Source organism: Gossypium hirsutum, chromosome A11 (assembly GCF_007990345.1).
Source record: "Gossypium hirsutum isolate 1008001.06 chromosome A11, Gossypium_hirsutum_v2.1, whole genome shotgun sequence".
In the NCBI taxonomy this organism is placed as follows: Eukaryota; Viridiplantae; Streptophyta; class Magnoliopsida; order Malvales; family Malvaceae; genus Gossypium; species Gossypium hirsutum.
Window position 1 is genome coordinate 113,046,450 of NC_053434.1, and position 137,168 is coordinate 113,183,617.

Below are 137,168 nucleotides of genomic sequence, written 5' to 3' on the forward strand. Positions count from 1 at the left end.
TTTTTGTTATAACTTATAATTAATGAGACATTGGCATTCTACATAATTTTCCGCTTAGAATTTGATGGTGTGAGCACAGTTGTCATTTGGTTAAATTATTTAGAATATAAAATTCCGTTCAACGTGATGTAGCTAATAGCTTTCGTAGCTCAGTTGGTTAGAGCACCCGTTTAGTAAGCGGGAGGTCTTGAGTTCGACTCTCAACGAAAGCAAGTTAAAACTCTTTTTTTTTTCCCTCATTTGTATTGAACAGAAGAAATAAAACCTTATAGTGTATGATGTAAAGGCTTCTGATTTGAACTTCGCCTCGCAACGTTTAACAATGTGTATATCCTTACCTAAAATTTGAATTATGACATCATGTAGTTGGTTGTTAGTTTATAGATTTATGGTCTAATTCTAAATTTCATACTTTTATTTTACAAAAAATTGAAAACCTAGTTTCTTTACCTTAATTTATTAAAATCTGCTCCTTGTACTTTATGAAAAATTGAGAAATTAGTCCAATTGAATATTATTGTTAAACCTTACCATTAAATCATTAACCTATTAATCGACAATTCAATAATTTATATACAAAAAGATTAGCAACAATCAGTAACTCAACAAATTATTTACAAAAAAAATTAGCAAAAAACAGTGGCTTAAAAGTTTGTGTTTATTGATAAATTGGACTAATTTCTCAGTTTTCATAAAGTATGAAGACCAAATTCCAATAAATTAAAGTAGAGGGACTGACTTCTTAATCTTTAAAAAGTTGAGGGATGGAAACTCGTAATTAAACCATAAATTTATACACTTTGTTTTATATTACTGGATAGTGTGCAAGTGGATGGCAGCTTGAATTAACCAAATTGTACGAGGAATGAAGTAAATTTAAATAATTTTTGTATGAAGGCAATTACAAATTAGGATAAGTTATTCTAGGATTGTTTTCAACAAAAAGTGTTGTTAATGCAATGTTTGAGCTGGCAAGGATTTGAACCTGATAAGAGCTGCTAAGGTTTTTGCAGAAGAGAAAGAAAAATAAGCTACGGAGTGTTGATGTTTAAGTGAAGAGGTTGAGTAAAAAAAAACCATACATAATAAAGGAAATATAGTATGGAGTACCATAGATAATGCATTGATAACGGAGCAGATGGTGGAGGAAATTTTCAGGAAATAATTATAAGTGAAACGATTAATGGAGAGCTTAGCACAACTAGTATTCCACCGTAATAATTCGTGGGTTTCTTTAATTAACATTAACCCAATTTCTTTAAGGGCCAACTTACAGAATGAAAATAAATATAATGACCTTAGAATTGATAGAGCAAATGGTTATGATATGACTTACAGAAGAATTAAAAATGATAATGGCTCATAAATAAGAACCAAAAAAAAAAAAAAAGGGTTAAAGAAGCTTGAAGAGATAAATGATACAGTTTAATTGAGAATGATTATTAGAAACTGGAGAAAGAAAAAAAGAAAAGAGAAAGGATAATGATTCATGGTTTAGGGAATATCCTTCTTGGATTCACCAAAATAAATTTGGTTCTTATTACGGAATGTTATTATAGAGGATAGATATTGGAACCAATGATATAATTGCTCTAAAGTCACTTGCCTTGTGGCCAACTAAGTTCATGCATGCAAGGTAGGATAATACATGATTTAAGAAAAAAATATTCAACAAATTTAATTTAATTATTCATAACAATTATTTAATTCAAATACAAAGCTACTAATTTTATGTTACTCTATAATGATTCGATAATATATAATCGACACTTATAAGTAAAACTTGGAAATGGAAAGAAATATCTGAATATGTTTTATTTTCAAATTTAAAGAATTCCAAATAACAAATATAGTCACATGGTCCTAATTAATCAGTCTTTCAAATTTAAGTAGCACAAAGATTAGAATAGTCTTGATAAATGGAACTCTATTTGACTAGCATCACCAATATGTCTTAAAAACTTCCACAGCCTTTTCATAAATCTCTATGTTGTCATGAGATTGTAAATTTTCAATTTTCTCTCGACCCTCTACATCATCGATCATTTGTGCATAGAGATTCACTTCTCCAATACTGCCCATATTTTTATCAGCTTCTCCTACCTTGAGAATGTTTTCAAGTCCTTGTAAGCAAATTGTAACAACCTCTGGATCGGGGCAGTTGAGAAGATCACACAATGGCTTGATGCAACCTTGACTTACAAGGAACCCGAAATATGTAACATGCCCAGATGAGATAGTTTATCATTCATACTTTGCCAAGTCATGATTCCCTTGAAAATGATATAAGAAACCATTTTCATACCCAATCTGATCATGAGTCCCACGAAATGTAGCATTTGAGATGGCGCATGTAGCATGTTTCTTAATATAAAATTCAGCATTTTGAAGCAACTGAACTAGAGAAGTAATAATATTAGCTTCAAATACAGCCTGTAAAATTCATACCATTACCCACTGTTTCATTGTACAAACCAATGTTGATAAAACCTTGGGTTCGAAATTGATACCTGTATTTGTTCCTCATTTCCAGCTGTGTTATTTGAGATTGTCCAACAAGCAAGCTCCTTGATTCTCTTTTCATAGTTATTTGTCAAAAGGTTTAAAAGGCACAGCAATGCCTGATGACTAATGACACACTGTGTAGCAACAAGGTTTGCCCATAAATGAGAAAAAAAATCATCTTTTAACAACTAGACCCAAACAATCTTTAGTCCATTTTACAAGTAAGGGGGTATAAATGTGGCTTTATTGAGAAAATTAATTATTAACAGAAAAATATATGATAAATGGAAAAAGATACATATTTTAATAAGATCATTTAAAAGGAAAAACAAATTAAACGGAGTGTCTAATACCTGAGTTTGCACATCATCTCCACTAACAATATGTCCAACTGTATAAAGAAGTTATCACTGAAGGATATGGGTGCCTATGAATGTTCAAAAATTTAAGATTTCGGTCAGGAAACCAAACCAAATAGCTTAGAAATAGAATGGATTTCAGAGTTAATCAACAGAAAAATAGTCTAACTCACACCAAAAGTTCCACCAGACGCCCACATACACCTGCTTCAATAACAATTTGGATTTTGTCATTTGTGCCATCAGAAAGATATGAAAGTGCCCAACATGCATTAGTCAACACTACTTCATCATCATTTGAATGAATAAGACGGGCTAATGTAGGGAGTACAAGCTTAACCTGAATCGTAAATAAAGGATAAATAGCAAGACAAAAATCAATTTAATTGATTGTGAGGGTGTTTATATTGTTTGGCTGATGATTTGTTTGAGTGTTTGTGGTTTGCTATGTTTTGGTTTAGACTTGTAAATTATTACTACCCTTGCTTTTTAGCTTTTAATGTATTTATGATTTATCAAGGAAAAAAACATTATACATTAAAAAAATTGTTAAACCAACAATCTCCCAAGGGACTTAGGGTCAAACCTGATCAAATGAAGGCTTACAAAACGTTGCCAGTATCCATGTAGCATTTCTCAACATATAAAGTTCAGCATGTTGATTTAACTGGGCCAATAAAGGAAGCAAAGCACCATGGCCAAGGACAATATCACGACATCTAGGAGAATCACCAACAATATTTCGCAATGCCAGGACAGCCTGAATTTCAAAAAAAAAAAAAAAGAAAAAGAAGAAGAATACATAAGATTATAAAATATTCCATCCCAACTTTTGTTAAGTAAAACTTAATTTATCTCGCTTCCTAGTTAGAATAATTTCATTTCATATGCATACTTGCTCACGAACACCATCACTTGGGGAACCAAGTAACTCAACAAAACGAGGAACCACTCCAGCTTGAATCACTTCCTCAATAGGTGCTTTATATTCTGTGATAAATGGCAAAAGATATCGAAGTTAATAATTTAAACTTTATATCACTATTTAAATAAATTTTGTTACAAAATAAATTTTTCACTTTTTGAGAGCAATTTTGTAAACCGAGTGATTGCTTGAGGCTGCAAACTATTATTATCAGACCAAACACTAGCAGCCAAAATTTTCAACTGTAGTTAAGGAGTGGAACACGATAAGAACAACCCAATGCTCAATCAAATCACAAGCAGAGCCAATCAATAAAAATTAAATAAATAACTATGACAAACAAAAATTAAAGAAACAAGCATGTTGATTACTTCAGGTTTATCATGCACATACCAACATCTAATTTGGAAATGTTTACAATAAAAATGGAAAACTGACCTTTTTTCGCAAACGCTCTTTGAAGTTGTTCTTCCTAATCTCTATGTTATCCTCTACCTAACAGCAAGAGTATATATCATGTTAGAGTAAAAAAATATTGGACCTTTACATTTAAAAAGTTAAGTATGTAATTAACTTACTTTAGCCAACACGCATTCTATGTGAGCTATTGTTTGGCCATTACATTCTTCACAATAATATATATTATCATTTGGAATTCTTTCTTCCTCACAAAAATCACAATAATACTTTTCAAAATTATCTTCAATAAAAGAATCCTTTAAGATTAAAGGATGAATATGATATTTGGATTCCACAATATTTGGTATGGGAACACATTTCAAATGAAAACTGATATCATACTTTAGATCATGATAACGGGGCTCTCCTTTACAACTTTCATCACATTCATAACAATCAAAATCTATACCCAATAATCAAAGAGTGATTTATGATTTCTTCCAAAATAATAAAGATCATTCGGGTGAAACTCACATTTCAAGGGTCGCTTTAAGGAATTAGCACATGTAACATGGATGTTAAAGTCACAATGTTCACAACTATATACAAATCCACCCGGTTCAAAGTACAAAGGGCAAGCATAACATCGTTGAGATGAGCCAAAAGTAGGGAGCAGGCGACTAACCAACATGTGATTTAGATGAAATGGGACTTGAATCTTTTGTGGCAACCTAAGGCAAGATTCATGAAGTATATAATTGCAGGTTGAGCAAAAATAGGCTGGACCTAAGATTTGCAATTTACTGTTGGATAAATGGCAGTAGCAAAGAAAGCAAAAACGAATGAAAGAAAAACAAAAGAAAAGAACTCAGCAAGAAAATTTGTAACTGAGAAGTCATCATAATTTCATTCAAACTTTGAATATATGATGGTTACAAAAGTATTTGACAGTTACCTACTAATTTAACTGCTCTTACTTACCAAAAAAATATAGCAACTTGTATACAAAAGAAAGCTGGCATACCAGCTATTACATCAGTCAATCTTTCTTACTAACTTAGCTAACTCATTACAAAGATTTAGGCTAAGTTCCATAGGAACAAATATTCAAAAAAGTAATTTTATAACTGAACAAACTCCATTTCTTTGCTACAAAACAGTATAGCAGCTAAAATTGTACAATTTGCTGCTGTTGGTCTTTTGACCAATTTGTTGCTGTTGGTTCTTTGTTGCGATGCAGGCCACGGCTTCAACACTCCTCCTTGGTCTGTATGCAACAAACACCAATCCTTTCCTTCAAAGCATTAAATCGGTTGGCTCCCAATGGTTTAGTTAAAATGTCAGCTAGCTGAATTTCTGAGCTGCAATGAATTAAGCTAACCTCCCTAGATTGCTCAGCTTCTCTAACAAAATGAAATTTGATTTTGAAGTCTTTAGTCTTACCATGGAAGACTGGATTCTTGGCTATGGCCACAGCTGATTGATTATCCACTCTAATCTCAGTAGGCTGAACTTGACTTTCATTCAAATCATCCAAAATCTTCCTAAGCCAAATGGCTTGGTTCACAGCTGCTGCAGTTGAGATATATTCAGCCTCTGCTGTAGATTGTGCAACAGTTTGTTGCTTCTTCGAACTCCAGCTGAAAACACTCGAGCCTAAGGTGAAAAAATAACCTGAAGTGCTCCTCATGTCATCAACTGACCCTGCCCAATCGCTATCAGAATAGCCTACGAGTTTCAGCTCCTTTGCCCTCCAAAACTTCACACCAGTATCGATGGTTCCTTTGACATACCTTAATACTCTTTTTGCTGCCTTCAGATGTGCCACATTACTGCAGTGCATAAACCTTGAAAGTAGGCTAACAGCATAGACAATGTCTGGTCTAGTTGCTGTTAAATAAAGCAAACAACCAATTAAGCTTCTATATGCCTTCTCATCTACTCGATCATGTTCACTGGCACTTGATAATTTTTCTCCCAATGCAACTGGTGTAGTGACTGGTTTGCATTTCAACATGCAAAATTTTTCGAGCACCTTGGAAGCAAATGTTTGCTGACTTATGAAAATGCCATCACTTCCTTGTTTTATCTCCATGCCAAGAAAGTAGGTCATCAGACCAAGGTCAGACATCTCAAAGACATGTTGCATCTGTTTCTTGAAGTCTTCAATAAGTTGATCTTTGCAGCCAATAACCAACAGATCATCAACATACAAGGAGACAATTAACAAGGTCTCCTCCTGATCCTTCTTAACATAGAGTGTAGGCTCACTGATACTCTTTATGAACCCGAGCCTTGCTAAGTAGCCATCAATCCTCTCATACCAGACCCTTGGAGCCTGTTTTAGACCATACAAAGCCTTTTTCAGCTTGTAGACCTTCTGTTCTTCACCAATGACCTTAAAACCCTCAGGTTGCTCAATGAATATTTCTTCATTAAGAAAGCCATTTAGAAAGGCTGACTTAACATCTAGATGATGCACTTTCAAATGCTTTTGAGCTGCCAAAGCTAGCAGCAATCTGATAGTATCCAACCTTGCAACAGGTGCAAAGGTTTCAGAAAAATCAACCCCTTGCTGCTGACTATAACCTTTAACAACCAGTCTGGCCTTATGTCTATTAAGGGAGCCATCTGCATTGTTCTTAATTCTATAAACCCACTTTACACCTATAATTTTTTTGTTTTCAGGTCTGTTTACAAGCTCCCATGTATCATTTTTCTGAATCATTTTAAATTCAGCTTCCATAGCATCCTGCCAGCATTTTTCTTTTTCAGCTTCTTCAAAACATGAAGGCTCTAATATAGTTACTGCACATCTCTCATAGATGTCAGTTAATGTCCTAGTGCCTCGAACAGGTTGATCATCATAGCCATTTTCAGTTACTTCTTCATTTTCAGCTTGCTGCAGATCAACATCAATCTCTTCTCCATCAGACAAATTTGCTTCAATTCCATCCCATTTCCAGCTACTTGCTTCATTGAATTTTACATCTCTGCTCACTACAACCTTCTTGGTCAGTGGATCAAAGACTCTGTATCCTTTCTTCACGTTGCTGTAGCCAACAAACACCCCTGGCATGGACCTCCTGTCCAACTTAGTTCTTCTCTCCTCAGGTACCAACACATAACATAGACAGCCAAATACCTTCAAATGAGAGACAGATGGTTTCTGTGCAAACCAGGCTTCAAAGGGAGTTTTTCCTTTGACTGCATTAGTTGGCAACCTATTCAACAGGTAAATAGCTGTATTCACAGCTTCAGCCCAAAAAACATTAGGCATTTTAGCCTCAAATAACAAACACCTAGCCATATCAAGGACTGTTCTGTTTTTCCTTTCACAAACACCATTTTGCTGTGGTGTGTACACAGTAGTCAATTGGTGTTGAATTCCAGCATCATCACACAATTTTTGAAACTTCTGAGATACATACTCAGAACCATTGTCAGACCTCAAACATTTTAGTTTGCAATTTGCTTGGTTTTCAACCAAGGCTTTAAATTTGCAGAAGGAGTCATAAACATCTGACTTATGCTTCAAAAAATTTACCCAACAGAACCTTGAATAATCATCAATGAAGAGTACAAAGTACCTGCTGCCATTTAAGGAGGTAGTCTTCATTGGTCCACAGATGTCTGTATGAATAAGCTGAAGCTTCCCTTGTGCTCTCCATGCCTTGTTGACTGGAAAGGGTAATCTGGTTTGTTTGCCTAGCTGACAGACCTCACATACAGCATCCTTTGGCTCAATTTTGGACATATCACTGACCAAATCCATTTTGTGCAGCATGTTCAGTGAATTGTAGTTCACATGCCCCATCCTCTTGTGCCACAAGTCTGTCTCATCAGACTGAGATGCATATGCCTTGGCTTGCAGTTGATTCACATCCACAATGAAGGTTCTGTCTTGCATAGCCACTGTAGTCAACACTTCACCAGCAGCATTTTTGATCAAACAGTTTTTGCCTTCAAAAATCAGAGAGTAACCCTTCTCCAATAGCTGGCCAACACTTAGCAAATTTTGGTCAATGTCAGGTACATAGAGAACCTCTGAAATGGTTTTAATACCTGACTTGGTGCTTATCAAGGCCTTGCCTTTCCCTTTTGCCTCCAGCAGCTCACCATTGCCAATTTTAACTTTGGACTTGAAGGTGGTGTCAAGCTCCTTAAATATACTCTTCTCAGAAGCCATATGGTGGGTACATCCACTGTCAATCAACCATATTTTACTAACTTTGCTCGAGCTTGCAAAGCATGATGCTGAAAAGACATGCTCTTCAGGTGATTCAACCTCTTCTGCAGCTTGAGCTTGGTTTTGAAATTGTGGTTGTGGTTTTGGCTTGCTCTTACAGACCTTTTCGATGTGGCCAAATTGCTTGCAGGCTCTACATTGAATGTCTGGTCTGTACCAGCAGTATTTCTCAAGATGAGTAGTCTTCTTGCAATGGACACAAGGTGGGAACTTCCTTTTGACAGGTTCTTTCTTCTTCTTCTCAGTCCAGGGCTTCTTGCCTTTGGCATTTAAGTTTGCACTTGAGCTTTCTCTGCTTCTAGCCTGAAAAGCTCCTTCATAGTGGTCCTCTTGCCTATTTGCCCTTCTCTGCTCTTGAGCATAAAGAGCATTTATAAGCTCTGTCAAAGGGATTGTTGACAAGTCCCTTGAATCTTCCAGAGAAGAAATTTTTGCTTCATACTTCTCTGGCAAGGTTGTTATGACCTTCTCAACCACTCTTTGGTCACTGAATTCCTCCCCAAGCAGCCTTATATTGTTGACAGTAGTCATGATTCTGTCAGCATACTGCTTGATGGTTTCTGAGTCCTTCATTTTGAGATTTTCAAAATCTCTTCTCATGTTGATCAGTTGCTGTTGTCTGGTCTTGTCAGACCCCTGAAACTCCTCATTGAGTTTGTCCCAGGCCTGCTTTGGAGTGTCACAAGCCATTATTCTTGTGAAAATAACATCAGAAACTCCACTTTGAAGGCACGACATAGCCTTATACTTCTTGGCACAGTCTTCATTGTGCTGCCTAATCTGGGCTATGGTCGGGTTGGCTCTTAATGGTGGTGGCTCAGTGTCATTGAGAACAACATTCCATAGGTCGTGTGCTTGCAGGTATGTTCTCATTTTCACTGCCCAGATGTTGTAATTTTCTCCAGCAAAGACAGGTGGAGGAGGTGGTGTAAAACTCATTTTTCAGCAAGCAAAACAACCTCTTCTTCTTTTGTTTCAAACACAATTTGCTTAGTGACAGTGTACAACCAAGGCCCTCAAAGACTGAAAGCTCTTGATACCATTTGTTGGATAAATGGCAGTAGCAAAGAAAGCAAAAACGAATGAAAGAAAAACAAAAGAAAAGAACTCAGCAAGAAAATTTGTAACTGAGAAGTCATCATAATTTCATTCAAACTTTGAATATATGATGGTTACAAAAGTATTTGACAATTACCTACTAATTTAACTGCTCTTACTTACCAAAAAAAATATAGCAACTTGTATACAAAAGAAAGCTGGCATACCAGCTATTACATCAGTCAATCTTTCCTACTAACTTAGCTAACTCATTACAAAGATTTAGGCTAAGTTCCATAGGAACAAATATTCAATAAAGTAATTTTATAACTGAACCAACTCCATTTCTTTGCTACAAAACAGTATAGCAGCTAAAATTGTACAATTTGCTGCTGTTGGTCTTTTGACCAATTTGTTGCTGTTGGTTCTTTGTTGCGATGCAGGCCACGGCTTCAACATTTACAAATGCTGCATTGTGTTTTATGTTCAGGGTAATTACAATTGGCAAGGACAAGCTTATGGGGTGGGTGAAATGGTGCAACTCAGTTACTCTATCCATCTTTTTCTCTTCTAAAACCCTAATTTTATGAGTTGTTAAAGCTGCACATTTCATATCAAGCTTGAAATTACACTGCTCACAAAAGTATATGAAGCCATGACAAATGTCTCTACATTCATCACATGCAATTAATTGACCACTCAAATAATATGAAGTATAGTGGTTAAGAGGATGGCTAGAATGAAAAGGGTGTCGTATCTCATATGGCGATTTAGCACATTTTTCGTGTAGGTAAAAACCAGGACATGTCTTGCAGAAGTAGGTTGAACCATTAAGTACCAGACGACAACCCGTGCAATAAATTTCTCCTTTTAACTCTTCAGTTACTTCATACATCTGATGACGGTGGATGATAGGTCGAAACAAACTCTGCACATTTACAAAGAAATAAAAAGAAAAAAAAAATCAAAGAATGAGCAAACTCGTTTCTTAAGACTTATATATATAAAATGTTGGGTTAAGTTTTTTGAGTAGTTAAGTGTTTAGTTATTGGTTGTATGGCATCTTGATGCCTTTTCCTTATTTATAAAAGTATCAATTTTTAATGAAAAAAAAATATTGAAACATATCAATCTCATTATAAATAACAGAAGTGTTGACTTCAAATCAAGTTGTAATAGTGAGTCTCTAAACTTTGTGCAGTTTGAATAAAAATTTGTTAATATATTCATAATATAGTTGCAAACCAGAGTGTGGATGTCATTAGTCCCTTCATTCTGCTCCATTTCATCCACAAACAAAACTTTGTTTTCCATGGGTGGGGGTGATGAGAATGAGACCTTTCCCGATGCATCTTTATCCTATAAACCAAATATGTATTAATATTTATTTCATCTACACTAATCAAAGCGGAGAGTTTTACAAATTTAGTTCATATTTTTACTATTAACTTTTATTTTACCTTTTTTAAAAAGAAATTTAAAAGAAAAATAGCAAAAAAAAAATCAAAGACATCAATAAATATTAAAAAGAAATTTTCTCTTTGATTTGCGAAAGTAAAATTGAAGGGTGAAAAAGGACTATTACCTGATCAAGTATACATTGAATATGAGTTATGAATGTGCAACTTTGACAATAATACACAGAATCTTTCGGATTTCTTTCATTCTCGCAAATATCACAATAATATTTTTTAAAATCATCTTCTTTAATTAATTCCATCATTGTAAGTGGATGTCTGTGATATTTATGTGTAGCTGAAGATGGTGCAACACATTTTAAATGGAGACTAAAATGGCATTGCACACAGCTATAAACGCTAGCACCACCACCAAAATGCTTGCCACATGCTTTGCAATGTGAATCTTGCCCTTCCTCACCTTCCTTAATAAAATCTTTGAAAAAAGTGAGAAGGTGATGGTGGCAATCAATTTTTAGGGAAGACAAGAGTTTAGCGCAGTTAAAATCAAGACAGAAGTTGCACATCTCGCACAAATACAAAGCGGTATTATGATTAAGCCACTTTGAACAAACATTGCATTTATCAAATTCAGCGACAAAGGGATAGGTTAAGCAAAGAGGGTGCTTAGGATGAAAAGAATGAGAAAGTGTCCTGGGTATCTTATCACTGCACACAAGATGGAGATAGAAATTACAATATCCTGGCCAACCATGGCACACTTCTGATGGCAGTAGATGTTTTTCACACCAAAAACAATCATAGTCTTCTTCGCGTACCTTCCTATATTTTAAGAAGCCCAGCTTGTGACAGTGGCTGTAGTGGAAGATTGTCTTCTTCTTTCCATCTTTAAATCTCAATGGCTCTTGATCTTTAGGCAGCTGACCACTGACCGAAGAAGCACATGTGAGATCAAGATAGAAATCACATGAATAACATATGTATCTATAACCCGTAGATATATACAAACATTTATCACAAATGAAATCCGTATCATAACCCCATAGTAGTTGAAGTCGGTGTTGCAAGTGGAGGGGGTGAATAATCGCAAGAGGCAGATCACGATTCAATTTATCCGCACATGAAATGTGCTTCCAAACCCTGCACGAATGAAAAGTAAAGGCAGTACCAGAGATTTTCCCTCCACATTCTCCGCAACTTTTCTTCGTAGTCTTCCTAAGATGTATGGTGGACAAGTGAGATGTATGATTGCAGAAAGGTATATATGATGATATCCATGTGAAAAGAAGAAAGAAAATGTAGAAATTTAAGATTAAACAAAGAGAAAAATAGAGAATGGGAAATAATGAAGGTAATTGTGTTATGTGAGGGGAAAGGATAATTTGTGCTGTGATGGGAAAACGTTAAGAGTATTTATACATAAACCATACAAAGGCAAAAACTTTTATAGAATTTTATTCAAAGCGAATAAATAAAATAAAACTAAAAATTGGAGAATTTTTGTCAAAAGAATCACGTAAGGAATAATCCATGATTTCACATTTAAAGGCCAAAATTTTAAATTAAAATATTAAGTTTAGATTTTAGCTTTGGTTTTTGCATAAAAACTAATTTTAAATTTGTACTGAAAATTTATTTTTTAGAGGGAGAATTTATTAATTCATCTCAGGAATAGAATAATAAACAATTTAAATTTAAATTTATTAAATTTATAATTTAAAGTCTTAATTAAGGGTGATCAAAACTCGTTTAGATTCTGAAAAATCAAAAGAAATATTCAAATTTTAAGTTAATCGAATCGAATTATTTGAAACAACTCGAATAAGTAATTCGAGTTTGAATCGAGTTAAATTTACAATTCGAATCAATCGAATAATTCAAATAACAAATTCAAGCCGATAGATTAAAAGTCGATGTAAAAGATAGAAGTTTCGATTGTCAAAAGAATCACCTTTAGAATTGAAAGGCCAAAATTTTAAATTAAAATATTAAGTTTAGATTTGAGCTTTGGCTTTTGCATAAAAATTAATTTTAAATTTGTACCGATAATTTATTTTTTAAAAGGGAGAATTTATTAATTTAGAATGATATAAAATTAAAATTAAAAAAAATTGAATTTTGAGTTAATCGAATTGAGTTATTCGATCAACTCGAATAAATAATTCAAGCTTGAGTGATTTTGAAAATTAACAAATTGGTTATCTCTCGATAAAAAATTTAAAAATCAAAGTAATTTTCAAAAAATCAAAAAATTTATAAAAAATTCAGAAATTATATTTTTTAAAAAATTAAAAAATTTTAAAGAATATATAAAAAAGTTTACATTTTAAAAAATTTCTAAAATAATAAATTTGAGACTTTAATAAATTAATTAATGATTCAAATTTATTATACTAAAATATCTTATTTTTTTTTCTCTTATTTTGCTTTGAAAAAGTTTTCAAAATAAATATTAATACTTATTTGATTTATAGGATAAAGTTGTTATCGTTGTACCGATATTCATTATTAAATAATTTTTCTTTTAAAAAAAATTCTTCCATCCACACATTTTGGATGCAACAAAATCTAGTATTAATTTTTCTTTTACAGTTTGAAAAGTATAAGCTTTCCCATTTAGAAAAATTCTTAATAAAATTAAATTACACATGCAAATATGTTTAGGTCTATAAATAGTTTATTGCATAATTTAATATTTAAATTTGACCATTTCTTTAATGTAGTACCCGTGTTATTTTTTAATCTTATGCGATATTTTACATTTGATAAAAATGATTTGATACTTAAAAATCATGACACTATTATAATTTGTCATTAAATTACAAATAAATAAAATAAAATATATGATACCCAACTAATTTATCTATAACCCAAATCTGTCCTTAAAAAACTTGGAATAATTTTTAATAAAGATAGAAGGTTTAATAGTCAAAAGAATCACGTAAGGATTAATCCATGGTTTCACCTTAGGAATTCAATTATAATATGGCTTTAGTTTTTGCGTATAAATTAATTTCTACTTTTCTTTACTTTTAGTTTAGGATTACCATTTGCTAATCCATGATTTCAACTTTGGAATTCAAACCACTTTTAATTATAATATTAATTAACTTCTGTTTTTATTTGCTTTTAGTTTAGTATTGAAGATTTATAATTATATAATTTAAATAAATTTAAATTTTGTAGATAATTATTACATGAATTATTTGAATTAATTTTTTTTAACTTTTCTTTTTCTTATGTTTCTCTCTCTATTAGTTCTTCTATATTTTCCATTTGTTAATATAAAAAAACTATGTTATAAGAAATGGAGAGGAGAGGAAAATAGGGGGAGAAGCAGAAGAGAAAGGAAAGTGAAAAAACATAAAAGAAAAAAATTAAATTGCTCAAAACGAGAAAAAATATGGGAACAGATTGTATAAATTAACCTAAAATTTTTATTTGAAATGATGATTTAACGTGCCATGTCATCTTACCATTACATCATTAACCGCAATTAACGACTCAGTGACTAAAACGTAACATTTCAAACATAAGTGACTAAAATGCAACTTGATGCAACCTTGACTTACAAGGAATCTGAAATATGTGACATGCCCAGATGAGGTAGTTTATCATTCATACTCTTCCAAGTCATGATTCCCTTGAAAAATAGTATAGGAAACCATTTTCGTACTTGATCTAATCTTGAATCTCACCAGATGTAGCATCTGAGATTGCCCATGCAACTTCTTTCTTAATATCAAATTCAATATTTTGAAGCAAATGAATTCGAGAAGCAATAATATTAGCTTCAATTACAGCCCGTAAAATTCATACCATTACCCACTGTTTCATTGTACAAATCAATGACGATAAAACTTTGGGTTTGAAATTGATACTTGTATTTGCTCCTCATTTCTAGCTATGATATTTGAGATTGTCTAACAAGCAACCTTCTCGATTCTCTTTTCATAATTATTTGTCAAAAAGTTTAAAAGGCACGACAATGCCTGATGACTAATGACACACTGTGTAGCAACAAGGTTTGCCTGTAAATGAGAAAAAATATAATTTTTAACAACTAAACCCAAACAATCTTTAGTCCATTTTACAAGTAAGGGGGTATAAATGTGGCTTTAGTGAGAAAATTAATTATTAACAGAAAAATATCTGATAAATGGAAAAATATACATATTTTAGTAAGATCATTTAAAAGAAAAAACAAATTAAACGGAGTGCCTAATACCTGAGTTTGCACATCATCTCCACTAACAATATGTCCAACTATATAGAGAGCAGGAGTTATCACTGAATGAGATGGGTGCTTGTGAAAGCCCAAAATTTTAAGATTTCAGTCAAGAAACCAAACAAAAATAGCTCAGAAATAGAATGGATTTCAGAGTCAATCAACAAAAAAATAGTCTAACTCACATCAAAAGTTCCACTAAATGCCCACATACACCTGTTTTAATGACAACTTGGATTTTGTCATTTGTGCCATCAGAAAGATATGAGAGTGCCCAAAATGCATTAGTCAACACTTGTTCATTATCATTTGAATGAATAAGACGAGCTAAGGAGTATAAGCTTAACCTGAACAGTAAATAAAGGATAATTAGTAAGACAAAAAATTCAATTTAATCCCGCTAGCGAATTGAATGAAATATTCATAGCTAGATAATAATACTAAATGTTCGTAAGCCTCCAAGCAATATATCTCAATTTCTAGTTTAATATTAGTAGTGCGTAGCAATGTATAGTTTACATATCAGACAAACAATCCACTAGATTAGATTTGAAAGATAAATGACAATGATTTTCCCCTGTAAAGTAATAAATTCATGATATCATTTGTGTTAAATGGGAAGAATTGGAGGTTTCCATTAGAGTATGTGAAATGGAAATATGCCTAGAAGTTTATAACTATTACCCGTTATTGGAGGTTTCCATTATGGATGTTCTTGAGTGGATTGATATTGTGCTTGACGAGTGTTTCTTTTCCTATTTTGTTCTTTGGATACTTTTGTATGTTGTTTGGCTCATGATTTGTTTGAGTATGTTGTAAAGGTTAAATTGTACCAATGGTCACTCACCTTTGATGCACCTAAAAAAAATCACTCTTATTTCAATTTAGTCACTCAACTTTTGAAAAATAACAAAATCAGTCACTAACATTATCGAAAAGTGACAAATTAGTCACCCATTAACATTTTTCGTTACAGGCCTAACGGGACAGGCGCCGTGATCAGTTAATTGGCTGACGTGGTCAATTAACTTGCCACCACGTTAGACAAGGCAAAGTTTCAATTCAGTCACTCAACTTTCAAAAAATAACAAAATAGTCACTAACGTTATTTAAAAGTTACAAATTAGTTACTCATTAACATTTTCCGTTACAGGCCCAACGGGACAGGTGAGTGACCAATAAACTAGCTAATGTGGCCAGTTAACTTGCCATGTTAAACAAGGCAAAGTTGCGTGATTGTTTTTTTTTTTCATCCTTTCATTTTCATTTTTTAATAAATGACCCAATATTTTTAACTTTTGCGTAAATGACCTAATATGTTTATAGTTAATCTTCTCCATCCCAACAATCTTGTTGTCGCTGCCTCCACCACAACCATCTTTAGTGTCACCACTCACCATCGTTGACTTTCAAGCCACCACCCTAGCCTTTTTTTTCTTCTTTTTCAATCCCCAATAGAGGAGCCACCGTGGTTGAAATCTGACTGCCTTTTCTACTACCCAAAGCCATTAACTCTGATTTGAGACAATTTGGGTCAAACTATTAGTACCCACAACCAAACTGGTGAGGAGAAAATCTTTCAAAAAAACATTCAAGCAATTCAAGAACCAAAATGACTTAGATTTGTCAAGATCTTCATGGGATATAATGGTATAAAAAAAAGGGTCGTCGATTAAGTAAACAACACTAACTCTATTGCCAGCATTATCAAGTTGCATAAAACAAAATTAGAAACAAAAACAAGGGGAACATCTAGACAAACCAAACAATCGATTGAACTTATGATTTTCGGGAACAAAGGAAGCAGTTCCTCCAAAGGGACAACCAAATGCCGACAAGTGAAATTTTGGGTCAGGTTAGTGGTTAGCAAGATCCCGAAGTTGAAATTAGATTGGGTATTGTAGCAAAAGAGGATGAGAGATGGATCAAAAGAAAATCGACAGAGATGGTCGGCAACGAAAGTTATAGTCGAGGTGAAGTAAGCCTAGTCCTTTGTAAGGGATTTGAATCGGGTCACGGACGTAAGGGATAATCTAGAAAGGATATCGAAAAGGGTATTTTAGGGTAATGACAATGAGGAAGCCATGGTTCTTAGCTTTCTTCCTGAACAAGAAGAATTCATTCAAGGGTTTTATTTGTTCTTCTTTTTGGGTGTCTGGTTTTCTGAAAGTTAGTAGGACTAATTTGTTATTTTTGAAAGTTGAGTGGCTGTTGGTGCAATTTGCCTTTATATATATTGGGTTCGAAATAACATGGTGGCCAGTTAAATGCCAAGCCACCTTTCTATTACATTTGTAATGAAAAATGGTTAGTATGACTGACTTGTTATTTTTTTGAAAATTGAGTGATTGAATTGAAATCAAAGTGATTGTTTTATCAGCTACATCAAAGTTGAGTGACTATTGGTGTAATTTATCCTATTGTAAATTGTTACTGCAGTTGCTTTTTAGGCAAGGAAAAGGGCATTGTACATAAAAAAAATTGTTAAACCAACAATAGCTCCCAAAAGATAAGGGACTTAGGGTCAAACTTGATCAAAGGGGGCTTACAAAATATTGATAGTGTTCATGTAGCAATTATCAGCATATAAATTTCAGCATGCTCATTCAACTAGGCCAATAAAGGAAGCAAAGCACCATGGACAAGGGCAAGATCACGACATCTAAAAGAATCAACAACAATATTTCTCAATGCGCAAACAGCTTGAATTTCATAAAAAAAAATACATAAGATTATAAAATATTACATACCAACTTCTGCTAAGTAAAACTTAATTTACCTCACTTCCTAATTAGAATAATTTCATTTCATATGGGTACTTGCTCACAAATATTATCACTTGGAGAACCAACCAACTCAACAAAGTGAGGAACCACTCCAACTTGAATCACTTCCTTAATTGGTGCTCTACATTTTGTGATAAATGGAAAAAAATATCACTATCTAAATAAAGTTTATTACAAAATAATTTTCTCACTATTTGAAAGCAATTATGTAAACTGAGTGATTGCTTGAAGCTACAAACTACTATCATCTGACCAGACACTGGCAACCAAAATTTTCAACTGTAATCAAGGAGTGGAACACGGTAAGAATAACCCAATGCTCAATCAAGTCACAAAAAAAAACCAATTAATAAAAATTAAATAAATAAGTATGACAAACAAAAATTAAAGAAACAAGCATGTTAACTATCATGTACATGCCAACAGCTAAACTGTAATCCAAACACAAATATAAAAGTGTTATTTTGATGAATTAAAGAACAACCACTTAACCGACTTCACACTCTGATCATTAAGCTTAATAAAATAAATAAACTAAGAACAAACTTATGAGAACTAATCAACTAATTTGCTAATGTGGAAATGTTACCGTCTTGACATTGTATGTTTATAATAAAAATGGAAAATTGACCTTTTTTTCTCAAATTCTCTTCATGATTAATCTTCCTAATCTCTATGTTATCCTTTACCTAAAAACAAGAGCATCTATCATGTTAGAGATTTGCTAGAGCAAAAAAAATTGGACCTTTATATTTAAAAAGTTAAGTATGTAATTAACTTACTTCAATCAGCATGCATTCTATGTGAGTGATTGTTTGACCATTACATTCTTCACAATAATATATATTATCATTTGGAATTATTTCTTTCTCACAAAAATCACAATAATACTTTCCAGAATCATCTTAAATAAAAGAATCCTTTAATATCAAAGGATGAATATGATATTTGGATTTCACAATGTCTAATATGGAAACACATTTTAAATGAAAATTGGTATCGCACTTTAGACAACAATAACAGGGTTCTCCTTTACAACTTCCATCACATACATAACAATCAAAATTTATAATCCACGAATCAAATAGTGATTTGATATTATACAATCCACTTACAAGTAAAATTTAGAAATGGAAAAAATTATCTGAATATCATTTATTTTCAAATTTAAAGAATTCTACGCAACAAATAAAATCACATGGTCCTAAATAGTCTTTCAAATTCAAGTAGCATAAAGATTACAACAGTCTTGATTAATAATATCTTGAAATCTTCATTGAATCCCTTGGAAGAAACAGAAAGCTCACCCTTTGTAAAATGAAACTCTGTTTAAGTAGCATCACCGTTATATCTTGATAACTTCCACAACCTTTTCATAAATCTCAGTGTTGTCATGAGACCGTAAATTTTCAATCTTCTCTCGACCCTCTGTAGCATCAATCATTTTTACATAAAGATTCACTTCCCCAGTAGTGCTCATATTTTTATTAGCTTCTCCTACCTTGAGAATGTTTTCAAGCCCTTGTAAGCAAACTGTAACAACCTCTGGATCGAGGCAGTTGAGAAGATCACATAATGGCTTGATGCAACCTTGCCTTACAAGGAACTTGAAATATGTAACATGCCCAAATATGGTAGTTTATCATTCATACTCTGCCAAGTCATGATTCCCTTGAAAAATAATATAAGAAACCATTTTCATGCTTAATCCGATCATGAGTCCCACCAAATGTAGCATTTGAGATGGCTCGTGCAGTATGTTTCTTAATATCAAATTTAGCATTTTGAAGCAAATGAATTAGAGAAGCAATAATATTAGCTTCAATCATAGCCTATAAAATTCATACCATTACCCGCTGTTTTTGTTAGAGTTGTGTGACCCAAATTTTAAGAGATTGCTTGCAATTCAAGTTAAACAAAATATATCTTCTTTCTAGAAGATTTAGTATTTATGAGTATAATATGTTTAACATTTATTAGCATAATATATTTGACTTTGATTAGAACTAGGTTTTTTCAACCTATAAAAAGATGTAGTCGAAACTTCTCTTATAATCATTCGAATTTGACATAGTGAATTTTCTTCTCTTCTACCCATGATTTTTTTTCCTGAAAGGGTTTCCACGTAAAAATCTGTGTGTTTTTTTATTTTATTTCTCTTTTTCTTTGTGATATATTATCATTACCGATATTTTATTTTTACAAATTGGTATCCAATCTTCTGGATTGTTCATCTCAATCACGGTAATGTCGCCTTTGAAGTATGAAATTCTACTGTTGGATCGCAACACCAAATTTGCATTGTCGCAAATAAAGATACAGGCAATTCTTGCACAAATGGACTTAGAGGAAGCCCTGTTAGGGGTAGATAAGATTCCTTCGACATTGACAGAGGAAGAGAAGAAACTCAAGGATTGAAAAACATTAAAATAGTTACATCTGTATTTGTCTAATGAAATTTTACAGGATATGATGAAGAAGAAGACCGTTGCTGCATTATGGAAGTGGCTAGAACAAATATGTATGTCGAAAACTCTAACCAGTAAGTTGCATATGAAGCAACGTCTTTATGCTCATTATTTCGAGGAAGGAGTATCTGTGCACAAACACTTAATAGTGTTTAAAGAAATTCTCTCAAACTTGGAGGCCATAGAGGTTCAATATGATAAGGAAGATCTAGGGTTGATTCTACTTTGTTCGAGTTGCCTCGTCTACCTTTACAGATACGATTTTATATAGCTGTGAGTCTCTCACAATTGATAAGGTTTATGATTCTTTGACCTCGTATGATAAGATGAAGCATCTTGTGGTTAAAACTGACTTTAAGGGAGAGAGTCTCATTGTTCGTGGGAGACAATAATGAAATGTCAATGATGATCGTGGAAGGACACAGGAACAAAATCCTCGCGGTAAATCTAAGGGTAAACACATTGATGTTTGGTATCATTTTGTTCGTGATATTATTGCTCGTGGTGATATTGTTGTGAGCAAATTAGTACTCATGAAAATCCTGCAAATATGATGACTAAGTCACTTCCTATAACCAAGTTTGAGCATTGCTTAGACTTGGTTGGTGATCATTGTTGAAGTTAAACCCTTACGGTGTTTTATGGAAAAGGTGAAAAACTTGTTCATTGAGAATTCATATCAAGGTGGAGATTGTTAGAGTTGTGTGACCCAAATTCTAAGAGATTGCTTGCAAGTCAAGTTAAATAAAATATATCTTCTTTCTAGAAGATTTAGTATTAATGAGTATAATATTTTTAACATTTATTAGTATAATATATTTGACTTTGATTATAATTAGGTTTTTTCAACCTATAAATAGATGTAATCGAAACTTCTCTTGTAATCATTCGAATTTGACATAGTGAATTTTCTTCTCCTCTGCCCATGGTTTTTTTCCCCGAAAGGGTTTCCACGTAAAAATCTGTGTGTTTTTTATTTTTATTTCTCTTTTTCTTTACGATATATTGTCATTACCGACGTTCTATTTTTATAGTTTCGTTGTATAAGTCAACGATAGCCTTTAAGGAATTAGTACATGTAACATGAAAGTTGAAGTCACAAAGTTAACAGCTATATGCAAGTTGACCCGAGTCTAATTGTGAAGCTTTTAAAGAATTTTATTGATAGGCAATAAATAAAATTAAATTAAGAATTCAAGCTGAAAGTTATAATTAGATGTAAAAGATAAAAGGTTTAACTGTAAAAAGAATCACGTAAGGAATAACTCATGATTTTACCTTAGGAATTCAAAGCTCAAATCTTTAAATTAAAATATTAAGGTTAGATCTTACCTTTGGTTTTTGTATATAAATTAATTTTAAATTTGTACCGAGAATTTATCTTTTTAAAGGTATAATTTATTAATTTATTTCAAAATGATACAATTCAAGTTAAAAATAAATAAATATCTGTTGGCAGTGAATGACAAGCTCCATTAACATGACAAAAGTTTTAGGCTCAACATTAATAGAATATTATAGTATGTTGATAACTGGCTTTGTTACAATTTAAGCACGACATATCTAACGTGATTGCAAGAAACTATCACGATAAGGAAATTGCTCCTAGAAGATCCAAAATGGCGGGTGGACAAAATCGATAAAAGAACTAAGCATCCACAAAACTGGAAAGGATGGCGACAAAAAAATCCCTGAAATCACTTGCAAAAGCAATACTAAATGCAAAAGCAAGACTAAAAAAATGCTATAAGAACAAAAAAAAAGCTTCTAAAAGTGAAGATTTATTAAGCAAAATGAAAAAAAAAAAAACTCAATACAACATAGGTCCAAACTGACTCGCGAAATAATTTATTATTCTAAAATATTCTAAAAAAAGAAACAGATTAAGAAGCCGAAAAAGAGTCACCCACTTTTCAAAAGAAATTGCTGGTGACTAGTAGAGTTTCAACAATGATAGGCACCACCATCTATCCATCACAACTTGTTGAGTTTCAACAATGATAACCATATGGAGTGAATGAGGAGAAAAAAAAAGAAAAAGAAAATTGGTGAGAGGAAAAAAAAGACGAGCAGTAGCCAACTCGAAAGTTGGCATCATCATCGTTGAATAAAACAAGAGAGAAAAAAATAACTGGTTTGAAGAAAAAAGAGAAGTTTTTAGTGTTGATTCGAAGAATTTATTTTTCAAATGATATAAGACATAAGTAAAATTTTTAAGATAATAATTTATAATGCATTTTATTTATAATTACATAAGATCTAATAGAGAGAAAAATATGAAACATTTTCTAAATGATTTAAGTTATGTGTAAATAAATTTAAATAAATATTATTAATTCAAAAGATCTCATTTAAAAGTAAATGAAAAAAAATCAATAAAATTAAATAGTAAAATTTATCATTAAATTAAAAATAATTTAAATAAAATATACCTTACCTAATTAATTTAGTCATATCTCAACTTGATACAAAAAAAACTTAAAAGAGTAATTTTCAATAAACTTTACGGAATCGTATAAGTAAGGAATTCGGGTATACTTTAGCTGAAAGTAAAGGATATTATAATTATACAGTGCTCTGAGTTTAAAAGAGAGCAAAAGGATGGAAAATGATTAAAACTCAGTGAAATTAATATTTAGGTGAGGCATTGATAAGCTAATTAACTGCTAAAATTTAACAAATTTACAATTAAAAATATATTTATTTTATTAATTAAAAAATCATCAAAAATTCAAACATAATAATATTAACAATTTAATTTTCATCAAATTAAATATTAAAAAGTTAATACTGTTACCTTTTAGCATCAAATATATAGCTTTTGTCAAATAAAAATATTAGATTAAATAAAAAAATAAATATAACTACAGCATTTAGGAAAAAAAATTCAAACCCATATATAAAATAATACATTAAGCTTATTTTAAAAAAAAATTTAACTAATTTTTACTTTACACCAATATATGTCTATAAAAATAATAGATAAATTTCTTTAAGAATAAATATATAAATTTAAGCTCAACATAAAATAGTTCCCTTAGTTTTTATTTCATTGATAGTTTTGTTCCCTTGTTCTTATCAATTCAAATCTTTATGTATTAAGTTAGTGTTACCTTAATTGAATTATTGATTTAGCAATAAAATTATAAAAATATCCTTTCTTTTAAATTATAATTAATTAATAAATATTATTATTTAAGTCTTTTACTAAGTTAACATCATTTTTAATTATAGAAATACCTATTCTTTTACATTATAATTAAGATTATTATGATGCTAATTTTACTTTTTTCATACTTTTAAATAATTTTTAAATAAAAAATTCAAAAATCAAGTCAATTGAGTCTTAGCTCGATTGGCATTTGTTGACAATGTAGGAGGATGTAGGTTCGAGTGCGCTGAAACGCATTATTTTTCTATTTATGGGTTGGAGAGGGGCTATGGGTAGTTTTAGCTAGGTATTGTTTCAAAAATATCAGATATGATTAGAACCCATAATAAGATTGTTAAAAAAATAAAAAATCAAACATGAGTTAATTAATATTAAAATACAAGTTCATTATCATTGTACCTATATTTATTATTAAATAAATTTTAAAAGAAAATTTATGTAACATTCTCTTTTATAGTTTGAAAAGTCTAAGCTTTTCATTTAGAGAAATTCTTAATAAAATTAAATTACTCATGCAAATATGTTTACAATTTGTTTAGGTTTATAAATGGTTGAACGCATAATTTAATACCTCGACATTTTTTTCTAATGTAGTACCTGTGTTGGTATTTATATTTGACAAAAAATATATATTTTGATATTTAAAATTCATGACACTATTATAATTTGTCATTAAATTACAAATAATTTAAATAAATATATCATGTACAACTGAATTATCTATAATTCAACCTAATCCATAAAAATCTTAGAGTAATTTTCAATAGAAGAAATTAGATAAATTTTACACAATACTACAAGTAAAGAATCCCGGTATACTTTGGGCGAAAGTAGAGGATGTTTATAACTATAGAGTGCTCTAAATGAGAATGGGTGTTTAAAAAAGAGCAGAAGGATGGAAAATGTTTAAAACTTAGTGATCCATTTATTATTGTTAATTAATATTTAGGTGAGTCATTGATTAACAGTGTTACTTTTTTCTAATGTATAAAATTAATTAATATTTAATCTCGTGTGTTGGTTTAATAGTTAAAGTGTTCATCGCCTCAAGTGTAGTCTGAATTCGAGTCATATTGCTATTAAGATTTTATCCTCTTCGAGTAATTAATGTATAATTATATATGTTGATATCTCGTAAATTTTTTTTGAAATAAATATAAAAATTAAAAATTAAAATTTTAAACTAAAACTTTAAAATGTGGCATCAAATAATTCAAGATTTATTTATAATTATATATTAATAATGATATTAAATATAAATTCATAAATAATCAGGTTAGATTTAGTAGAGATATTTAAGCGAAACTTTTACAGAATGTTATTGAAAATGAATAAAAAAAATAAAAAAAAAATCATAAATAACGTAAGGATTACTTGATGCAAACCCATCATTTCACGTTAGGAATAAATTTCTATCATAAGCTTACATCTTACCTTTAGTTTTTTTTTTTAAATTTGCATATAAATTAATTTTTATTTTTATTTACATTTATTTTTGGTATAGAAGATTCGTAATTATAAATTAAGAAAAATGAAGTTTTATAAAATTATTAAATGAGTTATATAAGTTGATTTGGTTAAGAATAATACGAAAACATAAAATAAAATTTTAAATTTTAAAAGGAGATTAAATTAATTAATTTTATTAATTTTAATATTATAATAATAAATTAGTTCATATTATTAAAGAAGAAAAAATATTCAACAATTTATTTAATTGATTTTTTCGTTTTGAAATTTAAATTTTCAATATTGAAAAAAAATTTAGAAATTTCGGCAATGGCATAAACAAGTACAATTTGAAAAAATTTTAATGCATGATTTTAGCTTTTATCACTTTTTTCATTTTAATCCTTAAAATATCTTTTACCCGGATCAAGACTTCAAAAAAAGTTTTTTTTTATGACTAAAATGAAAGCAAACTAGAAGTTGATGCCGTTAAGGATTTAACACTTGAGTGACTAAAATGAAAGCACCTTAAAAGTTGGAGAACAAAATTGCAAGGATTTTTTTAGGTGACCAAAATGAAAGCGTCACAATAATTGAGTGACCAACTAGGTAGTTTACCCAATAAGTTATATTATTACGAGGTTACTTGTCTTTTTCATGTTTTTAGTAAAAAAAAACTATTAAAAATCTTACATGTGATAATATTTGAACCCTTCGAACATGCATTAATAAAACATTACCTTCACCACTCTAACTAATACTTTATTTATTTATTTTTGTATATATTAATATGACACAAACTTTTTCACTCACATAATTTGTATCTATATTATTATTTAAGTTCTTGACTGAGTTGATATTACGAGTCAATTGAGCACCAACTCGATTAGGAGAATTATAAAAATTTTCATTTGTAATTAAAATAAGTTATATTAGTCGAGCGTATTTTAATCTTTTTATTTAAAAACAAAAAAAAAATGCATATGGAGAGATTTGAACCACTTTACCGATGACTCAAACTCTTGGCGTTGGTTCACTTTAACATATTGGGTACAAGAAGGATCCTCATTTCGCGGCATATGGGTAAAGGCTACTCAAGTCGAACCCCATGATGATAAAGATGACGATGTTGAAGGAGGTGATCCGGTTCCACCTCCCACGCCAACACCACCACAATACACTTAGTTTTCGGCCGAGACTTCAGCTATCCTAAGCGCAATTGGGTCATTGCGAGATGACATTGGTTCATTACGAGATGTAATGCTAAAATGACTACAATGGAAGAACACATAGTTTATCTTATGTCTCAATTTCTTCCACAGCAGCCACTTCAAGATGGTTAGGACTCATCTTGCATATTATGCATTTTCATGGTTTAATTGAAAATTTTACATTGTTTTTCTTTTCCTATTTCTATGTTTGTTGCTTGTTTGTTACACTTAAATATTAACTTCGTATTTTGAGATACTTTGGAGCTTAATGTTAGTTCTTTGTTCTTCATTGCTTTATATTTTTTTGGATTAACTATTTTCTCTCTTTAAGCTTTAGTTTGGTTTGTTTTGATGTAACAAGGGTAATTCACCTCTACAATGTTGTGACAATTTTCCGAAAACAAAATGGAACCATTAATTGAAATTGATTTTTAGTAAGGGGAGTATTTTATTCAAAAATAAATTTATCAAAATGTTTTGTTATATAAAAAGGGAGAGATTGTTAAGTTTTAATTTGATAAAAGTTTTTATCTAACAGATATAATGTTTATGAATTTGAAATAAAATTTGATAAATTTCAAAGTAAAAATTTGTTTTAAAATATTTGTTAAGAGATAAAATTTTAAATTTAATATTTCAAGCACTTATAAATTCTTTTTGGAACTTGTTCAAATTGATTAACAAAAGTTTCAAATATTTATCAAATGTTAAAATTAATGCTCCTAATGATCAAAGTATCGATACCCTATATAAGGTATCGATACCTCTGCTTGGTATCGGTACCGATTTGAGCTTCGAAGTTCAGGAATATTAAGGAAAAATCAAAAGTATCGGTACCTTTTTCATGGTATCAGTGCCAAATTGAGATTCAATGTTCAAGAAAATTTGAGCAAAAATACAAAGTATCTATACCTTATCTAGTATTGATACTGTTTTAAGGTTCGATGTTTTAAAAAATTAAATAAGAAATTGCCTAAGATATCTTCTCTAAGGTATAGATACCTCATAGCAAGTGACAATACATTTTATATTGTATCGCTACCATAGGCTTTAACAATCACTGAATTAAGACATTAAATGCCCAAAGTATTGAAGAATTCCACGCAGCAAACCATAATCACATGTATCAATCTTTCAAATTTAAGTAGCACAAGGCTCTTACTAAATATCAACCATTGTTATCCTCAAGATCAATGTTATCTTGATTAATAATACCTTCGTATCTTCCTTACACTTTATCCAATTAACTTGTTGATGCATAGGTGACTGATTTTGCTCCGGAGGATCAAAGTTAGGATAGCACCTCCTCTGCCTAACAACAAGGTCATATCATGTTAGATATTTGTCGGATGCAAATAATAGTCAGATGCGCATAACTGGAAAACTCTCTACCATGCATGGTTCCATTAAAATACAAGCATGGAAAAAAAGCAGCATCAATCATATACCTCTAGCTGCCCCTGAAGAAATAGAGAGCTCGCACCCCCTGCACCTTGTTTGAGTGGTATCATCAATATGTCTCGGGAACTTTCACAGCGTTTGCATGCATCTCAGTATTATCATAAGACGGTAAATTCTCAATCTTCTTTTGACCCTCTGCATCTTGACCATTTGTGTATAGAGATTCACTCCTCAATAATGTTTTCAAGCCCTTTGAAGCAAACAATAACTCTCCTTGGATCGGGGCAGTTGAGAAGATCACACAACGAGTTGATGCAACCTTGACTTACAAGGAACCTGAAATATTTGACATGTCCAGATGAGGTAGTTTATCATTCATACTCTGCCAATATATGATTTCCTTACTAACTAATATAGGAAATTGTTTTCATAGATGTAGCATTTTTTATGGCCAACGCAGCTTCTTTCTTAATATCAAATTCAGCATTTTGAAGCAAATGAACCAAAGGTGCAATAATATTAACTTCAATGACGGCCTGTAAAATTTATACCATTACACATCGTTTCATTGTACAAGTCAATGTAAACACTAGATTAGAAATTGATAAAATTACCAAGTGCAATGTCAAGGCCAAAAACAAACAACGATAAAAGATGCAGGTCCAACTGCTACCTGTATCTGCTCTTTATTTCCGGTGTCCAACAAATTTTCTTCTTGATGGTATTTTCAAATTTATTTCTCAAAAGGTTTAAAAATCATGGCAATGCTTGATGATCAATGATACACCGTGTAGAAAAAAGATAATCTTCAACAATCTTCACTCCATTTTACAAACTAAGTGGGGGGCAGTAAATGTGGTTTTGGTGAGAAAACTAATTATTCATAGAAGCAAAGAAGATAAATGGCCAAAGAAAGATCAATATTGTAGTAAGGTCATTAAAAAAGGGGATAAAAACTGTCTCTAAACCTGGGTTTGCGTATCATCTCCACTGACAATATTTCCAGCTATTCGAAGAGCAGGAGTTATCAACGAAGCTGATGGGTGCCTATGAAAGCCAAAGAATTTATTTTGGTCAAGAACGTTGGAAGTGCCTTGCAAATTGCAAGGCATAGTTTAATACATGATTCGACCACCATCTTAATCAGATTTTAAAGATAAATGAAAATGATTTTGCATTGTAAAGCAATAGTGTTGAACATGAAAAAACCTACCTAATTCATGTCAAACAAACAACACGGAAACAAGGAGGAATGGTGATGTGTGCTTTGTCATGGTAGTCCTCTTATCCTAATCTTTTGGTATGCGCGCGGGCGTGGCTTTTCATGACCCTTTTTGTTTTGACCGTGGTGTGAGCTGATTACTTGACATGTCCAGAGTCAACAATTACCATGGTCGGCATACTAATATCGGAATATTGAATTTCTCCATACACATCCCGCTGTAAAAAGTTAAAAGTTATTTATATATATATTTAAAGGTTTTGGAGAAAAAAGAGGGGGAGGTGAGGAAAAATAAGTTGTTTGACTAGGGTTTCTAGTCTAGGGAAAAGATACTCCAAAATATGTATAGAGAACTTATGATGAAATCTTTTCCTTAAAGCTAAGAGCTGAATTCTTTTGATTGGAGGAAGAAGATGCATTGTTTGAGGGTTGCCATATGAGGAGTTGATTCACTTGTATTTGACAAAGAAGATGATATAAAAATCCATTTTTTTGTTATAACTTGTAATAGATGAGACATTGGCATTCTACCTTATTTTCCGCTCAGAATTTGGTACGATAAGCCTGACATTAGATGGTATGAGCACAATTATCATTTGGTTAAATTAATTTATAATATTAAATTTTGTTAAGCCCAGGTAACCAACAGCTTTCGTAGCTCAGTTGGTTAGAGCACCCGTTTAGTAAGCGGGAGGTCTTGAGTTCGACTCTCAACGAAAGCAAGAAGATGAGAGCTTTTTCCCCCTCATTTCCAATCTGAACTTGATTGATGATTTATCACTTTTTGCTTCCTCCCTCAATTCCATTCTTAATATTGTTCCACGAAACAAGGACATATCGGAAACATCCTCGTAGTCGAGATACGGATAGGATATGTCGGGACACAGTAAACATGTATTATATATAATCGAAGATACAGAGAGAGATGAGCGTGTATATATATGTATCAATTTTGTCACCTCATTTTTTAGACTTTTTAATCCTTACCTAAAATTTGAATAGATGACATCATGTAGTTCATTGTTAGTTTATAGATTTATGGTCTAATTCTAAATTTCATACTTTTATTTTACAAAATTGAGAAGCTAGTTTCTTTTACCTTAATTTATTAAAATTTGGTCCTTGTACTTTACAAAAAATTCAGAAATTAGTCCAACTGAATAATATTGTTAAAGTACCTTACCATTAAATCGTTAACCTGTCAGTCAACAATTCAATAATTTATATACAAAAAATTAGCAACAATCAGAAACTCAACAAATTATTTACAAAAAATAGTGGTTTAAATTCATGTGTTTATTGATAATTGGATTAATTTATCAGTAAGAAGATCAAATTCTAATAAATTAAAGTAGAGGATTAACTTCTTAATCTTTAAAAAGTTGAGGGATGGAAACTCATAACTAAACTATAAACTTAGTTTTATATTACTGGATAATGTGCAAGTGGATGCTTCAAACATAGGTACCTTGAATTAACCAAATTGGTTCTAATTTTGGTATGAAAGCAATTACAAATTAGGATAAGTTATTCTAAGAATTGTTTTCAACAAAAAGTTATGTTTGAGCAGGCAAGGATTTGAAGCAGAGAAAAGCTGCTAAGGTTTGCAGAAGAGAAAGGTGTTGAAGTTGACACTCTCATCACTCTCCAATGCTTAAGTTAAGAGGTTGGGTAAAAAAAGAAAGTCTCAGTGAAAATGCTGAATAGTGAACTTACCTCATAAGAATTTTTGGGGTTCTTTATTTGGTCGGTAAGTCTATTTGTTCTCTTTGTTTCATGCCGTATGTGTTAGGCCTAATTTTTGTGTTGTCAGGTCTTTTGGTTGCTTGACGTTTATCCTTTGTCTCTTAACTATTTTATTCATATATTATTTTCTTTGGACTTTGTCATAATAAGTTTAAATTTAATTTTGTTATTTGTTATTTATTTCTTTAAAAAGAAAACAAAAGATAAAAACCTTATTTATAATAAGTAATAATAACATAGGATAAAAAAAACTTATCCAATAAAGATAAGAGATAAATCTCAAAATTATAAATGAACTTTGATTTAATGTGCAATCGTATACATGAACTTTAATTTGGTGCAATTATACACGCGAAACTCCAATTCGTAGCTAACATCGATCCATATTCGTCGAGAGGAAAGGAAAATCCAAAGTCGTCGACGGATAACTTAGAATTTCCGATTGTATTTCTATGATTCAGGACCAATTTAATTGCTGCATTTTCATGTCATTTTACATTATGTATTCTTGAGGTGAGTTTTTGAGAATTACTTGAAATGATTTGATATTTTTGAGATTCATTTTCGAGATAGGACTAAATTGAATAAAGTACAAATCTTAGAATTTACTTGATATTTGATAATTGGCGTAGAATTGTGTTGGAATATGTTATATAAGTTATGAAATTGTGATATGTTGATTTATTTGTGATTATTAAATTATAAATTGAACTATATATATTGAACTAGAAATGCAACACCCTATTTGTAACAACTCTAACATGAGTCTATTGCCAAAGTGGGGTTACGGAGTATTACTGTACAATCGAAACATTTAACAAACATTACATATATATTCATAAACATACTTTAATTGAATCTTTTTCATGCGTATCGTTCCAAAATCGAGCCTTTGATGCCTTAAAAATACCTTAGAAACATTTTAGGGCCAATTAGAAATCAATTGGAAAGTTAAAGAAAAAGTTGCAATTTTGTTTTACTATAGGGGTTACACGGCCGTGTGGCCAGGCCGTGTGACTCACACGGCTGAGGCACACGCCCTTGTCTCAGGCCATGTGGACATTCAAAGTAGGGACACACGGCAATATCTCAGTCCATGTCCATGCCCGTGAAACTCACTAACTTGGGTCACATGGCCAAGCCACACGCCCGTGTGCCAGACCGTGTGCTAGGCCATGAAACTACCTGACTTGCATGCAAAGGAACCTACAGGAGACACACGGTCATGTAGTTAGGCCGTGTGTCGCACACGACTGAGACACACGGTCGTGTCTCAGGCTGTGTGGTCTAAAAATGACCTAAAAACAAGCCTTTTTCCAAACCAATACAAGCATAACTAATCAACTACCTAAATGCACTTTAATAAGGGATCATGAAAAACAACTAAACTCAATAAACATGTTCAAATCTTATTTAATCAAACATCTTAATACATAACCAATATGCCCTCATTGACACCACATTTAAAACATCCATCCACAACCAATATACCCTTCATAGGTACCTCAAACAAAATTTAAGCAATCAAATAATTGAATGTAGTAAAAACATGACCTATACTAATCTTTCTCAAAATAACTACCTTCATTGAGCATTATCATATGAAATAAGCATATAGACAAAAACCACCATTACCAAAACATACAACATAGCATATATCTATGTATATTTACAAACTTATAAACACATACCCAAAATTATTCAACTTCAAGGACATAATTACACTCTAGGTACATGCCAAAATTTAGAAAAAGAAAAAAACATCATCGACGTTGAGTGTAGGATTCTTGTAGGATGTCAAGTCCAAGTCTACGATTTATCTAATTTGCAAACATGAAAACCAATTTACATTTAATAGATTTCATTTATATAATTAACCACAAGAACAATCAAATAATATGAGCTTATAAATCAACCAAATAAAGATATCAATTCTTGATGAATGATACCTATAACCATCTCTTTCAATAATTCAAGTAACCTTGTTGAATGGTCTATTAACTACATGGCACCTAGTGCCTAGCGGATAAATCGCAGAGGAGTTTGCGCCCAGCACTAGTCGGGTTAGCCGGCGATATTGAATGTTAGCCCAGCTCTAGTTGGATAAACCAACAATGTTTGCACCCAGCGCTAGTCGGGTTAGCTGACGATATTGAATGTGAGCCCAGCTCTAGTTGGATAAACCAAAATCTTTGCACCCAGCGCTAGTTGGGTTAGTCGATGATATTGAATGTGAGCCCAACTCTAGTTGGATAAACCAATGGTGTTTGCGCCCAGTGCTAGTCAGGGTATTTCGACGATTGTGTGCCCAGCACTAGTTAGACAAGCTGACAAAAATTTCTCCTAGCGCTAGTCGAATATATCGACAAAATCCATGGTGAGCCTAGCTCTAGTTGGTTAAACCAACGATGTTTGCACCTAGCACTAGTCAGATATACCGACGATATTGTGTAATGATTTACTTCCACAATTTTCTCATTCATTTTCCTTACATCAATTCGATAAAGTACATACATTTTTATATAAGTACTGGATTGGCATTGATTAGTTAAATAGTAAGTAGAAAAGTTAAGTTCGAATCTACGAACTTACCCTAACAAAACAGTCATATTAGTGAGGCCGATGACTATTCTGTTACTTTTGTTTTTCCACGATTCATGTCCGATCGATTCGTTCCTTACTAAATTACTAACAAAAATTACTCCAACATTTTATCACTTGTGGAATCTTGACACCAATATTATATATAAAAAAAATTGGCCATATTAAATCATTAATACCAAAATTTAGCTTAATCACATCTTCATTACTTTTCCATAACATTTTCATAGTTAACCCATATACATATGGTTCATAAAATAATTCACTGGACTCTTAAAAATAACAAATTAACACCACGTTAGTTAAATTTATAATATTTAACTTCTTACAAATTATTATTAACAAAAACCCTTAATAAAAATGTTTTTAATCACACATTACACTTTGTAACTTAACTAAATTTTCCAGCACAAAGAATTACCCACAAATTATTACTAAATTTGATGACTTTATTTTTCTAAGATAAAAATCAAGTTTTTGCGAATGTTAAACGTGAATGCTTTTACGTGAGGATGTAACCATCATAATCCGACTGTAACGTTTAGGCCAGGTTTGGGGTGTTACAAATAGACTTGTGAACTGATTTATTATTCTGAAATACTCTTAAAATAGAAACAAATTAATAAGTCGACGAAGAGCCACCTAATTTTCAAGAGAAATTATTGGTGACATGTGGAGTTTCAGCAATAACAAGCATTGTCATCTATCCATCACAACTTGTGAAAATAAAAAAGATACCTACAAAATAGATTTTTAAACTGAGAAGAGGGAAGACACATGGAGTGAATGAAGAGGAAAAAAGAAAGAGAATATTGGTGTGAGGAAGAAAAAAGCGAACAGTAGCTAACTCGAAGGTTAGCATCATCACTGAACAAAACTAAAGAAAAAAAGTAAGCGACTTAGAGAAAAAAGAAAAAACTTAAGGTTGATCCGAAAAATTTATTCCTCAAATGATATACGATAGAAGTATTTTTTTTAAGATAATAATTTACAAGCATTTTATTTATAACTGAAAAAAATATGAAAGATTTTCTAAATGATTTAAGTTATGTGTAAATGAATATAAATAAATTAATTCAAAAGATCTAATTTAAAAGTAAATGAAAAAAAAATCAATAAAAGTAAAGCCAAATGAAAAAATTATAAACTAAAATAATTCATTTCTAAATTATGGTAGTTAAAATTATGTGTTTAAAAAAACAAATTTAATTAATCCACTTAAGTAAAAATAAATGTACCATAAAACCTTAAATCCTTTTATAGGTAAGAGGTACACAATTACAATTTAAATCTATTAAAATTGTAATTTAAAGTTTTAATGTATAATTTAGTATTTGAGTTTGACACCCTTTTTAATATAGTATTTGAGTTTTTTTTTTCTAATGTAATACTTGAATTTAAAAAGGGTTATACATTTTGATACTTGAAGATAACAATATTAACATTTTAATGGTTAATTTGAGTTTAGAGTTGATTTGATAGAAATTAATTGTTAAAATTTAACAAATTCATAATTAACAATAAATTTATTCTATTAATTACAAAATCATGAAAAATTCAAACATAATAATATTAGCAATTTAACTTCCATCAAATCAACCCTAAATCTCAAGTTAAACACTAAAAGTTAACATTGTTACATTTGTTACCAAATATATAACTTTTATCAATTACAAATACTAAATTGGATAAAAAAATAAATACAAGTACTGCATTTGAAATAAAAAAATGGTTTTGACAAAAAAAAACAACAAATTTCTACTTTACACCAATATATTTATGTAAAAATAATAGATAAAATTTCTTTAAGAATAAATAATATTAATTTAAGTTCAACATAAAATAATTCCTTCGCTTTTTATTTCATTAATAGTTTTGCTTGTTGCTTATTCTTACCAAATTAAATATATTTTATTAAGTTGGTGCCACATTTAATAGAATTATTAATTCAATAATGAAATTATAAAAATATCTTTTCTTTTAAATTATAATTAGTATTATTATTTAAACTTTTTATTAATTTGGTGTCACCCTTAATCGGGTCACCAATTCAGAAATAAAATTACAAAAATTCCATTTTTTTTAAATTATAATTAACATTATTATGATAATGCATTTACTTTTTCATACTTTTAAATAATTTTTAAATAAAATAATTTAAAATTTATACATATATTCAATAGTATTAAAATACAAATTCGTTACCATTGCACCTATATTCATTATTAAATAATTTTAAAAAATATTTTAAACATAAAATATTCTTTTCACCTACGTTGTAAGTGTGACAAAATTCAATATTTTAAACATAAAGTATAAGCTTTCCCATTTAGAAAATTTCTTAATAAGATTAATTACTCATGCAAATATGTTTACAATTTATTTACGTTTATAAATGGTTTAATGTATAATTTGATATCTAAGCTTCACATTTTTTAATGCGATACTTGTGTTATTTTTTGGTTTGATGTGATTCTTATATTTGACAAAAGGTATACGTTTTGATACTTAAAAATCATGATACCATTACAATTTATCATAAAATTACTGATAATTTAAATAAAATATATCATACTCAATTGATTTAGGGCCTGTTTTGCAGTGCTTAAAAAAAACACTTCTGGCTCCAAAAGGATTTTTGGAAGAAAGCTGTGCTAAACAAGTTGTTTTTAGCTAAAATTTTTTACTTTTCAGAAGTGCACTTCTAAAAAGGAGGAATTAAATTTTTTAGCTTTCCTTTCCCAAAAGCACTTTTAATGCTTAATTGCTTTTTCACCCCTCCAATAACATAATACTTTTCTTTTTTTTTCTTGGTGCTTAATTACAAATATGTTAAAATCATTAATTAAAAATAAAAAATATTTTTTAAAATACTAATTACAAATATTTAATAGTTATATTTAAATATTGAAAATATAGTTTATATATTCTAATTAAATTTTATAAATAATTAATATTTATTGCTTAAAAATATTTAAAATTTATATTTCATATATTAAAATATTAACAACAAGTTATAATAATTTTTTTATATTCTTACTAAAATATAATAATCTTAACTAATTTAAATATTATTTAAATACATATTTGTTACTTGATAATAACATGTTTAAAATGGACATTTTATTTCTTAAAAACACTTCTTGACAGTAATGCTAAACAATCAAATTTTAAACTAAACTTTTCAAAAACACTTTTCAAAAGAATTACCAAACTAGCCCTTACTCATAACCCAACTCGATCCCTAATTTTGTATTCTATTTTTTTAGTATTCAACTATATTTATTTTAGTTAATTATAATAAGAATATAAGTGTAGAAAATCATATTTTCTTGTTTTTTTTTTCCTTCAATATGCAAAGAATGCATCTATAATTGACTTTTATCAAATGAATCTCTCAATTTTAACATACAAAAAGTATTATTGATATTAAAATTTCTAATTTAAAATTTATCAAATATCATCTATCTGATATCAGTTCTATTTGCCTATTAAAATTTTATATATTATAGAGTAGTTGTTATACATTTATAATAACATTTGAGATTTTTATATTTAAACTTATTAAAAATTTTAAACCAAAAAATTATTATATATTAATAATAAGTAAGATTTAAATAATATCTTTAATAAATTTACAAATGTAATTATACTTATTAAAGATTTTTTGCAATTAACAGAATATGATTAATATATATTTTTATATAAAATTTAAATATTTTATTGTAATAATATCTTAACTAGATAATCAAAAGTGGTTGGAAAAAATGACAGTTGACTTCTTCTCTGAACATTTGGATTTAGTTACAATCCTAAAGTTATTTGTGTTCGGAAGACTTTAATTACTTAAATACAGCTCTAACCCCAAACGAATGAAGTTTTACTATACTTTATGACTATTGTTCTTATATATATATATATATATATATATAAAGGATTCTTCAACATGTGGCACTGAAGGAAGGTAATTAGCACTATCATATTAAAAACATAAAGAAATAAAATACTTTTAACCCTTGTTATGCAATGAATGTGATTTTTCAAGTTTATGCCAATGAATTTTGAGAGTATATTCAGTAAATATGCTTGAATTGTGCCCAACAAATTATCATTCGACGAAGTGTGGCACATGATTGAGGCTAATTGAAACTCATATGGCTTCATTGGCTGATATTTTCAATCATCCCTTTCTTTGAATTCCAGTTTTTTGATCCAGTAGATGCTTTTGTTTCCTGATTTATATGTTTGAACTCTTTTCAGGCTAATGTCAAAGGTAGAATTGATGCTTTTGTATTTGCTAGCAATGGATGAAAATGCTTATCTATCAAAAGAAGCTGCCAGGAGATTTTTTGATGGGAGTTTGTTGGAGAGTATATTTCCAAATTGAATAGATCAGGAAGAATATGGTTCATCGAGTGCAGGCTGCTAGTTTACGGGCATTATGTGTATATCATGAAACACATTCATTGCTCTATTTCTTTATATTCTTTATCATCAAAATCAATTTCTCAATCATCGCTACTATTAAAGTTGTGATCCAAATTCTTATTAAAATAAAATACAAGTGGCAAAGTAAGGGATCTACGAGGTTTACTTTCTCTATTTGATATTAGTTTGACTAAGGCGTTTCAATCTTATTGCATTACTTGAGATTGATAAGAATAAGATTTTGTAAACCTATACTCCTCTTATATCATTCGAATTTGACAGAGTGAATTGTTCTTCTCCTATACATGTGGTTTGTTCCTAAAAAGATTTTCTGTGTGTTTTATTTCTTTTTTCTTGCTATTATTCACATTTTATTTTTTCATAGCTACTATTGTTGAAAGGTAATTGTATAAAACATAAAAATATATTTCGTAGTCCCCAACAAAATTTTAAACAGTGTTTCTTTACAACTATTCTTGATTTTCTAATTTTTCCTGCAATCTAACTCCCAAGTATGGCATTACCAATACTCTTATATTAGTTTTTTACGTAAACATGTGTTGTATTATTAATTTTAAATTTCAAATGCAATTTTAAAATTTCTTATTCATTAACACATTATATAAAATAATATACGATGAACCATAAATGTAATGAAAACCATTAAAAGTTTTTAGATTTGCTGATTCCGGCCCCTCAAAAAATTAATAAAATTTTAAAATTTTCTAGTTCCGCCCCTAGATTCATGAATGTGCTACTTGCTCATATCTTAGGAGTTGATTTCACTAGAGTTGTTGTTGGTTCATAGTTTAGGGAATATCCCTCCTATATTCACCAAAATAAATTTGGTTTTTATAACGAAATGTTATTATAGATGTAACATTTTGAAAAACTCTTTAGTTGTAACAATATAATTTTGAAAAATTACAAGTCTAATTTTTTAAAATAAATAAAATGTGATTTATAAGTATTAGTGGAGAAGGTGGTAGAAGCCTAGAGAAAATTCAAAAGACTGATGTATTGAGAGATAATCACCTTGGGTATAGATTAAATTATAAGATTTTACAAAGTGTTGGGGTGAAAGTGAGAAATTAAAAGTAAAAAAGGATTAAATTGAATTAATGATGAAATATGTGAGGACATGGAGAACAATTTTACCAATGTTTAGAGGATAATGATGATTATTACTATTATTATATTTTGTTTATTATTATTTGTGATATTTTAGAAGAAAGATAAAGAAAATTTAGTATATTTAAAGGTCACAAAATATGACCTAGTATGCGAATAATGGTGCGCCAAGCCTATTATTCTTAATGGACCTATCAAATTTAGTTTAAGAAGTTCTATGTGGAGAGAGAAATGCCTATACAAAGAATTGACAGTTTATTGTAATCGCTTAGCATATTTTAACGCATTGTAAAAGCGCTAAGAGGATGGTTAGAATGAAAAAAGTGCCGTGCCTCGTATCACAATTTAGCACATTTTTCATGTAGGTAAAAATGATAACATGGAGAATTTTTATTGAAAGTGAAAAAATTAAATTAAATTAAAATTGAAGTTGAAAAGTTATGATTAGGTATAAAAGAATCACGTAAGGATTACTTGAAGCAAACCCATCATCTCACGTTAGGAATTCAAACCCCAAAACTTTAAGCTTTCATCTTACCTTTAGTTTTTTTTTTATTTTTTATTTTTATTTGCATATAAATTAATTTCTACTTTTCGTTACTTTTATTTTGGTATAGAAGATTCGTGATTATAAATTTTAAAAACTTAAGTTTTATAAAGCATTGTTAAATAAGTTATTTAAGTAGATTTTGTTAAGAATAATATGAAAATATAAATTAAAAATTAAAAATTTATAAGGAGATTAATTTTATTAATTTTAATATTATAATAACAAATTAGTTGACATTGTTAAGGGAGAAAAAAATTTAACAATTTAATTAATTGATTTTTTCTTTTGAAATTTAATTTTTTAATATTGAAAAAAAATTAGAATTTTCAGCAATAAGATAAACAAGTACAATTTAACAAGTTTTTAATGCATTATTTTAGTTTTTATCACTTTTTCATTTTAATACTTAAAATTTCTTATACTCAGATCAAGACTTCAAAAAAAAAATTTATGACCAAAATAAAAGCAATCTAGAAGTGATAGAGTTGAGGATTTAACATTTGGGTGACTAAAATGAAAGCACCTTAAAAGTTGGGTGACAAAATTGCAAGGATTTTTTAGGTAATCAAAACAAAAGTGCCACAATAATTGAATGACCAACTAGGTAGTTTACCCAATAAATTATATTATTATGAGGTTACTTTTGTCTTTTTAATGCTTTTAATAAAAAAACCCATTAAAAATGTTACATGTGATAATATTTGAACCCTTTGCATGGACATTAATATAAAACATTACCTTCGCCACTCCAACTAATACATTATTATGAAAATTATGAAATTTTCCTTTTGTTATTAAAAAAAATATATTAGTCGAGAGTATTTTAGTTTTTTTATTTAAATACAAAAAAGAAATACATATAGAGATATTTGAACTCATGTCAATTGAATTGGTAAAATTTTAAATTTACAACTCAACCACTTTATCGATGATTCAAACACTTGATGCTGATTCGCTTCAACATATTAGGTACAAGAAGGATTCTCGTTCCAAGAAATGGGTAAAGGCTGCTCAAGCCAAACCCCGTGATGATAAAGATAACGATGTTGAAGTAGGTGATCCAGTTGCACCTTCCGTGCCAGCTCCACCACAAGACACTCAGTTTTCGGTCGAGACTTCAGCTATCCTAAGCGCAATTGAGTCATTGTGAGATAACATTGGCTCATTAAGTGATGTGGTTAGTGGCATAGATGCTAGGATGACTATGATGGAGGAACGCAGCTTATCTTATATCTCAATTTCCTCCACCGCGGCCTTCTCAAGATAGTTAGAACTCATCTTGCATATCATGCATTTTCATGGTTTAATTGTATATTTTACATTGTTTTCTTTTCCTATTTTTATGTTCGTTACTTGTTTGTTTCACTTAAATGTTAACTTCCTATTTTGGGATACTTTGGAATTTAATGTTAATTATTTGTTCTTCATTTCTTTCCCTTTAAGTTTTATTTTTATTTGTTTTGATATTAAAAAAAGAAAAAAAAAAGGTAAACTGATTGGTAATTCATCTCTGCAATTTTGTGACCATATTTCTAAAACAAAATTGCCTTTAATTGAAATTGATTTTTAAAAAGGGAGAGCATTTTATTCAAAAATAAATTTATCAAAACGTTTTGTTTATATCAAAAAGAGAGAGATTGTTAAGTTAAGGCTCTGTTTGGTTTGCTGAAAATGATTTCCTACTGTAAAATATTTTACAAAAGATGGGAAAAGGGGGTTTTTTTTAGGAAAATGCCCCTTTTGAATTCGGTAAGACATTTTCCGGAAAATTCTTCGCTGGGTCTTGGCTTCCATCTTTAAGAACTCAAAGCTAGCAATCCTCAAAGCATTCTTCTCCACCTAGGCTATAAAATAGAACCCTCCGTTTACATCTTTCAAAGCCACGAAATCCGCCATAATAACTGAGAAGAACCTTGAAAAGCTAGGGGAAATCTTTGAATAATGTTCCCATTTGCCCACTTTCCTTCGTCACCGCCTCATCTACCACCTCTCCATTCGCAAGCTTGCCCGTGCCAACCGCCTCGACCTCGTCGACAGACTCCTCGAGACCCAAAAGCTCCATTCTCAAGACACCCCTGCGCTCAAATCTAAAAGTTTTTGGATTCGTCTCATTATGCTTTACTCAAACGCTGGGATGGTTCCACAAGCGCTCCAAATGCTCAACGATTTGTCTAGAAACAGGTATTGTAATATATCTGAAAAATCCCTTTGTGTTATTCTCACAGTTTATCTAAACAATGGTATGTTTGAGAAAATTCACGATTGCTTCAAGACTCTTCCTAAAAGCTTGGTGTTAAGCCAAAAGTAGTATCGCATAACTTGGTATTCAAAGCATTTGTAAAAGAAAATAAGATCAAATCTGCCTGTGAATAGGTTGAGAAAATGGATGTCAATCCAAATATTGAACTTATAACATATTGCTAGGGGCTTACTTGAAGAATGGGGACCAAAATGGATTTGATAGGGCTATGAAAGAGGTTATAAATAAAGGGTTTGAAGGCAATTTGGCTACTTATAATCATAGGATTTCAAGGTTGTGCAAGAGTAAGGAATGTGCTAGGGCTAAGAAGTTGTTAGATGAGATAGTTTCAAAAGGGTTGAAACCAAATTCAGCTAGCTATAATACTATCATTGATGGGTTTTGTAGGATAGGGGATTTAGAATCGACTAAGAAGGTTTTGGATAAGATGCTGAGTGATGAGTATGTTTTGCCTTGTTCTTTTGCTTATTATAGCTTGATTAGGAGTATGGTGAATGAATAAGAGTTCGATATGGCTTTGGAAATGAGCAAGGAAATCATAAAGAGGAAATGGGTTCCATCGTTTGAGGCGATGGAAGGTCTGGTTAAAGGGTTGGTAGAAAGGTCGAAATCAGAGAAAGCTAAGCAAGTTGTTGAGAAGATGAAAAAGAGGCTTAAAGGTAATGTCTTAGAATCATGGGGCAAAATTGAAGCTGCTCTTCCTCTATAAATGATATTGAAGCAATGATGAGGTCTAGTTAAAGCTTTGGAGGGTTGTTCTTTCTTCATAGAAGCAAATGCAAGGCCGTGCAACTTGATCTTCCTCCATTGAGTTATCACAAGATATGCTCATTTCTATTTGGTGAAATGGCATATTATGCTTTTGAATTTTAACAATTTTGTTGCATCTGATAAATCTTGTGATTTTATGTTTTGAGGGGAAAAAATGATTATTTAGTAATAATTATTGGAATCTTATGCTGGTTATGAGTATTTCGTCATATTTGGTATTTGATTTTAGCCGGATCATATTTTAGGTCTGGCAATATGCATAACAATCATATTGCACATGCCTAAACCAAGTATCAGAAAGATAATATTAACCGAATCATTTCAGTGTTGTGTACGTAGGAGGGTCTTAACATTTATCGAATGTCTATTATTTACATTCCATAACCTCTCAAGGTGAAATTGATTCAGCAGCTTTGAATAAGCAGAAAAGTTCCTTTTAGAGTTAGAATTTCATTTTTATTTTCAAATTCAATTACGTATGTTTCGAAATGGATAAGGTTAATTTGCCCATTTCAGTAGAAGGATTGAAATGCATTCCACCCCTAGGGACAGGGGCTTCCCTGATACTTTTTCCAGAGAACCGATAAAAGAACAGCCGAACTAACTAAAAAACCGTTTCACCAGCTTCCATTTAGCAGCATAAACAGTACCCTGATATGTTTGTTTCACTAGCTTTCATTCATCAGAATAAACAGTTCCTCACCTTTAATTGCTCCCTTCTCCATCGCCCTTTCTACTGCATTTAATCACCCCTCATCTGTAATTGAAAACTTTGCTCCTCTGCATAGTATTGCCAAAATTAAAACCACTTTTACAAGAGATAAAAGTACTAAGTATACTTTCATGCTATTATTTATTTGTCTAAAGTTGCAGTTTTCCTATGCAGCTTTCCTTCTTAGTAGATGCTTTGCCAATGAGTTGTTCCCTAGTGCAACGCAATGGTGCAAATGAGTCCTGCCATGGAAGTCGCGCATATTTATATCAGCACCAAACTGCAGCAGCAGCTCAAGCATCACACAGTTCCCACCTTGGCATGCCTGATGCAACAATGAACAACCTTGTAGACAGTTCCCCGGGTCATTAGAATCCTTGATTCTCTGACAGTCCAATGGATCATGCTGTTCCTTTTCCTCTTTCTGGCTTTCAGGAGACGAGTCTTGTGCATCAACAACATTATGTGGTGTACTATTAGTTATGCTCTTAAACAATGTTGTTGTTATTACGTGGTGTACTATTAATTATGCATTTGGATAATATTATTAATTTCTAGTATTAATTGTGGTTTGGAAGCTAATTTATAATTATTCAATCCTTGTTTTTATTTTTTTATAACACAATTACAAATAATTTATTTGACTTTGGTTGTTTTCAATTTATGACGGTTAATATTCTAGCTTAATAATTGAGTATTATTATATATTTAATTTTATTTATTTATTTATAAATAAATCATTACAATATATGTAAAAATAATTTAAAATATAAATTTATTAATATATAAAAATTTATTAATATATGTAAAAACAACTTTTTCAGAAAATATTTTCAAGAAATGTGCCAAACAACAGAAAATATTTTATACAGAATCATCCAAACACTAGAAAAGTAAATCATTTTCAAAAAAGTAAATCATTTTTCGGAAAATATTTTACTGACAAACAAATGGAGCCTAAGTTTTAATTTGATAAAAGTTTTGATATAACAAATATAATGTTTTTGAATAAAACTTGTTTTTGAAATAAAATTTGATAAATTTCAAAGTAAAAATTTGTTTCAAAATATTTGTAAGATATAAAATTTTACATCTAATCTTTCAAACACTTGTTTGTTAAAATTGATTAACAAATTTTTCAAACATTAATCAAGTGTTAAAATGCTCACATGGATCAAAGTATCAATACCTTTGCCTGGTATCTATACCAATTTCAGCTTCAAAGTTCAGGAGTATTAAGCAAAAATTAAAAGTATCAATACCTTTAGTTAAGTATCGATACCTTAACCCAAGTATCGATACCTTTTTCATGGTATCAATACCAGATTGAGCTTCGATTTTCAAGAAAATTTGAGCAAAAACACAAAGTATTGGTACCTTCATGAAAGTATCGGTACTTTTCAAAAATTATTGATACCTTACTTGGCATTGATACCGTTTTATGGTTCAATGTTTTAAAAACTTAAACAAGAAATTGCCTGAGTATCGATTCCCTTTCCAAGGTATTGATAAGTATCGATACATCTTATATTGTATTGATACCATAGGCTTTAACAATAACTGAATTGAGATACTAAATGCCCAAAGGTATCGATACATGTTGTTGCAAGAGACATTAATGCACTGGTTTTTTGCCTCTCCAGTGGCTCTATTCATTTCCTCAACAACCATAACAATTGGAAATCAATTAGGGGTAGAGAGATTACAAAAGATCAAGAGCTATTAAGAAAAATCAAGAACTCTTTTACCAACCTTTTGTGTTTAAATTTTTCATCTTTTTCTTCTATACACTTGTGAGCATTCATTTTAATTTATCAGCTCAAGTGTTTTTATTGTGTGAGTGCTTAATTAGCAAACATCTTAATCTTGTAATGATTATTTCTTTGTTTGCTCATTTGTTTACTCTTTTGAGAGGGTTAAAAAGGTTTAGGTAGAAATATTAAGGGGGTTGTAAGGTTAAACATTATCCTCAAAGGTTAAATTAAATTAATGAATTTGAGAAAATCCTTAGTGATGAAATGCTAAGGTAGTAGAGTAGAAAATTGAGGTTAAATCACTTCAAATTCTTGTGTCCATTGTTTCAATTTTTCTTATCTTGCTTTCACAAATTTTAAAAAGATCGATTCACTCCTCTTGACTATTTCCGTTGATTGATTGAGCTAACATTTTTTTCTAAGGGAAGTGAGTGAGCTCATTTATTATTAAGCTGAATATTTTCTTATTTGTTTAGGTGGAAGAAGTTATGTTTTCTAGGCAGTTTTCCCATTTTCTATGTTTTTATTTATTGTTGATTGAATCGATTGTTTCTCACATTTTTCTTAGAAATATCCAGCTGGTTCCATAAAAAATTGTAAAGAATTCCACGCAGCAAACCATACTCACATGTATTAATCTTTCAAGTTTAAGTAGCACAAGGCTCTTACTAGTTATCAACCATTGTTATCCTCGAGATCAGTGCCGTCTTGATTAATAATATCTTCATATCTTCCTTACACTTCATCCAATTAACTTGTTGATGCATAGGTGACTGATTTTGCTCCGGAGGATCAAAGTTAGGATAGAACCTCCTCTGCCTAACAATAAGGTCATATCATGTTAGATACTTGTCAGATACAAATAATAGTCAGATGCGGCTTTTTTACTAAATTGACTCGAAAAATTTTGATATTTATAAAAATGACTTAAGTTCAAAAATAGTCACTAAAATTACTTGAAATGAATAGTTGAATGGGGTTTTGGCTTGTCAATGGCCGGCACCAACTTGTATTTTGGACCCATGATTGCTTAATAATTATGTCGGGCTTTAAAAAATTATTTTTTATTTTTTTGTTTTGGCCTTTGTCAATAGCCGGCACCAATGTATTTTTTTTAAAAATTGTATCATACTGGTATACAAAAATATCAGTATTTAAAAAAAGTTGGTTCTGGTCTGTCAATGGCCAGCACCAGAGTACGAGTTTTTTAAAAAAAAATTTGGTGCTGGCCTGTCAATGGTCGGCACCAGAGTACCAGTATTTAAAAAAAAATTAGAGCTGGCTTGTTAATGGCCAGCACCAGACTTAGTATTAATTTTTTTTTTTGGCCTTGTAAAGGCCGGCACCAAACCTTATATATAGTGGGTGGTTTGGATTCTGATAGTACAAATGGAATGAGAAAAAAAAATTGAGAGAGAATCAAAATGAGAGTGTTTTGTAGTATATCATCAAATGAGTTTTTCGTAATGGAGGGGAGTTTTTCATAGTGTACAACCGAATTTCAGGGTTGAATTATATACTGTCATGTTTTAATGGAGTTGAATCATATACTGTCATGTCCACCCTAAAGGTTATGCCATTAAGGGTTGGATGATTATTTGCGCCATAGATGGCTAATCGAGTTGTCTAACGCAGATGAACATTATCTATGGTGCAATAGTGTTTATTCTGCACTTAGGTTGTGGCTCCATGCAAAGGTTTCTTTTTAATTTTATTGATCGTTTCATATATCCAATTATCCTGTACTGATGCAACGTAGAACTGATTCAAGCAGAAGACGATTAATTGTGAAGAAACTACTATTTAAAATAATTGTATTAATTCTTAACAATGTTTGTATTTTTTTATATATGTAAATTTAATATAGTTGTTTAGGATTTAAGTTTAAGGTTTCATTTTTATATTTTCGTGTATTAATTTCTTAGAATGTTTTTATTTTCTTGTATCTGTAAATTTAATTTAATCTGTAATATATAAAGTTTGAATTTAAAATTTTCGTGTATTAATTTTACCCGTCTGTTTGTAGTCCGTTGGGTGTTTAAATTTAATATAGTGCATATTATTTTTGTTTGAATTTTATATTTTTTGTATTAATATTGTAGAATGATTATATTTTATTGTGTATGTAAATTAAAATTGTCGTGTATTATTACGTATTCGAATTTTTTTAAAATATTTCAAAGTCATTTATTCAAAAAAATAATTATTTTAAAGAAATTAAATTATTATTAAAAAACAAAATAATTTCATTATAAAAGAAATATTTACAGAATAATTTAAAAATAAAGTAAAAATTAACAGAAAAAATTTAAAATTGTCGCGATCCAGGTGATGCCCCCGGCGCCAGCGTGTAATGGTCCGGATGCCTCCGTCGGTAATGCCATGCACCTTGTTCAGGCGTTTGGTAATTGCTTGGTCCGACCTCCAATGTCCAGTCCAGTGTACTTAGAAAAGTAGAATAATCATATACACCATAATCGGAAATAAATTGGTATTGCGTGACCAGAGGTGCCGATGGCAAAATATCCTCAGTGGTGGTGTACATGCTTCGCGATGGAGCTCTGGGTGGTATGAGGACGATCCGGATCGTGTCAAATTTTGAGGCTCGATGTCGTCACCAAAAATATCCTCGAACGATAGAAGAATTTCTCGCAGTGGATTCGGATCCAGGTTGTGTGATGATGAGCCGGATGCTTCATATTGTGGCTCAAGATCAGGGTTCAAGGTAGTATCGGACTCGATGTTACCGAATGGCGGAACTCGATTACTGTACGGTCATGCGTTCCTTGGTTGCCATCGAGAAGATTCTGGTTGTGCGTCTTTTTGGATCAGCATGTATTGACATTGGAATATAAAGGGTTTCTCGTGTGCCATATACCATGCTGCGTACTCGGGCGTAGGAGAGAACCCTCCCTCTAAGACATACAAGGGAGGGCGCCTCAAATGTCGCATATTCCATAAAAAATATAAATGGTTCATTTTTTGCGCCCAATTCAAAGTGTCTCGACCCGAACCATTTTCTGTGGACTTCTTTAATGTCGACGAGAGGGTTCGGGATAGGTTGTGCACAACCGAACTACCTCAAAACCCGACCTCCATCGTGCCACTCCTCCATATGGAAATGAATCAACTGCACATTTGACATGAACAGCGTTGCTGCTCGGTAACCCATGCTAGTATGAGCGCCGCGATATCTTCCTCATTATATAGCATCCGTATAAACTGCATAATATAAAGAACACGTTATATTTAATTTTTTTTCTTGTGTAATTATTGTATTTAGAAAAGAGAAATTCAGAATTTTATTTTGCAGCATCCCCGAAATGAGTCTCTATCATCATACGATACATAGGTACCATGAACGATAGGCTGATTCCCGGTACAATTGCCCATCTAAAAAAAAGAAAAAATTATCATATTATTTTTTCTATGAAAAAACGAGTATACTATAGTATACAATTAAAAAATAGATTGCAAAATTGAACTACATATTTACCTATCTACGAGTGGCCAGACATACGGTTGGTGGCTTACTGATGCCAGAAATGGCATTCGATATAATGCCCAAGACTGTAGTAGAAGGCAGCAACTGCCCATTGTTTTTGTTGATGGCTTTGTTGCTCGACAAAGCTCGCGGTATAAGCATGCCAACACTGCAGAGCCCCAACTAAATCTTCCAGCAAGTCGAAATCTTCTAATAAAGGGAGATACATTATTGAGACTTTATTTTGATTTATGTCCGGTGATAGTATCCCACCTATAAGTTGAAGAATGAACGCTCTCGCAGCGTAGATAATGTCCATCTGCGTTGGACTAATCGGAAGATGTCGGAAGTTTTGTTTTAACCAATTAAATTTAATATGTGTTAATCGTCCTTCCTCATCGTTCGGGGGTACCCTTCCAAGTAACCGCTCGCAAATGCCCCATGGATCGGGCACTCTTCCAAGCCCATTCACTCCTTCGCCGTTTATAGACAGCCCTAGTTGGACTGTTACGTCTTGCAATGTAATAGTAACCTCCCCACACGGGAGGTGGAACGTATGTGTCTCCGGGCGCCATCTTTCAACTAAGGCTGATGTTAAATCGGCTCGTAGCTCAAATATCTGAATGTATGCGGCTACCCCAAAACCCACTACATTCAAATACGATAAAACTTTTTGATCGGGAAAATATTCAGGATCATGCACTCAGGGTCTCACAATTCAGTACAGATCCTGCGTTTATAGTAAATATATAATGTTATATTTCTCGTTTAAAAAAGAATTTAAAATTAAATAAGACATTTTATTTCACGTTTATCTTATGCACATTGGCTGCAATGTGATCATTGTCATTTAAAAGAACATTAGGATTAGGATCCATGGAGTGCTCGACGGTCGTCGGTGGTGAACAACGATTGTTAGGGGTGTTTGGAGGTGTTCGGTGATCGTCAGTGGTCGTCGATGGTCGGTGATGGTCGCCGGAGTAACCTATTTATAGTGGGGGACCATTTGGCTTCAAGAGCAAAATTAGAAAAAAAAAATATGAAATGAAAAAAAAATGTTAAGGCCGGTCATTGGCAAGCCAATTTGGCCTATGACACAGGCCTGACACAGATGAATCTTTTCAACCATTTTTTTTTCATTTTAATTTAATTTCATTTCAATTATTTCATTTCAATTTTTTTTCAATTCATTTCATATTATTTTTTTCATTTTTTTATATTATTTTTTTCAATTCATTTCATATTATTTTTCTCATATTATTTTTTCATATTATTATTTTTAATTCATTTCATATTTTATCAAATTAATTAAAAGTAGTCTCAATAGCAGGGTTATTTAAATTTTTTCATCTATTTTTTAAAATTTTTTATATTTTATTTTTTTCAATTTATATTTAAATTTTGTTAAAAAAATCTCATTTCGATTTTAAAAAAATCTCATTTAAAATTTGTTAAAAAAAATCTGATTTAAAAAATTTTATTTTCATTTTAGTATTTCTTTTCATTTAAATTTATAAAATTTTATATTTATTTAATTTTTTTCATTTATTCCTTTTTCTCAAATTAAATTTTAAATTTGTTTAAAAAAAATCTCATTTTATTTTTTTGGGGTTTTTTAGGCCTGACATCACATTTATCAAGCTTGATAAAAGTCATTTCGACTTTTATAAGTGCTGCAGCCGACTATTCTCAAGCCATTCTCAGGCCTATGCTTAGGTGATGCAGGTCAACCCTGCAGATTAGTCTTGTTAAGGTTTCTTTTCTTTTTTTTCATTTCTTTTTATTTGCATTTCATTTTAATTTTATTTCATTCCAATTTCATTTCATTCCAATTTCATTTCCATTCCCATTTCCATTTCATTTCATTTAAATTATATTTTTTTTCAATTTAAATTTATTTTTTTCTCAATTCATTTATATTATTTTTAAATTTAAATTTAATTTTTTCCTCATTTCATTTAAATTTCCTATTTTTCAATGCAAATTTAATTGTCATTTCTTTTAAATTATATATCTTTCCATTTAATTTTTTTTCTTATTCTATTTAAATTAAAAGTTTTCCTCATTTCATTTAAATTTATCTTTCTTTCAAATTTAATTTAATTTTTTTCTCATTTCATTTCAATGAATTTTTTTCCTCTTTTCATTTAAATTTATCTTTCTTTCAATTTTCATTTAAATTTTGTACCATTTCATTTCAAACAAAATTTTTTTTCTCATTTCATTTAAATTATCAACCTTTCCATGTAATTTTCAATTTTTTCTCATACAATTTATCTAATTTTATTTCATTTACAATGTTTTTACAAGAACATGTGATTAATAATGTATCACTCGTCATCTTGGAGTCCAGCATTACGAGACAATTGACCGGAAACATAGACACGATGTGGGCATGCCGATCGGTTGTGTCCAGATGTTCGACACACAGTGCATGGTTTGGGTTCACTCGTCTTCCTGACATCCATGTCATTTCGAATTCTCGTTGATTGTGGTCGACCTTTAAGATGTCTGCAGAGACTACGGTCAGGCACCATCTCGAAAGCAGGCGGTGGAACTTCCCAGTTTGAGACATCGGACATTATAAGAAATTCGTTCCCCCATATACATAAAGTGCGTTGCAACGTGTAGATCTTGTCTATGAATTGTTCAACATTTAAGTTTGCTCTCGCACACGCTGCATGAACATGCGCACACGGATATCGAAGAGTCTGAAATATCCCACACTCGCATCGTCTGTTTCGCAGATCAACTGCATACGACCTAGGTGGAAGACCCGAACGACGGTCGATGTACTCTTAAACTCAGAAAGTTTCCAAGTCATGCGAATACAATTCAGCGTTCATTGTTTGTGCCCTTCGACTATTTACCGCCATTGCTTTTCGGATGGCCTCTACGTACACGTGCCTGGCCTCGATCTGCTTAACTTGTCTCAACCCCATCTTAGGTATCAATGTTGCCAACCTGTAGAATGTTGCCGAGAACACAGCAGAAATCGGGAGATGGCTTGTGCGCCTCAATATAGAGTTGACCGCCTCTACCAGGTTGGTCGTCATCTGCCCATACCGAAAACCCTCATTGTAACTTTAAGTCCATTGCTAGTTCTCCATGCTACCCAACCATGTCCGGATATCTGTTGGTAAAGATGACATCTGAGATTCAAACCTTGCGAACCTCTGCCTAAATCTTCACGGTTCTAACTCATGAGCTGCATATTTAATTTGAAATCATCATTTTAAAAACAACAAAAATTTAAAAATTTATTTTTGAAATAAATACAAACAAATTTTTTTTACCCATGTTCACGAGTTCTTTTTCCAATCTTTATTCTTATAATTTCTATGAAAGTTTGTCGCGATGTGCCGGGTGCAATAAACAGACCTCCACGGAACCCCCGATCGCCTTATCACAGCAAGTAATCCTTTTGATCTATCTGATATAAGGCAAATATTGTCTTCTCTGGCAGTATGCCTCTGCAGGTTTGTGAAGAAAAATTCCCAAGACTTGAAGCACTTACGCCCCACGATAGGGAAAGCGATTGGAAGTACATTTCGGTTGTCGTCTTGTGCAACAGCAATCAGGAGTATTTGTGTGTATTTGCCATACAACCATGTCCCGTCCACCTGCACCATCGGCTTGCAGTGAGGGAAGGCCCTAACACACGGCTCGAACGTCAAAAACAATTGGTGAAAAACTCGTTTCCTCGATTGTATCTCCCCGTCTGGGCCCTTATACGGTAGTGTTTGCAAATCAGTCACTGCTGGGCACATACTCCTGAATCCTGGCTATTTACCTTTGAAGCTTGTTGTATGACGCATCCCAGTCACCATACAACTCTCGCATCGCCATTTGCTTTGCCCACCATGCCTTTCGGTACAACACTTTATACTTGAATCGAGCTTCCATGTCTGCAATAAGGACCGACACCTGAATGGTGGGTCACCAAAGGAATGATGCAGTTGCATATAGTTTTTACATCTAACTTTTCACGGTCTTGTGACATACGAGCGGACGTGCATGTGTGTGGACCTTTTAGTTTCCTTATCATCCACATCTGCGTCCGCTGCATTAACGCGGCTCGGACACACCATTTACAACCACTTGACATTTTCCAACATTCTCTTACGTACAAAGACTGCATCGACTTCGTTACTTTATAATCCACACCTAACTTCAAGCTAGGTTGTTTTATAGCATATAAACAGTCTTTTTTTTAATCGAATTGTTGTCCCACAAACAACTCTTCATCGCCGAATTCTTCGTCAAGTAGGTGAACCGGCATAATATTTGTATATTCTGGGAGCTCGCGTGCTAGAGCCGCATCAGGATCCACGTCAGTCATGAAAGACCCTAGATTATTTCTTATAACTATACTACGGCTCGTGTTCCAGCCAAATAGGGGTTTGTATTTTCACCCTCCATTGGCCCTTCCTCGTCTATATCTTCAAGGATGTCATCCAAATCGGAGTCATTGAAATCATCGTTTAGATCACGGTGGGACTGATCATCATTATCAGACCCTTCATTACCATCTTCTATGGTGGCCAACACCTCTGGATGGATCACTAGACGAGGACACGAGTTTGGGATACTACATAAACATCCACCGGTGTTTAGATTTTCGAGAGTTGGCATTGGCCGTCCAAAACCCGACTGATCTTTCCAGGAGACGTTAAGATCAAAATCAATTCCAGAGCACTGGCTTGCTAGAATTACAACTTGAATCAGATCTGGTTCAGCTATCTTCGCGAACAACTCAATCGGGTTAGGATTTTCTATCTCAGAGGGGCAATAAATTGCTATCATTGTCCCTAGATTATCATCATCTTCAAACTCTATTTCTGAAAACTTTAGCGAATCAGTTGAAGCCAGAAATTTGTAAAACAGTCTCAACATTTGCTTTCCACAACGGCTTGCTATCTTTGTATTGATTTTTCATTTTAAATCTGACAACGAAACACGTTTGTTGAATCTTATTCATATTTCTTTTCGACTTCAAAATACACAGCCTTTCTTAGTTGTATTTATCATTTCTCCATCGAAATGAACATAAACAAACAAAATTTGGGAATTCATCTTAAAAAAATTTTGCTTTCTTCTCGACAAAGAAAAAACTAAAATTTTTAAAGCAAACAAAAAACAAACAAAAACTCAAATGGAAGATAAAATACATATATATATCTGATAAATTATTTTTGGTGCAGGCCTGTCAATGGCCAGCACCAAAATTTTTTTTTTTTTAAATACTGAGTTTGGTGTCTGCCATTTACAAGCCAACTCTAAAAAATTAATTACTGGTACTCTGGTGCCGGCCATTGACAAGCCTTCACCAAATTTTTTTTAAAAACTCGTACTCTGGTGCCGACCATTGACAAGCCAGCACCAAAAAAAAAACTCGTACTCTGGTGTCAGCCATTGACAGGCCAGAACTAATTTTTTTTTAAAATACTAGTATTTTTGTATACCAGTATGATACGATTTAAAAAAAAAACTCTGGTGCTGGCCATTGACAGGCCAGAACAAAAAAAAATCAACTTTTTAAAGCCTGACACAATTATCAGGCAATCATGGGTCCAAAATACAAGTTGGTGCAGCATTGATAAGCCAAAACCCCATTCTACTATTCATTTTAGGTTATTCTGGATATTGTTTTTTAACCTGGGTTATTTTTATAAATATCAAAATTTTTTGGGTCAATTTAATAAAATAGCCATTAGATGCTCATAACTGGAAAACTCTCAACCCTACATGGTTCCATTAGAAGACAAGCATGGAAAAAAAACAGCATCGATCATATACCTCTAGTTGCCCCTGAAGAAACAGAGATCTCACACCCCCTGCACCTTGTTTGAGTGGTGTCACCAATATGTCTCGAGAACTTTCATAGCCTTTGTATGCATCTCAGTGTTATCATGAGATGATAAATTCTCAATCTTATCTTGACCCTCTGCATTTCAACCATTTTTGCATAGAGATTCACTTCTCCAATAGTGTCTATATTTTAATCTGTTTCTCCTGCCACAAGAATGTTTTCAAGCCCTTTGAAGATAACTGTAACTATCTTTGGATCGGGGTAGCTGAGAAGATCACACAACGGCTTGATGCAACCTTGACTTTCGAAGAACCTGAAATATGTGACATGCCCTGATGAGGTAGTTTTTCATTCATAATTTGCCAAGATGTGATTCCCTTACAAACTAATATAGGAATTTGTTTTCATACTTGATCTGATCATGAGTCCCACCAGATGTAGCATTTTTCATGGCCCATGCAGCTTCTTTCTTAATATCATATTCAGCATTTTAAAGCAAATGAATCAAAGGAGCAATAATATTAGCTTCAATGACTGTAAAATTCATACCATTACACATCGTTTCATTGTACAAGTCAATGTAAACATTAACATTAGATTAGAAATTGATAAAATTACCAGGTGAAATATCAAGACCAAAAACAAACAACAAAAAAAAGATGCAAGTCCAACTGCTACCTATATCTGCTCCTTATTTTCTGCTATGATATTTGAGATTGTCTAATAAATTTTCTTCTTGATGCTATTTTCAAAAAAAAAATTGTTTAAGGTTTAAAAGCCATGGCAATGCTTGATGATTTATGATACATTGTGTAGATAAAAGATCATTTTTAACAATCTTCACTCCACTTTAGAAACTAAGAGCGGCCGTAAATGTGGTTTTGGTGAGAAAACTAGTTATTCATAGAAGCAAAGAAAGATCCCTACTATAGTAAGGTTATTAAAAAAGGGGGAAAAACTAAGTGTCTAATACTTGGGTTTGCATATCATCTCCTCTAACAATATTTTCAACTATTCGAAGAGCAGGAATTATCAACGAAGTTGATGGGTGTCTATGAAAGCCAGTGAATTTATTTTGGTCAGAAACGTTGGAAGTGCCTTACAATGCATAGTTTAATACATGATTCGACAAACAACTCACTATCTTAATCAGATTTCAAAGATAAATGAAAATGATTGTGCATTGTAAAGCAATAGTGTTGAACATGAAAAAACCTTGCTACTTTATGTCAAACAAACAACAGTTCCCCAAAAAAAGATGAAGAGAAAGTGGGGCCAAACCTAATCAAAAAGAGGCTGAGGCTTGTCCCCCAGCAAAAACTTTTTAGTGTCCATGTAGCAATCCTGAGCATAGAAAGTTTAGCATGCTCATTCAACTGGGCCAGCAAAGGAAGCAAACCACTATGGCCAAGGACAAGATCACGACATTTAGGGGAATCACCAGCAACATTTCCCAATGCACAAACAACCTGAACTTCAAAAAAAAAATACATAAGATTATAAAATATTCCATGTCAGCTTTTGCTAAGTAAAACTTAAATTTATGTGACATTCTAGCTCATGAACATTATGACTTGGGGAACCAAGTAACTTGACGAATATTGGAACAGCCTCGTTCTCAATTATCATCTTCGTGTTTTCAGATGTCCTACAAGCAATATCTGTGACGGCACAAGCTGCCTCGTACTAAATAAGTATTAAATTATTAAGAAATATATAAAAATAATTTTAAAAAATAATTAATAAAAGGGTAAGTTACACCAATAGTCCCTAAATTTATTTAAAATTATATTTCGGTCACTCAACTTTTAAAAGTTACATAATAGTCACTAACGTTATCAAATTGTTACATTTTTGTCATTCAACTATTAACTTCCATTAAAAAATTAATTCAAAGATTTAATAGCTAATTTGGTCCTTGAGCTATTGATAAAAATCATTTTAATATTTTTTAAATTTTCTTAACAATAATTGTAAAAAAAATCTTAGGCTCAAAATTATTACAAAATTTATAAAATAATTGAAAATTGTAATTTTTTAAAAATATATTAAAAAATTTAAATATGTATAAATATAAAAAAATCTTAAAATTAAAATTAAAAAATAAACTAACATTAATTGAAAATTTTTATTATGTAAAAGAATTTTGAAATTTTCAAACTAAATTCCATTTGTTTTCCAAAGTTGCTAAACACTTCCAAGCACATAAGCAACTTCATGTTGTTTTACCTAGAAATTGCTTTGCAAAATTTATTTTGTTTTATTTTTTATCTCAAAGCCCTGGTAAAATACATCCCAATGCAAGATTTGGATTTCAAAGATTGTTGTTGCTCGAGTTTTCAAGAAACAAAATCTAGGCTTATGACACCACATTCATTCTTAAAAATCGTAAAAACTTCTACCATCAATTGCCTATTTACAAGATTTTCCTGATAATTATGAAAAAAAGAAAGGAGAAAAAATTAAGAAAGAAGAGGGCAAGAAAAAAGAGCAAAATGTTCTATTATATTCTTAAGTTCTTTGGTAAATTTCAATTTTTTGAAATTTGAGATCTTTTCTTTTAGTTTATAATACAAAGTATTCTACTCTCTTTTTTCTAAATCCATCATTTCTTTTCTGTAATTCCAGTTACTAGATTGATTGGATTTTTGAACAACTTTCAATTTTGGAATTTTAAATTTTTTAAATTTATAATACAAAGTGCTCTTTTTCTTCTCCAAACCCATCATTTCTTCCCTCAAATTTCAAGTCAAGATTTTACTTTCAGCTATAAATAAAACATTTATATTATTTTTAATGATTTGGGAAGAGCGAAACCAACGTTGATCTGCGTAAAAAAAAGAAAAAAAAAGATGATAATAAAGAGAGCGTAAAACAACAAAGCAAATGAAAAAACGAGTATGATCAAAATGAATGGTTATTTAATTTTTTTCTGAAAGTTTAAAGTTAGATGTGGAAAAATTAGTTGCAAAATTCTTGATTTTTTTCTTGTTGCAATTGGTTTTTTATATGAATGTTTTATTTAATGTTACATTTCTTTTAATTTTTTTTACAATTATTATTTTTAAGAAAATTTTAAAAATACCAAAATGATTTTTAACTATAGCTTAGGGACTAAATTAACTATTAACCTTTTTGGCTTTTGGTGCAATTTTAAATTATCAATCAAATGACAAAAATATAACAACTTAATTATGTTAGTGACTATTATGTAATTTTTAAAAGTTGAATGACCGAAATATAATTTTAAACAAAGTTTAAGGATAATTAGTGCAGTTTACCCTTAATAAAACTTACATTATGAACAATCATTTGTCCCTATTCGTTTCAAATGAGTTCAAAACTAATCTTTTAAAAAAATTAAAATTAAAATATTAATAATTATTTAACAATTCTAAAAATTAAAAATTTTAAAACAAATCAATATTTTATATATATTTAATTTTTTAATAATTTATATATATATTTGAATATGTATTCAAATAACTTTTAAAAAATAATGTTTTAAAAATAGTAAATTAAAAATTATTAACCTATTATTATAAAAAATAATTAACCTACCTATTATTCTAAAAAAGAATAATTAATCTATTAAAATTTATTTAATCATAATTATTAAAAATGACACTGGTACATAAATTACCGAATCTACATTCGATGCATGAATAACGTGGTCATGTGTATGTATGTATGTATATACACACTCATAGGATCCAATTCTTTGCAGCAGCGTTAATTAGCCGCAACAATTATGTTTAAATAATTTTTAATAGGTTAATCATTTTTAATTTACTATTTTTAAAACAATTCCTTTTAAAAGCAATTTGAATACATATTCAAATATACATATAAATTATTAATAAAAATTAAATATAAACATGTATTTTCAATTTTTAATTTTTAATTTTTTATAATTTCTTAAATAAATTTAGTTTTGAAATTATTTAAAAAAATTTAGACAAACGGTTGTCGATTCAAATGAACCTAGACAACCATGTGTCATGGTTTATTCTAGATGTAATTTTTATTAATTATTTTTATATTTTATGAAAACAATTATTCATTAAAAATTTTAAAACTTGAAATTTTTTTCTTAAACAATTATTCATTAAAAAAATTTAAATTTAAATTTTTTTTATTATCATGGCATGTCATGTCAGCATCCTTCCACATAACATGTCACGTGACATCTCTTGGTAGTTATCATCTGTCATGTTAGCACCTTTAACGATTTTCGCTAATAAAAAAATCTAGTTGATTATTTTTGTCATTAAAGATTTTAAGTTGCACGTTTTTTAAAAGATTTAATTCATTTTTATTTTGTTTTTTTCTAAAGACTTTTTTTTTACCTTAAGTCTATTTTTTAAGATAATATATTTATAATTCGTTTTATTTAAGTGAAAGGTTTTCTAAAAGATTTAAGCATTATTAATTCAAAAGATACAATTTAAAAGTAAAAGAAAAAATTCAATAAAAATAAAAAAATTACAGACTAAAATAAGTCAATTCAAAATTATGGTAATTAAATTATGTGATAAGATTTTTAGTATTTAATAATATTTTTGTAGTACAATATTTTGAAATTTATGAAATTTAATAAATTTAATAATTAAGTTAAAATTTCAAAATCCAAAATTCAAAATTGAAAAAATATAATTACTAAAAAATAAAAACTAAAGTAACAATTAATAACAAAACTTAATTATTTAATTGTTGGTGAATAATATAGTGGAAGTTGTGGGTTGTGTCTAGGTCCACTCAAAACGCAGATTCATTCACCCCAACCCAATAAAAACGCAGATTCATTCTCTCTATCACAATATCAAATTTAACACGCTATGTTGACCTTTGATATGCACCTTGCTTTCATGCACCGCAACGAATACAAAAAATCTAGGCCATTCCTTTTCTTTTTTTTCTTTTTAACTTTGGAGAAAAATATTAATTCAAAAAATTAAATTTAAAAATATTTAAAATATCTGTAACAATTAATACATCTATTATATTATAGAGTAATTAAGTTGTGGATTGAATCATAACTCGACTGGCATGAATTTTGTTGTCAATATAGGATAATGTAGGTTTGAGTGCGTTTTTATTTATGAGTTAGAGAGGAGTTATGAGTAGTTTTAAGTATTGTCTAAAAAAAAACGAACATGATTAAAATAGAATAATTAAATTTGATTTCACTTGATTCAATATCATAAAAAAACAAATTAAGATTCTTTTTCTTTTATCTCTAATAATAATAATTAATTTTAAAAATAACTTTTCTAATTTTAATTTACTTTTATTTTACAATATAATTAATTTTCATAAGCACTGTTATTTTGAAAAAGACTATTTTAGCACTTACAAATAGAAGTATTCATGGGTCAGGTCGGGTCGGGTTCGGACGGGGCCTAAGCATGATATTAACATATTTTATGCTTGCGCAAGCCCGGCTCAACCCGAAATATTGGCTTAAAATTTTGCTCTAACCCACTCATATTTGTTAAAAAACTAACTCAATCCCATTTTAGGCCCGCCCGTATTATTTTCAATTTTTTTAAAAATATTTATATTATATTATATTATTTTAATATTTAATAATTTTATAAGTTCTTTATTTATTGGAATTTTTTATATAATCGTCTTAACATTATTTTAATCTTTGCATTAGAGTAATATTATATATTTAGTATAGGTTTATTTTTTTAATGTGTTTTAAATTACATAATATACATTCAAGGTCTGAGCCCGACCCATATTTTTTGAACTTAATTTTTTTGTACAATCCCATTTTTCAAACCTAATATTTTTACCCGAAACCTTCCCAATTTTCAAGCAAACCTTCGAATCTAGGCAAATAACCAACTCATGAACAGGTCTACTTACAAAGTCGTTATATGAATTTTAGTATATATATAATTACTAAAAAATTTTCAACAGTATATAATTATTAAATATTAAATAAAAATAATTATATTATAAAAATAAAAATTATATGGGTAGACTTAAATGAAATTGAGTTAATCATTTATTTGAGTTCTAATATGCAATGCCAAGTAGTTTCGCTTTCTCATTTCGAGAAGTGCATTGTTGGAACTGGGTTGGAACGTCAAGTGGCTCTAGATTTAGGAGTTTCGGCTATAGCTAATCACGAAGGAAAGATCATTTCTACTGATACTGACAAGATTATTTTATCGGACAATGGAGATGCTCTAGGCATTCCATTAGTTATGCATTAACGTTCCAACAAAAATACTTATATGCATCAAACTGACCTGGTTTGATGGGGTAAATGCATTAAAAAGGGAGTCGAATTTAAATAATTATGTACTGGTTTAAATATGCCAAATGTCTCTATATTCTTTTGAAATTTAAAATTTATTCCTTATATTTTAATTTTAAGACATTGAGCACCTATACTTTTTTATTTAAAAATCTTGATACATTCATCCAAATTCACAATTATAGAAAAGATAATATTTTTTTTCTAGTTCTTATGTTTACAGTTTATCCAATTAGGTCCTTTCTTTTTAAATGTACATAAAAAATTATAAATTTTTTAAATTTTCAATAAAAATCCTAAAATATTTAAAAATTATACTTTCAAAAATTATGAAAAATATATATATATTTTTAAAAGTTCAGTAAATTACAAAATAAAAAAATAAAAAATGTGTTATTTACTTTTTGAATGGTAATAAGATTTCTCCAAAGTTTGACTTGTTACTTTAGTAGTTTTTTTAACTTTAATTCAAAAATTATATTAAATCCCATTAAAATTGATTGAATAAAGGTCAAATTCTTCTATTAGACCCTGTACTTTATGTAAGTTGTGGATTTAGTGCATGTACTTCAATTTGGTCATTTCAATCCCTGTACTTTTAGAATTTACAAATTTTAGTCCTAATCAAATGATAACTACTAAATTCATTAAGTCAAGTTATGTTTTTTTCCTAAATCTTGATATGTAAAATATATTACCACATGTGTAATGCTATGTTTGTTGTTTTTTTTCACATATTACTCACAAAAAGCCAGTTAAAATTTTAAAAATAGCCACTAAGAATGATCCAATTGGTGAACATGAATTAAATCTATAACTTTATGCATGATATAGGGTTAATGACATAATTTAACCAAACAACTTTAACTATTACCATTGGGTTAGGTCTAAAATTTTAAAATTCTAAAAGTACAAGTATTAAAAATGACCAAATTAAAGTACATGTACTAAATCCACAACTTATGCAAAGTTTAGAGTCCAATAGCAAAAATTAGCCTTAAATAAATAACTCAAAACTTTGAAGTGACCTCATTACCATTCAAGAAGTAAATAACATATATTTTTTTGAATTTTACTGAAAACATAAAAACTTCTAATTATTACGTACTTTAAAAGATTAAAAGACTAAATTGACAAAAATTATAAATGTTGAGAGCTAAAAAAATTTTCTTAATTCAACTTGATGCCTAAATCAAATGGCATCATATAACCTAATAAATACTTGATGCATGTACTCTAAAAAACGTACTTAATTTAGGAAAAAAAAACTCAAAGTACGAAATTGACGTTAAAGCTAAATCAAACCAAATTGGAATACAAAAAACTTCAAGTGTCCAATTAAAAATTTTTAAATATTAAATTGATTATTAAAATCAAACTCAAATACTAAAGAAATATATTAATCTTTTCTATAATTACAAAAAATAAAAGGACCAAAATTTTAAAATTAAAGAAAACAGAAATTTAATATTATAAAAATTAAATTAGAATTTCAAAATAAATAAAGTTGAAAACATATTTAAACCTAGACCCAAATTCAACCCTCACCTAACATCTCAAAATTTTCAATTGCAAATTGCAGTACACCCTAAATTCCTTTTCATAATGAAAAAAAAAAAAAGATATGGCTAGACGAGAGTCGAGACCAACTATCTCTTTTTATCTGACAACTCCACAGACTTCTCTACTGTATCCGATTTGATTAAATAAGTTATTTAAAAATTTTAATTTAATTATAAATAAAAAAATTTAATAATTAATCGATTTAATTGATATCATCTATCAAATCTAATCCAATTCGTCAAGAACAATGATAACGAATTTTAGTCACCGCTTTTCATGACTGGCAAAAAGGACAACCGACTTTCATCTTTTCTTTAATTTTTATCCATCCCATACAAGCTATCGGATTTAGATAATCACCACTTTTTAACCAAAAAAAATAAAAAAAAAATCAAATATTAAAAGCCAAAATTGAATATATTCTTTGCATGTGCTTTCATTAAAAGGCAAAACGATAAGATACATTAAACAGAGTCCATTTTTTTTTAAAAAATGGTTCCCATTTAATTATTTGTTTTATTTTAAATATAAGAAAAACTAATAATAATAATAAATTACATATGAAGGGTTTTTTATCCTAATATTATAAAAAAAATTTATACATAAAAATAGATTGTCAGTCAGATTAATTATGAAAATAGTATAAATTTTAGGGTCGCGCCTACCTGACAGGCTCAATACAATTTTTTAATATTAAAATTCTTTTCGTTTAAAATAATTATTATTATATTTTTAAATATTTAAAATAATATATGAGTAAAAATATGAGTTTTATACAGGTGGGAAATACTCGAAACAGATCGAGCCTGTCAAGTAATCGCGCCTGACAGGTAGGCACAGCTATCACGTCAGCTCCCCTACTCTCTTTTTTTCTTTTTTCCCGAATTACCCTTGTATTACACATTTTCATAAAATATTTATTTTTTTAAATTTAAAAATATTTAAATTTATATTTAAATCTTCGCTAAAACTATAAAAATTGATATTTAAAATTTTTTACGAGGCCAGGTAAGAGGAGTTTTTTTAAATAAAATTTTTAAATAAAAAAAATTATATATCGAAATAAATTGTCAGCTAAATTACAAAAAATTTAGGCACGACTTGTTTTTGAGTATTTCCTACTCGTATTAAACCCGTATTTTTACTCATATATTATTTTAAATATTTAAAAAAATAATAATATAATAATAATTTTTTTAAACAAAAAAATTAATATTAAAAAATTATGTTACGCCTATCAAGTGAGCGCGACCTAAAATTTATACCATTTTAATAATTAATCTTGCTGACAACCCATTTTAATGTATAATTTTTTTTATAATATTTGGTAGAAAACCCACATATGAAACATTATCCAATATTACAGATTTACCACCTAGATATAAACAAATTGGTGCATGAGAAACAAGTGTCGGATGGTCCTTCAGCTTCCACGTCGACTTTTCAAGAACTCAATGCCAAGTGTCAAACCCATTTTTCTAAAATCAAATTAATTTTTTAAAAAAAACATAAATTTATTATTTAACTATTAAAAGCTCAAGAGATTCCACATGATTCCCAAATTGGTTCCTAAAACTAAGCAACACTTGGTTTTTCTCCCATAATTATGAAAGAAATTAGCCCTAATTGTAGTTACTAATCATGGGATTAATCAAACACAAATTGAGTTTAGATGGTAAAGCTACCACGCATCATCAACACCAAGAGCTGTTCCTTTTAGCCGCATTGCCTTTTGATGGAGTGACGCGTGCTGTCTTCGTCACCGTTGGATCGGTGTTTATGTCGAAGCTGATGCCATCAACCATTTCTGCAAACATCCTTTGCAAATCCTCAAAACTATCACCCTACACAAAATATCAATGGTCAGTCAATTGGATCATAATTACATATATAACCTTCTAAAAGTAATCAATCCAAGGGCCCACCTCGTCTTTCACATTATTCATCATGGACATCATCTCTTGCATAAAATCACAGAAGTCCTGTATTGCAAATTTTCATAAAGTTCAGGGACTAAAATTGAAAACGGAACAGTAAAAAACGTTTTAAATAGGGAACTAATAAAGAAATGTTAAAATAATTGATATTCTAAAGCCAATCATTTCACGGAGCCCAAGGTAAAAGACCGACAGGTCCGACAACGTTTTATTGAAAAGAAAAAAAAAAGGAGATATTTTTACGCACTTGGTCTTCTTCTTCCAAGGGATCGTAAAAGCCGGCGTCATACATTGATCGCTTGCTCTCGTCGGAGAGGACTGCGAAAATTTAACGGCCGATTACATGAATAAAAAGGTTTACATAATTCAAAGGCGATAAATGAGAGGGACTTATGTAGTGATATGAAATTGTTACCGGAATAAGCTTCCTGGATTTGCTGAAACCGACGTTTGGCTTCTCCGGCGATCCCTGGGTTTCTGGCGTATCTGTCTGGATGCCATTTCTTCCAAAAACGAAAACATTAAGAGAAGAGTTAAATTTGATTCCCGTATTCTAAATCAATGAAAGTAAAAAATAAAAGAACAAGGAGGGGAAGAGTTCGATCACCATAGCGAGCTTTCGATAAGCAGTGCGAATATCAGAGAAAGAGGCATCCTTACGAATTCCAAGAACGGAGTAATAACAAGATCCGCCGTGGGATCCTCCTTCTCGATCCATCTAAGCCGTCCAAAATCCTCCCTCTCTCCCTGCCGCCACTCTTCAAGAACAAAAAGCTACAAAAATCTCATAGCTTTCTTCGACCTTTGAAACAAAAACCAACGGGTAAACGAAAATCAAATGTACATTTAAAAAAGAGTCTAAAACACTGGTCTTTCTTATGCTGTTGATTTTTTTGGGGGCGTTTGGAGAGAGAGAAAATATCTAGGGTGAAATTTGTGAAAGGAGAGGAGATATAGAGAAAAGAAACTTCGAGAGAGAGATTTTGGCTGAAATAAAAGTCACCCATGTTGAGCTAGATATTTTCTAAGCGAGTTTTTTAAATACCACTGGATTTCTGTTCGAATTACGAGCTTTGCCATGGGATGCTCGTTTTTTCTTGCGAATCTACTTGCCGCTTTCTGGTTTGGTTTTTCAGTTTTGGATCCAATCCTTCTAAATTATTAACCTTTTTCCTTTTCTTAAAGTTAAATATTTTCCATTATGTAAAAAAATTTATTTATTTTTACTGTCACTTTTTAATTAATGGAAATTAATTTATTAATTTATAAAATTAATAAAATGTTAAAAATATATATTAATTGATATTTTCATAATTAAATCTCTTTTCTCTTATATAAAATATAATATATGAATATTTATTTGGTACAAAATAACACATAAAATTAATTTTTATTCGATTATACACCTTTAAAAAATATATCAATTTTTTTCATGATAATTATGTATACAAAATCAAATTTTATTTATTATATTACATTAGATAAAAATTTGTTATAATTTTGATATTTTTATTTAGTGTTTAAAGGGAATATAAATCTAATCAAACATTTATCAAGATATGTAAGACTTCACGTCTCTCAAAATTATCATGATTTAAGCCATTGTTGTCCTTCATTTTATAGTTATTAAATAGTATAATCCAAAGAGAAGTTGACAATGCTTAAGTTTTTGTAATAATATTGATTGAGTTTTATCTCGATTAATATGAATATTATTGTTAATATATGAGAATGTGAGTTCAAGTGTGGTGAAGCGCATTATTCTTGACTATAAATAATTTTAAACATTATGTCAAAAACAATAGATATAAAATTATTTTAAAAATAAATAAAATTTTGTGCTGACCAATCATTTGGGGCTATTAAGCAACTTAGGTTGATCAAAACCTAACAAAAGTGACAAATTATCCACCCAATAAGGGAAGATTTCTTCCATTACGATACAGTTTCTTAGGATTGGATTGAGTGCTTGAATTGCACGTCCATCTTATGGTAGAGAAACCTGTAATTGGTCGTCATCTTCAACCTCGTAGCCCAAGATTGGTTGAAACTTGGTGGTGAAATGACATTTAGAGTGCATCTTAAGATCCAATTGGCAAAAACATAGTTATTTATTCCTTTTTTGTGACTTGTCATCAGCCATGTCCAAGCTCCAACATCAGCACTCTGCTACTCGAACAAAGGTGCTCTGTTTTCATGAATTACATTTACATGGCATAACAAAAGAAGAAGATGCTATGTAAATTTAAGGTAATGTTCTTGGTTTTTGCCAATTGGATCGTGTTTTATTTGTAATATTGTTGACATGGAACACATAATTTTCCAATAAATTAGAATAATAACTTTTAACGATATAACGGTATTGTCATTATGGAACACATTATTTTTTTAACAATATCTAAAATAATTATTTAACGATATAACGATAAACAGTTATATCTCAACTATAAAATTAATGATATAGAATTCATTACCTTTTTTAAAATTATCTAAAATGAAGGTATTTAATGATATATCATCGTTAACATGGAACACATTTTTTAAATATTACAAAATACCGAAATTTAACCATATAACAACAATACCTTATCTATAATATTTATTGATAGGAAACATATTGTATTTTAACAATTCAAAATATAATATTATTAACACAATGTTTTTTTTTATTTAATATGTGAAAATAACAATCGATATTACGTTTGTACTTTTTGTATAATTGTTTTTGTCCTCCATCTAGTACTAGAGAAGGAATTAAGGTATTAGTTTCTTTTATATAATGTATGTTTCTGTAATTTCTTTCTCAAACCCAAGTCCGAAGAAAAAAGTACTTAAGGATGCTTAAACTCACATTTTTTTAATTGTTTTTATGGTAATAATATTAATTGAATTAATGCTCAATCGGTAAAGTATTAACTTTAAATATTATTATTTTTAAGATAATGATTGTATAGATATTAAACACGAATTCATTTACGATTTTTTTTAGATTATATTATAATTTTTTAGTCACTTATGTTTAAAAATGTTACGTTTTAGTTACTTATATTATCGTGTTGGAAAATTTTAATCACTGAGCCGTTAATTATGGATGCGACACATTAAATCGTAAATTCAAACAAAAATTTTAGGTTAATTTATACAATCGGTCTCCATATTTTTTCATTTTGAGCAATTTAATTTTTTTTCTTTTAATGTTTTTTATTTTTAGTTTTCATTCTCTTCTGCTTCTCCCTCTATTTGCCTTCCTTCTCTATTTTAATTTAATTTTTCTATGCTTCATAACTAGCCTTTATACTTTTATTTTTTGAACAATTTAATTTTTTCGAGTGAGACAAACTCGTGGGCTAGTACTGAGTATTAACTCGATTAGCATGGGCATTGTTGCTAATGCAGGAGGATATGGGTACAAGTGCGCTAAAATGCGCTGTCCTCCTATTTATTAGTTGGAAAATAGGGAAGAACTATGGGTAATTTTAAGTATTGTGTAAAAAAGAGTAGATATAATCAAAACTTATAATAATATTGTTAAAAATATAGAAGGAAAATAAAAACTATGTTGTGTATCCACTGTTGGTAGTAAAACCATTTCCATATAAAAAGATTAGAAAAGGTTTTGCTGTCATTTAACTTGACTACTACAAATCTAATGAATTAAGAAAGAAATTAAGTGTTTTAACTCAAAATGGAGCAAAAATGAAATGCTAATTTTGTCTTCTCACTAATTAATTACATTTAACTATTGTTTCCTTTTATATTTTTTGAGGAAATTAAGTATTGTTTCAGTCTCCACTGTTTTACTAAACTAAAACAATACCCGTGTTGTTTCATCTACAGAATTTCAGATGTGTTTGGCTACAAATTTTGTGATTTTCGTATGTTAACATTTGGTTAAAGTATTTGGGATGTCCCTATATTATAGGATTTGGATCAATTTAGTCCTTATATTGTTAAAAGGAATCAAATAAGTCCTTAACGTTTCCGTATAATAAATGTCTTGAATTTTTTTTCAATTGCAATTTAATTCCAAATAAAATATTTCATTTACAGAAACCATAAAAAAATTAAATATATTAACTCTGTTAAATAGTAAATGTTATCTCTATTCCAATTTGACATTGTTTAATTCTTTTTAATAGTATAGAGACCAAATAATAAGGGACTAATTTAATTAAGTCCCTATAATAAAATGACATCTTAGATATATTCACCTTTTTCATTTCTATCAATAGGTGGATCCATGGCCAGATTTTTTTTTCCTTGAAGTTCATTTTTAATTTGGTCTGATTTCTTTATGTAGACTATATTGGTTGTGTCGAAACTTTTTTTTTTAAAAGGGTCGACTTTTATTTAAAAACGAAAATGGGAGTCGCCACCAATCCTTTTTATTTAGGTATGATCGGATCACCTCATAATTTAATCATCTTAATAAAGGTTTAAATTTACTAAAACGATAATTTTTGGTCTACAAAATCCAAAAAACGGGTTTGGAGTCAGTTACGCATGAGGAAGGATTAGCACCCTCGATACGCCCAAAATTGATACCTAGTTAATTACTTAATGTCTTAATGTCGAAAGTTGAAATTTTGAAAATACGATCCATTTTTATTAATGTTTGTTTTTTTTTAAAAACTTGAATTAAATTGAAACGAACATCAAAGGCCCACTCATCCCGAGATAACGAAAATGCCACATCCCGTAAGTTAGGATGCGACGTTCGAACATTCGAGAACAAGTTTGCCTTTCAATTTTTCGAAACTTCATGTATTTGAAATCTAAAAGGATATTTGGCTATTTAGGTTTAATAAGAAAATCGAAACCCCATAAGTTAGAGTACGATTTCTTGAACTCCCAAAACATAAAATATTCCTTATTTTGAAAATTTTTCTTTTTTGAATAATAACGAGTACAATACTTAAACGATGTTCATTTATTTTATTTGGAATAAAACGGTCTATTATGGGTACAAAAAAACGCGACCTTTGAAGTGATGAAATGAGATGAAATGATAATATAGAACATCGAATAACAATTTATGAATATAATGTTACATTAATGAATGATAATAATATGAAAATGTGAATAAATAGAATTATAGTACACATGATAGCAATCATCACACAATGTACATCATTTTTAACTCCAATGAATAATAAAAGAAAACGAAACAAAATAATATACAAAACAATTTAAAATAAATAATAGTTTAAAATGAATAATTTATAAAAGTCATTCAAAATAAATAAATAAAAGTTTCAAAAAAATAATATATAAAAAACTTAAAATAAATAATAATAAAACAGTTTAAAATGAACAATATATATAAAAAAACATATAAAACAATTTTTTAAAAATAATATATAAAAATTTAAAAGATAATATATATAATAGTTTAAAAAAATAATATATGAAAGAAACTTAAAAGAAATAATCATAAAAGAGCCCCTTTTTTTTAAAAGAAAAATAAATAAATTAAATGCGCTAAAGATGAGATTGAAATTGAACTAAAATTCGGGGTTTAATTTATAAATAAATAAAAAAGGTTGTTAGGGACCAAAATGAAACGTGCTTAAACTATAGAGGACCAATTTGGAAAATAACCCCCAAACTCTGGACACGTGTCTATTTTCATCGAGTCAGTGGGTCAAGGACTAATTTGAAGCGCGCAACAAATTTTGTAGTCCAATTTAAAAAATAAAAAATAAAAAAGGACTAAATCAAAACAACCCAAAAAGAGGAGGGACTAGGGTCATAAATAACCCATTTAACAGAAACGCGCGGACCTCCTGGAGTAGGTCGGGTCGCGCGCAGGTCACCCCTAAACGGCGCCTTTTTGGCGCTAATGACCTTGGCGCAAAACGACACCGTTTTATACCTCCTATTTAAAACAAAATTTTTCATTTTTCTGCCATTTTTTTTAATTTCAGAGAACCCCTTCCCCTTTCTTTTTCTCTGCTAGGGTTTCAAACCCATCCTCGCGCAGTCGCCGATCTGTCGCTCTTCCGTCGTGGACGGTGGTCGGAGCGGCCCCGTTTAACGTTTTTGAAGGCTACGCCTTTTCAGCCCAAAAAAACCAAGAGAAGAAGGCCCCTTTCACCCCTTTTTGGATTTGATTTCAACGGCGGAGAGGAGAACTCCGACGGCGCGACCACGGGGTGGTTCAGGTAAGTTTTTCACTTCTTTCTCCTTGTATTTTTCGCCTTTTTTATATTTAAAGTGGATTTGTTTAAAAAATAAAATAAAAAAGAAACAAGAAAGCCAAGATAAACAAGGTAAAGATCGAAATCAACCTTCAAAGCTTCTATTCTGCTTTTTTTTATTTACTAACGTGCGTAAAAAAATACAAAGAGAAGATTGTGGAATACAAGGTTGTTTACTTCCATTTTTTTTTGTCATTTTGCTATTGATGCTTGCATGCTCCTCTCTGCTATTTCATTTAATTCTCTCGCAGGTGTCAGAGAAGCATCAGAGACATGGGGAGCGGCACGCGAGGTGGCTGCTAACATGCGGCGCTAGTCAAAGGGAGACCTAGGGTTTTTTTCTTGGCTAAAAGTGTTTTGTTTGTTGGGCTAGGGTTAATTTGGGCCTAGGGTTAATTTGGGTTTAGGGTTTGGGCTTGAAAATTGTTTTGTAATGGATTGTTTAGATTTTTGGACTTCATATCTATTTTGATCTTGTCTTTGTTTTGGTTTTGATTTGGGCCCAAGCCAAAATGGTCTATTACAGGTTGCTTTTTTCTTTATCACCTAATTATAAAAATTTTCATTTTCATCATCAATGTTTTTAAATTTGGCACTTTGATCACTCTTTTGTTAAATTGGTAATGAAATGTTAACGTGACCTTTTTTATTGGCATAATAACAATTTTAGCGTTTAATATTTACACATTTTATTAATTTGATCTCAATTCTTAAACTTATTTTAATTATATATATATGAAATTAAATATACTTTATAAAAATTTTCTCATGAATCATCTCATATTCTATCATCAACCAAACGGTTTGACTAGCACATGTAATAGGCAAATTTTGGCCTGGGCCCCCAAAAAATAATAACCGAAGCCAAAGGATGCAATCGGTTGAAAACAAGTTAAAAAAGGGTCGAATTGAAAGACAATCATTAAATTGTGGCTAAATCAAAAAGATGGAGAAAGCTAAGAAATTATCGAAATTTGTTGACTTGGTAAAAGGCTAAAAATAAGAAGATATGATTTTTATTTTATTTTATTTTATTATTAAATTATTTAGGCTATTTTTAGTAAACCCCATGTATATAAATAATGGTATTTTGTTCTTTGAAAGGGAAGCAATTATTTTTGGAAGACTTTTGGTATTCCTACTTCAATTTAGAATTGGATTATTCTCTTTTTTTCTATTTCCATTGGAATTGAATTATTTTCTTTTCTCTTTCAATTACGTGGGAATTTTGTCCATTTCATTTCAATTTCTTTGTTTTTTCTAAATTCGTCCGATTGCTTTTAGCTCTTCTGTTTTTTTATTTGTTTTGCAATTAAGTTTTCATTATTCTTAATTTTGGCCCAAAAATTTGTTTTGACTACATTTTGGTCTTCCATGAAGCTGTGTATTTTGGAGGGTGGAGATTATTTCCCTTTTGGTCCCTCCTTGTTATTTACACGTTCAAATTGGTCCATTTTCTTTTATTTATTTTTGATCTGCCCCAGAATTTTACTTTAAGGTTCGATTTAATCCTTTTTTATTTTCGCTATTTTATTATAAAATTAACTAGGTTAATATATTATTGCTATTATTTTTATGTTTCTGTTTATATTTATTTTGTTATTCTAATACTATTATTATTTATCTATTTATATTTCTACTATTATTATATTTCTTTTTATATACTAATATTATTTTCATTATTACTTTTCTTATATATGTTTTTCACTCTTGTTATTAACATTCTATTTATTTATCTATTTTTTTTACTTTTTTTTGTTATTATCTATTTTAACTTTTTATATAACGCTCATTTCAAATTTTTATACATTATTCACTTTAATATTTTCATATATTATATATTTCAAACTATTTTTTTATACATTATATATTTTGAATTGTTTATATATTACTTTTAAAGAGTTTTATATATTATTTTATCTTGAATGGATACTAATTTTTTTTAAAATTATTTTATATACTTTAAGTCGCTTTTATAATCATCCTCATTTTAAAAAACCTCTCAAAATAAGGAAATATTTCGAGTTTAGAAATTCGAGAAATCGTACCCTACCGTGCTGGTTTCGATTTTTCGTTCAACCGAATAACTGAATATCCTTTTGAAATTTCGTCCATGTTTTCTTAAATTAAAATGAGGCAATATTTTGTGTTTAGAAATTCGAAAAATCGTGCCCAATCGTGCTGTGTTTCGACTTACCGTTTGACCAGATAGCCAAATATCCTTTTGAAATTTCAAATGCATGAGTTTTGGAAATTATAAGATGATCTTGTATCGAGGGTTTGAAATGTTGTGTCCTATCGTGCTGGATATGATATTTTATTCATTCTAAGCGAGAGAATCTCAATATCCAATTCAAGTTATCCAAACGTTTTAAAGGAATTGTATTTTTAAAATCTTTTTCAAATTTTCAACATTAGGACGTTAATTGATTAATACGGTACCAATTTTGGGCGTTGCGAGGGTGCTAATCCTTCCTCGCGCGTAACTGACTCCCGAATCCGTTTCTAGTTTTTCGTAGACCAAAAATGTTGTTTTAATAAACCAAAATGCTTTATTAAAATGATCGATCACAAGGTGACCCGATCACACCTAAACAAAAAGGATTGGTGGTGACTCCATTTTCGTTTTAAAGTCGACCTTTGTTTTTCAAAATAAAAATAGTTTCGACAGCACATAGTATGGATAATGAGTAAACACTGCTATTTAAAAAAATGGAAACGAGGAATAGGTGTGACTAACTGCAATAATTGAGATTGTTTTCATATTTGTGTAGTTGACAATTTATTGAACCTAAATTATAGGCTATGTTGATTATGTGGATTATATCTAGCTTGTTTAGAAAGATTATACCACTTGCGGAAACATATCTAGAAGATTTGATCAAATCAGATCACCCTTATTTAATACATTAAATTATAGATATTAGATTGGATTGGAACATTGCATTCTTAACTGTCAAGAGTCCATGTTTACCTTATTTACTATTATTCTATTATATTCAGCTTATCTTGATGTTGTTTTATAGGGATTGTAATAGATCTTCTTTATGTTAGCAAGTCTCGAAATATTATATATAATTGAGAGACTTGTATAAATTATTTTACAAGAGTTTGAGCACTTAATTTTTGTGGTGAGGAACTTTTTGTGTTTGTAATTTTACTTGCTGAAATTGCATTGGTCAATTTAATGGTGGGAGTATTAGTCTTTAACGTGCAAAAGTGAGGAAATTGTCACGAGTGTCTAATAGATTTAGGATCACTTGTTCTAAGTGTTGAAGATGGTGAATATTTTTCAGTGAGCTAGGCTGCATAGCCGTAGGAAAACTGAATTGTGTAAATAAACCTTGTGTTCCATGTTTTGCTTCTTTTTATCGCAGAGCTTAAAGGATTGTCAACTCCTTTAGCCACTCCTTCCAATCACATGGCTTTACCTTAATAACTGCTTCCAATTTGTAACTACAAATTGTTGCACAAAATATCATTGTCTAAATAAATATAAAAAAGAAGAAGAAGAGAAAGACAAACTGCCAATAACTGCAATACTAAAATGTTCAAAAACTAACCAAAGGTGTAGTTCTCTGATTAACAACTAATAATTATATCCTAGCCTGCCACAATGAACTATGATTAACCAATTAAGCATTGCCAAAGGCCCCTAGGATACCCTACCACATTAGTGGTGCATGAAAAACGAGGTGTTAAACGACCAATCCTCTTCTCCCTCCTCATCTCAAAGCTTGATCTCTCAATTATCATCACAGATTCACATAGCTTTATTGATAAAGTCATCTAATAAAATTTCTCAATAAATATTGAAACACATTTACATTGTTACATCCCATATATATATATATATGATAGAACACAACTAGGAAAAAAAATTAGAATCACCACAATTTTTAAAGGAAACAGAGTAGGTTGAAAGTATAACCAGTATAGCCTTTAAAGAAAACAGAGTAAATTGAAGCTAAATGCTAAAACTAAAAGTACCATAGTTTTCGAAGAGAACAGAGCGAACTATTATTTATTTATAAGTTGTCGCTCAGTGGTGTCCAATAAATCTAAGTTGCCATAAAAACCATTACAAAAGTGATTGAAAACTAGATTGGAAAGGAAAACGAAAGAAATTTGTTGGGAGAGACATGGGAGAGTTGAGATTTTATTTTAGATGTTATAAAGAGATGATTGTTATATACTTATAATAATATTTGAGTTTTACATTATGTTTCATTTAAAAAATCAAATTAAAAATTATAATATATTAATATTAATTAGTAAGATTTAGATCGTATTTTTAATAAAATTTAAGAGTACAATATCATTTATTAAAGTCTATTTTTATATAAAATTTAAACATTTTATTGCTAAAATTAAATTAATCAACTTAGATTTTTCAGTCAAATTTTCAATTTTGTTCATTTTTTTAAATTTATTTACTTATAAAATAAAAGAAAAAGACCATTATAATTGATAAAGAATCAAATTTCAAGATTTATCATTATACAATAGGTGATCATGGGCTGGGCTGGACTATAACGAAATTTTAAGCCCATTTATTAAGCTCGACCTAAATAATGGGTCTAAAATTTTGCCTAAGCCTGCCCCACCCATATTAAAAAAAGTATTATTTTTATATAAAAATAAATTTAAAAAATATAATACATCAAATACACTAAAATAAATATTTTCCAACCAACTAAAAAAAGTCTTTATACTTAAATAATACAACAGTAGCAAACTTAAAAACGATAACAACAAAATAATAATAATAATATAATAGTAAAATTGAAGCAAAACTGTGGAAAAACAATAAAAAGCACTAGTATTTTTATTTTATTTTATAAATTCGGGTCGAGCTAGAAAAAAAACCTTACACGAGACTTAATTCATTTCTAATAGACCTTATTTCTCTTACTTTTTAGGTGAACTTTCGAACCCAATTAAATGAGTTAACGCATGATAAGTCTAATCCCCAACAACAAAAAATAAATTAAATCAGAAAATTATAGCATAAAATCATAAACTAAATATATGAAGATTTTGTAATATTAACTTCCTATATACGCTTACTTTTTTTTTTTGGGGGGGGGGGGATAACGCTTAACTCTTTCTTCTAGATAACATTACTCATATCACACAAACAAAACCTAGCTAGAAACAGTTGCTCTTATTGTTTTCTTCATATTTTAATTTATTTTCTAAGAGATCAACCATGTTCATGACTCTAATACTTGATAAGATTAGGGTTGGTAATTGTAATGGCAAAGGCAGAGGTTAAGAATATCTTGTTGATGATTTGGTTGAAGAGATACTAATGCAACACCCTGCGGAGCAGCTGTGGGGGCCTCGACGAGTATGCAAAAGAGATGGAATGCTCTGATCTCCTCTCCTCACTTTTTTCAATCACATCTCCAACAATCTCCTTCCACTTCCTTTGTTTTCTATAAACTACTTATTTGGTCTAAACATCAAGTAAAAGAAGTGGGTTTCTTTTTTCCTCTAGATGCTGATTCAGGTTCAAGTAAACTTGCGATGAAAAGGGTTTTTAATGAATCTTTCATTGAACGTCGGAAACACCAAATCCAGGGTCAGCCTGCTCTTTTGGTTCATTCTTGCAATGGGTTGGTTTTGTTTGAATCCTGTGTATTGATTCACATGAATTCTACATTGGCAATCCTGTCACTGGAGAGTTAATAACCATGAAGAAATAGTACGGGAGATACAAATTTTGTGGATTCTTTTTCACTCGTCTACACAAGAGTAGAAACTGCTGCATTATCATAGGTCATGCTGCACACCCTTATTATTTGAATATACCATATTCACCGTAGGCTCTAAGGAATCCGAATGGGTCGGCCTTGGAGTCCTTCCTCATCGTGTCCCAAACGATTCATCACCAGTAATATTACATAATAACACTCTTTATTGAATGGTTACTACTGGAAACAAATCATCCTGTGAGAATTCTATTATGTACCTATGATATTCTCCATGGACAGTGAAGAGTTTCGTACATTGCCTCATCCAAGTTACCCATGCCAAACAAGAGGAGGCGTTTATGGGTTCATGGAACGAACAAGATGACATCAAAAGATGAAGCTGTTAGAGATGGAAGGTGGGCTAACATGTTGGTGTTTGTGGCGACAAATGGGTCATCTACGGGTTTTTGAGGTCTCCGACCGTGACAATCACATTGGCATTTGTCTCCTTGAAAGAAGTTTTATCCTTCTCTTTTTATCTTAAATTCAAGTGGTATCGATTTATTTTAAAGATGATTAATTTTATAGATATTTTTTAAGAACAAATATTGTGAAATGTGATTATCTTTTTATTTAAAAATTACAGAGGAGTTATAAATAATTTTAAATATCATCATATATCAAAATTATTGATAACCCACATGCATAAGTGTATAAACGTGCTTTTTTTTTTTCCTTTTAAAACATCAATCATGTTTTCACTTAATGGTGATGGCAGATGTTTTAAATATTCAATTATGTCTCAACTTCAGAAGAATAGGGTTGGTAATGGTAATCGCAGAGGTTTTAAATATCTTCATGATGATTTGGTTGTTGAAATACCAAGACGGCTCCCTGCAGCCAGTTGTGGTGGAGGTGTCGGGTATGCAAGAGATGGAATGCTCTAATCTCCTCTCCTTACTTTGCTCCAGCACATCTCCAACAAGCATCTCCTTCCACTTTCTTTGTTTTCCATCGTCTAAATCGTGATCGGCTTAATCATAATGAAACAGAAAAACTGGATTTCTTTTTTACTCATGATGATGATGGTAAGGCATCGGTTTATATGAAAAGGGTCATTAATAGATCTTTAGTTCAACGTTGGGAGCATCAAATGAGGGATCAAGATGTTCGTCCCATCGCTTGTTGCAATGGGTTGATTTTGTTTAAATCTCCTGAGGTCTCATCTAAATTCTACATCGGCAATCCCGTAACCGGAGAATTAAGAACTATGAAGCATCGGTAGGAGAGAGACGGGTTATGTGGATTCTTTTATCACTCATCAACACAAGAGTACAGGCTGCTCCATTATTATACTACAGATAGCACAAGCAACCCCTTCCAATATACTATACTCACCTTAGGCTCTACCAAATGGAGAGGCCTCCGTACCCTTCCTTATTGTCCCCGATACGGATCATCGCCGGTGATACTCAATAATAACACTCTTTATTGGATGACTGCCGAAATTCCCAACTCCACATGTGAGAATTCTATTGTGATGTTCTCCATGGACAGTGAAGAATTCCATACAATGTCTCATCCAAGTTACAAATGCAAAACAAGTCATTGCCATCAAAGGTTGAATCTGTTAGAGATGGAAGGTCAGCTAACATGTTGGCGTTTGTTGGGACAAATGGTCAATGTATGGGTTTATATCGGCGGCCATTGGACTTGGATCTACCATCTCGATTTTAATCGATGTTTTAAGAACTATAACTATATTTCTCGACTAGCTCATGGTCAAGATAATTGCAAAGTACAACTTGTGAGTATTCAGAACAAGGAATTGTTACTAGTTTGGCCTGGCTTAGGGGTGTTTCACTACAATGTATTAACCAATGCAGTGACAAAGATTGAGCTAGAGGGAAACAAGGCATTTCATTGCATCCAAGGGCATCTATTGCTTACACGTTATACCAAAAGTGTGACATCCTTGAACAACTTTTATCCTATCCCAGCTTCTCCAAAATCCATGCCCAATAGATGCATTTTGAAGAATATTGGTTCTACCATCAGCAAACTTAGGAACAAACTAGCTATATAGCTTTGTTAGTTTAACATTTCTATATTTTATCATATGCTAAGGATTTTACTTTTTCTTCTCAGTTATTATATCTTTATTCATTAATAAATTGATTAGTTTGGATTATTGTTCTGATTAATTATATTTTACTCCTACCTGTAAAACAATTTTATTCAGTCTGTCATGATCCCCAGCTCCAACACGTAGTTTTCTCTTGTAATAAATTCAAATAGGCATGTTAGCTAGGGCTAAGCATCTCAAATGTGTAGGCTAGCCATTTGACCTTTAGTATCAATTATATATTAATAAAGAATAGGATTAGGTTACTAAATTTTAACTCACTTAGCATAAATACGAATTATTAAATATTATGAGAGTAGTGAACCGTGCATGCAGGATTATACCATATATAAACTTTTCAAATAATCCTTATATTAGGATTATGGCAAGACACTGATAACAGGTCATTAAAAGACTATATTAATGAATAGTTTTAGTTACATTTGAGATTTTTGGCTTTAGATTTTGAGGTTCTTATAATAACATTTGTGATTTTTGACTGAATTCTTTTAATTAATTTATATATTTCCTCTTAACCACAATAAGGTTTTGTTTTTTTTTTCAGCAAAAGGATAATTTATACATGTTTTTTCATTTTTATTTTACACATTGTGTATTGAATTATATTTGTATGTAAAAATGGAATAAATTTAGATAATATGTAAATATTGTGAGCAAAATTTTTAAAATTTAAAACTAAAGGTTAATTTTGTATTGTTGCTAGGGTTGAAAAGTGTTTATAAAATTTAAACTTGTTTAGCAATTAATATAAATTATTTAAAATTTTAATTTAAACATATAAACTATATATATTAGAGAAAAATTAAGATTTCTTTTATTAATCTATAAGCTCATTGCTAAGTTAAAACTTAAAAAAAATTATTTGAATACTATGGATTCATTTAGTTGTAAAATAAATATTACTTGATAATCAATTAAATTTTTAATTGGATGGGGAAAGAATAAATGGAGTTATTTTGACAATTTTATATTCAAAAGTCAAAAACTTCCTTTTTAGCTTTTGAGATTGGTATTAAAAAGCTAGTTTGAAAAGCAATTTTGATTCTAAACTCATCATGTTTTTAATTGTTTATGATGTGAAATGTTTTTTTTACTTTAAAATTTAGTTTGAAATACATCGAAGAATTAAAATTAAATTGACATAATGCGTAAACATTAAGAGTTAAATTTATTATTATGTCAATATCATCTTTTTGTTAGTTATTTAAAGTTGATAATCAAAAAAAAAAAATTCGAATAAATTTCTTTTTGGTGAAAAGAGAGTAGTCTAGTTTCCTAGCACCAGACTTAAGAAAACTTATTGTTGAAAACAAGAAACACTGGGCAAGTCTTAAAGAAGCAAATGGTGTAACCCAGCAGGAGGAGCCTCAAAAGTTTGCATATTGAAATTACTAGCTGAGACTGCCCGGACATAAAATCAACAGCTTTGTTTGCTTCGCGAGGAACATGGCAGAAACGAATGTCCCATGGACGCCTGCAGAAATCAGTGATGCTTCGAATGATTGAGCGGTCACTAATAGCGGCATCATACTTGTTAATATCGTTAATAGCGGACAGGTTATCAGATTCCACGAGTACTTATCTACAACCTCTTTGCCACGCCAAAGTTAGCCAGTCAATAATGCCCCAAAGCTCAGTTTCATAGGCCGAGCAACAACCTATATTCCTGCAAAAACCAAATAACCAGTCTCCATTGCTGTCGCATAAAAGACCACATGCTGAAGCTCGAGTGGAATCTAATCTCACAGCGCCATCAGTATTAAGCTTCGTCCACCCAAGAGATGATGGCGACCAACAAACCTGAAAAGAGTGATTTGCAATCCTATGGCTTGCTGAGTTAAGAGAAATGGCCCAACTGGCACATTGGATCACTATATCACCTGAATGAAAATCCTGTTGCCTGAATATAACATCATGCGCTGCTTCCAAAGCTTTCAACACACAATGCTAAACATAGAAATCCAGTCATAATCAGGAAAAAAAAACATGAATATTAGTATTATGAACATTGAATAAAATCCACTCTTGAAGAGGCAGCTGAAAAAACAAATATTGTATATTAGACTGGACTAATCGCTTCCATATTTGACTCTTGAACCGGCAGTCTCTAATGACATGAATGCAATCCTTAACAAAATTTAATTTAATTTGAAAAACTTAATAAAAAATTCAAATTTTAATTTAAAAAATTTGAGTTATTCAGATCAACTCGAATAAAAAATTTATTTATTTTATTTAACTCAAATATAAATTACATAATTTGAGTTATTTGAAAATTCAAATAAGAAAAGTATGTTGTTTTGATAAATGTTTACCGATCAACCTTACTTATGTAGTTAAATAATCTTGCACTTCGTCTGCTAGTTAAATAATCAGTTCATATAATCGCAACATTGAGTATAAATAATAAAATTCGTTAATTCAACTCGATTTGACTCGAAATTTTTTTGACTCGATTCAAAAAAATTTTAAATTGAGTTCAGTTGTTAAAATAAAATTCCTCAACTCGACTAACTAAATTTTTTTTTACTCAATTCGACTCAACTCAATTGAATGCTCACTCCTACCATCAACAACCTTCCTTCTATAGCACTCCTGGTTAGCGGTGTGCAAAATTCGGGTAAAACTGAAAAAATTCAATTAACCGACCGAATTCGGTTAATCGGTAGGTTAACCAAATTAATTCGGTAGGGGGTCGGTTAATAATTTTTTGAGTTTTCGGTTAACGGTTAATTTGGTTCGAAACTGGTCGGTTAACCGAATTTTTTCGATTTAACCGAAAAAATTAATAAATAAAATTATAATATATAAATAGTCCACTGTTCACTCAAACCCAATCCAACATAAACCCAAACACCCAATCTAATATATATTAACCCAAGTACCCAACCCAACCCAATTACCCAACCCAATCATAAAAATTACAAATAATTTAATAAATAGAAATAAAAATCTAAAACTAAAAATAAAATAAAAAACATATAATTTTATACAAATAATTCGGTTAATTTGGGTATTCAGGTAATTCGGTTAATTCGATTAATTTTATACTTATTTTAACCAAAAATTAAAAAACATATAATTTTCGGTTAATTGGATTAACCGACCGAATTAACCGAAAAAATTTAGGTTCGATTAATTTTTTTAAAAAATTTCAATTGAGTTAATAGTTAAAAATTTTAAAAGGTCGATTAATTTGATTAATGTTATTTCGGGTAAGTTAACCGATTTAACACCCTACATGGTTTGTAAGTTTTCTCTCCTTGAAAAGAAGCCAAAGGAAATTCCTGACCCGTTGAGGTGCATGGATACGCAAAATTGAAACCCAGTCCTTAGATTTGTCATCCCAAGGGCTCGAAGCTATATAGTAGTAGGCGCCAGCGACTGTTGCTTATTCATTCGGTTCCCAACGCCACACACACTTATCAACCCCCACTAAACTGCTAGGAGGCTTTATACCTACCATGAAAATAATAACTTGGTGGTACAAACAGCTAGCAAAACGAGATCAATCCCAATTACCCTTAGCATCCATCATATCTTGTACTAAAGCTGTTTCATCATGGTTATATCCTCGTTTACAATGTTTCCAGAGCGGCACTAGTTGAGGGTTCCAGGTATCAATCCAAAAGCAAATTCTACATTGTCAACAATCAAGTCCTAAACTTGGGATAGAGATTTCCACACAAACGAGCATAGACTACTCGTAGGCATAGCTCAGTAATATTATACTTAGCCCGCATCACTTTAACCATAAAGAGTCGTGATTGGAAATCAATTGAAACCAAACTCATTAAGAACGATTTATTCTGATCATGAAGTTTCCGAAGACCGAGCCCACCATTAGCAATAGGTTGGTAGCATCAGTTCCAGCTCATAAGCGCCATTTTATTCTCCTCAGCAGTTTACGCCTAGCAATTTTCTCAATCTGGTTGGAAATATTATCGGTAGCATAACTGATTGCATAAAGTAGTTTGGAATGGAAAGCATAAAAGACTTGACCAACGTCACCCTCCCGACCATAGATAAAGAACGAACATCCCAATCATTCAGCCATCTTCTCCGAAATAAAATCAAAAGTACTCAAGGTAACTCTTTTATGAAGAACTAGAAGGACCTAAGAATCAATGCATGAAATATTTACTAGGAAACTGTAACTTCAAATTGCTCATCAGACTTGAATCGAAACACAAACAAACAAACAAACAAAAAAATAGATATAAGCTCAGGCAACGAAATGAAGGACAATTCCAAACCAGCCTTTTATTATTACATTCCAAGCAAGATTAATGCATATCATCATGCATCTCATAACTTCCTTGTCCATTTGATATCCCTATATGTTAGAGATGATATGTATTGCAAGTAAGCCAGGTTTCTTATTTATTATTATAACTGAGGATAGGGAATGAGACTGCTAAAAAATAAACTTTATAACAATAAAATAACAAATGCAAATGTAATTCTTTTCCTTCATCCGAATTTTGTACAATCACTTCCCCATAAAAAAGATGGAAATAGACTTCTTCCCTCATTCTCTTTCCAGTTTTCTTTTTTCCTTAATAAAGATAATTACTTAGATCAAAATTTTAAGCTACCCTGAACCTAACAAATTAGTTAGAAATGTGGACCAAGTAGGTAAATGGAGACAAAAAGATAAGAAGTAGGTAATCTCATTTTCTCTTAACTTTCTTGGAGGACTTGCCTTTGACGCCTAGATATCTCTCTATGTCCTCATCCTCATCATCTCCGCCCCTCCTTTTTTTTGTGCCTCCAATTTCTTTAAGTTTCTGCAGAGTTGGAAAAAAGAAAATGGTCATCCAAGAAAGAGTTCACAAAAACGTTTTGAAATTTAAAATAAACAGCAAAATCAAAATACTATAGAACAAGAAATACAAGCAAATGGATGAATCCATTACAAGTACGACATTCTACATGCGATTTAAGTAACTCTTCAGGATGAAATAAAATTAAGTATGGAACATTATCAAACATGGAATATAATATAAAACACATTTTACTTTAACAAGCACAAAGGTTAAACCAGTAACAACCAGAAGTGGCATAAAAATGGCTCTTTCCATCCTGTTTATATTCAAATCAAATATGAAAATATAGACAGCTAAAAGAAACTTGGGTTACCATCTGTGATAGTCTCTTGGCTTCTGTGACACTTTCTAAGTATTGCAAGACTTCCTCTTCTTGAGCAGGATACTCAGGTAACTTTTTGCCTGGAATTCAGGGAAAAAACGAAAAAGGATATTCTGTTGGACAAGCTACTCATCAACTAACATCCTAGCAACAAGTTTAGCAACTGTGGCATACCAATAAGCTTTTCTATCTGAAGATACCACTCCAGCTCATACTGATTGACTAGTGAGATAGCAACACCAGATCTTCCAGCACGAGCTGTTCTACCCACTCGATGGATGTAATCCTGTACCCATAAAAAATTAGCCAAAAAAGGCAGCAAAGAATACCACAAAATTGTTGCGCACTTTATCCTTTTAAAACACAGATCATTTATAGGATAACAGAATGCATGCTTTTTCAAGGTCTAGAATATGCAAAAACTAACCTTAGAGTTTGTAGGGATATCATAATTAATAACCATATCGACAGATGGAATGTCAAGTCCTCTACTAGCAACGTCAGTGCAGACAAGAACATTACACTCCCCAGACTTGAACTTATTCAAGGCTCCTAGCCTCTTTGCCTGTAAATAAAAATATGTTGGCAGAGTCCACAAGTTATGATTAAAAAACAGAACTGTTTTTTTTTTTTTTTATGTGGGTGGATGGGTTGCACTCTGCAATTGTAGAGCAAAAGCATAAACTATAAATTAGCATATCATTGAAGGAAAAAGATACCTGAGTCATTTGACCACTAATCGGAATGGCCCTTATATTAAGATTCCGAAGAATAAAAGCCAAAAGGCGAGTTGCATCACAAGTTCGAGTGAAAACCATAGATGTACAACCAGACATCTCAGTCAAAATATAAACAAGATAGCTATCCTGCAAGCACAGCAAAAAACATATATATAAAAATAAATGCATTTAGATATCTAGGAACAAAAAAGCAAGCATGTAGAGATCTTTTGTGCTTCATCCATTTATAGAACTAACAGAAAAGATTTATCACGAATTGATTACTATCTAGTTCCAGCTACAAAAAAATAAATTCCTTATTCAACAACAAAGCATGCAGAACGAAACACACATAACTACTAGCACTATTTGAGACTTCATCCTTTGAAGTCTGCCAAAGACTCCCAGGCCTAGCTTATATGATGACATGTTTTCTCAAACTGGGGTCTGGTGCTAATATTAATATTTAACATGTCAGTTTCCAGGAACTGAAGACAGCTGAATACAGCTATCAAGAGTCCAAAAAGGAAAAGGATGTGAAATTTAGTTGTTCAAGCTATGGCACACAGATGTAAAGCTTTTAAGATATGAGAATTGAATCACACAAATCATGGGTCCTTTTGCTGCGGGATAAGTTTAGAAGGTTCAAGAAAGATTTCTTGTACACCACCCTGGGGTAACAAGGTGTGCTAGACCTATGACACATGCACTACCAACTCAAGTTATTATATATTATTTTTATATTACTATAACAAACTCAACGAAATTTATGACTAAAATCAAGTGCATCTAGTAGAACATGGACTAAAAAGTTCACTCAATCTTTTACAGTAAGTTTATCTCTCTCAAAGATAGAATTTCAGCACAAAACCATTATGAAAATCATCACAAGTTTGATAATCCATATCATAGTTCAAATCTTTGAAAAAGAATTTTAATGCTAAGAAGATTATGCAACCTTGTACTTCGCAGGTATAAACCTGTATTGCTGCTTCAATGTGTCAACAGTAGAATATTTTGAGGCAGCTTCAATCTAAAAAGGAAAAGAACAAACCGAAAGTCTTTAGAATATTAAAGTTAGAGAGAGAGATCGCAGAAAATTTTTGCTTAAATAGCATCAACCTTCACAGGATTTCTCAGACATGCCCTTTGCAGCTTCTTAACCTATAAAATCAACATTGTAGTCAAACTTCCACTCCAAATGAAGATATCCATAATGTAAAGATAAGATCAAATTGTGAAAATACTGTTCCCTAATGGCAGACTAAATACAACAATGAGGGGAGAAAAACAACAACATCCATAACCACATGATCAAATTGTATAATGTATTAGATAATTTTTAGGTCCTAATAACAAATCATATGCATACAAGTACTATAGCAATAAAGAGCAGCCAATGCACTAATTCCTTCTTTTTGCAAAGATATTTACTAACAATAACCAAGATCAAACTAAGCCTTTGATTACAAGGTTCAGCTACAGAGATCTTAAAAGTCTCTTTTTTGTAGTTTTAATCCACTTCCAATGTGACACAGAAAATAGTATATGGACATGTTTCTTATAGAATACATAAAATATTTGTTTCCCAGTTATACGTTTTCTGGTCATGGTCGCAGAAAACAAACATGTGACTATCACGAGGAACAATGTTCAAGATAGTATATGGACATATTTCTTAAATAATACATAAAATGTTTGTTTTCCCCCACATACCTTTTTGGTCATGGTTGCAGAAAACAAATACGTGTACCTATCCCGAGGAATAACATTCAAAATATCGTCAAGTGCTTTCTCAAAATCCTCATTCAGCAACCTATCTGCCTCATCTAGGACCTATCAAATACATGCACATATTACTTCAACAATATATACATAACAAACAGTCAACAAGAAATCCAAGTTACAAGATAGGTAGCTTAATATTCATGGCAAGAAATATTGGCATTCATATGATGAAGGCGAAATTTAACAAAGTAAAATTTGGGCGGTTCTTTATTTAACAGAACCAGTAAGACATATAATACAATAGATTTATTAAAGCTAAAAGACAAAGGGATGCCTTAAGAAAAAGGGTGGAAAAAGAATAACAAAACTTTCATAAAATAAGACTTGAGTCACTTTAAAAACAAAATCCTCTTTCAAACTAAAATGTCACCATTAATATAACATAAAAAAGGAATTTGAGGAAAAAAAAAAGCAGAAGAAGAAATTCTTACCAAATATTTTAGCATACGAAGAGAAAAACCTTTAGTATTGGTTAGGTGATCCACAAGGCGTCCAGGAGTTCCAACCTACAGGGCAAATTTCAATCATTCATAAAAAAGAGATTCAGATGTATTCTGAGTTCTGAGATATCTATTTCCGCATCAATTGTCTATGTGTGTCCTAAAAATTGATAGCAACATAAAAACCAATTGGATACTGACACTTTTCTCTTAGGGTTTTACCTTTAAGAAAGGTTACTATCATTAAGAAAATATCATATTATCTCTAAACAAAGTTTTTTCCGTCAAAGTGAACACCAAGACACATGTGCTCTAAATAAACTTACAGAAATACCAAAACCTAAGGTACATAACCCTTGCCCTAATTCTTTGAAAGTGTATCATAAAGAAACTAGATATCCTTGCTAACCTAGATGACATCAGTATCATACAAGGGAAATTCATTCATTTAGTGCAGTCAACCAATATATCAAGATTAAAGAAGAGGACTATGATGGCCATAGATCAAGCATTAAAGAAGAGGACTATGATGGCCATAGATCAAGCAAAAGTATTCTAGATATCATGTTGCGTAATCTTTGTCACTACAACTTAGAGAAGGCATAAACAACTCAACACTCATATATTGCAATCAATTAATCCATCTAACTGTTATCTGCCGCTTTCTAACAGCAATCAAGTCTTAGACCACAGGTCAACCAACCTAGATCCTTTACCCAAAAGTTACTTAAAAGTTCTAGATAATATGTCAGGGGGAGAACACATGAACTTACAATAATGTGTGGCCGCTTCCCAAGGGCAATTTGTTGTTGCATTATGTCCACCCCTCCAACAAGCTTTCAAAGATAAGAACCACAATTCAAGCAATCCAAATAAGTTCATTTATGACAAGAAAAAATTAAGACAATTTTTGAATGTAAGGCAAAACTAAAAACCAGTCAAATGAAATCTCAATCCTATTAGACAGCAAACAAAAATCATTTTAAAGAAACCATCTTGTTGACAATCGGATATAGTTTAACTGGAAACCTACCACAGCACATTTTAGGCTAATCCCAGATCCTAAAGCTTCAAACTGTTCAGCAATTTGGATTGCAAGCTCCCTGCAACAAAATAATAATAATGATTGAACCAAACAAAATTCAATAAGAAAAAAATACTTTTAAGAACGAAATTAAGTAACTTGTTTAATGTCGGACCGTGTTGGGGAAAGCACCAAAGCAAAAAACACAGGTGCGGATTTATATCCTTGTTTCGAATGGCTTTCCAAAAGTGCATGCAGTATGGGAAGAGCAAACGCCCCCGTTTTACCAGAACCCGTTTGGGCAAGCCCAATCAAATCCTTCCCTTCAATACGAAAGTACACACGAATTCTATTTAGAAAAAGAACAAAAGAATCTAATCAAACAAAAAAGTTAAAAGAAAAGGCGGGAAAACCTTCGAGAGCGTGTGGAATGGCTTCTACTTGGATTTTGGTAGGAGTTTTCCAACCTAAACTGTCGCAGGCTTCCACTAATTCGTCGCATAAACCTAAATCTTTGAACGACTTTATCTCTTCATTCTCTTCCTCAGCCATGTTTGTTTCAAACAGCAATGCTGTATTTTAAGAAAATCTCCTCGACAAAGAAAACAGAGAGGGAGTATGAATACTGCAGGTACTATTCCAGAACTATAATTAACAGAATTTGTCCATTAGCCAACTAAACTTATTAACAGAAACACACTGCTAACTAAAACCCATCGCTCTTCACTCATTGAAGGACTCAAACAGTTGCAATAGGACCCAAGTTAACTGCAGACCCCACGATCTTTATTACTATTTAAAATCTTTTTCAACTATCGTATTCTAATAAGTTCTTTATTAAATAATAAAAAAAATCATTGTAAGTTTATAGAATGTCAAACTCAAATATTATTACTTCTATTTTGTAAATTTGTTTCTTCAAATAAATAATTACATCAAATAAATTTAATTTATAATTAAATATTTTTATTTTATTTTCAGATTCAATTGAAACTACAGGCATCATATATTTATCACGGCATACTTTGAAATAGATTTAAGCACAATGAATCAGAAGGTAAAAAATTTAAATTAGATATAGATTTAGAAGTAATCTATACCTGGAATTGGATAAGATTGACCGGCGGCACGGTGGGACGGCGACGGCTGAAGGCTGGAGTGGAGAAGGCGACGGCAATGGTGAACGTTGGCGACAGAGGAAGCAGCAGCTTGACCGGAACGACGACAATGTCTTGATGGAAGAACGAGCCGGAGACAGAGTAGCCGCCGGAGTGGAGACGGCTGTTCACGGTCAGCGGCTGGTGAGCTACCCCTAGAGATATGTTGTGAAAATAGGAATTGATTTGGGAACAAGGTTAAAGCTACAGTCGGCCCAACCCAACTAAAATTTTAATTTTAGGCCATTGTGTTAGGATCAATTCCGACTAAAAAAAATGTACTTAAAATTTTAGCCAAATCTGACCTAAATAAAAATGTTAAAACTTAGATATGACCCAATTGGTAATAATTTTTTTAAAAAATATAATACATCAAAAATTGTAAAAATATTTAAATAAATATTTTCCAGCAAATTGAAAATATATTTTAAAAGTATATATATACTTAAATAACACTAATAAATGTCCAATTTAATAAGCAAATGTCTCTAAAATAGTAGTTATACAATAACAACAAAATAGTAGCAACATAATAGAGTAATGATAAAAAATAGTGAAAAAAAAATAACAACAAAAAAAGTAAAAAACAACATTCAGGTTATGCCCGAACTGAAAAAGCTTTATCCGAGACTCAGCTCGTTTTCTAAACGGGCCTTATTTTTTGCCCAAGCTCATTTTTCGGGCCTATATTTTAACTCAAACCCTCTTATTTTTTGGACAAACCTTCTCGACTCGGCCCATGAGCAAGTCTAGTTAAAGGCAAAAGAGACAGGTTTTTTGGTTTATAATTTACAAGCATAAGGCAATAGCCAATAAGGCAGAGATGAATACAAAGTAAATTTATTTAGCCGGGTCTAGGTCGAAAAACTGTTTCTCGAGGCTTGGTTTGTTTAGAAAACGGGCCTCATTTTTTGTTAAAATTTATTTTTTGTTAATTTATATTATCTTTTCACTTTTCGGATGAGCTTTCAGGCCAGACTGAGTGGCTCGTGCTATAATTAAGTCTACTCTAAACTTAATGTAAAAATGAAATTTCCATATATATATATGATAATTTATTTTATAGATCATTCCCACCACATCATCCATAATCCCTTGTCAATTATTTAATATTTCAGAAAAAAAAAGCATATCATTAAAACACATAATTTTTTATAATTTTTACCCAAAATTCTAAACCCGAGCCTTGAACCCTGAGCTATTAATCTTGAATTTAAATCATGAACCTCGAACCCAAACCCAAACCCTAAACTCCGAATAAATAATTTCTTGAGTAATCAAAATGTTGTCAACAATCAACCTTCTTGCAATAAAACTAATTTGGTTAGGACCAATAATACAAGGCATAATGCCCTTAGGCCTATTGACAATGACTTTAGTAATGAGCTTATAAAGCACAATACATAAACTACTCTTAGTTTTGGGAATAGGCACAAGAAGTGTCTTATTGAACACAAGCTCCAAAAATTTGTCACTGAACACTTCTTTGATCATCCTGCACACATAAATATCCAAAGTCTCCCAATTATGTTGGAAAAAATTGCACATGAAAATCTATCTATGCCTACTCCCTTAATAGGAGCCATGTCAAACAGTCTTTTTTATTATTATTATTTCAGCAATAGAAATACAACAATTCAAAAAATCCATACCGTTGTCATTTGTTTTCGAAAAGCAGTGACGCAACAAAAATCTACCCACCACATTACTCTCAACCTTGTATAAGTTTTGAAAAAATCGGATTGCCTCATTTTGTACAGCTTTCTCAATAAAGCACCACTTGTTCGAATCAAGTTTCAAAACCTCGTTATGATTCTACCATATAGGTATCTCTAAAAGATATTGTTCTAAATGGATTTAAGAATTTTTTTTATAATATTGGTCGATTGCATCATCATGTAAAGAGGTATAAGTCAAGGAAAAAAAATTTAGAGGTGGAATTAAGTTATATATTTTTACTTAGTAAAAACACAATTTTACTCACGTACAGATTTTTTTTAAATGTAGGTTGATTGCAGCATCATGTTCAACGGGGGTCAAAAAGAAAAATTTGCCAGACCAACTCACTCTTGTTTATACATTCATTCTCCGTCCCGATGCTACCTACAACGTCTTTATTGATATGTTGAGAGACAAACTAGTATCTTGTACCCCGATTGTAAGAGAATCAAGCATCCTGAGGCCAAAAAGGTAACCGGTCAAACCTAATCTCAATCGATGTCTTTTCGGTGTATTTTATTCTCATATGAATTTCGAGAACAATTTGCATCATGGACAGCCTGAATACATCCCTGATCAGTTCATTATCTTAACTTGGGTCTTTGCTGTTGTATTGCATGTCAGAGCACTCACACTTGGATGCAACTGTTTCAAATAATAATTATACTGATTCAATGTAAAGCTGAATTGTTCGGATAATTAACAGAGGGGAAGGCTGTTTATTGGGTGTTCTAATCAAGATGGGAATCTAAAGTCCCGTCCTAAAAAAGTGCCTTCAAAATTTTATTATATAGGGAAATTAATCGGGTTAAAATTCGAGTTATACTTTGGGATGAATTATTATATATTTTATTATAATTATATAACAAATTCTGTAGAAATAATAAGTGATGTCCCAACGAGATAAAACTAGTCGTTACAATGAGTAATTGATGTCACAATGAAAAGAAAACCTTCGTCTTGACGACGCATAAATCACATCACGATGTAACGATGTGTTCCTCAATTTTTTTGATTTTTTTGATTTTTTTCTCTCAGTAGTTTGAGTTTCCCATTTAAACTTTGATTAACCTAAGATATTTTAGTCATAAAAGCTACGAATTTCAGGTCTTAGTATACAGGTTGAGAGAATTCTGTGTTTTCAGGTTTGAAGAGTTTTTCTTTTAGGGTTTCGAGTCTTTTTTTTATTTGATTCTCCCCATCTTTATGCTTCTTTTATATTAGTAGAATTTCTTTTTCCTTGTAATTTTTTATTTTCTTTAAGAAATTTTTTCACGTACGATCTTTTTATCATTATTTTTTTTGTTTGTTGCAAACACGGGTTTATTCCCAAGAATGTATAATAGGACTCTTTTTAATTCAAATATGAAAAGCACATTCGGAGATGGAAGAAAAATACATAAAACTTTATACAACAAAGTAATGAAGCAGACAAAGATATGAGAAAAGAAAACCAAGAACAGAAACATACCCACTAAAGTGAAATTTGTACGTAAATAAAGCAAAGTATGACTATGTAAACCGAAATTCCAATCATTTGGTTCCACTTGCAGAAGACGAACATCTGGGCTTCTTAACAATCAAAACAGGGCACTTCACGTTTTGTGCACAGTGATTGCTTACACTCCCCAAGAATGCCCTGTCATTAATCCACAATTATTTGTTCAAATATTGCTCCAAATATAATTAAAAACTGTTTAGCACTAAACACTAATTTCAATCACATTTTTTGCTGTTTTAAATTGAGCTGTAATAGAATATAAAGTGTGAAAAAGCAAACAATTTTTCACATAAGGGAATCCTTTTTGCCTATCTGTTGAATTCTTCTTTGTACTATATTAATTTAGTTCATTTTTCGTTGATTGGTATGAAATATTTAAAAAAAAAAACCCAAAACACGAAATTAAGACCAAATCATAACAAATTAAAGTATATAGACCAAAAATTGAGAGAGATTAGTCACCTCTTAATCAGGCCATAGCCATGGCTTCCCATAACAAGCACATCAGCATTGATCTTGTCGGCAACCTGGCAAATCACGTCCCTTGGATCACCGCTCTCTATTATCACCTCTACTTTAACCTAATTACCCAAAACGTTCAATTTTGGTCCTCCAAATAAACAAGGGGTACTTTTACAAATACCACAATTACTCAGTAACTCACCTCAGGATCACCTTGCTCTCTGCACATCCTTTTGGCCTTCTCGATGACACAACCCGCCACATCGTTGCTGTACTTGTCCATGGTGGCCAAAATATCAGAAGAAAACAAATACCCTGAAACCAAAAACCACAACGGATTTGAAAAAACTACTCATTATTGCTACTGAAAACCCACATAAAAAAAGAAAGAAAGAAAGAACTACCCGTGCCATCTAGGGAAGTGTATACGGCTCGTGGAGGTTTAGCGTAAAGGAGGACAAGGGTATCTTTCGAAGTGTGAGAAATCACGTTCTTGAGGCACCATGAGAGAGCGTTCGTGCTCTCCTCACCTTCGTCGACGGCCACCAGGATTTTGCGATCCTTAGATACAACGTCATCCTCGGCCATTGAATCTATGAGTTTGGATTGGAACAGTTATAAAAGAAAAATAACCTTGAGAAATTGAAGATGGAATTTTGAGTGTGTAATGAGGATTGGAGTGTGTTTTATAGAGGGGAGTGTTTTCGGGTTTGCGTAGGGAAAAACTGTGGGTTTTAGGCTTCGGGGTCGTCCGGTTGCTGGTTTTGAAAGACAGAAGGACGGTTTTTGGCTTGGTTTGACTGTAATGTTGTACGTGTCCACACCAAAATCTATCTTGTCTCTTTACTTTTATTTTTTATTATCTAATTTGCATTGATTGTGAATGTATTTTCAAAACTGATCGCATTTTGTTTATTTTATTAAAGAAATAGTAAATTAATTTTTATATATTAAATTAAAAAATAAATGTAATTTTTTATTAAAATTTTTTATCAATTTTTATTATTAAATATTAATCTTTATATGTTAAAATAAAATAGACATGGCTCATTATGTGTAACTCTCTATTTATTTAGCCAACAAAATTAATTTTTAATAGTTAAAATAGATAAAACTTTTACTAAAAAAATTAATTTTTTAATTTTTTAAATAATTAATTTACCTATTTTTTAAATAAATGAATAAAATATAATGTTAGTACCATAATCCATTTACCCATATTTGAATAATTAATTAATGGTTTAGATATAATCAAAGTATTCAACTTTTAAGAGTAAGAGTTGAAGTAGATAATTACAAGTTGATATTCTTAATTGATTTAAGCTTCAATAAGATATTTTTATATAATAATATTTTAATTTTAATATATATTTTAAAAATATAATTAAATGTTATCTTATTAATTTTGCTTAAATAATTTAAAAGTTTTATTGTTAGATTATGGCATAGCAAGGGGATTAGGAATAGCATTTTTAGGTTCGATTAAATTAAGTTGCAACAAGTAAGAAGTTTTAAGTTAGTTGAAATGACAAATTTTATTTTATCATTCTAGCTTAATTTAAATTTTTTAAACCGAGTCAAGTGAAATGAGATTTAAGTTGAATAAATTTATTCGAATTAAATTAAAAAATTTGAACCAGCTATATAGAAATCTTGTTGTCAATATGACTAAATTCCAAGTTAAAGAATATAAATACCATATATTTTTAAAAACTCTTTTAAAAGAAAAAAGAGATAATTAGTATGATAAATTTGATTTGATAATTTACTTATTTATGACCTCAAATGTATCATCTTAGAAATTTTTTTAAATATATATAATTTAGCGTTTTTATTTATTTTTTTAATAATTTTTAATTTATATATTTATAAGATTTTGGAATTAAAATATTTTGTAATTTTTTTAGAGTGACCAATTTACATATTTTTGAAACTGTCAAGAACCCAAGGGATATTTACATCAATTTGTTATTCGAGTTGGTGTCAATATATGACTTACCTTATAAAAAGAATAATTATTTTAGTCATATTTCAACTAAGTTAGGTGTTGTGAATTTGATTCACTTGTAACACTAAACTCAATTAGCAGCTTTAAGTAAAATATAGATTTAATATTAATTTTTTATATTTGGCCAAGAACCAATGATCTAACAAGTATAGAATGCTAAAATAATTAGATAAAATTACATAGGATGCTTATTTTTCTTGTTAATTTTATTAGCAACCGTATTGTCTATTAACTTTCTAAACTAACATATTACATACAATGATTTAATTTTAAGTTGTCATCTATTTAGAGATTTTTTTTCAAATATTATTAATATTTTTTACAAATAATATATTTTTAAATTTTATTATATTTACAAAAAATTATAATTATTATCATAATAATTACTTTTTTATTTAAATATTTTGTGATGTACAAATGCACCTTAAATATATCTTAATTTGTTATTAAATAACTTTATTAATTGTTCGAAGTAAGCAGATTGAGTTTTAACTCGATTAGCATAGATATTATTATCAATATTGGAGGACACAAGTTCGAGTGCATTAAAGCGTATTATCCTCTTATTTATAAATTAGAAATGTATTATAAATAATTTTAAATATTATATAAAAATATATCCCATCAGAACATGAGATTGTTAAAATCTAAATCCAAGAGAATAATTAGGTTAAGGTAAAGTCTATCCATTATATTGATTAGACGTGAAAAAAAGTAGGATCCATGAATTATTCAGCCATGAGAATAAAGCATGAACGATGACTATGCCTATTGCAACCACATTCTACTATTTTCTAAAGTGCATTTAGTTTTTTTTTTTTTCATTGTTTAAATATTTAATATTAGAACGATTCTATCCTTCATCAACATAAATTATGAAATGATGATACCCTCCATAAAGCCACAGTGCATAAAATAATCAATGATAATCCCAAATTAAATTATAAATTTTATGATAATAAAAATAATTTTTTAAGGATTAAAATATAATTTTATTTTTATTAATTTAAAATTTTAAAAAATTTTAAAAAAATTAAAATAAAAATTTTTTCATTTTAGGGGCAGTGCTGCCAACCCCATATTCCCCCCTGATCAAGGATCATATTTATCATTGATTCAGATTTTCCCCTTTTGAAAACAAAGGTGATACTTTTTCTAGAAAATGGAAAATGACTTAAATATATAAATATAATTTTTAGTCCATTTTTATACTTTGAGTGATTCGGATGAACGGTAGCCTAAAGCATTTTAAAAAAAAAATTATAATTCATCCTTTACACCACAAGATTATGGAATATTAGTTGAATTCTTATTTTGAACTGCATTGCTTATACGAGAAGAAAAATAAGTAGGGTTCTTGATTTATGTGAGGCATTTTGCCAGAAATTGTTAATGATGTTGGGACACTCTATGTAATATTAAGAAACAACTATGAGAATTGTTTACTAGATTTTCCAAGGGTCGGGTTAGGCCAGATTCTAACAAAATTTGTGGTATAGTTGATAGATTTTGGTCCGACCAAGCCTAAAAAATAAGTATAAAATTTTGTCCAAACCTCTAGCCTGAATAAAAATGTTAACTTGGGTCTGGTTAGCCTGCCCATATTATTTTTTAAAATTTTTTATATAAAAAATTAAAAATATAATACATCAAAACATTAAAATAAATGTTTCCCAACAAATTAAAAAAAATCTTTATACTTGAATAGCACTAAAATAAGTGCAATTTGACAAGTAACAAAATTAACAATAAAACAAGAATTATATAATATTAAAAAATAACAATTAAAAAGTAGCAATATAATAGTGAAATGATAGTAAAACAGTGGAAAAAAAAGTAAAATAGCAAATTTTTTTTTTTGCAAATTCTGGTTGGGTCAAAAAGATTTTACTCGAAATGAGCCTTGTTTTTTTTTTTTGCCAAAGTCTATTTTTTGGGCCTATATTTTTACCTAAATTCTTTTACTTCTCGGATGAACCTTCGGTCAGATCAAGTGACTCGACCCATGGGCAAAAATGTTGTTTATACAATTTGATGAATATATCTATTTAGATAAAAAAAGATATTCGTTACCAAGAATACAACCATCAATTACAACCTATTAATCCTAAGATTGTTCATGCCTACTTTATATGAACTCTCTCGAGCTACTTTTTGTGCATCCTCAAGTGATGTCATCAATGGTGGAGGATGTTAGTCCATAAATAAATGATAAGGAATAGTTTGTGATATATTTATTCTTTGAATTTGGTCGTGCTTCCTTTAAAATAATTCTTAATTTTGGTAAGCATTTGCATCTTAGAATTGATATTCGTGAGCTAAGTCACCAAATGAGCTATTACACAAGCTACCTATATGCAATCGGATGCCTACTTGTCATGAAACTTCACCGGAAAAAGGATTCAAGATGTTGCTCTTCAAAATGTTTAACCAGATTATGAGACATGCTGACATAGATGATGTTCGTTTGGAATTACCTTTTCCCATTAAGAACTCATTAGATAGAAGATCACCAAAACCGATGATTATCACGTAGAACAGAAGTTGTGTTCTGTGCCAACAATGACACAATTTTTTGACTACGTATTTGTATTATCATCTCTGATGTATTATGTAGCAAACTATGTCCTAAGGGTTATGATTTATTCCTCAACTTATATTATTTAGCTCACTGTGATAGCATTACCCCCCCCCCCAAAAAAAAAAAAAACTTACAGTGATGGTATATATCTGTTGTAATAATCAAAGTTCAGTTCTTGACATTCAAGTATGAAAGTACATTCAAAGATGGAAGAAAAATATAGAACTTTATACAACTAAGAGAAATTATGAATGTGTCCCAAAATTCCAATCATTTGGTTCCAGTTGCAGAGGAGGAAGATTTGGGCTTTTTCACAATCAAAACAGGGCACTTCACATTCTGTGCACAGTGATTGCTTACACTCCCCAAGAATGCCCTGTCACGCAAAAATTATTCAACCCATATATTAAAACCTGTTTAGGCCTAATCACTAATCCCTATCACATTCATTCTTGCCGTAAATTTGAGCTGTAATAGAAAATAAAGTATGAAAAGCAAACCATTTTTCACATACAAAAGGGAACATTATGATTATACTATCTTTTCAACCTAATCAATGATCATACTCAGGGCCTAGTTATTAAAAAGAAGAAGAAAAGAAAACTGAGAAAAATTATGGTTTTTGTCTATATAGTTTTGACATGATTTAATAGTTCTAGTAACTATAATTTGACTAAAACTGAGAGGACTCACCTCTTAATCAAGCCATAGCCATGGCTTCCCATAACAAGCACATCAGCATGGATCTTGTCAGCAGCCTGGCAAATCACGTCCCTTGGATCACCACTCTCTATTATCACCTCTACTTTAACCTAATTAACCCCAAAAATAATCACACAATTTTGATCCTCCAAATAAACAAAAGCAAGAATTACTCGGTAACTCACCTCTTTATCACCTTGCTCCCTGCATATCTTCTTGGCCTTCTCGATTATAGAAGACGCCAGATCGTTTCTGCATTTGTCAATGGAGGCCAACATATCAGGAGAAAACAAATACCCTGCAACCAAATCCAAAACAATTAAAAAAAAAAACCATGTCTTCAATTTTCTACATTAAAAAAAAAAAAACAAGTGTACCGTCTGGCGAAGTGTATACGGTTCGTGGAGGTTTAGCGTAAATGAGGATAATGGTATCATTTGAAGTTTGAGAAACCAGGTTGTGGAGAGACCATGAAAGAGCGTACATGCTTTCCAAGCCGTCATCGACGGCCACCAGGATTTTGCGTTCCTTAGCATCAGCCATTGAATCTAGGTGTTTGGGATTCGAACAGTTTAGAAATTGAAGTTGAAATTATGATAGTAAGGTGTGCAGAGAGTGTGTAATGGATTTTATAGAAGGAAGTGTTTGGGTTTTTGGGAGAGAAGAGAAAACCTGTGGATTTTGGAATTCTGGGTCGTTTGGTTGCTGGTTTTGCAAGACAGGAGGACAGTGTTTGGCTTGGTTTGACTTAAATGCACATCCAGATATGTATATCTATTGTTGTCGTCTCCGCCCTTTTTTTCTTAAATATGCATTGATTTTGGATTTTCTCATCTAGTTATGTTGAGGCAACACGTGATGGTACACGTAATCCAATGGATAATTTTCATTTTAGTTTACTTAATTTAATATCGAATTTTATTTAAGTTGTAAATTTTTAAGTCGTGAAATTATATTATTAAATTTTTAGCATTAGTAAATTATGTCTTTTATCCTAAAGAGAATAAATTATTTCTCATAAGAAAGGTTGAATTAAATAGGTAAATAATTTAACTGATTGAGTCTTAACTCGATTGGCATTAATATTAATGTCAATGCAGAAGGACATGAGATCAAGTGCTCTGAAGTGCCCATTTATAAGTTGAGGAAATGATATATGCAAATTTAGGCATTATGTTAAAAAATATATGTAAATAACTTAAAATGAAATTTCAAAATTGAATCTATTTTCTAAAAATTTCTTATCATAGTTTTTTTTTAATATTAATCTCATTATAAATTCTTATTATATCTGCTCTTTTTTATACAACGCATAGAATTACTCATAATCTCTCCTCAATACTTAAATAAGAAGATAATGTGCTTCAGTGCACTCGAACTTATAACCTATTGTACTAGCAAAAATACTGATATCAATCGAGTTAAAACTTAATTAACTTCTAATAATAGTTTTTAAATTAAATGGATTTAAATTAGAGATATAATTTATTAATGATAAAAATTTATGATATAATTTAATGAAATTACTTTTTATTTAAAGTTTTACTCAAATATATGTCTGATTAATTAAGATGTAGAATTCAATCAGTACAAAACACAAATTAAAGAATTGGAAAAAACTAAATCAATTTAAAAAGAATCCAACAGAACTCGCATATGACGTACACACATAACGAGACTAAAACCTACAAATTGTTACAGCTTATGATAAAATTCAAACATAAGTACTCAAGAAACCAAAACCTTTGCTATAACCAACAAACCAATATTTCATTAACTAATTTAAAAAAATTAACATATTATAACTAACATAAAAATTGATATTAAATTCAATGACTTTATTTATTTATTTATTTCCTTTCATATGAGTGTAGCATTACGATTTTTAATTTTTAATTTTTATTTTTTCATATCATATCTAGAATTATTCATAACCTCCCCCAACTCTGAAATAAGAGGATAATGCGCTTCAACACACTCGAATTCATGTCCTCCTGTATTGATAATAATGTCGATGCCAATTAAGGTAAGACTTAATCGACAATGACTTTAAATGTAAATTTCTTATTAAATATAAAATGTTACAAATGAGATTGTATTTGTATGGTAAGTCATAGTAGATATTTGAATTTACATTGGAAAGAAAAATTACAATACAGCAAAGATTCATTTGGAGGAAATTCCAATAATCCTTGTTATTGGTTCTTTTTGCTATCAAATCAGCCACCAAATTACCTCTTTTTGAAAACATGAGAAAATCCCATATCCTAAAGGAGGAAAGTTAGAGGTGAATGTCATCAATGATAGCCTTAATATCAACATTGAATCCTTTCAAAGCATTGATAATATCAACTGTCTGATTCGATAACTATAAATTGTCATCCATGACTTTTAATCAATTAAGAAACCAAGCCTCGAAGCTTGGGCTTCAGCTACTGATGCATTAAGCCATTGCCTCTCGACAACCTCATCATCGCATTTATGGCACACACCGGAGAAAGATCGTCGTTTTCTTTGGATGCAATGGCGTTTGTAGACATTCTCGAAATAAACATTTTGACTCGTGGGATTTCGCTGATTCCATATTGATTTCCGTACATCGCTTCGATTTCTAGCTTAGCCTCATGTTCCCATCTTAAATCCACTACATGGATCATCAATCAGCAGCCTGTAGCAGAATATTTTGGCACATCTGAAAAAGTATATTCAACTTTACATTGAGTTCAATGTTCAATTAATTGTTGAAATGTGCATTTCAATTGATCTCATCTAATTTTTTTTTTATTTTTTTTAGACAATATGTCACTCAACAATTGATTACATTGATACTTTGAAACGATTACACTAGAAAGCCAATTATTAAAGCAACATTTTCAAGCATCATGATAGCTTCCATGTACGAAAAATAGAATGTAAACGTTTCTAACCTTCATCTTTCTACCAAAACAGCAATTAAATCCAAAACAATCAAAATCGTAGATGCCACATATAAAATGACATCCTTAAGTGTTCATCAGTATGAGGATCAAGCTTTGCAAAATGTAAATTGTGTCGAATCCAAAAGACTTGATCTACTGATTGTTGAAAAGCAAAAATAATATAATTAAATTTCAAAAGTCATATCATTTCCGCAAATATTTAAAAATAGAAAGAATTGAGTTGAAAATTTCATCATATTCACAATGTAGTTGACAATGTGTTCTATTATTTTCTCTTGAAAAATTACAAAAAAGAAAAGAAAAAGAAAAAGAGAGAGAGTTCAAGGATGCAAGAGCTTGAAAGGGTGGAGAGTTTTGAAAAAAATAAGGTGTGAAGAAAGGAGTAACAAACAAGCTTTTACAAGATAAAAGTCACCAACCATGAGAGTCAACTTTCACTGTATTAAATGCACTTGGTTGGGTAACAACCAAATAACTATCTTCTAATCATAAGCGCGACACCCATGGATGTTGAGATACTCTACAAGTACTTCTACAAAACTTTCCTCGTGATATGTATAACATGAATTAATGTAATGATTTGACATTACTTTGAACTTAATATTCATAGGTGTCGAGATACTCTTAAAGAAAATTCAACAAAATAATTGTTCTCTAAACTTAATTTAATAAATAATAAATTAAATAATTAAATAAAAATGAAATTTTCATATATATATATAGGTAGATCAAATTTCCTAGGAGTAATTTTGAGATTTATTTCAAAATTTAATTTGTTAGTATATAGTTTCTTTATCAATCAGCTATTCGTCCATTAAGGGAAAACAGGCCAATTTTACACTGTGATCCAAAATCTAAAAAAAATCCATTAATTCCATAAATCGAACTGCCCAGATTTAGCCCATCGGTGGTCGTGGCCAACTACCCCCGATCCGAAGCACCTGATCGGTGCGAGCTCGGCTCAACTTACCCAGTCAAAACTCACCAATTCGTGCTCTCTTTTATACCCCCATCCATTATCGCACACTCTCTCTTCTATGAGACACAACCCATTTTGATTTTTTTTTTCTTTTTTTTTTGTTAATAAGAATTCAAAAGTTTCTTTTACTGAAGGAATTAAATCATGTTTATCTTCGATTGGTTCTATGGGATCCTTGCTTCCCTTGGGTTATGGCAAAAAGAGGCCAAGATCTTGTTTTTAGGGCTTGATAATGCCGGCAAAACCACGCTGCTTCATATGCTCAAAGATGAGGTATTTATTTTTTCATAAATGAATGATGGTAAAATCATATTAAGAATTAGATTTGTGTTAATATTGTTGGTTTTAATCTATTAAAGTTCTAATATTTCTGATCTAAATTGATTCAGAATGCTAATAAACGTTATATTTGAAGGTAATTAAGGCTATGAAGCTTGTTCTCTCTTTTACAATTTGATGGGATTTGGTTGAGATTAGTCGTTTTAGCTGGAAGGGGTTTTTAATTGTTATTGATATATATATATATATGAAAGATAGGGTAAGAAATGTGAGGGGATGGTTGATTGCTATCTTCAATAATAAGGTGATTGGAATCTCGTCTTTAATGGAATGTTGGTAATGGGATTTGGCAGAGATTAGTTCAGCATCAGCCAACACAGCATCCCACATCGGAGGAATTGAGTATTGGGAAAATCAAGTTCAAGGCATTTGATTTGGGAGGCCATCAGATTGCTCGAAGAGTTTGGAAAGATTACTACGCCAAGGTACATTTCCTCGAATTCTTCATTTTTATTGAAGTATCCATGTCCAACGCATATGCCCCACGCACGAACATGATGGTATGACCTCCAAGGACCTTTAAATACTTACAAAAATCTAACCATACCCTGACCTATACATGCTCGTTTCTGAAACTCACTTAGTCAGAGTAACATAGCATTTCTTTTACTTGAAAATCCCTGTGATTATGTTCAATTTTCAGACAAAAATTATGATCTTCTCTGTTGGTCTGTGGAGAATTGATTCCATTATTATATGAATGATATCTTTTATGAATTGAACATTTGGTGTCAAGTATAAAAAATCAAATTGGGATTGTAAAAGTTAGTTGTATTAGTCATCTAGTTACATATTTCATTTGAGAGTCTGACAGATTGCTAGAGTTTCTTGTTACAGTCAAATTTCTTGAAAGTGCCTCTATAATCCCAGATAATAGTTCTTGTGATTATCTGATTCATGAGGGGCAAAGAATAAGGATGGGGAGTTCGCTGATAGCGCCTTTATTTTTGGAGAAGGTGTCTTGATAGTACCTCACCACACACTATATACTTACATTCCACTCTTTTTTCATGATTACATTGTCGGAAGAAATCATTAACCATTTGTCATGTACTCAGACTTATTCTTCTTTCCTTGGCTTGTTTGGTGTCTGGTCTGGGGTCTATTACACAGAAAGGTCCTGCAAGTTTTCGGAGGCTCTACTATACCAAAACATTCAATATTTTTCTTTTTCTGCAGTGCATAGCAAAACTGATAGGAAATTTGTTTGTAGGTGGATGCTGTCGTGTACCTAGTGGATGCTTACGACAAGGAGAGGTTTGCCGAGTCAAAAAGGGAGCTGGATGCTCTTCTCTCAGATGAAGCTTTGGCTAATGTCCCATTCCTCATCTTGGGCAACAAGATTGATATACCATATGCTGCTTCAGAAGATGAGTTGCGTTATCACCTTGGGCTCACCAATTTCACCACAGGCAAGGGTAAGGTCAATTTGGGAGACTCAAACGTTCGTCCCCTCGAGGTATTCATGTGTAGCATTGTTCGTAAAATGGGTTATGGAGATGGTTTCAAGTGGGTTTCTCAGTACATTAAGTAGGTTAGCTATAGGAGTTATTTTTATACTAAATTGAATTGGATCAAACACTTTGAGAAATTGTTGTTACATGTGTTTCAACCCCCCTGTTACCCTACCCTTTTCCCTCATCTCTTGCCCTTTTCTTTTTCTTTCCTTCCATTTTTGTTTGAATCGGTAAACTTCGTTCTTTACCAGACAATGAATGAGACATACAAGTAATGATGATTTATTCTGATTGATGATTTGGGACCTAATGTTAATTTAGAGTGTCTTGGTTTAGTCATCTCCTAATTGTCTACTGTTGCCTTATCAAACTAACAGTATATTTATTGTTGTGATTCAAGTAAACTTATTTAACAGACAGGGCTTGCACCCTTTAAGTTCTGCTATTGGACTCACATTATCCGTCCAAGCATGTATCTGCTTAATGGCTGTAAAGCTTTCTTATGTTTTTGAAGTTTATAAGATGATTGAACTGTCTGGTTCAACCTGTAGAACTGAGGATTTAAGGTGCAGCCGATTTGACTTCTAGTTGGATTTTTTCTTGGATTATATTTTCCAGCTATTTTTCTTGTTAGATTTTGAGACTGAAACAATCATGTTTCAAATAGCAATCATCAATGTTCTTTCGCACGGTTTAACCAATTGATGTTAAGAAAAGTGAACTTCAAATGAAGTGCAGGTAAGCAAATTGTTAACTTGGGTGGTTTGATTGGTTTTTTATACTTTTTCAACTTAACTGATCATCCTTTTACTATAGTTGAATTGACTAGTGCTGAGAGAAAAAATTGATGAAACCAAAAATCGGTTTTAAGCTGAGCTGTTTGGATGGTTTATGGAATAAAGTTTAAAATGAAATCAAAGTGAGTTTTGTTTTTTATTTAATATATAATTAATTTTAATTTTTATGATATAAAATTAAATATTTTATATCTAAAATAATAAAAATAATTTAAAACTTCTTGAAAATTATTATTTTTAAAAAATATTTATGAAAAGATTAAAATTTTGTCAAGTAATATTCAAAAGTCATGAAACAAAATTTATTTATCAAAATAAGCTTAAAAAATTAGAACAAGAAATTAATATGGAAAAATCAAAAGTCAAATTGAATTAAGATAAACGGTTTAAAAAATCTAAAAACTTAACAGAATCGAATTGATATCACCCCTAGAATTGGTCAATCTTCATGGGCTTGATCAACCTAATTGAATTAACTTAACATCAATTAATTTGTTAATTTATTATTATTTTATATTTATAATAATTAATAAAAAAATGTTAAAAAATATTAATATTAAATTGTCACAGTCACAATGTAAGTGAAAGAAAATATTTTATGTTTTTAAAAAAAAAATTATTTAGTAATGAATATAGGTGAAATGGTAATAAATTTGTACACACATGTTTATTTTTTATTTTTGAAATTTGAAATGTTCTATTTTTTGAACGTGACTTCCATTCAAAAACAGTAAAAGATACCGGAAACACATGGGCAAAGCCCAAGTCCAAAACATAAGGCATCGAAGTGCAACATGACCCATAAAGCAGCCCAAAAACAACAAAAGAAAAGCCCAAATACGAAGAAACCCTAATGGTTGCCCCAAAAGCAGCCGATGGATTATATTTTATTTGATATCAAAATGGTTGAAACCTGCAGGCAAGACAATAGGGAAAAGAGAAAACAAATCTGTTAGATCAGAGGGAAGCAACTGCAGCGTTGTAGGCCGCGCGTTGATGCTACGTGGGATGAGAAGACAACCTAACCTCTTCAGCCACCATGCGCTCAACTTGGAAAGGAACCTCTTCGACCTAGAAACGGTCCGTTTGCCAACGAAACCCCGGCACCGCTAGCTGGTGGGTAACTTGTTTCTGCTCCCTGTAGTAGTGATAGATTGTAGCCACCGCAAAAGATGTAAGTAATCTCATCTTCCCTTCAATTATTAGGGCACGGATCTCTGATCGGTCGTCAAGTGGGTTACTGAGCTTGCGAATCACATGTAGAGAGTCCCCTTCAAACACTAGCTGAGAGAGACCAGAGTCACGAGCAAAGTCCACCGCCGAAAAGAAAGCCAACGTTTTTGCTGCAAAAACCGACGAGACATGACAGTGGAGCCTAGTGTAAGCGCCAAGTACTTGACTTTGAGCGTCTCGCACCACCACCCCCGAGCAAGAAGAGTGAGTCCCCCCTCTGTAAGCAGCGTCAAAATTGGCCTTGACCAAAGGCGCAGCTGCAAGCAGGCAACCAAGGAGCAGGACGCAAGATCACAGGGGTCGCCTCTGGCACCTACAACACAGACAGTCCACCCAGGTAGAAGCGAATGAAATAGACCAGCTCAGTAGGTGTAGAACCGAACCCCTCGTGATAATGCCAATTTCGCGCCCACCAAATCGGCCATATCGCGGTAAGGATGAGAACTAAACCATCACCATTAGTTGCATGACAGAGATATCCCAACCAACTTACAATGTCCATAGCATTGTAGGTACCAGGCCAGGAGATGAGCAACCGGTTCCAAACCGAAACTGTAAAAGGGCAATCCCGGAGTACGTGAATAGTAGTATTAGGTACACTTAGGCATCTAGGACAAAATTGCATAGTAGATATGTAACGGTTGTAAAGGTTGTGTAATGTGGGAACATAATTTCAAATAAATCGCCAGGGCTCGAACCTTCCACAACTTTGTAAAGTAATCTTGGGAACGTAGTGGGTTTGTTTCATCAGCCAACGGAGCAACCGATATCTATTGCAAACATGAGATTACTTTTCCAAACCACAATGTCATCACTGGTCAAACGTGAGAGAGAGATGCTAAGGATGCGGGTAGCCTCATCAACCGAAAACAGATCGCGGACTAAGGAATGATTCCATTGGGCCGATTCGTGTATCATCAAGTCACTTACCCAAATGATACGGATTGAAGCGGAGGAAGTGAAAGAAGGATCGAAATTGAGTTGTTTGACTCAAAAAGTAAAGATTTAGATTTGATCTGAAAAGAAGAAATAAATAAATTTAGTATTAAAGAAGTCAAAAACAATGAAAGAAGAAATTTCAGAACAACGAAAAATAAATAAATAAATAGACAGAATTTAAAAGTAGAAGATAGACTGAATAAACGGATGGATATGATGGATAGAAGGATAAATGTTTAATTGAACTTTCTGAGATATAAATCTCAAAAAACTCAATTAATGACTCTAATCAACCTTCCAAGAAATAATGAAAACAATAAGAGCTGATAAATATAATATTAGGTTATATATAATAAAAATTAAGCCTAAAACTTGAACCAAATATGATTTTAACTTGAATTAAAAGCTTGAAATTCGTAATTATTGTCATAATCTCATCTAGAAATTTTGCTCACGTAGTCTTCATTAAAACGATCATAACTTGAGCTCTTGAATTCGAAATCGAGTGATTCGAAATGCATTTTGAAGATAAGAGATGGATTTTCAAACGCTATGAGATATCTAAGACCATAAATGCCTCAATCCCATCTAAAAATTTGTCTCAAGTTAACTAATTTTTTCATTTTAAAAATTGACAGCTTGGTTGAACTGATTTTAATAAATTTCACCCCATCTGTACATGTATCATTCCCACTTTCCTTGGAAAGATTTGTCCTTAAATCTTGTCTTTGATCAAATCTTGGTTTGATTTGTTTGGCAATTGACATTGTTATTAGGTCTTAAGGTAAGAGAGCCCATCACATCTATGGGTCTGAAATTGGTCATTTGGATTTGTATCACCAAGTAACAAATGTGGTAATAGCAGTGTTTTCGATACGACATAGGCCATTTCCTAGGAGCCAATTGTCATCCCAAACGGATATGGATTGCCTATTACCCACACGTCAACCAATGCCTTTTTCCAATAGATCTCAAGAGCACCAAATACTACGTTAGGTATAGGAAGGCCGAGACCCTAAATCTGCTCGTAAAAAATCAACAATAAAGGAAGTAACACGTTTTAAAAACCCGAATCATTAGACAATTCGGAGTAGTTAATAAACGCCAACCCTACTTTGTGAGAAGGGCAATATTAAATGAAGCCAAATCACAAAAACTAATACCCCAATCACACTTCAAGGCACACAATAAAGACCAAGAGCACCAATGAATTCCCTAACGACTCCCCGATTTCTACCACCAAACTTACTTATAATACCTTCAAGTACTTGGCAAAGAGAGGAAGGAAACAAAAAACACTACATTGTAAACATATGAATTGCTTGTAAAATAGAACAAATACAAGTAGCGTAAGTTCCAATACCCCCGACCACCCTGAGACAAGTAGCGTAAGTTCCAATACCCCCCGACCGCCCTGAGACAAGTAGCGTAAGTTCCAATTATCAACACAACGATGAAAACAATCCTTAAAATGCTGGAAGGTCTTTCGCTTACTCCTGCCAACCATTGGGGAAAGGCCCAAATACATATCCAAATAATGGACAATGCGCACACATAAAACCAAGCATATACTAGAACAATCAAAATGTCCCACATTTGAACTAAAAGAAATAGCTAACTTGTCAAAATTCACCACTTATCCAGTGCATCGCCCATATTCCTGCAAAATAAATTGAATTGTGGCAGCACTCGTTGTAGATGTTGCGCCAAAAACCATACAATCGTCTACAAAAAGAAGATGGGTAAGACGAGAACCACTATGGTCGACACGTATTGATGGCTGTCGATTCCATAAATATAAACCTACACCTAATTTTCAAATTAAAGCAGTATAGGGAGTAGGGTCGATCCCACAGAGACTAGGTTTACTGAAAATTATTTATCTCTCGACCAGGTTTATGTCTGGGCAGTTGTCGTGCCCGCAGTGTCTGAGGGGGAATAAAATATGAAACCTAAAATAAACACAAAAAAACGTAAAAAGTAAAAGATGAAATAAAAAAAACAACAAAGTAATCTGAAGAAAAATAAATTAAACTTAGCTCAGCCTTAAGCACGGGTTTTTTCGTCTTTGACCCGATCCTCGAAATTAGGTGAACTCCTCTTTTCCAATAAGCTAGTTATAGCTACTAAGGACGCCTCAGACACCAACTCTTCCTTGTGTAAATTAGTTATGGAACGTCCTATAACTAACACTCGCCGATCGAACAACATACGAAGCGTTCGTGATTTAGAACTCTGGCAGCTTTGCGTTCTAAAAGAGCCTAGCTCGAACCAATACCCTCAAACATTCAGGACATTTAAATCCGGTTACTACTTCCCTTGACGGAACCAAACAGCAATCCCCACTTGGCACGCCAATGTGTTCACGGAAAACCAATTAGACAATCGATCTTTTCGGAATTCCAACTGTTCGTCTAGCCACACTAACTCAAACGACGTCCTTTTTGACTTAGTATTGACTTGACTTTGTGAGTTGACGAAGTCATACTCTTAATCCGGAGAAATAATAAGTATCGAAAATTGGGAGTTAAACAGCTCGAGTTCGTAACTCACGGGTTTTTGACGGGGTTAACACCGGCTTAAAGCTGAAAGTGGTTTAGTGTGGCATGAATTTAATCATGCTTGAAGGTTGTGGATTGTGTTTTGGCTTGGTGTGAAGGATGATGGAATTTTGGAAAGGAAAGGGGACTTGGAAGGCAATTGAACAAATTTTTGGAAAAGCAAACAATTGGATTTGAAATTGGTAGAATGTTGACGCCAACTTGAAAAGAAAAAGAGAAATCCTACTCCAAATTGAAGTGGAGAAAGACAAAGAAAACAATTCAACTCCAAATAGAAATAGGAAAAGAAATATTTGATTGATTATTTTCAAATAACAAAAGGCCTCTATTTATATACATGGGGTTTACTAAAAATAGACTAAATTAATTAATATAAAATCTAAAATAATAATAAAATTAAAATAAACTTAAAATAGGATTTTCTATTTTTGGCTTTTTACAAAGTCAAATTATTTATGTGTCATTGGCTTCTTCCATTTTTTTGATTTGGCTCCATTTCCATGATTTTCTTCCAATTTGGCCCTTTTCAACTTGCTTTTGATCAATTGCATCTCTAACAAGAATTAAATCATAAAAATACTAATTTAGCAAGGGCTAATTCAGAAATAAACCAAATTAAACACGAAAAAGTATGCAAAATAATCATGTTATCAAATCCCCCTACTTATCTCATGCTTGTCCTCGAGCATATTGTTCTTTCAAACATTAGAATTAATTCTACAATTTATTAAAAATCGAGCCTCTTTTCTGCATCCATACTCAACGTAAACAACACAGGCATAAATAATTAAATAAATGCTCAGAACATATAGTTTAATCAATAAGACAAGTGTCATAAAATTTGAAATGTACGAACTAGATAATTTCATTAAATTGAGTTTGAATCTAGTAAATTGCAATGCATTATTAATTAACTATACATTTAGAAAAATAAATTAGACACGGTCAAACCTTTTTACGCGAACTAGGATGACATCCCAAGCACCCTATCTCGGTTACTCAATTCAAACAGTCTTTATTATTGGGCTCTGTTAGTGGAATGTTATTAAGTTATCGACTTGTCACTTAAACCTTTTTACGCGAGACGAGATGACAACCCAAGCACCTCACCCCGGTTACTCAATCCGGTCACATTTTCGAAACTTTCACTCATAACTTGAGCCTTTTTTCATTTTTCATTTTTTCATGCACAAGCAAATATATTTTTTCAAACAATCAATTCATGAAAATCTAGCTACATATATCAACCTTAAAATACAAGTGTCGATTAATCTATATACAATTGTCCAAGTTGACTAAGTATGAGATTAAAGGCTCAATGTCAAATAAACTGTTGAATGAATTCAACGCAAGATTGAACATATGCAGAAGAGAAACATACAGCAAAAACCAATCAACCATCCATACATACTTACTATATTCATCAATCCCCCTACTTATCTTATGCTTGTCCTCAAGCATGTGTCATATTATAGCAGCTCAAATAAAACAACAGCTCAAATAAATAAAATGAAAAGTTTAGAGTACTCCCCATGTGTGTCTTCAATGATTTTGTCGATGGGGGGAAACGACGGTGAAGTAAGCCGATATGGTAGAGGAAAGAAGAGTGGAATGGAGTTTTGGTGTAGGGATGTTTGGCGTCGGCGAAGAAAGGAGGAGCGACGACGATTGTGAGGTGGGGTGCTGCGACGGCGGCGAAAATGGCAACGGCGGCGGTGAATTTTTTTGTGGGGGAGAGGGTTTGTTTGATGACGATGAAAGTAGAAGAGGGATGTGGGGGTTTGGTGTTTTTTTTTCTCTTTTTTTTTCTTATTTTCCTATGGATTTTCGGTTGGGCCTAGGTGGGTATTGGGTTAGTTGGATTATTTTTGTTGGGTTGGTATTTGGGTGGGTGTTGGTGATTTAAATGGATGGGTATTGGGTTTTGGTGTTTATGAAGGTTAAGTAATTTGGGTGTTTTTATTTATCAATTATCCTACTTTGAAAAATTTATGATCTCCATTATGTTCCTGAAAACATCAAATTATTTGATTTAAATAAAAATTTATTTATTTACACCCTAAATTTACTAAAACTTAAAATTAAATAAATGAAAAGAAATTTGGGTTGCCTCCCAAAAAGCGCTTTTGTTTAACGTTGTTAGTTCGACGACCTGTTATTCAAATTTTGGGCTCATTGAGAACAATCTCCTCAACTGTGTTTGAAAATTCTTGAAAAAGGGTTTTAGTCGTTGACCATTCACCTCAAAGCACTTTCGTGTTTCTTTGCTTTGAATTTCCACTGCACTATTCGAAAATAAATTAGTAATAATAAACGATCCTATCCATTTGGATTGAAGCTTACCAGCGAAGATTTTTAAGGTGGAGTCGTATAGGAGAACTTTTTGTCCTATTGAAAACTACTTCCTAGTGATGAACTTGTCATGAAACACCTTCGTCTTTTCTTTATAAACTTAAGCATTTTCATATGCATCGTTTCTGATTTCCTTGAGTTCCTGGATGTCTAATTTCTGAGATTTTCCTATAGACTCCATTTCCATATTACACTGCTTAACTGCCCAAAAAGCCTTATGCTCTAACTCGACCGGAAGATGGCACAGTTTACTGAAAACGAGTCGGTAAGGTGACTTGCCTATTGGTCCCTTGAAAGCTGTCCTATAAGCCCAAAGTGTGTCATTCAGTCTTAAACTCCAATCCTTCCTGTTAGGTTTAACTGTCTTTTCCAGAATAGACTTGATCTCTCGATTTGACACTTCGGCTTTCCCCTTTTTTTGTGGATGGTAAGCAGTGGCAATTCGTTGAGTCACTCCATATTTCTCCATAAGTACACTTACGAGCTTATTGCAAAAATGAGTTCCTCTGTCATTGATTAATGCTCGTGGAGTGTCATACCTGGAAAAAATAGAACTTTTAAGAAAGTCAACTACGGTCTTAGCATTATCATTGCGAGTGGCCTTCGCCTCTATCCACTTAGAGACATAATCAATAACTAAGAGTATATAAAAATTACCGAAAGAAGAAACGAAGGGACCCATAAAGTCGATGCCTCACACATCGAAAAATTCACAAATATGAATAAGAGTAAGAGGCATCTCATTTCGACGACTAAGGTTGCCAACTCTTTGGCTTTTTTCACAAGTTTTACAGAATAAAAAGGCATCACGAAATATGTTTGGCCAAAATAATCCACATTTGAGAATATTGTGTGCGGTGCATTTAGGTCTAAAGTGCCATCCGCATGCATAAGAATGACAAAAAGTTAAGATAGACTATACCTCTGTTTCTGCTACACACCGTCGTATTACCTGATCCGAGCAATACTTTCAAAGGTAAGGATCGTCCCAAATGTAATATCGCGCATCCTTTTTTATCTTATCTTTTTTAGACCTTGGTAATTCTGAAGGAACAGTACCTATAACGAGGTAATTTACTATGTTTGCATACCAAGGATGAACTGCATTTGCTGAAAATAGGTTTTCATCTGGGAAGTTGTCCTTCAATGGTATGTCGTCTACTGGAATCCGTAATCGACACAGATGGTCAGCTACTAGGTTTTTGCATCTTTTTTTATCCCAGATTTCAAAATCGAACTCTTGTAGGAGTAGAATCCACCTGATCTGTCGGGGTTTTGCCTCCTTCTTCCCTATTAAATATTTTAAAGCTGCATGATCAGAAAAGATAATTACTTTAGTTCCCAATAGGTAAGATCTAAATTTATCTAAAGCAAACACAACAGCTAATAATTCTTTCTTGGTGGTTGTGTAATTGCTTTGGGCAACATCCAAAATCTTCGAAGCATAGTAGATAACATGACGCTCTTTCCCTATTCTTTGGCCAAGAACAGCTCTCACACTTTGGTCACTCGCATCACACATGATTTCGAAAGCATCCAAAGTCTTCGAAGCATAGTGATAACATGAGGCTCTTTCTCTATTCTTTAGCCAAGAACAGCTCCGACACTTTGGTCACTCGCATCACACATGATTTCGAATGGGAAGTTCCAATTTGGTGGCTGCACTATGGGAGCGGAGACCAATTTCTGCTTCAACACATCAAATGCGTCTTTACAAGTCTGGTCAAATTTAAATTCTTTATCATTTTTTAATAGACTGCAAAGCGGTCGCGCGATTCGAGAAATTTTTCATGAATCGTCTGTAAAATCCTGCATGGCCAAGAAACGAACGAACTTCCCTTACTGATGAGGGGTAAGGTAACGAGTTAATAATATTCGTTTTTGCCTTATCGACCTCGATTCCTTTCGAGGAAACTATATGACCCAAAATTAATCCTTTGTCAACCATGAAATGATATTTCTAATAATTTAAAACAAGATTAAATTCTAGGCATCTTTGAAATATCTTAGCAAGATTATTGAGACGTTCGTTAAAAGAGTTACCATATACCGTGAAGTCATCCATAAAAACTTCGATGATTTTCTCGACGTAATCGGAGAATATGCTCACCATGCATATTTGGAAGGTGGCCGGAGCATTGCAGAGTCCAAGCGACATTCATCTATACGCAAACGTTCCGAAGGGACACGTGAAAGTCATTTTGTCTTGATCCTCCGGAGCCTCTAGAATCTGGAAAAATCTTGAGTACCTATCGAGACAACAATACTGGGTCTTTTTGGCTAATTTCTCGAGCATTTGATCGATGAAGGATAGTGGAAAATGGTCTTTTCGGGTAGCAGCATTCAACTTCCTGTAATTGATGCAAACCCTCCATCCATTCTGGACTCGTGTAGGGACTAGCTCTCTTAATGGGTTTTTCACCACTGTCACGCTAGTTTTTTTGGGTACGACATGAACCGGGCTAACCCAATCACTATCGAAAATTGGGTATATCATTCCAGCATCTAACAGTTTCTAGATCTTCTTCTTTACTACCTCCATCATGGGTGGATTAAGGCGCATTTGAGCATTTCTCTTTGGTTTCGTGTTGTCTTCGATGGAAATTTTGTGCATACAAGTGGCTGGACTTAGCCCTTTTATGTCAGCTATCGTCTAACCAATAGCTTCCTTATAATCTCTCAGAACTCGAACTAGACTTTCCTTCTCGTCTTTGGTTAACTTGTTTGACACTATCACCGGTAAAGTGCCTTTCTCTCCCAAAAAGACGTACTTAAGGTGGTTCGGTAATGCTTTAAGTTCCAAGGTCGGTGGCTGCAAAACTGAAGGTAACATTTTAGTTTAGGAAGGTAATATTTCAAATTGGTTACCTCGGTTTGTCAACAAAGGTTGCGTTTCCAAGTGATTGACAATTTCTTGCAACGGATTTTTAATGACTGCTAATTTCTCGAGATGATGTAAAACATCCATGTCAATCTTTCTGTAAAGAACAGTTTCAAATTCATCAAAGTCATGATATTCGGAATAAGATTGAGTTAAACAATCTAAAATATCGATGCTAGAAATATTTAATAGTGAGTTAAGATGACTCATGGCCTCGTAGACATTGAATTTCACGATTTCGCCATCAAATTCCATGGTTAGCGTCTCGCTTCGAACATCTATTTTTACGCTTGCGGTACTTAGGAATGGCCTTCCAAGTAAAATGTTAGACGAATTAGTTGAATTATCATCTTTCATATTAATAATGTAGAAATCTGCAGGGAAAACTAATTCGTTAACTTTAACAAGGATGTCTTCAAACAGCCCTTCGGGATAGACGACTGATCTGTCCGCCAACTGAATTATTACTCCTGTCTCTTTTAAAGGACTCGCGTTAATCAAATTATAAATAGAATAAAGCATAACATTAATGGAAGCCCCTAAATCACACATGGCTTTCTTAATGCCTACATTACCTATCTCACAGGAAATAACAAACATACCTTGGTCCTTGTAGTTGGGCAGAACTTTCTTTTGCAGTATTGTGGAGATATTTTCTCCTACATTTACTCTTTCGTTACCTATTAACCTCCTCTTTCTAGTACACAATTCCTTGAGGAATTTTGCATAACGAGGGATTTGTTTGATAGCGTCGAGTAAAGGGATATTTACCTCCACCTTTCTGAATGTCTCGAGGATTTCTTTTTCCTCCTCTTTCTTATCCATTGCAAGCCTCCTTGGAAAAGGAGGTGGCATTGCAACTGGTCTTTGAATTTCTGATTCTGGCCTGGCTATTGGATCAGAGATCTGCTTTTCCCGTTCCTTGTCTTGCCCATGACTTTTGGCTGGAACTGTTTCTAGAACCTTTCCGCTACGAAGAGTTATTGCACCGGCATTCTGCCGAGGGTTCGGCTCTGTCTGGAAAGGTAATTTACCTTGAGACTCCAAGTGATTAACTACCATCGAGAGTTTACTAACTTGATTAGTTAACTCTTGTATTGATGCGTCCGTCCTTTGTTGATATATTGCAACATTGGCGGCAAGTCTTTCCACAACAACTTCTAGAGATGTGCTCGGCTTGTATTGTGGTTGTGGTGGTTGCAGAGGTCTCGGTTGGTATGATGGATTATATCGGGAATTAGCTCCGTAGTTCAGATTGGGATGATCCTTCACCCGGGATTGTAGGCATTGGAGAAAGGATCATAGTGTCTTTGCAGAGGTCCCAGAAAACCTCCGACAGTATCAACATGTGCCGTTGAATTATCGTTAAGGATTGGGCACAAATCCGTCGGGTGTTCAGACGTAGTACAAATTCCACATAGTTGGGTTAGACTCTTATTTTCTGTAAGCAAAGATTGAACAACATTCGTAAGCTTATCCAATTTATCTTCTAAAGATGAAACGTTTACCCTATTAACCCGTCTTGTCGGTTCTAAATTCGGCCGATACTGTTGAGAATTTACCGCCATAGTAAATATTAGTTTTCTTGCCCTTTAAGGGGTCATATTAACAAGCGCCCCTCCACTAGCAGCGTCAATCATCTTCATTTCTATAGGGAGCAAACCTTTATAAAAATATTGAAGAAGTGATTGTTCGGTCAACGCATGTTGAGGACAACTTGACACGGTTTTTTGTACCGCTCCCAATAGTCGTAGAGTGATTCACTCTCTATTCGGCGAATTCCCACTATGTCCCTCCTAAGCTCAGCTGCTCATGACACTGAGAAGAATCTGTCAAGAAATACACGAGATAAGTCATCCCACGTTGTGATAGAACCGGAGGGTGAGTAAAATAACCATTCTTTTGCTGTATCAACTAAAGAAAAAGGAAAGGCCCGAAGTTTGATTTCATCTTTGGGTACTCCCTGGGGTTTCATGCTTGAGCAGACCATGTGGAATTCTCTCAAGTGAGTGCATGAATTTTCGTTCTTCAAGCCTCTTAAAGTGGGCAAAAGGTGAATCAAGCCCGACTTCAATTCGAAAGGAGTTCCTCCGGTTAAATAGTTGATGCATAACGGTGTTTGCTCGTTGGGAGCAGCGACTAGTTGATGAATGGTTCAGTTTCCATCCTTTCTGGTTCACTGAGGTTGCTTTTTGTTTCAAAGAGTGGTTCGGTCTCAGGTTCAACCTCTTCGACTCGTTTCCCACGTCGAATTGCCTCTGCACTAATTACTTCGTTCAACTTTTCAATGTCAGATTCTAGGATCCCTTGTCCGAGCTCAACTCCTGCTTTACTTGCACGTTTAAGAGCTTCTGTCTTTTTTCGTCGTGCTTACACCGATTTCTAAATCTCTGGGTCGTATTCGAGATCTTTAGATGAAGATCTGGTCATGAAGACGATTTAAACAATTGTAAGTGTTGCCAGTCCCCGGCAACGGCGCCAAAACTGATGGCTGTTGATTCCACCAATATAAACCTACACCTAATTTGCAAATTAAAGCAGTATAAGGAGTAGGGTTGATCCCACAGAGACTGGGTTTACTGAAAATTGTTTATCTCTCGACCAGATTTATGTCTAGGCAGTTGTGGTGCCCGCGACGTCTGGGGGGAATAAAATATGAAACCTGAAATAAACACAAAAAAAACGTAAAAAGTAAAAGATGAAATAAAAAAAAACAACGAAGTAATCTGAAGAAAAATCAATTAAACTTAGCTCAGCCTTAAGCACGGGTTTTTTCATCTTTGACCCGTTCTTAGAAATTAAGTGAACTCCTCTTTTCCAATAAGCTAGTTATAGCTATCAAGGACTCCTTGGACACCAAGTCTTCCTTGTGTAAATTAGTTATAGAACGTCCTATAACTAACCCTTATCGATTGAACAACCTACGAAACGTTCGTGATTTAGAACTCCAGCAGCTTTGCGTTCTAGAAGAGCCTAGCTCGAACCAATGCCCTTAAACGTTCAGGACATTTAAATCCGGTTACTACTTCTCTTGATGAAACCAAATAGCAATCCCCACTTGGCACAACAATATGTTCATGAAAAACCAATTAGACAATCGATCCTTTCGAAATTCCAACTGTACGTCTAGCCACACTAACTCAAACGACGTCCTTTTTTACTTAGTATTGACTTGACTTTGTGAGTTGACGAAGTCATACTCTTAATCCAGAGAAATAATAAATATAAAAAATTAGGAGTTAAACAGCTCGGGTTCGTAACTCACGGGTTTTTGACGGGGTTAACACCGACTTAAAGCTGAAAGGGGTTTAGTGTGGCATGAATTTAATCATGTTGAAGGTTGTGGATTGTGTTTTGGCTTGGTGTGAAGGATGATGGAATTTTGGAAAGGAAAGGGGACTTGGAAGGCAATTGAACCAATTTTTGGAAAAGCAAACAATTGGATTTGAAATTGGCAGAATGTTGACGCCAACTTGAAAAGAAAAAGAAAAATCCTACTCCAAATTGAAGTAGAGAAAGACGAAGAAAACAATTCAACTCCAAATAGAAATAGGAAAAGAAATATTTGATTGATTATTTTCAAATAATAAAAGGCCCCTATTTATATACACGGGGTTTACTAAAAATAGACTAAATTAATTAATATAAAATCTAAAATAATAATAAAATTAAAAATAAATAAACTTAAAATATGATTTTCTATTTTTGGCTTTTTACAAAGTCAAATTATTTATGTGTCATTGGCTTCTTCCATTTTTTTTATTTGGCCCCATTTTCATGATTTTCCTCCAATTTGGCCCTTTTCAGCTTGCTTTTGATCAATTGCATCTCTGACAAGAATTAAATCATAAAAATACTAATTTAGCAGGGACTAATTCAGAAATAAACTGAATTAAACACAAAAAATTATGCAAAATAATCATGTTATCACGTACACCCCCAAAAGTATCGTCCCTCTAGGCCAAACTAAACAGAGCAAAGATACTTTCCCTGCATAAAAGAAAAAGGAAAGGGATCAAGGGGTCCCCTTAGTGGAGTCCTTGTGTTGGCTGGAAAAGAGCCCCCAACCTTCATTGAGAACCACTGAATAGGAAACTGTATGGATGCAACTCATAATCAAATAAATCCAATTTGAACCAAATTCCATTCGCAACATTATAGCCTCCAAAAAAATCTCACTCAACCCGATCATAGGCTTTGCTCATATCGAGCTTGAGTGCGAAAGGGCTGGCACCCCCATGTCGCTTGTGTTGAAACACCTCATAAGCAATAAGTAAATTGTTAGTGATAAACGACCACGAACAAACACGATTTGAGCCTCATCAATATAGACATGCAAAGCCCTCTTAAACCTGTTCATTAGAACTATAGAGATAATCTTATAGAGGATTGTATGGAGACTAAGTGGAAGTGTGACATATACATCGGGTTGCGTACCTTGGGAATAAGAACGAGATTCATGGCGTTGATATCAGATATAGGAAGCTCCCCCTAAAGCACTCTTGGGAAATAATCTATGATATCTGCACTAATGATGTGTTAGTATTTCTGGTAAAACAAAGTCTGGAAACTATTCCTATCTGGGGCCTTCAAAGGAGGCATTTTGTCAATTACCGATCGAACCACTTGGGATGTAAATTCAGAAAACAAAACCTCATTCATCAAATGAGTGATACACACATTGATGCCTTCCAACAAATAAGTAAAATCCAAGGGACTGGAAAAAGAAAACAGTCATTGAAAGTACCATGTGGCAACCCAGACATAGCATCCAGATCGGTAAAGGTACCACCATCGTCATCCACCAAAGAAGTGACCGAATTCATTTGTCTCCAAGAAGTGTCATACTTGTGGTAGAATGATGTGTTTCAATCCCCAAAGCGCAACCAATTCATTCATGCCTGTTGACCCTAAAACAATTCATCTTTGTCAGCTTTCATATTAAGAGCCAGTTTAATGTCAGTGAGCTCAGGCAAAATGGTATCGGAAGGGTCAACCTAATTCAAATGCTTCAACCGAGCTGTAGCCTCTCGAACAAACCTATGCATATGTCAACGAAGAGTCCTACCCTAAGTAGACAAAGTAGTCCCCAAAGTACAAAGACGACTAGGAACCAACCTTGTAGTTGTTGTCCAAACCAGTCTAATGTCAGCTTCACATGAATGCTCAGAGACCCAACGAGATATAAAGTAAAACATCGATGGCAGTCGCCTAGAAGCATCCCCAGAAAGTGAATCAGAAACCATAATCACCAAAGGACAATGGTCAGAGACGGAATGAGGAGCATGAAAAAGCCGAAAAGTAAGAAAACGATCTCTCCACTGAAGAGTAACAACACAATGATCCAATCGTTCCCGAATATTAGTGGTTAAAAACTGACCCTATTTCTAAGTGAACCATTGGCCCTCAAAGCCCAAATCATGAAGCTCACAATCAGTTAAAACCAAACGAAAGGCCTCTATTTGTCGATCAGAGCGAAGACATCCCCCTCTCTTCTCAAATGAGTACGCAATCTCGTTGAAATCACCCACAACCATCCACGGAAGAGTAAGATCCCACCCCAAATCCCGAAGCAAACGCCATGAGTTGGCTATGGCTTATTCCACAGGAGATCCATAAAACCCAGTAATTCGCCAACTCGTCCCTGGACCATCATCAACCACAACCACATCAATATGATAACTCGAATAACTCTGCAGATGAACCTGGTAACCCAGTTTCCACCCCAACGAAAGTCTCTCTACTGCCAAAGCTGAGACATCCAAACCACAAAGAAAACTAAATCGACGATGAATTTGATCCATCCTCTTTGCCTCAAGTTTCGTCTCTACAAGAAAGATCATCTGGGGATTGTATTTACGCAGCCTGTGCTACACATGATGAACGTTCTGTGGATTCCTCAAACCATGGACGTTCCAACTAATCAGAATCATAATGATCGACTGCCTTGCGTAGCAGAGCTAGCCGCATAAAAAGTTGAAATAGTCTTTGTCGAATTCATTCCACAAAAAAAAATGAATCGAGCCCGTTTCTTCTCACTTAATCTAACGGTAGTCGAAGGATGTTGTTGTGCAAATTCAGCCAAGGCTGTTGAGTGATCATCAACATCCAAGTCCCCAATTAGAGCCTCCGTAGATCATAACTTATCCAAGGTGAGACCTAAGTTATAGTTTACTTTTTGCACAAAAATGGAGGTAAAAACTATCGAAGGAGACAGGCCAGACAAACCAATTCCTCTGCCCAAACGTATCATTGGATCAGGGCGTAATCAGACACTAGGTTGAGGTTGTTGACAACGGGGTTGTGCTTACAAAGAAACATCCTATCCCATAGGGACATCTTTCATACCAATAGTCAACCAAAGAGGGTAGAAACTTTCACCGTGCCCCAATTTGTGATAAAGGAAGTAAAAAAATGATAAGCATTCATACTGGAATTGTACATAGACCCTCTACTAAGAAGACAAAGCAACGTATTTCTTGCGTCATAAGGGAATCTGGATACCCATTCGCACATAAACCCGTATAGAGTGTTGGAAACCAGAAACAAGAATGGAAGAATCAAACTCTAAAAACGTTCTAAGGAAATTTCCAAACTGCCTAGCCAGATCCTCAGTGTGATATCCAATAGGAATATCATGGACCTGCACCTAAAAATCAACCAAACACAAAGGCACTTGAAGAGGATCGTCCCCCGGTAACAGGCGGTGAAACATCAATAGGTGATTATTGAAAGTCTAAGGACTACCCTTAATAACTCGATCAATATCCATTTCCGCATAAAAACAAAACAGAAATCTTTCTCTCCCAAATAAAAAATTGTAATTCCCTCAATCGGGTGCCATAGATTTGCCATCATCGTACACATCGCTTCAAATCGAATCACACTAGCCGTCATGAAACAGCCGACAAGACAAATTTCAAACTCGGTCACACCCTTAGAACCCCCAACAACGACTGGCCACACTTCATCTTCATCATCACGAAGGGATAAACCTGCAATAACATCTTCCATGGACGAAAGCAAACCAAGGAACCACTGTCAAAGTGATAGAAACGGAAAAACTAGACCGAAGGCAACGAAAACCATAAAACATGTGCCAAAAGGCAGACAAAAAACAATTCAATTTTTTGTTTAAAAATTATTTAAAAGTATGAAAAAACAAAAGTGTCATCATAATAATATAAATTATAAGTTAAAAGAAAGAGTATTTTTATAATTTTATTTATGAAAGGATATTTTTATAATTTTATTGATAAATTGGTAATTAAGGGTGACATCAATTCAATAAAAAACTTAAATATAAGTATTTGAATTGATAAGAATAAATAAAAATGGAGGGAATTATGGTATGTTGAACTTAAATTTATATTATTTACTCTTAAAGAAAATTTATCCATTATTTTATATAAATATATTGGCGTAAAATAGAAATTTGTTTTTTTTTTTACAATAAGTTTAATGTATCATTTGATATTTGAGTTTGATATTTTTTTTCATATGCGGTACTTGTATTTATTTTTTGATTCAATCTAATACTTGTATTTGACAAAAGTTTTATATTTGACACCAAAAGGTAACAATGTTAACTTTTTAGTATTTAATTTGAGTTTTACGGTTGATTTGATGAAACTCAAATCGCTAATATTATTCTGTTTGAATTTTTCATGATTTTGTAATTAATAGAATAAATTTATTGTTAATTGTGAATTGTTAAATTTTAGCAATTAATTTTTATCAAATCAACTCTAAAACTCGAATTAAACACTAAAAAAAAATATTGTTATCTTCAAGTACCAAAATATATAACTCTTATCAAATATAAGTATCGGACAAAGAACTCAGGTACCGCATTAAAAAAAATGTTAAACTCAAGTACTAAATTATAAATTAAAACTTTAAATTATGATTTTAATAGATTTAAATTTTAATAAGATTATATGGTACATTGATTTTTACTTTTTATCGTTTAAGTGGATTGATTATTATTATTATTTTTGTTATACACATAATCTAACCACCATAATTTTGAAATGAATTATCTTAGTTTATAATTTTTTATGGTTTTTATAAAATTTAATATTTTTATAATTTTTAATAAAATTTAATTTTTATATTAAAATTTAATGATTTTTATAATTTTATTGATTTTTATTTCTTATAAATTTTTGTCACATGTCACGTCGTGGTAGTGACACGGTGTGGTTTTAATTCAAAAAAAATTAACTGAGTTAACTTTAACAGTCAACTGTTAAAGTTAACGGTCAGAGAGTCTTTTTGATGCATTTTGACATTTCAAATACCTAATTGAATGTAAAAAAAAAAGAAAAAGAAAAAGAGAAGGGGCTTAATTACTTTTTTTGAAAAAAATTGAAGGCCTTTTTGATGCATTTTGAAAGTTTAAGTACCCGATTGAGTGCAAAAAAAAAAGCTTAATTTTTTTTAATTTGATAACTTTTTACATCTTTAATCCTTTACTTTTTATCGTTTAAGAGGAATGATTAATTTTTTTTTAAAACACATAATCTAACTACCATAATTTTGAAATGAATTATTTTAGTTTGTAATTTTTTTCATTTACTTTTTATTTTTATTGCTTTTTTTTCATTTACTTTTAGATTAGATTTTTGAATTAATAATATTTATTTAAATTTATTTACACAACTTAAATCATTTAAAAAATCTTTTATATATTTTTCTCAATCTTATGTAATTATAAATAGAATGTATTATAAATTATTATATTAAAAAAATTACTTTGTCTTGTATCATTTGATAAATAAATTCTTTGGACCAACACTAAAACATTTTTTTTCCCAAACTGTTTACTTTTCTTTTTGTGTTTTGTTCAACGATGATGCTAATCTCTAAGTTGACTACCGCTCGACTTTTTCTTCCTTTCACCAACATTTTCTTCTTTTTTCCTCCTCATTTACTCCATGTGACTTCCCTCTTTTCAATTTATAGATATATTTTATGGGCTCTTTATTGTCTTCACAAGTTGTGATGGTTAGATAGTGGTGCCTGTCATTGTTGAAACTCTACTGGTCACTAACAATTTCTCTTAGAAAGTGGATGACTCTTCGTCGGCTTCTTAATCTGTTTATTTTTTTAGAATATTTCAGAATAATCAATTATTTCATGAGTTAGTTTGGATCCGTGTTGTATTGAGTTTAGTTTGGATCCGTGTTGTATTGAGTTTTATATGTTTTTTGTTTGTTTTTATTACTTAATAAATCTTCACTTTTAGAAGTTTTTGTTTGCTTTTATAGCACGGTTTTTTGTTTTATTTATACATGTAGTCTTGGTTTTGCAAGTGATTTTAGGGATGGTTTTGTCGTCGTCTTCTCCAATTTGGTGGATGTTCGATTTTGTTACCGGTTTTGCCTACCCACAACTTTGGACCATCCGAGACTGATTTTCTTATCGTGATAGTTACTTGTAATCATACTAGATATGTTGAGCTTAAGTTGTGGCAAAGTTAGTTATCAACATACCATAATGTTCTATCGAAACCTTCATCGTGTTGATGGAGCTTGTATTTCACTACCGACAGTGAGTATTTATTATTATTATTATTATTATTTATTCAAATTATATCATCCCATAAATTTTCCTTTTTAAAAAATAAATTCTGGGTAGAAATATAAAATTAGTTAATATGCAAAAACTAAAGGCAAGATGTAACCTTAATATTATAATTTAAAGATATTGGGCTTTGAAATCTTAACGTGAAATCATGGGTTATTCCTTACGTGATTCTTTTGACAATTAAACCTTCTCAATCATAACTTTCAGGTTGAGTTTTAAATTTTAATTTTTTTTTATTTTAGACCTAACCTTAATATTATAATTTAAAGTCCTAACGTGAAATAATAGGTTTGCATATCGTAATCCTTACGTCATTCTTTTCACAATTAAACCTTCTATCTTGGGTTCTTAATTGTTAGTTTATCAAAACAAATTCATTTTTATTTATAATTTTAATATCCTTTACTTTCGCCCAAAGTATTATCTAAAGCTTTTTATGATTCGGGTTAGGTTATAGGTAAATCAGTTGGCTATGATATATTTTATTTAAATTATTTATAATTTAATGATAAATTATAGTCGTGTCATTCCTTTTAGATATTAAAATATATAATTTTTGTCAAATATAAATATCACATCAGACTAAAAACTAATATAAGTACCACATTAAAAGATTATTAAGTTTAAATATCAAATTATGCATTAAACTATTTAAAAACCTAAATAAATTGTAAACATATATAGTTATATTAAGAATTTTTCTAAATGGGAAAGCTTAGACTTCTCAAACCATAAAAGGAAATGTTACATAAATTACTAATATTAGATATTGTTGGATCCGAAAGATTTTTTTTTTTAAATTATTTAATAATGAATATGGTGCAATGAAAACAATTTTATCCTATAAACCAAACAAGTATTAATTTTTATTTTTTAAAAAAATTCAAAGCACGGTAAGGACAAAAAATAAAGTATGATAAACTTGAATAATTAATTAACTTTTTTAAGTTCCAAAATTACTATTTTAGAAAATTTTTAAAATTTTAATATTCTTTATATATTTTTTAGAAATTTTTAAAAAATATATAATTTTTGGAATTTTTATAAATATTTTAAAATTTTAAAAATTATTTTTTTTAAATTTTTGTTGAGAGAAAACCAACTTGCTCGTTTTCAAAATTGACACGAACTAAGAGAGTATCTACACTAATTTGTTATTCAAATTATTTGAGTTATTCCAATTGTAAAATTTAACTCGACTTAAACTCAAATTACTTATTCGAGTTGATTCGAATAACTCGATTCGATTAACTCAAAATTCGAATACTTTTTTCAATTTTTTGAATCGAATTGAGTTTTGATCACCTTTAATTAAGACTTTAAATTATAATTTTAGTAGATTTAAATTTTAATTGTATATCATTCTATTCGGGAAATGAATTAATAAATTTCCCCAAATTTAGGTAAAGTTTAAAAATAGTTTTTATGCAAAAACCAAAGCTAAAATCTAAACTTAATATTTTAATTAAAAAATTTGGCCTTTCAATTCTTAGGGTGAAATCATGGATTATTCTTTTGACAATTGAACCCTTCTATCTTTTATACCTAATCATAACTTTAATCTCTCCGCTTGAATTTTTAATTTAATTTAATTTAATTTATTCGCTTTCAATAAAATTCTATATAAGTTTTTGCCTTTGTATGGCTTATGTATAGATACCAACGTGTTCCCATTACAGAAGAAATTATTCTTCTATACTTGTCCAATATATACATATCCTTTCCCTCACATAACAGAGTTACCTTCATTAATTGCCATCCCTCTTCCCCAGTCTCTATCTTTCTTTTTGTTTAATCTTAAATTTCTACATTTTCTTCCTTCTTTCACATGGAAAACATACTTCCTTGCAATGATACATCCCACTTGTCAGTGATAACTCTTATGGAGACTAAAGAGGATCGTTGTGAAGAATGTGGAGGGAAAATCTCGGGTACTGCCTTTACTTGTATTTTGTGCAATGTTTGGAAGCACATTTCATGTGCAGATAAACTGAATAGTGATCTGCCTCATGAGATTGTTCAGCCCCTCCACTTGCAGCACCGACTTCAACTAGAATGGCGTTATGAGAAGGATTTCATTTGTGATAAATGTTTGTATGTATCTACAGCTGGTTATAGATACATATGTTCTTCATGTGATTTCAATCTTGATCTCACATGTGCTTCTTCGGCTAGTGCTCAACTGCCAAAAGATCAAGAGCCATTGAGATTTAAAGATGGAAAGAGAAAGACAATCTCGCACTACATCCACTTTCATGAGATGAGCTTCTTCAAATATAGGAAGGTAAACGATGAAGACTATGATTGTTTTTGGTGTGAAAAACATCTACTGCCATCAGAAGTGTACTTTGGTTGTAGAATATGTAAGTTCTACCTCCATCAGGTGTGCAGTGATAAGATACCCATGAGACTTTTTCATTCTTTTCATCCTAAGCACCCTCTTCGCTTAACCTATACCCACGATAGTGTTTTTTATAGCTTACGATTACCCACGGACGATGTTAAAAGTAAATGCAATGCTTGTTTAAAGGAGTCTCGTGGTAATAGCCCTTTGTATGTGTGTGAGATGTGTTAACATTAATGGGAGACAACATTAATGGCAAACAATACAAAGTGGTGCAAGTTTAGCACCCTAAAGTTGACTTTGAAAAAGTGGCATGGGATAATTTTTTTTGGTCCTTGAGATAATGGGCTATTTATTGTTTGGTCCTTGAACCTCAACTATAAATAGGCCTTCTCATTTCTCATTTCAATCATCCCAACCAATCTTTCTCTCTTAGTTTTCTCTCTTCTCCCATTTGAGAATTCTTAAGGAATTCTATTTGTTTGTAATACTTTGGAGATAGTAAAGTTATCATCTGGTGTTAGTGCTCGAGGACGTAGATATAATTTACCGAACCTCGTTAAATCTCTTGTGTTCTTTCTTGTCCTATTTTTCTTTCAATATTTGAGGGTATAATAGTAGTATTTAATTGTGCTATTAAATTACTATAGAAGGGATATTCTGTCTAAGGAAAGACTTGGTATTTAAGAGATCATGTGATCCACCTCTCTTCCCTGGGAATTGAACTTTGTGTGATTTTTTAGTACAATAATTTATACGCTTCCGACCCTATTGGAACAACAAGTGGTATCAAGAGCCGAAGGTTAATCGTAGTATGCTCTGTGGTTGCAGTTTGAACTGATCTTCCACATCAGAAAAGATTTCCTTAGGTATATTGAAAGATTATGGAGAAAACGGTCGGTGTAGGAGCTTCAACATCGTCCATGTGGACAAGACCGACAATTGTAAATGCAAGATTGGCCGTGGAGATCTTTGATGGCACGGGCCATTTTGGTATGTGGCAAAGTGAGGTTCTAGATGCCCTTTTTCAGCAGGGTCTAGACATTGCCATTGATGAAGAGAAACCAGATGATGTACAGGAGAAAGATTGGAAGGCGATCAATCGGTTGGCATGTGGCACAATTCGATCATGCCTTTCTCGAGAGCAGAGGTATGCTTTTTCAAAGGAGACTTCTGCAAATAAGTTGTGGGTGGCACTTGAAGAAAATTTTTTGAAGAAAAACAGTCAAAATAAGCTCCACTTGAAGAAAAGACTGTTTCGCTTCACATACGTCCCAAGTACCACAATGAATGATCACATCACCAAATTTAATCAGTTAGTCACTGATTTGCTGAATATGGATGAGACATTCAAAGATGAAGATTTGGCTTTGATGCTATTGGGGTCACTTCCTGAGGAGTTTAAGTTCCTAGAAACTACTCTACTTCATGGCAGGAGTGATATATCTCTGAGCGAAGTCTGTGCGGCCTTATACAGTTATGAACAGAGAAAGAAGGACAAACAGAAAAACTCAATCAGAGATACAGAAGCTTTAGTAGTCCGAGGTCGTTCATACACTCGGAAGAAAACTCAAAAGGGGAGATCAAAGTCAAAGTCCAGACTCGGGAAAGATGAATGTGCTTTTTGTCATGAGAAAGGCCACTGGAAGAAAAATTGTCCAAAGCTGAAGAATAAGGGAAAAGCTGCTGTAGATGCTTGTGTTGCTAAGCATGATACTAGTGACTCTGAACTATCACTGGTTGCATCATCATCGTCGTTCCATTCAGATGAGTGGATATTGGATTCGGGTTGTACCTATCATATGTCCCCTAACCGGGAGTGGTTCTCTGATTTAGTAGAACTAAATGGAGGAGTTGTTTATATGGGCAATGACAATGCCTGTAAAACTGTTGGGATAGGTTCAATCCAATTAAAGAATAAAGATGGATCAACCAGAGTTTTGACTGATGTTCGGTACGTGCCCAGTTTGAAGAAAAATCTCATCTCATTGGGAGCCTTGGAATCCAATGGTTCAGTTGTTACTATGAGAGATGGGGTTTTGAAAGTGACATCTGACGCACTTGTGATATTGAAGGGCATCAGGAAAAATAACTTGTATTACTACCAAGGTAGTACAGTTATTGGAGCAGTCGCTGTAGCTTCCGGTAACAAAGACTTGGACTCAATGCAGTTGTGACATATGAAGTTGGGACATGCCAGCGAAAAATCCTTGCAAATTCTGGCAAAGCAAGGATTGTTGAAAGGTGCAAAGGCTTGCAAATTAAAATTTTGTGAGCACTGTGTTCTGGGAAAGCAAAAGAGAGTGAAATTCGGTACTGCTATCCATAATACAAAAGGTATTTTGGAATATATTCACTCAGATGTGTGGGGGCCTTCCAAAACACCTTCGTTGGGAGGAAAACACTACTTTGTTACTTTTGTTGATGACTTTTCCAGAAGAGTTTGGGTGTATACCATGAAAACTAAAGATGAAGTGCTTGGAGTTTTTCTTAAATGGAAAACTATGATCGAAAACCAGACTGGCAAGAAAATCAAGCGGCTTAGGACGGACAATGGAGGGGAATATAAAAGTGATCCGTTCTTCGATGTGTGCCAAGAGTATGGTATTATTCGACACTTCACAGTTAGGGATACACCACAACAGAATGGAGTGGCAGAGCGTATGAATCGAACATTGCTGGAGAAAGTTCGATGTATGTTGTCCAATGCTGGGTTGGGCAAGCAATTTTGGGCTGAGGCTGTGACATACGCTGGCCATATTGTTAATCGTTTGCCATCATCTGCATTAGAAAGAAAAACTCCTATGGAGGTATGGTCTGGAAAACTGACTACAGATTATGATTCCTTACATGTGTTTGGAACCACTGCATATTACCATGTGAAGGAGTCAAAGTTAGATCCGAGGGCAAAGAAAGCTCTCTTTATGGGAATCACTTCTGGAGTGAAGGGATTTCGTCTTTGGTGCTTAAGCACAAAGAAAATGATCTGTAGCAGAGATGTTACCTTTGATGAATCTGCCACATTGAAAAAGGTAGCAGATAAAGATATTCAGACGAGCAATACTCCACAGCAGGTGGAGTGTACTCCAAAACAGGTGGAGTTTGAGCAGATGGGGATTTACCCAGTTAATAAGTCTAATTCTCCAGCCACAATGGAGGAATTAGAGGTTGAAGAGGTTCTGACTCAAGAACCACTAAGTACACCAGAACCAGTTGCAGTTGCAAGGCCACGGAGAGAAATTCGTAAACCTGCTCGATTTACTGATATGGTGGCCTACGCCTTTCCCGTTGTTGATGATATTCCTATCACTTATCAAGAAGCAATGCAAAGCTTAGAAAGTGATAAATGGAAAAGCGCCATGGATGAAGAAATGCAGTCTCTCTGGAAGAACAATACTTGGGAGTTGGCGCAATTACCGAAAGGTAAAAGGGCAATCGGATGCAAGTGGGTATTCGCAAAGAAAGATGGATCTCCTAGCAAGAAGGATATTCGCTACAAGGCAAGATTGGTAGCTAAAGGCTACGCTCAGAAGGAAGGAATTGACTACAATGATGTATTTTTCCCTGTTGTGAAGCATTCCTCCATTAGAATTTTGTTGGCCTTGGTAGCACAGTTGAATTTGGAGCTAGCTCAACTTGATGTTAAGACAACTTTCTTGCATGGTGAGTTAGAAGAGGAGATCTATATGACTCAGCCAGAAGGATACACAGATGCTGGTGGTAGAAATTGGGTTTGTAAGCTGAACAAATCGCTATATGGATTGAAGCAATCCCCGAGGCAGTGGTACAAGCGATTTGATAGCTTTATGAGAAGGCAGAAGTACACAAGAAGCAAATATGACAATTGTGTGTATTTGCAGAAGCTGCATGACGGATCTTTCATTTATCTACTCTTGTATGTTGATGATATGTTAATCGCTTCGAAGAGCCAAAATGAGATAGATAAGCTGAAGGCTTAGTTGAATCAAGAGTTCGAGATGAAAGATCTAGGTGAGGCCAAGAAGATTCTCGGCATGGAGATAAGTAGAGATAGACCGAGAGGCAAGCTCTGTTTGAATCAGAAGCAATATCTGAAAAAGGTATTACAATGTTTTGGTGTAAATGAAAACACAAAACATGTAAGTACCTCACTTGCTTCTCATTTGAAACTTAGTGCTCAATTATCTCCGAAGACTGAAGATGAAAGAGAATATATGGCGAAAGTCCCATATGCTAATGCAGTTGGGAGTTTGATGTATGCGATGGTGTGTACGAGGCCTGACATTTCACAAGCTGTTGGAGTTGTGAGCAGGTATATGCATGATCCTGGAAAAGGACATTGGCAAGCTGTGAAATGGATTCTACGGTATCTTCGAAAAACCGTAGATGTTGGTTTAATTTTTGAACAGGATGAAGCACTTGGTCAGTTTGTAGTTGGATATGTTGATTCCGACTTTGCTGGTGATTTAGATAAACGTCGTTCAACTACGGGGTATCTGTTTACTCTTGCGAAAGCCCCAGTGAGTTGGAAGTCTACCTTACAGTCTACAGTAGCTGTGTCTACTACAGAGGCAGAATATATGGCAGTTACAGAAGCTGTTAAGGAGGCTATTTGGCTTAATGGATTGTTGAAAGACTTAGGAGTTGTTCAAAGTCACATAAGTTTATATTGTGACAGTCAGAGCGCTATTCATTTAGCGAAAAATCAAGTCTATCATTCAAGAACCAAGCATATCGACGTAAGATATCACTTTGTGCGGGAAGTCTTTGAAAAAGGAAAAATTCTACTTCAGAAGATTCCGACAGCAGATAATCCCGCAGATATGATGACCAATGTGGTAACAACAATCAAGTTTAATCATTGTTTGAACTTGATTAACATCCTAAGAATTTGAGCACCTTCAGGTGTATGGCTCTCGAGAGTGCATTTGTAGGCACTACAAAAGATAGCTTTATCGAATTTGGGGAGTTGAAGGAAGTGTGTGAAGATGTGATTATCCTAATCAAATCTTCAAGGTGGAGATTGTTAACATTAATGGGAGACAACATTAATGGCAAACAATACAAAGTGGTGCAAGTTTAGCACCCTAAAGTTGACTTTGAAAAAGTGGCATGGGATAATTTTTTTTGGTCCTTGAGATAATGGGCTATTTATTGTTTGGTCCTTGAACCTCAACTATAAATAGGCCTTCTCATTTCTCATTTCAATCATCCCAACCAATCTTTCTCTCTTAGTTTTCTCTCTTCTCCCATTTGAGAATTATTAAGGAATTCTATTTGTTTGTAATACTTTGGAGATAGTAAAGTTATCATCTGGTGTTAGTGCCCGAGGACGTAGGTATAATTTACCGAACCTCGTTAAATCTCTTGTGTTCTTTCTTGTCCTATTTTTCTTTCAATATTTGAGGGTATAATAGTAGTATTTAATTGTGCTATTAAATTACTATAGAAGGGATATTCTGTCTAAGGAAAGACTTGGTATTTAAGAGATCCATGTGATCCACCTCTCTTCCCTGGGAATTGAACTTTGTGTGATTTTTTAGTACAATAATTTACACGCTTCCGACCCTATTGGAACAACAAGATGTGCAGCTTCTACCTTGATTTTCACTGCGCTAAACTCTCTCCTTCCCTAAAACTTGACTGCCACCATCACCTTCTCACTTTTTTCAAATATTTTATCAAGAAAGGTGACGGATGGGATTCATATTGCAAAGCATATTGCAAAGCATGTGGCAAGGATTGTGGTGGTGCTAGTGTTTATCGTTGTGTGCCATGCAATTTTAGTCTCCATTTAAAATGCGTTGTATCATCTTCAGCTAAACATAAATACCATAGACATCCGTTGATGATTATTGATTAAAGAAGATGATTCTAAAGAATATTATTGTAATGTTTGTGAGAATGAAAGAAATCCGAAAGATTCAGTATATTATTGTCAAAGTTGCATATTCATATCTCATATTCAATGAGTACTTGATCAGGTAAGAATCTTTTTTCACCCTTCAATTTAAATTTTGCAATCAAAGGGGAAATTTATAATATTTATTAATGTTGCTTTCTTCAATTTCTTTGTAAACAAAATAAAATAAAAATAAACAGAAAAAATATTAAAATAAATTTGTCAAGTTCTCCACTTTGATCAGTTTAAATGAAATAATGATTAATACTTGTTTGATCTATAGGATAAAGTTTCATTGGTAAAGGTCCCATCCTCGTCCCCCCCACCTATGGAAATCAAAGCTTTGTTTGTGGATGAAATGAAGCAGAATGAAGGGACCGACGTCATCCGCACTCTGGTTTGCAACTACATTATAAATTTATTAACTTCATTTAAAGTCAACATTTTTTTCTCAACAAAAATTGATATGTTGTCCATGCAAAAAAATGTTATACAACCAATAATTAAGAAATATATAAGCCTTAAGAAATGGGTTTGCTCATTCTTTGCTTTTTTTTTATTTGTAAATGTCCAGATTCGACCTATCATTCATCGTCATCAGATGTATGAAGTAACTGAAGAGTTAAAAAGAAAAACATATTGCTACGGTTGTCGCCTGGTTCTTAATGGTCCAACCTACTTCTGTGAAGAATGTCCTGAAGTTTACCTACATGAAAAATGTGCTAAATTGTCATATGAGATACGCCACCCTTTTCATTCTAGCCATCCTCTTAACCTTTATACATTAACTGACCATTCGATCGTTTGGCGTGTTTACTTCATTTCATGCGATGAGTGTAGAGACATTTGTCATGGTTTCATATACTATTGTGAGCAGTGTAATTTCAAGCTTGATGTGAAATGTGCGACTCTTGCAACTCATAAAGTTGGGGGTTTAGAAGAGAAAGAGATGGGTAGAGTAACTGAGTTGCGCCATTTCACCCACCACCATAAGCTTGTCCTTGGCAATTGTAATGACCCTGAACATAAGACAACATGCATAATTTGTGAATTGCAAATCTTAGGTCCATCCTATTTTTGCCCTCAGAAAATGTGCTATTATATAAGTCATGAATCTTGCCTTAGGTTACCACAAAAGATTCAAGTCCCATTTCATCTAAATCACATGTTGATTAGTCGCCAGCTCCCTAATATTATTGATTCAAGTCTAGAGTGTTATGCTTGCACTTTTCACTTAGGATGGGGTAAATTTGCATATAGCTGTGAACATTGTGACTTTGACCTCCATACTATATGTGCTAATTCCTTAAGGCGAGCCTTGAAATGTGAGTTTCTCCGGGATGATCTTTATTATTTTGGGAGAAATCATAAATCATTCAATGGTAGTCCATTTTCGAGTATAAAATTTGATTGTTATGAATGTGATGGAAGATGTAATGGAGAGCCTTTTTATCGTTGTCTAAATGGTAAAATTAATTTTCATTTGAAATGTGTTCCCATACCAGATACTGTGAAATCCAAATATCATATTCATCCTTTAATCTTAAAAGATTCATTTATTGAAGATGATTCTGGAAAGTATTATTGTGATTTTTGCGAGGAAGAAAGAAATCCAAATGATGATATATATTATTGCCAAGAATGTAATGGTCAAATAATCGCTCACATAGAATGTGTACTGCCCGGAGTAAGTTAATTACATAACTTTTTAAATATAAAGGTCCAATATTTTTTTGCTCTAACATTATATATGCTCTTGTTGTTAGGTAGAAGATGATTACATAGAGATTAGGAAGAACAATCACGAAGAGCGTTTGCGAAAAAAGGTCCATTTTCAATTTTTATTATAAATATACACTGTTAAGACGGTAACATTTTCAAATTAGCAATTTAATTGATTGGTTCTCGTAACCTTTTTCATATTTATTTCAAACTAGAGTTGTTATGAATAATTAACATGCTTGTTCATTTAATTTTTAATTTTTGTTTGTGTCATAGTTTTACCTCGTCACCATCTTCATAAATTATTTGCATGATATGTCAATTGGTTTTGCTTGTGAATTGATTAAGCATTAGGTTGTTTTTATCGTGTTTCACTCCTTGACTACAGTTGGAAAATTTGATTACCGGTGTCTGGTCTGATGATAGTAGTTTGCAGCTCCAAGCAATCATCCTGTTTACGAAATTGCTTTCAAATGGTGAGAAAATTATTTTGTAACAAACTTTATTTAAATAGTGATATCTTTTTCCATTTATCCCAGAATGTAGAGCACCTATTGAGGAAGTGATTCAAGCTGGAGTGATTCCTCGCTTTGTTGAGTTACTTGATTCCCCAAATGATGATGTTCGTAAGAGGGTATGCATATAAAATGAAATTATTCTAATTAGGAAGTGAGATCAATTAAGTTTTACTCAGCAAATTCTGGTATGGAATATTTTATAATCTTATGTATTCTTCTTTTTTCCTTTTTGAAATTCAGGTTGCCTGGGCATTAGGAAAAATTGCTTCTAATTCTCTTAGATGTCGTGATCAAGTCCTTGGTCATGGTGCTTTGCTTCCTTTGTTGGCTCTATTGAATGAGCATGCTGAACTTCCTATACTCAGAATTGCTACACAATCACTGTCGATGTTTTGTGAGCCTCCCTTTGATCAGGTTTGACCCTATGTCCCTTCTTTTTCATGTATAATGCTTTTTTCCTTGCTAAATCATAAATACATTAAGAGCTAAAAAGTGACTACAGGAACAATTTACAAGAGGAAACCAAAGCAGAGCAAACCATAAACACACAAACAAATCATTAGCCAAACAACATAAACACCCTCACAATCGATACAAAAGTATCCAGCATTAAAGAAGAAAAATAGGAAAAGAAAAACTCGTCAAGCAAATGATCATAACCATCGACAGGTAAAAACCATAGATAAACCAAAAGTAGATAAAGCAAGGCTAACTGTCATGTAATAAAACACTTTCAACCAATGCACCTTCCAAGCTAAGCCAATGAAACTCTCACTATCAATAATAATTTTTACAGCTTCTAAAGACGAGGGACCTTGTTTTCACACCAGTTCAGCCTCGAATGGAAACCAGACTAGGAAAAGATAACCACAACATTAATCCACTCAAGAACCCTTAAATTTACCAAAATCAAAAATTAACAACAATGAAAGACTCTAATGGAAAACTTCATCTCGGTAACTGGAACATCCATAATGGAAACCTACAATAAGGGGTAATAGTTATAAACTTCTAGGCATATTTTCATTTCACAGACTCTAATGGAAGCCTTCAATTCTTCCCATTCAACACAAATGATATCATCGATTTATTGCTTTACAGGGCAAAATCATTTCTATTTATCTTTCAAATCTAATATGGTGAATTGTTTGTCTGATATGTAAACTATGCATTGCTATGCACTACTAACATTAAATTAGAAAGTGAGATATATTGCTTGGAGGCTTTCAAATGTTTAGTATTATTATCTAGCTATGAATATTGCATTCAATTCGCTACCGACATTAAACTGATTTTTGTCTTACTAATTACCCTTTATTTATTGTTTAGGTTAAGCTTGTACTGCCTACATTAGCTCGTATTATTCATTCAAATGATGATGAATTAGTGTTGGAACATGTATGTTGGGCACTCGCTTATCTTTCTGATGCCACAAATGACAAAATCTAAGCTGTTATTGAAGCAGATGTATGTGGGCGTTTGGTGGAACTTTTGATGTGAGTTAGACTATTTTTTTGTTGATTGACTCTAAAATCCATTCAATTTCTGAGCTATTTTGTTTGGTTTCCTAACCCAAATTGTAAATTTTTGGGCTTTCGTAGGCACCCTTCTCCTTCGGTGATAGCTCATGCTCTTTATACAATAGGACGTATTGTTACTGATGTGCAAGTTCAGGTATTAGACACTCTATTTAATTAGTTTTTCCCTTTTAAATGATCGTACTAAAATATGTATCTTTTGCCATTTATCACATCTTTTTTTGTTAATAACTAGTTTTCTCATTAAAACCACATTTATACCCCTCTTACTTGGACTAAAGATTGTTTGGGTTTAGTTGTTAAAGATGACCTTTTTTTTTTTCTTATTCATGGAAAAACCTTGTTGCTACACAGAGTGTCATTAGTCGTCAGGCATTGCCATGCCTTCTAAACCTTTTGACAAATAATTATAAGAAGAGCATCAAGGAGTTTGCTTGTTCGACAATCTCGAATATCATGGTAGGAAATGATGAGCACATACAGGTATCAAGTTCGAACATAAGGTTTTATCTACGTTGATTTGTACAATGAAACGGTTTTAATGGTATAAATTTTACAGGCTGTAATTGAAGCTAATATTATTGCTCCTCTAGTTCATTTGCTTCAAAATGCTGAATTTGATATTAAGAAACAAGCTGCATGGGCCATCTCAATTGCTACAGATGGAACTCATGACCAGATCAGGTACGAAAATGGTTTCCTGTATTATTTTTCAAGGGAATAATGTCTTGGTAGAGTGCGAATGATAAATTACCTCATCTGGGCATGTCGCATATTTCAGGTTCCTTGTAAGTCAAGGTTGCATCAAGCCATTGTGTGATTTTCTCAACTGCCCCGACCCAGAGGTTGTTTCAGTTTGCTTACAAGGGCTTGAAAACATTCTCAAGGTAGGAGAAGCTGAAAAAAATATGGGCACTACTGGAAAAGTGAATCTCTATGCACAAATGATTGATGCTGCAAAGGGTCGAGAGAAGATCGAGTATTTACGGTTTCACGACAACACCAATATTTATGAAAAGGTTGTGAAAGTTCTTGAGACATATTGGTGACGCTACTCAAAACAGGGTTCCATTTTGCACGGTGTGAGCTCTCTGTTTCTTCTTAGGGATTCAATGAAGATCTCAAGATGTTATTAAACAAGACTGTTCTAATCTTTGTGCTATTTAAATTTGAAAGAATGATTAGGATCATGTGATTATATTTGTTGCGTGGAATTCTTTAAATTTGGAAATAAATTATATTCAAATATTTCTTTTCATTTCCAAGTTTTACTTATAATTGTAAATGGTATATTATCAAATCCTTATAAAGTAATATAAATTTAGTAGATTTTATAAAAATATATATTTTTATTACATTATGTTAATATAAAATTTAAAATTTAAAATCAAAATACAAATAAATATAACAAAATAAATTAAAGTGTAAAGGGGTGTTTGTTTCATGAGAAATAGCTTGTAATAATTTCTAAAAAATGAACATATTTATTAGAAAATCTTATAAATTTCTTTTTTCTATTTAGATGATTCTGTATAAAACATTTTCTGTTTTTCGATAGATTTTTCAAAAAATCTACTTTCAAATTTTTTAACATAATTTTATTTGTATTTGAATTAAATAATTGTTTTGAATAATTAAATGCAATTTAATCTATTTAATATTTTTTATTAAAATAATGTATTATCCTACGCTGCATGCATGAATTTATTTGGCCACGTTACAAATGGTAATTAGGTAAAGGATACACAAAGGAAAATCAAAATCAAAAGTGGTTTTAGAGCAATTATATCATTGGTGAATATGGGAGAGATATTCCCTAAACAATGAACCAACAACAATTCTAGTGAAATCAATTCCCAAGATATGAACAAGTAGCACATTCATGACACACTGCGATGGTCAATCAAATAAGCACATATCACCAATTAGGGGAAGGCTATGTTTCAG

General features: G+C 31.9%; 6 protein-coding genes, 3 long non-coding RNA genes, 3 other non-coding genes and 2 pseudogenes across 15 annotated transcripts in view; 8 read left to right on the top strand and 6 right to left on the bottom strand.

Annotated features, from left to right (window-relative positions):
* The window catches only part of LOC107887133 (syntaxin-43), a 3,350-nt gene extending 3,341 nt beyond the window's left edge, over nt 1–9 (top strand). The window contains exon 8 of the mRNA XM_016811289.2: nt 1–9. This exon is cut by the window's left edge and continues 552 nt beyond it. The gene's annotated coding sequence lies outside the window, so the exon portion shown is untranslated.
* A 129-nt stretch (nt 10–138) lies between these two features.
* TRNAT-AGU (transfer RNA threonine (anticodon AGU)) lies at nt 139–212 on the top strand. The gene has a single exon. It is a non-coding gene; the product is annotated as a tRNA-Thr (tRNA).
* Nucleotides 213–9,827: 9,615 nt separating this feature from the next.
* Nucleotides 9,828–57,391, bottom strand: LOC121210058 (importin subunit alpha-1b-like; annotated as a pseudogene).
* On the top strand, nt 29,479–29,552 carry TRNAT-AGU (transfer RNA threonine (anticodon AGU)). The gene has a single exon. It is a non-coding gene; the product is annotated as a tRNA-Thr (tRNA).
* On the top strand, nt 40,276–43,621 carry LOC107943348 (uncharacterized). The gene is made up of 2 exons (XR_001695999.2): nt 40,276–41,467; nt 43,204–43,621. It is a non-coding gene; the product is annotated as an uncharacterized lncRNA (long non-coding RNA).
* Nucleotides 57,392–63,409: 6,018 nt separating the features above from the next.
* Nucleotides 63,410–65,001, bottom strand: LOC121209351 (chaperone protein DnaJ). The gene is made up of 5 exons (XM_041079912.1): nt 64,461–65,001; nt 64,269–64,356; nt 64,101–64,171; nt 63,842–63,898; nt 63,410–63,760 (listed from the first exon to the last, which is right to left on the bottom strand). Exons 1-5 carry the CDS (start codon nt 64,569–64,571, stop codon nt 63,611–63,613), a joined length of 477 nt encoding a protein of 158 aa, XP_040935846.1. The 5' UTR covers nt 64,572–65,001; the 3' UTR covers nt 63,410–63,610.
* Nucleotides 65,002–82,307: 17,306 nt separating this feature from the next.
* Nucleotides 82,308–88,431, bottom strand: LOC107886926 (DEAD-box ATP-dependent RNA helicase 10). 4 transcript variants are annotated; one of them, XM_041079913.1, is made up of 14 exons: nt 88,121–88,431; nt 87,434–87,665; nt 87,196–87,343; nt 87,030–87,099; nt 86,770–86,832; nt 85,988–86,062; nt 85,485–85,604; nt 84,891–84,932; nt 84,727–84,801; nt 83,769–83,915; nt 83,477–83,614; nt 83,224–83,335; nt 83,041–83,129; nt 82,308–82,688 (listed from the first exon to the last, which is right to left on the bottom strand). In XM_041079913.1, exons 2-14 carry the CDS (start codon nt 87,570–87,572, stop codon nt 82,572–82,574), a joined length of 1,335 nt encoding a protein of 444 aa, XP_040935847.1. In that variant the 5' UTR covers nt 87,573–87,665; nt 88,121–88,431; the 3' UTR covers nt 82,308–82,571. The 4 variants fall into 4 exon arrangements, with proteins under 4 accessions (XP_040935847.1, XP_016666520.1, XP_016666534.1 ...); XM_016811031.2 differs by having other exon boundaries at nt 87,434–87,609; nt 88,121–88,422; XM_016811045.2 differs by having other exon boundaries at nt 87,434–87,592; nt 88,121–88,407.
* A 2,802-nt stretch (nt 88,432–91,233) lies between these two features.
* LOC107886946 (universal stress protein A-like protein) lies at nt 91,234–92,681 on the bottom strand. The gene is made up of 4 exons (XM_016811058.2): nt 92,264–92,681; nt 92,062–92,174; nt 91,860–91,978; nt 91,234–91,535 (listed from the first exon to the last, which is right to left on the bottom strand). The coding sequence occupies exons 1-4, from the start codon at nt 92,445–92,447 to the stop codon at nt 91,430–91,432; spliced, it is 522 nt and encodes a 173-aa protein (XP_016666547.2). The 5' UTR covers nt 92,448–92,681; the 3' UTR covers nt 91,234–91,429.
* Nucleotides 92,682–96,600: 3,919 nt separating this feature from the next.
* On the bottom strand, nt 96,601–97,961 carry LOC107886955 (universal stress protein A-like protein). The gene is made up of 4 exons (XM_016811069.2): nt 97,528–97,961; nt 97,336–97,448; nt 97,142–97,260; nt 96,601–96,824 (listed from the first exon to the last, which is right to left on the bottom strand). Exons 1-4 carry the CDS (start codon nt 97,691–97,693, stop codon nt 96,719–96,721), a joined length of 504 nt encoding a protein of 167 aa, XP_016666558.1. The 5' UTR covers nt 97,694–97,961; the 3' UTR covers nt 96,601–96,718.
* Nucleotides 97,962–100,834: 2,873 nt separating this feature from the next.
* LOC107886964 (GTP-binding protein SAR1B) lies at nt 100,835–103,162 on the top strand. Its single transcript, XM_016811079.2, has 3 exons — nt 100,835–101,341; nt 101,701–101,832; nt 102,621–103,162. The coding sequence occupies exons 1-3, from the start codon at nt 101,213–101,215 to the stop codon at nt 102,939–102,941; spliced, it is 582 nt and encodes a 193-aa protein (XP_016666568.1). The 5' UTR covers nt 100,835–101,212; the 3' UTR covers nt 102,942–103,162.
* On the top strand, nt 102,271–102,392 carry LOC121210265 (small nucleolar RNA snoR83). Its single transcript, XR_005905386.1, has one exon. It is a non-coding gene; the product is annotated as a small nucleolar RNA snoR83 (small nucleolar RNA).
* A 1,356-nt stretch (nt 103,163–104,518) lies between the features above and the next one.
* On the bottom strand, nt 104,519–104,825 carry LOC107886979 (uncharacterized). The gene is made up of 2 exons (XR_001680960.2): nt 104,688–104,825; nt 104,519–104,574 (listed from the first exon to the last, which is right to left on the bottom strand). It is a non-coding gene; the product is annotated as an uncharacterized lncRNA (long non-coding RNA).
* Nucleotides 104,826–105,178: 353 nt separating this feature from the next.
* LOC107886973 (uncharacterized) lies at nt 105,179–105,644 on the top strand. Its single transcript, XR_001680958.2, has 2 exons — nt 105,179–105,325; nt 105,407–105,644. It is a non-coding gene; the product is annotated as an uncharacterized lncRNA (long non-coding RNA).
* Nucleotides 105,645–125,046: 19,402 nt separating this feature from the next.
* Nucleotides 125,047–136,395, top strand: LOC121210059 (importin subunit alpha-like; annotated as a pseudogene).
* Nucleotides 136,396–137,168: the final 773 nt, after the last annotated feature.

Coding starts and splice junctions, on each gene's coding strand:
- LOC107886955 (XM_016811069.2), bottom strand. CDS start 97,693: ATGGCTGATGCTAAGGAACGCAAAATCCTGGTGGCCGTCGATGACGGC. Junction 97,261..97,335: donor GGGAGCAAGGTGATAAAGAG/GTGAGTTACCGA, acceptor GGGGTTAATTAG/GTTAAAGTAGAGGTGATAAT. Junction 96,825..97,141: donor GGCTATGGCTTGATTAAGAG/GTGAGTCCTCTC, acceptor TTTGCGTGACAG/GGCATTCTTGGGGAGTGTAA.
- LOC121209351 (XM_041079912.1), bottom strand. CDS start 64,571: ATGGATCGAGAAGGAGGATCCCACGGCGGATCTTGTTATTACTCCGTT. Junction 64,357..64,460: donor CTTATCGAAAGCTCGCTATG/GTGATCGAACTC, acceptor CGTTTTTGGAAG/AAATGGCATCCAGACAGATA. Junction 63,761..63,841: donor TGAATAATGTGAAAGACGAG/GTGGGCCCTTGG, acceptor TATTTTGTGTAG/GGTGATAGTTTTGAGGATTT.
- LOC107886946 (XM_016811058.2), bottom strand. CDS start 92,447: ATGGCCGAGGATGACGTTGTATCTAAGGATCGCAAAATCCTGGTGGCC. Junction 92,175..92,263: donor CACTTCCCTAGATGGCACGG/GTAGTTCTTTCT, acceptor TTTTGGTTTCAG/GGTATTTGTTTTCTTCTGAT. Junction 91,979..92,061: donor GAGAGCAAGGTGATCCTGAG/GTGAGTTACTGA, acceptor TTGGGTAATTAG/GTTAAAGTAGAGGTGATAAT.
- LOC107886964 (XM_016811079.2), top strand. CDS start 101,213: ATGTTTATCTTCGATTGGTTCTATGGGATCCTTGCTTCCCTTGGGTTA. Junction 101,342..101,700: donor TTCATATGCTCAAAGATGAG/GTATTTATTTTT, acceptor GGGATTTGGCAG/AGATTAGTTCAGCATCAGCC. Junction 101,833..102,620: donor GGAAAGATTACTACGCCAAG/GTACATTTCCTC, acceptor ATTTGTTTGTAG/GTGGATGCTGTCGTGTACCT.
- LOC107886926 (XM_041079913.1), bottom strand. CDS start 87,572: ATGGCTGAGGAAGAGAATGAAGAGATAAAGTCGTTCAAAGATTTAGGT. Junction 87,344..87,433: donor CATTCCACACGCTCTCGAAG/GTTTTCCCGCCT, acceptor TTCGTATTGAAG/GGAAGGATTTGATTGGGCTT. Junction 87,100..87,195: donor TTGGTGCTTTCCCCAACACG/GTCCGACATTAA, acceptor ATTTTGTTGCAG/GGAGCTTGCAATCCAAATTG.